Below are 144,179 nucleotides of genomic sequence, written 5' to 3' on the forward strand. Positions count from 1 at the left end.
TATTTGCGCCTAGTTCCAACTATTTGAACCCTTCGGGGCATTTTATTGATATTTCCTCACTGTTTTGACTTTATACTTGAACTTAGTCATGTTATTTTCCACTGTTTTTCATACTCAGCCATGTTTTACTCAATTTAAGACTTAAATGATATTTTAAATGATGTTTGGGCTGAGAAACAATGTTTTACTATTGTCTGAAGGGCTTGTGAGTATTCTTTTGACTGAGTAAGGTCGAGGGTCTAGTAGTGAGGAAACACTGATACAGATTTGAGGCCGAGGGCCTGAGATATATACGCCACGAGGTGGCTTGATTGATATGAGGCCGAGGGCCTAGATTTGATGCCACGAGATGGCTTGTCATTGCGCTTGAGTCGTAAGGGGCCCCTTTAGGAGTCTGTACATCCCCAGTGAGCGCGGGTACCCATTGTGATATGAGATTGAGCCCGAGGGGCTGGTATTGTTTTGAGATGTGGCCCGAAGGGCGGATTTGCTGATACTATGCCCGAGGGGCGAACTTCTATTTGTTTACTTTACCTTAATTACCTGTCAATTACTTGTTTGCTTGTTGAAAGAAGTTTTACTTGATTTTTCAATGGTTTATTGCTTTTAAATGATTTTTACTGCTTCATTATAGAATGTCGTATGCCTTCGTGATTTCTTACTTTCAGTCGTTATTTACATTTATTACTTACTAAGTTGGAGTACTCACTTTACTCCCTGTATCGCGTGTGCAGATTCAGGCGTAGCTGGTCCCGCTCCCAAGTGCTAATTCATTCCAGCTTTAGGCGGATCTTCGAGGAGTCTTTAGGTAGCTGTTGGCGTTCCCAGCCTGGAGCTCTTCCCTATCTCTTTCCTTTATGTCTTTAGTTCAGTATTTAAATTCTCTAGTTACATTTGAGGACTTAGTGTTGTTAGATGCTTGTGACTTATGACACCCTAGTTAGGGCTGTGTTAGGTTATACTTCCATATTTTATTGATGTTATCTGCTACTTCGTATTATTAATCATGGTTTAGGCTATTTTATTGTTAATTAACTGTTTAACGTCGAATTAGAAATAGTTGGTTGGCCTTGTCTTCACGGGAGGCACCATCACGACTGGGTTCTGGTTAGGGTCGTGACAAGTTGGTATCAAAACCTAGGTTACATAGGTCTCACGAGTCATGAGCAGTTTTAGTAGAGTCTCGCAGATCAGTATGAAAACGTCTGTATTTATCCGCGAGAGGCTGCAGAACCTTTAGGAAAAACTTCATATTCTCGAAATTCTGGTTGTGCGAACTTGTTGATCCGAGTACTAAACCTCTGTTATTCTATTCTCTCACAGATGGTGAGGACACGCACTACTGGACAGGATGGACTACCACCAGTGCCACCAACTGTGGCCACCAGAGGCCGATGACGCGACCGTGGTTGTGGTAGAGGCAGAGCAGCGAGGGCAGCACCTGTAGATCCACCAGCTGCCCCTATTCAGGACCAGGTCCCAGCTATGGACGCTCCAGCAGCACCAGTTCACGCACCAGGCGTGCCCATCGTGATTCCGGGTCTTCAGGAGTCCTTGGCTCAGATCTTATCAGTTTGCACTAGCCTAGCTCAGGCGGTTCACTACAGACGCAGCTACTTCGCAAGTCAGGGGAGGCAATCAGACTCCCGCCGCTCGCACACCTGAGTAGGTCGTGCAGGGACTTCAGACGCTGGGGGCGCATCCAGCTTAGCCGGTTGCAGCTGCTCAGGACTATGTAGTTCCTGCCATGTCGGAAGACGAGTAGCGTAGGTTGGAGAGGTTTGGTAGACTTCACCTCCGTCATTCAGTGGTGTAGAGGGCGAGGATGCCCAGGGCTTTTTTGATAAGTGTTAGAGGATGCTCCATACTGCAGGTATTCTGGAGACCAGCGGGGTCACTTTTACCACCTATCAGTTTTCAAGAGCTGCTTTCACTTGGTGGGAGGATTTTGAGAGGCATAGGCCTGTTGGTGCAACACCCCTTACCTGGCAGTAGTTCTCCGTTATCTTTCTGGAGAAGTATGTACCGCAGTCTCACAGAGAGGAGCTGCATATGTAGTTTGAGTGGCTGCGTCAGGGGGAGATGATCGTGTCGCAGTATGAGTTGAGGTTCTCTGAGTTGGCTCGTCATGCCATCTGGTTGGTCCCGACGGATAGAGAGAGGATTAGGAGGTTTGTTGATGGTCTTACTTATCAGCTCTGTATTCTGATGACCAAGGAGAGGGTGACTAGTGCTACTTTCGAGGAGGTTGTGGATATTGCTCATGAGATTGAGACTATTCATCGCAGGAACAAGAGGAGAGGGAGGCCAAGAAGCGCGAGGATCTGGTAGCTATAGTGGTGCTCTTTTGAGGGGCCAGTTTCAGCATGGTAGAGGTCGTTCATTCATGTCTGCTTAGCTAGATTGCGCAGGTTATCGTGGGGCATCTTCGGGTCATGGTTATCATGGTTCTTATCAAGGTCAGTAATCACTTAGTGCCCTTCTAGCTCAGAGTTCATCCCGTGCTCCATCAGCTCAGGGCTCTTCTATGCCGAGTGCATCTGCTAGTCACTCCGGTGCGAGGGGTTCCCTTCAGTCTCCTTCTCCAGCACCTAGGGGTTGTTATGAATGTGGTGAGATGAGCCACCTGTGGAGGCAGTGTCTTTGTCGTGTTGCTAGTTCATCCCAGTAGAGGGGTCAGTTATTGGCTTCAGCACTAGTTTCTTCACCACCACCCGCTCAGCCAGCTAGGGGTGGAGTTCAGTCAGCCTGGGTCTCCCTAGAGGGGGAGGTCGATCCGGGGCGGTCAGGCCCGTTTCTATGCACTCCCAGGCAGACCTGATGCTATCACTTCAGATTCTGTTATTACAGGTATTGTTTCAGTCTGTCACGGAGATGACTCTATATTATTTGATCCCAGTTCCACCTTTTCTTATATGTCATCATACTTTGCTCGTTATTTGGGTATGCCCCGTGAGTTTCTTGTTTTACCTGTTCATGTATCTACCCCAGTGGGCGATACTGTTGTTGTAGGCCGTGTGTATCGGTCATGTGTGGTGACTATTGGGGGTTCGGAGACCTAAATGGATCAATTGTTATTAAGCATGGTGGATTTTGATGTCATTTTGGGCATGGATTGGTTATCTCCATGTCGTGCTATTCTGGACTGTCATGCTAAGACAATCACATTAGCTATGCCGGGTGTTCCACGGATCGAGTGGCGAGGTGTGACTAATTATGTTCCTAGTAGAGTGATCTCTTTCTTGAAGGCCCAGCGTATGGTTGGGAAGGGTTGTCTTTCATATCTAGCGTTTGTGAGGGATGTCGGAGCTGAGACTCCCAGTATGGATTCGGTTCCAGTTGTGAGGGATTTTCCCGATGTGTTTCCTGCAGACCTGTCGGGCATGCTGCCGGATAGGGATATTGATTTTGGTATTGATCTGGTGCCGGGCACTCAGCCCATTTCTATTCCGTCGTATCGTATAGCACTAGCGGAGTTGAAGGAATTAAAATAACAGCTTCAGGAAATCCTTGATAAAGGGTTCATTCGGCCTAGTGTGTCACCTTGGGGTACACCAGTTCTGTTTGTGAAGAAGAAGGATGGCACTATGAGGATGTGTATCGATTATAGGCGATTGAACAAATTAATAATTAAGAACAAGTATCCTTTGCCTCACATTGATGATTTATTCGACCAGCTTCAGGAAGTGAAGGTGTTCTCCAAGATTGATCTCCATTCAAGTTATCACCAGCTGAAGATCAGGGACTCGGATATTCTCAAGACCGCTTTCAGGATCAGATATGGCCATTATGAGTTCTTGGTGATGTCTTTTGGGCTGACCAATGCCCCAGCAGCATTCATGCATTTGATGAACAATGTATTCTGGCCTTATCTTGACTCGTTTGTCATAGTCTTCATTGATGATATTCTGGTATATTCGCGTAGTAAAGAGGAGCACACGGAGCATTTGAGAGTTGTGTTATAGAGATTGAGGGAGGAGAAGCTTTATGCAAAATTCTCCAAGTGTGAGTTTTGGCTCAGTTTAGTGGCTTTCTTAGGGCATGTGGTGTCCAACGAGAGTATTCAGGTTGATCTGAAGAAGATAGAGGCGGTTTAGAGTTGGCCCAGACCTTCCTCAGCCACAGAGATTCGCAGCTTTCTTGGTTTGGTGGGTTATTATCGCCGATTTGTTTAGGGATTCTCATCTATCGCATCGCCCTTGACCAAGTTGACTCAGAAGGGTGCTTCGTTTGTATGGTCGGACGAGTGTGAGGAGAGCTTTTAGAAGCTCAAGACAGCTTTGACCACAGCTCCAGTGTTGGTCTTGCCATCAGCTTCAGGTTCATATACCGTGTATTATGATGCTTTGAGAGTTAGGATTGGTTGCGTGTTGATGCAGGAGGGTAGAGTTATTGTTTATGTTTCTCATCAGTTGAAGCCCCATGAGAAGAACTACCCCGTTCATGATTTGTAGTTGGCTGCCATAGTTCACCCGTTAAAGATTTTGAGGGCATTACTTGTATGGCATATCTTGTGAGGTGTTCAATGATCATCGTAGTCTTCAGCATTTGTTCAAGTAAAAGGATCTTAATTTGAGACAACGTAGATGGTTGGAGTTGCTTAAGGATTATGATATCACTATATTGTACCATCCGGGAAAGGCCAATGTGGTGGCTGATGCTTTGAGCCGAAAGGCAGTGAGTATGGGGAGTTTGGCATATATTCCAGTTGGGAAGAGATCGCTTGTAGTTGATGTTCAGGCCTTGGCCAATCAGTTTGTGAGGTTGGATATTTCGGAGCCTAGTCGGGTATTGGCTTGTGTGGTTTCTCGTTCTTCCTTATATGAGCGCATCAGAGAGCGCCAGTATGATGATCCGCATTTGCTTGTCCTTAGGGACAGAGTTCAGCATGATGATGCCAGAGATGTGACCATCGGTGATGATGGGGTGTTGAGGATGCAGGGCCGGATTTGCGTGCCCAATGTGGATGGACTTCGGGAGTTGATTCTGGAGGAGGCCCATAGCTCGCGGTATTCCATTCATCCGGGTGCCGCGAAGATGTATCAGGATTTGAGGCAGCACTATTGGTGGAGAAGAATGAAGAAAGATATTATGGGATTTGTAGCTCGGTGTCTCAATTGTCAGCAGGTGAAATATGAGCATCAGAGACCGGGTGGTTTGCTACAGCAGATAGATATTCCTGAGTGGAAGTGGGAGAGGATCACTATGGACTTTATTGTTGGACTTCCACGGACTTTGAAGAAGTTCGATGCTATTTGGGTGATTGTGGATCGGCTAACCAAGTCCGCGCACTTCATTCCTATGTGTACTACCTATTCTTCAGAGCGGTTGGCAGGGGTCTATATCCGAGAGATTGTTCTCTTGCATGGTGTCCCAGTTTCCATCTTTTCAGATAGAGGTACTCAGTTTACTTCGCAGTTTTGGAGGGCCGTGCAGCGAGAGTTGGGTACTTAGGTGGAGTTGAGCACAACTTTCCATCTCAAAAAAACGAGCAGTTCGAGCGTACTATTCAAATATTGGAGGACATGTTACATGCTTGTGTCATTGATTTCGGAGAGTCATGGGATGAGTTTCTACCGCTTGCAGAGTTTGCTTATAACAACAGCTATCAGTCGAGTATTCAGATGGCTCCATATGAGGCTTTGTATGGGAGGTAGTGTAGATCTCCAGTTGGTTGGTTCGAGCCCGGTGAGGCTAGGCTATTGGGGACTGATTTGGTGCAGGATGCTTTAGAAAAGGTGAAGGTGATTCAGGAGAGGCTTCGTACAGCGCAGTCGAGACAAAAGAGTTATGCTGACCGGAAGGTTCGAGATGTGTCCTACATGATTAGCGAGAAGGTTCTATTGAAGGTTTCACCCATGAAGGGTGTTATGAGATTTGGGAAGGAAGGGAAGTTGAGTCGTCGGTTCTTTGGGCCTTTTGAGGTGCTTCGGAGGATTGGGGAGGTGGCTTATGAACTTGCTTTGCCATCCAGCTTATCGAGTGTGCATCCGATATTCCATGTTTCTATGCTTTGGAAGTATATTGGGGATCCGTCCCATGTTCTGGATTTCAGCACGGTTCAGTTGGATGATGATTTGACCTATGATGTGGAGCCAGTAGCTATTTTTGGTTGACAGGTTCGAAAGTTGAGGTCAAAGGATATAGTTTCAGTGAAAGTGCAATGGAGAGGTCGGCCCATGGAGGAGGCTACATGGGAGACCGAGCAGGAGATGCAGAGCAGATATCCTTACCTGTTTGAGGCTTCAGGTATGTTTCTTGATTCGTTTGCAGACGAATGTTTGTTTAATTGGGGACGATGTGACGACCCGACTAGTCGTCTCATGAGTTATCGCTTCGTTTTCCCCATTTTTGCTTCTTTATGCTTCGTTATCCATGTTTTATGGTATCGGGTTGGTCGGATCGAGTCCGGAATGATTTTTGTAAGGTTTGAGACACTTAGTCTCTTTTAAGGAAGCTTGAGTTGGAAAAGTCAACCAGATGTTGACTTATGTGTTAGAGGGCTCGGATGTGAGTTCCGATGGTTCGGTTAGCTTCGGGAGGTGATTTATGGCTTATGAGTGTGATCAGAATGGGTTTTGGAGGGTTGGAGTAGTTTTAGGCTTGAATTGGCGAAGTTAATATTTTGGCGATTTCCGGTTGATAGGCGAGAATTTGATATAGGGGTCGGAATGGAATTCCGAGAGTTGCAGTAGCTCCGTCGTGTCATTATGAGTGTGGTCATTCGGATGTGGTTTGGTTGGGTTTTTTATCAAAAGCGGAATTCGGAAGATTTTAGAAACTTAGGCTTGAATCCGAGGTGTTTTGGTTGATTTGGTGTTGTTTTAGGTGTTGTGATGATTGGTACAAGTTTGTATAAAGTATTGGGTTATGTGTGTGCTTTTGGTTGAGGTCCGGGGGGCCTCGGGATGATTTCAGGTGGTCGTCGAGGAAGTTGAAAGGTTATTCAGCTGCTTAGATTTTTCTGCTTTTGGTGTTTTCACACCTGCGGTTTGGGGACCGTAGGTGCGGCGTCGCAGGTGCGATGAGTGAGGTCGCAGAAGCGGATTCGAGAGGAACGTCTGGAACCGCAGATGCGGTAGTTGGACCGCACCTGCGTAGTCACAGATACGGAGAGTGGACCGCAGATGCGGAATTGGCCTTTAAGTGATTTCCGTAGAAGCAGTGGATAGACCACAAATGCGGTATCGCAGAAGCGGCAAAAGGTGCCGCAGATGCGGAACAACTGGGCAGATGAATTAATAGAGTCCTTCACGAATTTTTGGGTTATTTCACCATTTTTGACTTCGACTTGAGAGCTTTTGGACGATTTGGAAGAGGGATTTCAAGGGAACTTCGTTAAGGTAAGGATTTTGGACCTAAAACACATTTCTATGGTAGTATTTCATGGATTAAGGCTAAAATTAAAGGAATTAAAGGGCTAAAAATGGAAGATTAAGGCTTGAGTTTAAGAGGCCTTAAATTGAGGATTTGAGGGGTCATTTGGACTCCAATTTTGGTATTCTTGATATGCATAAACTCGTGGGAAATAAGGAATCTATTGGTGTAAAAATTTCTGAATTTCAAGACGTGGGCCCGTGGGTCGGGTTTTGGTAATTTCGGGATTTGTGCCCTTTATTGATTGTTTTCGCTTGGGCTTTTTTCCTTAGCATATTTTGACGTACTCGTTCTGATTTTGGATAGATTCGACGCGCGTGGAGGCCGATTCGAGGGGCAAAGGCGTCGCGAACTAGAGATTTAGCCGATTCGAGGTGAGTAATGATTGTAAATGATGTTCTGAGGGTTCGAAATCCCGATTTGCACATCGTAGTGCTATATTGAGATGAGGCACACACTTGATGACGAGCGTGGGGTCGTGCACTATTGGGGATTGTGACTTAGTCCGTCCTGAATGACTATTTTTTCGCGTATTTGACTGAATTCTATTTGCTATCATCATGATTTGGGCCGAATGCCATATTTGGACCTAGTTCCAACTATTTGAACCCTTCGGGGCTTTTTATTGATATTTTCTCACTGTTTTGACTTTATACTTGAACTCGGTCATGTTATTTTTCTACTGTTTATCATACTCAGCCATGTTTTACTCAGTTTAAGACTTAAATGATATTTTAAATGATGTTTGGGCTGAGAAACACTATTTTACTATTGCCTGAGGGGCTTGTGAGTATTGTTTTGACTGAGTAAGGCCGAAGACCTAGTTGTGAAGAAACACTGATTCTGATTTGAGGCCGAGGGCCTGAGATATATACGCCACGAGGTGACTTGATTGATATGAGGTCGAGGGCCTAGATTTGATACCACGAGATGGCTTGTTATTGCGCTTGGGCCGTAAGGGGCCCTCCAGGAGTCTGCACACCCCCAGTGAGCGCGGGTACCCATTGTGATGTGAGATTGAGCCCGAGGGGCTGGTATTGTTCTGAGATGTGGCCCGAGGGGCGGATTTGTTGATACTGTGTCCGAGGGGCGAACTTGTATTTGTTTACTTTACCTTAATTACCTGTCAATTACTTGTTTGCTTGTTGAAAGAAGTTTTACTTGATTTTTTACTGGTTTACTGCTTTTAAATGATTTTTTACTGCTTTATTATAGAATGGCGTGTGTCTTACGTGTTTTCATACTTTCAGTCGTTATTTACATTTGTTACTCACTGAATTGGAGTACTCACTTTACTCCCTGCACCCCGTGTGCAGATTCAGGCGTAGCTGGTCCCGCTCCCGAGTGCTGATTCATTCCAGCTTCAGGCGGATCTTCGAGGAGTCTTTGGGTAGCTGTTGGCGTTCGCAGCCTGAAGATCCTCCCTATTTCTTTTCTTTATGTCCTTAGTTCAGTATTTTAACTCTGTAGTTACATTTGAGGACGTAGTGTTGTTAGATGCTCGTGACTTGTGACACCCCGGTTAGGGCTGTGTTGGGTTGTACTTCCGCATTTTATTGATATTATCTGCTATTCGTCTTATTAATCATGGTTTAGGCTATTTTATTGTTGATTAATTGTTTAACGTCGAATTGGAAATAGTTGGCTGGCCTTGTCTTCACGAGAGACGCCATCACGACCGGGTCCGGGTTAGGATCGTGACAGTGACCTTCTGAGTGCTATGTGCATAGTTAAGTGACTTTTCTGTTACAAACGGAATAAATATGACTTTACTAGATAATTTCGGATAGGTTAATAACCATTTAAGTAATGGACTCGAGATTTTTCATGTGAATCCTATAAATTCACTGATTATTCGTATTGTTGGTTTCGTCTATGGCTGTAATTATACTTAGCTCCTAAAAGATTTGCTGCAATTATTTCAATTGTATATCTGCAACTGAGAGTAGACAATCTACTACTAGTAGTACACAACATTTGTCAATTGGTCATAACGGGTCAGTAAGAGGAACATCTTCGAGATTCTTGAACTTTTTCCCTTATGGATCTATGATGAATTGTAAGACAATTAGGAAAAACAACATGTGGGTTCCTCAAGGTTTGTGATAAAAAGTTCAAATATGATGCTTTATACAAGAAATATGAGCTATGATGAGGGGTAATTTAACGGCACTTATTAACAGCCCAATAGCATGGATAGCTAGTAATTTAAGCCATTTACCAAACGATATATAGGGTTAATTTTGACTCTTTTCCGTATAATATTTTTCTTTTATTTCAAGTCTATAATATTTCTGTAGGTTTAAACTTGACAATTATTGTAGAATCAAATATATAGAAACGCCCTTTTTGATTGGTGACAGTAAGATTGAACTTAGAATATCTTTTTATGCTTTTAACACCGTACTGAAATATGTGATAAATTCATTTATATTTTCTTAGACAATCAACACAATTCATGCAGCTTTCTCTTAAGACCTCTCTTTGATACAAATTTTGTTGCTTGATTTAACCTTTTTTCCTTCTTTTTTTCATGTTTTTCTTCATCTTTATGTGAAGCTCAATGAAACTTCAGGAGCTTATGGTGTCAATACAGTGGAAATTTGATACAAATTAAAATGCATGTATGTTTAGTATTTCTTAAGGAACTTTAACTTCAAATATGCTGTATGAACTTTTGTGTTTCTGGTGATGCTATAAGTTATTATTGATTGATGGGAATCCTGACTGGAAACTTATTTGATGGATTCCGGAAAATTTTTCTAGTCCAAGTTGATCAGTGGGCTCTAAGCAATTCTGCTGAAGGCCATGCATGACTAAGTCGATACTGTTTTTCACATTGACACAAATTACATTAGGAGTTTTTCCTATATATACTGTGATAGGAACTTATTAATTTATATTTTCTAGGTTTTGTAGTTTTCAAAAAGTATCTAGGTTTTGCTTACAAATTGTATACATTCCTATAAATATACAATTGTATACAAATTGTATTAATTTATACACTCCTCCCTTAAAAATCTCTCATCCCATTATTAATTCCTTTAATTAAGAGATTCAATTATATTCTTTCCTCCTTTTTGAGGTTTTTACACCGTAGGGCTCTTATAAAATAATTTTTATATTAATGTTACCATATTTTGATTATTCCAATAATAGCAGATTTTATTCCAAATATAGCACATTTGAAAGTATTTAATAGTAACTAATTTATTGTTTGACTCTTCCTTAAAATAAGGGATTATGTTTAAATTCTTAATATTTTATTTCTCTTTCTCTCTCATACTATCACTCTACCATTGACTCTCTTTCTTCGAATTTCCAATCTTTTACTGCTTTTTTTTCTATTGCCGTTCCAAGTATCAATTCCTTCTTTTACTTTTCATTCTGATTAAATTTGGAACTCAAAATTTAAAACTTAATGACGAAAAATTAATATATACAATCAAGCTATGGAAGTTCATCACATATATACCATTAATATATCTGTGTTATATCATATAAATATACACGAAAAAATAAACAAATATAGATATACGGAATACCATCATTATACCATCTATATTTATATATACACACTTTAACCAAAGCAAAATCCATGCGCTGGTCTTTCTAAGAATATATGGTATTATTAATTATACATGGTTGTTATTGTATAATCATCTAAATTTTATTTCTTATACCAAACATATAAATAATTTATAATATATACATACCATATATATACCTTATATATTTTCACTAAATATGTGTATTTTATATTGTTCAGAATATAAGGATAAGGATATTTATGGTAAACATACATGATTTATTCCAATATTATACATATTATTAATTATACATATTTTTTTAATAAAAAATCAATGAAAATATTTTAAAGAAAACACATTGAGCGAATTTCAATTGAACAAGAGTTGCAATCACTTATAAAATTATAATAATATGAAAGTTCGGTAATTTAATTGTGATGGGTAGAATTTGTATATCACAAATTATATGCCTATTTTAGTGGAATTTGGAAGAGAGCTTCATTTTTGGATGAAAATTATCATTTTTCCTTTTATTCTTGCTTGCTTTTAGGGATTAGCAACTAGCATCCCTATTTTAATGGGATTGAGTGATTTTCTGCTAGGGAATGTATTTATTTAGTTGCCGTAAAATAATGATTGCTGCTAGGTTTTTAAAATTTTTACTCAAATATTGCCTAATTTATGAGGTTTTTACACCGTAGGGCTCTTATAAAATAATTTTTATATTAATGTTACCATATTTTGATTATTCCAATAATAGCAGATTTTATTCCAAATATAGCACATTTGAAAGTATTTAATAGTAACTAATTTATTGTTTAACTCTTCTTTAAAATAAGGGATTATGTTTAAATTCTTAATATTTTATTTCTCTTTCTCTCTCATACTATCACTCTACCATTGACTCTCTTTCTTCGAATTTCCAATCTTTTTACTGCTTTTTTTTCTATTGCCGTTCCAAGTATCAATTCCTTCTTTTACTTTTCATTCTGATTAAATTTGGAACTCAAAATTTAAAACTTGATGACGAAAAATTAATATATACAATCAAGCTATGGAAGTTCATCACATATATACCATTAATATATCTGTGTTATATCATATAAATATACACGAAAAAATAAACAAATATAGATATACGGAATACCATCATTATACCATCTATATTTATATATACACACTTTAACCAAAGCAAAATCCACGCGCTGGTCTTTCTAAGAATATATGGTATTATTAATTATACATGGTTGTTATTGTATAATCATCTAAATTTTATTTCTTATACCAAACATATAAATAATTTATAATATATACATACCATATATATACCTTATATATTTTCACTAAATATGTGTATTTTATATTGTTCAGAATATAAGGATAAGGATATTTATGGTAAACATACATGATTTATTCCAATATTATACATATTATTAATTATACATATTTTTTTAATAAAAAATCAATGAAAATATTTTAAAGAAAACACATTGAGCGAATTTCAATTGAACAAGAGTTGCAATCACTTATAAAATTATAATAATATGAAAGTTCGGTAATTTAATTGTGATGGGTAGAATTTGTATATCACAAATTATATGCCTATTTTAGTGGAATTTGGAAGAGAGCTTCATTTTTGGATGAAAATTATCATTTTTCCTTTTATTCTTGCTTGCTTTTAGGGATTAGCAACTAGCATCCCTATTTTAATGGGATTGAGTGATTTTCTGCTAGGGAATGTATTTATTTAGTTGCCGTAAAATAATGATTGCTGCTAGGTTTTTAAAATTTTTACTCAAATATTGCCTAATTTATGAGGTTTTTACACCGTAGGGCTCTTATAAAATAATTTTTATATTAATGTTACCATATTTTGATTATTCCAATAATAGCAGATTTTATTCCAAATATAGCACATTTGAAAGTATTTAATAGTAACTAATTTATTGTTTAACTCTTCTTTAAAATAAGGGATTATGTTTAAATTCTTAATATTTTATTTCTCTTTCTCTCTCATACTATCACTCTACCATTGACTCTCTTTCTTCGAATTTCCAATCTTTTTACTGCTTTTTTTTCTATTGCCGTTCCAAGTATCAATTCCTTCTTTTACTTTTCATTCTGATTAAATTTGGAACTCAAAATTTAAAACTTGATGACGAAAAATTAATATATACAATCAAGCTATGGAAGTTCATCACATATATACCATTAATATATCTGTGTTATATCATATAAATATACACGAAAAAATAAACAAATATAGATATACGGAATACCATCATTATACCATCTATATTTATATATACACACTTTAACCAAAGCAAAATCCACGCGCTGGTCTTTCTAAGAATATATGGTATTATTAATTATACATGGTTGTTATTGTATAATCATCTAAATTTTATTTCTTATACCAAACATATAAATAATTTATAATATATACATACCATATATATACCTTATATATTTTCACTAAATATGTGTATTTTATATTGTTCAGAATATAAGGATAAGGATATTTATGGTAAACATACATGATTTATTCCAATATTATACATATTATTAATTATACATATTTTTTTAATAAAAAATCAATGAAAATATTTTAAAGAAAACACATTGAGCGAATTTCAATTGAACAAGAGTTGCAATCACTTATAAAATTATAATAATATGAAAGTTCGGTAATTTAATTGTGATGGGTAGAATTTGTATATCACAAATTATATGCCTATTTTAGTGGAATTTGGAAGAGAGCTTCATTTTTGGATGAAAATTATCATTTTTCCTTTTATTCTTGCTTGCTTTTAGGGATTAGTAACTAGCATCCCTATTTTAATGGGATTGAGTGATTTTCTGCAAGGGAATGTATTTATTTAGTTGCCGTAAAATAATGATTGCTGCTAGGTTTTTAAAATTTTTACTCAAATATTGCCTAATTTATGAGGTTTTTACACCGTAGGGCTCTTATAAAATAATTTTTATATTAATGTTACCATATTTTGATTATTCCAATAATAGCAGATTTTATTCCAAATATAGCACATTTGAAAGTATTTAATAGTAACTAATTTATTGTTTAACTCTTCCTTAAAATAAGGGATTATGTTTAAATTCTTAATATTTTATTTCTCTTTCTCTCTCATACTATCACTCTACCATTGACTCTCTTTCTTCGAATTTCCAATCTTTTCACTGCTTTTTTTCTATTGTCGTTCCAAGTATCAATTCCTTCTTTTACTTTTCATTCTGATTAAATTTGGAACTCAAAATTTAAAACTTGATGACGAAAAATTAATATATACAATCAAGCTATGGAAGTTCATCACATATATACCATTAATATATCTGTGTTATATCATATAAATATACACGAAAAAATAAACAAATATAGATATACGGAATACCATCATTATACCATCTATATTTATATATACACACTTTAACCAAAGCAAAATCCACGCGCTGATCTTTCTAAGAATATATGGTATTATTAATTATACATGGTTGTTATTGTATAATCATCTAAATTTTATTTCTTATACCAAACATATAAATAATTTATAATATATACATACCTTATATATTTTCAATAAATATGTGTATTTTATATTGTTCAGAATATAAGGATAAGGATGTTTAAGGTAACCATACATGATTTATTCCAATATTATACATATTATTAATTATAAATATTTTTTTAATAAAATATCAATGAAAATATTATTAAAGAAAACACATTGACCGAATTTCAATTGAAGAAGAGTAGCAATCACTTATAAAATTATAATAACATGAAAGTTCGATAATTTACTTGTGATGGGTAGAATTTGTATATCACTAATTAGATGCCTATTTTAGCGAAATTTGGAAGAGAGCTTTATTTTTGGATGAAAATTATCATTTTTCCTTTATTCTTGCTTACTTTTAGAGATTAGTAACTAGCATCCCTATTTTAATGGGACTGAGTGATTTTCTGCTAGGGAATGTATTTATTTAGTTTCCATGAATGTAAAATAATGATTGCTGCTAGGTTTTTGAAATTTTTACTCAAATATTGCCTATTTATGTTTTTTCCTCCTTTTTGTATCTGGGTTTTAAGCTTCTAAATCTAATAATTTTTTTTACAAATAAGGTATAGTATATAATCAGAATAAAAAAAATTTAATACATAAATTTAATTAATTTTGACGTCCTAAATATTTAAGAAACAATTAAAGTCCTAAATATTCAAAAAATAATTAAATGACTATTTTGTTCAATGCAAATTTTTTACCACTTTCTAAAGTAAAATTGTGTACGTTTCGATGATAAAAGCAGTAGAATAGTAAAGCTTCTTTTATAGAAGCATTACATATATAATTGAAACGGGAAAGGTTTATGTAAGTTAAAATTATATATAGTTAAAATAAATAAAGATTTTTTTTAAAAAAAAGAGACTACTAAAATAAAAAGGAGTTCAAAGTGCTTATTTTTTACCTAATAACTTATAAAAAATTAACCTAAAATGAGTACAAAGTGATCGAAACTTTTAACGAAAGTGCTTGAAATTTAATTGAGTCAAAATTTTATTTAAAAAGCCACCTAAAATTAAAAGAAGTTACGAAGTGGTCACTTTTCCAGGATAAATCGTGTTTGAAATTTAATAATGCTAAATTTAAGTGGAGGTAAAAAGTGAAAAAACTATCCTAAGTCTAAAATTAAATGGAGTTTGAAAGTGACGACAATTTTATTAAAAGATAATCTTAAACATATAAGTGGTACAATGTTTCGGAAATTTTTCTAGTGGTAAGTGAAAGTTCATAAAATATAATACTACTAAATCTACATAGATTTGAAAAGGCACGACTTGTAGATCTAAAGGGAATAGAAAGATTAAAGTCCTAAATACTATGAGAATAATTAAATGAGTATTCCTAAATATTAGGAAATCTATTAAACAAAATATTTTTAATTTTTAGAGATTAAATGACTGTTTTGTCTAATGTGCACTTTATATTTAGATGTTAAAAAAGAAGAACGGTATTTCGTTAAGGGCCTTCGTGTTTTTAATATAATATAGATATAGATAAGAAGATTCACATATAAGCCTAAACTAGTAATCTTAATAATAGTTCGTGATACTTTAAATTTAAATGATCGGGCATGTACAATGTTGGTAAATCACACCACTAACAATTTGTTTGGAGGATTGTTACATGTCATTTCATAATATATCTTATTGTATTGTGCTATATTATATTATATTATTTTGATAAATACAATATTGAATAAAATATATTTTTTTCTCGTCGTTTCATGATGTCATTCACCAGTAATATAAAGAATAAATGTGCAATAGTACGAAAAAAAAGTATGATACATGGTAGAATTATTATATAAAAAGGTGGGATAAAAAATAAAATAGAATATATATATATATATATATATATATATTAATTATTAAAAGCCAAGGAAAAATATACCACATTAAGCCAAGTGGCAACCTAGAAAAAAGCCACATGACACAATTAGTTAACTATTAGTTATTTAGTTAATAATTAGTTATTGGTTATTATTTTTGAATTTAAATATTTATAAAAATAAAAATAAAAAAATAAAAACTACCCATTCAAATTGGGGAGCAATTTCTTTTTTTTATATATATATATGCATACACACACACATTATACAAAATAATAAAATAACATATATATTTTGGATGAAGTAAAAAATATAAAAATTAATAATTAATTACTCTTTTTGAATTTAAATTTAAATATACTTGACTATTTTTCTTAGAGAAACCATAATTTTTACATATTAAAAATTATTTACTCTAAAACTTCTATTTTATATTGGGAAGCTGCCAACACATAATATAATATCTATTTGGAGAGGTGTGGCTGGCTTTGCAAACGCGAATGGGCTCTGCAGGAGCGGAAGCGCAGAAGCGAGGGAAGGGCCATAGAAACGGCCTTGTAGGTATGAGGTTTGGGTCGCAGGTGCGGCTAGTCGGGGTATAAGTGACTTTCGCAGGAGCGAACATTTTTTCCGCTGAAACGGAGCCGCAGGTACGGCTAGGGTGCCCGCAGTTACGAAGATCCCTGGGCAGAATATATGTTGCTCAATCGGGATTTTTACTCATTTTCCTCATTCCTCTCTTGCTTGGGCGACTTTTGGGGCAATTTGAACGAGCCAACTTCATCATCTACCTTGAGGTAAGGAACTTCTGCACATTATGAGCTAAATAGATGAGTTATATATGGATTTAAACATGGACATGGGTAGAGATTGTGGAATTTTAGTAGAAAACTTAAAAATTGGTATTTTTTGGATTTTGACCACGAATTTGGACAAGGAATTAGGAATAAATTGTATATTTGAGTTCGTGTTATTATGGGTAAGGATTGTCTTTAAGAATTTTTGGAATCCGGGCACGTGGGCCCGGGGGTTGACTTTGTTGACTTTTCGAGCAGAGTTGAGAATCACTATAAATTATTAAATTATAAATTTTGATTGATTTTCACATTGTTTGACTAGTTTCGGATCGTTTGGCTTTGACTTGAAGAGTTAGAGAGGCATGGGAGCCGGTTATGGAACTTCGGAGCAAAGTAAGTCTCTTGTCTAATCTTGTAAGGGGAAAATTACCTCCTAGATGATTTAACTATTATGTGTTGCTAGTTGTGGGTGCTACAAAAGCAAGAGGTGACGAGAGTCCGTATGAAGATAAAGTATGTTTATGTCTGGGTAGACACCGGATTTTATCATGTAATATTTGAATTATTTGAACTCTATTGCTAACTTAAATAATTGAAATTGATTTAGAAATACACTTGTACTAGGCCGAGCTTTTTCACCCTAAGTTGTTGGTCATTTATTTGAGAAACGGTAAAAGTTATATCCACATTATGCTCCTATACCTATATTGTAAGCACACGCCTCGTAATTCGATAAATTCTTTCTTTTCTCATGGAGCAGGTGATGATAGGCTATACTTGCGTATTTTAGTCGCTTATTACTCTCTAATTTACTGCACTTAGTAGAGTTTGAGCTTTAATCGCTAGTGTTTTGCACTAACTGTGTGTTTTATGCCTTGTACGAGTGATTCCGAGCTATATAGATGTTATGGAATGGATTCAAGTGATTTGGAGCTTTGAAGTCTGAGTAAAAGCTCAAGAAATTAAGTCGGGATCGTGTTCAGGGGTCAAATTTGATAGTTAAGGACAAACGAAGACTCGAGTAGGTATACTGCGCATTGTCTAGTAAAATGCACATAACTTTTCGCTTAGAACTCCGTTTAGGCTCCATAATATATCATTGGAAAGCTATTTGAAAGGGATACAACTTTTATGTTTTGCAGTTTTACGAATTCCCAATACCAAGGCACATGGTACGGCGCGGAACGCGGCGCGCCTGTGCAAATTTCCTGCAGCCTGTCAGAATCAGTGATTTGAACTTTCCCACTATCGCCCCGCATGGCGCGTCGCCCCATGCGGCGCGGTAGTGAAAATTTTACAGAGTGATTGTCTTATTTTGTGGGGTAGAAGGTATTTTCGTCTGGGGCCGACCCTACTTGGTATAAATACATGTAAAAACGCTATTTTGAAGAAGTTGGACATACTTTTGACACAAATTCGACCTAAGGAGGCAGAGACACAATAGGAGCAAGGCGGGAAATTCTTCTATGATTTTTCCCTCCTCTTCCTATTTTCCATTGTTGGTTATGACTTTTAGTATTGTAGTTTTACATACTATTATGAATAGCTAATTTGTTATCTAGAGTTTTGATAGAATCTTTTGGAGGTTAAATTCTTATTATGTTTTTATATAATTGAGCCGCTGAATTTCTCTACTTGTTCAACTACATGTTTATTGTTATTGATTGAATGACCATCGATTCACTGTGCCTATTTATTATGTGTTGCTTGAGAAAGGATACATATTTAGGTGGTTGTTGAACAACGTCACTCCTAACATATGTGAGAAATCAATACAGTAGGTTAAAGGTAGGTTTAAAATAACAAAGCCTTGACATGGTCATTGTGAGCGGTTAGATGAAGCCAACAAGCGTAGTTCGAGAGAATATGTCTAGTTAATTGTTGTAGTTTCTCAAGAGAGAATTACGGCACCTAAAGAGCTCATGATCAGTCGAGAATACATAAGCAAAATTGTAGGGAACATAGCTAGAAGGATTCCGAAAATTGGGGAAATCATAACTCTAGACCTCCTCAATTTAATCTCCAAACCTTTGTCTCGTTAGTTGATAATTTTACCGTTTTCTAGTACTTGCTTGTTAATTAGTTAGAAATACAAATCTCAATATTTATAATTTAGAAAAATTTTCAAACTTGTCTTTTTAGTGATATTAAATAGATATAGCTAAGCCTTAGTTCTCTGTGGGATTTGACTCCGCACTTTTAGACCGAATTATATTTGCAGCGACCGCTTATCTTTATTAGGACTGGAGTTGGACATGATCAAATTTTGGCGCCGTTGTCGGAGAACTAATGGTGTAGTTGTAGCTGTATATATTGTTAGGGTTCAAGTTTGAACTTTTATTTTATTATATTTTTTTTGTATTTTTTTATAACTGTTGATTTGAGAAACATGACATCTTGGAATTATGGAAATTTAGGTATAGATAATTCTACTATTGATCTCTATACATATTATAAAGGAAACCACCATGGCAAAATTTTCAAAACGTTCCTAAGAGCGAGTTATGTGCACCAACTCAATCTTATTTGCGGAATGTTTGTGATGTGTGTGGTGGTAAAAATTGTCACTTTTATGGTTGTGCTTATATTTCTTATCTTCCCCCAACCCCTTACTATGATGGTTCTACCTTTTTTTGTGAAGTTAACAGGAACAAATAACCTGGGGATGCAGACCTGAAGGAGATCAAGGATATGTTAAAGTGCCTTCTAAAATAAAATAATAAAAAACAATTGCAGATAGAAAGGCAAGAGGCAACTATTCGCAAGTTGGAGGCTCAATTGAGTCAAGTGGTTGGAGATTTTAATGCTCAACAAGCCAATATTGAGGATAGTAGCCAAGAACAGCATGAATTTGAGGTGTTAATTGGGGAGGTCAGAGTAGAACATCAACAGCCTAGCCAAGTACAATTTGAGGATGTCAACGTTGAAGAAGTGAGACTAGAGCCAGCCAAGGACTTTGAGGATATAAATTTTGTTGACTCTAGTATCATTGATGTTGAGGATGCTGAAAGTACTGAAGTTCATGTGTGTGAGCGCATTGGTCCACACTCCAAGCATTTTTCCACATTGTGTTTGGATGATGATATGGAAATAGAGTCATCCGAACCAATTGAAGAGTCAAGGAATAAGGAACAAGGTGCATATATTTTGGAATGCTTCTTGCCAGAAAGTCAAGATTACATACCTCATACAAAGGCCAAGGAGTGCAGAATACTACATTATTTCCTTAGGCCATTTAGATTCATTCCACCACCCCAAAATCATAATCATAAGCTTGAAGCAAAACTTGGAGTTCAATTCATAAGCTCGAGGTGGGGACAAAAATTGATTCATGTCGTGCCGCGACATTAAATCAAGCGGGTGTTGGGAGGCAACCCAACTTTACTGCTTACTATTATTATTATTATTATTATTATTATTATTATTATTATTATTATTATTATTATTATTATTATTATTATTATTATTATTATTATTATTATTATTATTTAATTGTATTATTTTTGTAGTGCCAATTTTTGATCTTCTAGGAACATGGAAAATAAAGCTATTGGAAGAATGCAACAACAAACCAAATGGTTGGAACTAAGTGTGAGGTACCCGCACAAAGGACCAAGCTTGGGAGAAGTCTGAGTACCCCATGAGTTGTTAGTGCTTCAGCCTTTGGCCTACCATAGAGTCTCTTTTACCCTTTTATTAGTTGTGGTGTGCATTGGGGACAATGCAAAATTTTAAGTGTGGGGTGAGGAGATTGCCTGAGTGTCTTTCTATGCTATTTTAGTTGTGTTAGTTTAATTGAATATTGTTTTTTATTTTTTATAGAACAATGAAAAAAAAAGTTTGAGTTTTTTTCCGACGATGGATCTATTAGATAATTTTCTTGAGGGATTTAAGTCTAAAGAAAAAAAGATAAAAAAAGAAAGATTTTCTTTTGTTAGGTAGTGTAGCAATTACCCCTTGATTTTTCTTTGTGTCGCGGTTCTTTTCCAAGGGTTTTGTTTGAACCGAGTGTAGTTAGTTTTTTTTGGGAGTAGGAGCCATTGTGTTGTGTTTTGAATTGAAGCAATATCTCTTGACTTTGTTATGCCTTGAGAATAGTGAGTACTTTGGTTGTGACGCTTAGGCTTAGTTTTTGACTCTTGTATAAGTACCTTAAATGGTATGTTCTTAACTTTGCTTAACTGCTTTGACTAAAGTGTCTTGATGAACCAATCGTAAATGAGTTATGTGCCATGTGGGTGTAAGGTTTTGTGTTATTCTATGCATTGTATTTGATGTTTAGAACTTGCCCAGTGTGTTTGCAAAGCGAAAAAGTAATTTTGTTCAGTCTTGGAATTGATTTAGGCGTTTCTTTGTTGAACCAGATATGTATATTTTACCTGCCTAATTATTATGTATCGTAGTTAACCCCTTTGAGCATGTAATCCTGTTTCTTTGGAAACCACATTACAAGCCTTACCCAATTGTTTGAATTAACCATCTATTTGAATCTTTTTCACCTCTCATGAGCACTTGAATTGTTATGAACTATGTAAAAGTTAAAATGTGTGGTGGTTGATTTGGATTTTGAGTGGAACTAATGAAATAAGGAGAAAGGTGCACTGTTTTTGAAAAAGTAAGAGCCACTTAAATAGAAAAGAAAAAAAAAGAGAAAAAAGTTGTATTGTTGTGAAAAAAATCCTTGATAAGTGGTGACTCTTGATGTAATTGTGCTTGTACTTAAAGAAGTATAGGGTAAAATACATTGATGTGAAGGCGGAGTTTGGTTTGACATAAGTATGGGGTTCGAATATTAAAGTATATGTATTAAAGTGCTTAGGGACGTTTAGTCACTCTTATATCTAAATGTATCCTACCCTTCCCGTAGCCTACATTACAACCAAATAAAGTTCTATTTGATCCTAGACTGAATAAGCTCGATTAGTAGAGTAGTACACTACGGACAAGCCTATGGTGCATCTTTTGTGGCATATGAATGTTATTTCTGAGAGTGAGTGAATTCTTTCTATCTTGAGTTCCTAAGTGTTCTTAAATTTTATTGTGTGGAACTACTCTCTTTTGTTGTGTGAGGGCACTTGATTCATGAAGGAAAGGTAATGTCAGTGACCTCTATGTTAGAGTAAGTAGGTGAATTGTGAATAATGCGTGGTACTTATGAGTCAAATCTTGAGGTGAAGATGTTACGCTTTTGTGCTTAGTCTATTTTAAATATTCTTGGTGTGATGATTTAGGAGAATTGTGTAAAAAGGTCATGTCTATATAAAGTGTAGTTTGATTACTCTAGGACGTGCAATGGTTTAAGTGTGGGGTATTGATGATAGGCTATACTTGCATATTTTAGTCACTTATTACACTCTAATTTACTGCACTTTAATTGAGTTTGAGCTTTAATCGCTACTGTTATGCACTAACTGTGTGTTTTATGCCTTGTAGGAGTGATTTCGAGCTATATATATGTTATGGAATGAATTCAAGTAATTTGGATATTTGAAGTATGAGTAAAAGCTCAAGAAATTAAGCCGGGATCGTGTTCAGGGGTCAAATTTGATAGTTAAGGACAAACGAAGACTCGAGTAGGCATACGTCATGTTGTCTAGTAAAATGCACATAACGTTTCTCTCATAAATCCGTTTGGAATCCACAATATATCGTTGGTTTTGAGTCGTGATAGTTCACTATTGGCTTGCCTAAAGGTAGTATTGGGCACCATCATGGTCTACGGTGGGAATTAGGTCATGATAGATTGGTACCAGAGCTCTAGGTTCACATAGGTTTCACGAGTCATGTAGTTGATGTTGCGCTAGATCTAAATCTTTCTCTTATTCTCTCACAAATGGTGAGAACGCGCACAACGGCATTACCCGGTGGCACAGGGACTGCTCCATTTGTTGAGGTAGAGGTAGAGGCTGAGGGAGGGCCAGAGCTCCTATTAGGGGGCGAGGGCATCCTAGATTTGCTCCAGAGTTAAAACTAGTGGATTTGATGGAGGATCCTGTTATTGAGAAACAGGATGAGGTACCTGCAGCCGAGTAGAACCCAACAGATTTTATGACAGCACCAGGATTTTGGAAGATCATCAGCAGTATTATGGACTCTATGAATCACCCGGACTATTTCTAGCGGACCTAGCCATATCTTGGGGGGGGGGAGCACAGACCCCGACAGGTAATGCACCATGGTATGTTGCTGTTATTTATCAAACCCTCGGTGTACTACCTGCAGGCACGGTTTAGTCGGTTGCAACGACAAGAGCAGAGGCTAGATCGGTTGTGACCATTGAGGAGCAAAATCAGCTAGATCGATTTACTAGTCTTCATCCTCCCTGCTTTTGTAGAGAGAAGTCTGAGGACCCATAGGATTTCATTGACCGTTACAAGTAGAGGCTGCATTATTTTGGACTAGTGGAATCCAATGGGGGTGGACATCACCATATTTCAGCTAGAGGGGAAGGCTCGTAGATAGTGGCAGTCATATCCCCTTAGTAGGCCACTAGGTTCACCTCCCTTGACTTGGGATCAGTTCATGCACCTCTTCTTGGAGAAGTATATTCCAGCTTCATAGTGATAGGAGTTACCGGTTAGTTCGAGCAGCTCCAGGAGGGTCAGATGTCTGTGACCGACTACAAGGCGAGATTCACTGAGTTATCTTAATATACAACTATCATACTTCCCACAGATATAGAGAGAGTGCGGAAGTACATTGTGGGATTGTACTATATGATTTAGGTTTCTATGGGACGAGAGGTAGAGATAGGGACTCCTATCACTAGGTTATGGAGATAACTTGGAGGATCAAGCGTATCTGCAACCAGGTCAGAGAGTTCATGTTGAAGGATACATGGCTTCGACATTCTGGTGGATTCAGGGGTGGCCGTCTGGGGTAGAGGTCAGTTCATGAGGAGCTATCCTTGTAGGCCCATGTATTCAACACCACAACCTATTCGGGGTGCTATAGCACGACCTTACTTTGATTCCATTCTAGAGAGCACCTATTGTCTGCAACTATGTTCCTCCACTAGGTACTCAGGTTATTAGGGCCAGATCAAGGGTCAGCAGTTTTTCGCACCGAGAGGTTGCTTCAAGTGTGAGAGCTTGGTCATTTGAGGAGGCTTTGTCCCAGGCTTCGGGGCAAGGCAGTGCATTAGCTGCCGCACCGCCCATCCGGCTGGCTATAGGCGGAGAGAAGGTGGGTAGGGGTCACCCTAGAGGTGAAGGCCAGTCAAGTGGTATTTTGGCTAGATTTTATGCCTTTTCAACTACTAGGCGGTAGCCTCCAACACCGTGATCACATGTATTATTTCTGTCTACCCTAGAGATGCTTTGATACTATTTGATCCGGGATCTACCTATTTCTATGTCTCTTCTCTCTTTGCTCCTTGTTTGGATGTATCTCGTAAGTCCTAAGGTATTCATGTATATATGGTCACACCAGTAGGTGATTCTGTTGTTGTAGATCGAGTTTACTAGTCTTGTGTAGTGTTTTTCTATGGGTATGAGACTAGAGCAGATCTTCTATTGCTCCATATAATTGACTTCGAGGTTATCCTGAGCATGGACTGGTTGTCTCCATATCATGCCATTCTCGATCACAATGCCAAGACTGTTACTATAGCAGTGCCAAATTTGCCTAGGCTGGAGTGGTGATGTTCATCTATTAGTGCATCCAACCAGGTTATATATTTCTTAAAGGCTCGAAATATGATTGAGAAGGGTTATTTTGGCTTATGTGGCATTTGTTCGAGATACTGCTATGGAGACTCCCACGTTAGATTCAATGCCTATGTTGCGAGAGTTTTCTAATGTATTTCCTACTGACTTACCAAGCATGCCGCCGGATCATGATAATGATTTCGGCATTATTTGGCACCAGGAACCCAACCTATCTCTATTCGCCTTATTATATGACTCTAGTTGAGTTGTGAGAGTTGAAGGATTAGCTTCAGGATTTGCTCAAAAAGGGATTCATCAGGATGAGTGTGTCGGCTTAGGGTGCACCAATATTATTTGTAAAGAAGAAGGATAAGACTATACAGATTCTCATTGATTACCACTAGTTGAATAAGGTCACAATCAAGAATAAGTATTTGTCCACGTATTGATGATTTATTTGATCAGGTTCAGGGTGCTAGGGTTTTCTCAAAGATCAAGAGTATGGATAGTTTGGCGTTCATTTCAGCAACAGATAGGCCATTGGCTTTGGACATTCAGTCCTTAGCTAACAAACTAGTGATGTTGGATATTTCATAGCCCGATCGAGTTCTTGCATGTGTTGTGGCTCATTCTTATTTATTCAAGTGGATTAAGGCTCATTAGTATGATGATCTGCACTCACTGGTTCTTAGAGAGACAGTACTATGAGGTGATGCCAAGGAGGTTACTATCGAGGATGATGGTGTTTTATGACTCCATGGTCACTTATGTGTTCCTACTATTGATGGTCTTCGGGAGTCGATTCTAGAGGAGGCACACAGTTCACGTTATTCTATTCATCCAGGTGACACGAAGATGTATCATGACCTGAGACAACATTATTGGTGGAGGCGAATGAAGAAGGACATAGTTGAGTATATGGCAATATGTTTAAATTACTAGCTGGTTAAGTATGAGAACAAGAGGAAAGGTGGCTTACTTTAGTAGATGATTATATCGGATGGAAATGGAGCGCATCACTATGGGTTTCGTGGTTGGGTTACCGCAGACGTTGAGGAAATTCGATGCTATTTGGGTCATTGTTGGTAGATTGACCAAGTATGCGACACTTTATTTTGGTGATGACTACGTATACTTCAGAGAGATTGGCCCAAATTTATATCCAGGAGATCATCTGGTTGCATGACTTGCCTATTTCCATTATTTCAAATTGAGGCACTCAATTCACTTTGCATTTCTGGAGAGCAATACAAGGTGAGTTGGTACCTTGGAAAATCTCACCAAGGCCTTACACCCACAGACCGACAAGAAGTTAGAGCGAATAGTTCAAATTTTGGAGGATATGCTCAGAGCATATGTGATTGACTTCAGAAGGCAGTGGGATCGATTCTTACCATTGGTCGAGTTTTCTTTTATCAACACCTATCAATCCAACATCGAGATGGTTTCATTTGAGGCCTTGTATGGTTGACGATGTCGTTCCCCATCTGTTAGTTTGATCCTACCGAGGCTAGGATATATGGTACTGATTAGCTAAAGAATACCTTGGATAAGGTAAAGTTTATTCAGGAGCGGCTTCACACATCACAGTTCAGGCAGAAGAGATACACGGAATTAGAAAGTATATGATTTGTCACTTATGGTAGGCGTTAATGTACGTTTGAATGTGTTGCCGATAAAGGGTATCATGAGGTTCAAAAGGAGAGGAAAGTTGAGTCTGAGGTTTATCGGTCCGTTTGAGGTTTTAAAGCGAGTTGGTGAGGTTGCATACAAGCTTGTTTTGCCTCCTAACCTATAGGGAGTTCAACTGGTGTTCCATGTGTCTATGCTCCGAAGGTGCCATACCGACAAGTCCCATGTGTCAGATTATAACACAATTCAGATGGATGAGAGCTTGAGTTATGAGGAGAGCCAGTTGCCATTGTTGACAAGTAGGTTTACAGGTTAGGTCCATTAAGATTACATCAGTGAATGAGTCATCCAGTCGAGGAGGCGACTTGGGAGACCCAAGAGGACATGTGGAACAGATATCCACACTTATTCGGCACTTCAAGTATGATTCTAAACCCGTTCAAGGATGAACGTTTATTTATAAGGTGAAGAATGTAATGACCCGATCATTTGTTTTGCTTTCTAGAACCCTGTTCCCATGATTAAGAAATTCTATATGCATTTTTCCTATTTGTGACTTGTGGGGGCGGTTGGTTTGATTTTGGAAGGGCTCAGATTGAATTTGGAACATTTGGTTCCATAATAGTGGCCTAAGGTGGCCAAGTTTGACTTAATCCTACACTTTGAGTAAACAATGTCGAAATCAGGATTTGAAGGTTCCAATAGGTTTGTATGGTGATTTTGGACTTAAACGTATGTTTGGGTGGAGTTTCGGGTGGACCGGGATCATTTCATCACTTATTGTTGGGAGTTGACATTTTGAAGGTTTTAGAGTTTTCTAAGCTTGACTTGAAGTAGACTTTGGTGTTATCATATACCATTTAGAATTCCGAGCCTTGGAGGTCTGTATTGTCATATTGGATGTGTGTGTGGAATTTGGCGTTATTCCGAGTTGTCTAAGTATGATTTGTCGCACTCAGAGTTAATTGGAAGAAGTTTGAAGTCTAGAAGTTGATTAATTTGATTTTGATGTGCGATTCTTGGTTTTAATATTATTTTATGTGTTCAAATACTTAGAGTAGGTCCGGATTATGTTCATGGACATGTTGGTATAATTGGACGTGGTCTCGAGTGGCTCGAGTGAGATTCGGACCACCCGGAGCAATGTAGAAGTTGGTAGATTTTGCTGATGCTGGTGTCCTTCACGATCGTGAAGGGGGTTCCGCGATCGTGAAGAATATTTGTGGAAGGGGTAGTGTTTTGCTATTTGCAAATGAGAGGATGGCCCCGTGAACGCGATGGAGGACATGTCTCCTCTTCACGAACGTAGAGTTGACTTCGCAAATGCGAAGAAGGAAGAAATAGGATCGGCTATAAGGCTTAGGCCTTCATGAACGCGGCTGGGTTGACCGCAAATGCAGAGTGTTGCGGGTTGTATGCATCGCGAACATGACCTAGTCATCGCGAACGCAATGTACTAGTTTTGGGTAGGGGTAGTTTGGCCTTCGCGATTGCGAGGCTTTTCTGCAATCGTGATGAAGGATGCCTATGCAGAATGTGATTTTTAATACAGGACTTAGGCTCTTTTCACCCCATTTTCTATTGGATTGGGCAGTTTGGGAGCTTTTTGTAGGGGAATTCTCATCAAGTATCATAGGGTAAGTGATTTCCACTGCAATTGAAAGGAATTCTCCCTAAGGCCTCATGAGAGCCTTAAAACAAACTGGTTTTATTTCATGACTGAATTTATCATCTCTTTCCTCAAATGAATGATTCCCCTTAACTATTCTTTCCTAAGTTTTCCCTTTCATCAGTACGTTTAGTCCTTATAAATTACCTTAAGTGTATGTCAACTGCACTTGAAAAGAATGCCCGAGTCAGGGCTAGTGACATGAGTGAAGTCCTAACATGGTAGCCGTACTGGAAGGCGTGACTGAATCACCTTTTTTCAAGAAGAGCTAATGCTTGTTGGAAGTATGCTCTTTCCCTATCTTTGCTATTGATTGAACCATATCGAAAGCACTAGGATCACGATCTGTCTTATTAATCGACTTTGGTCAAGCAATCACTACATTTCTTAAATGGTTATTGCGTACATAACCCCTCTCCCTCTTTTCATATACATGGATTAGGTATGGATTTTAACATTAAAATTAGTAGAATTTTGAGATTTGGTTGAAAAACCTGGAATCTGGAAAAAATGAGATTTGACAACAACATTGATTAGGGAATTGGGCACAAGTTATATATTTGAGTTTGTAATGCCATGAGAAACATTTATCTTTGAAAATTTTCGGAATCTGGGCACGTGGGCCTGGGGTTGACTTTTATTGACTTTCTGAGTTAGGTTGGGAATTGCCTATAATAGTTGAATTATGAGATTTTAAGCATATATTGATTGGTTTGTACGTCCTTTAACCAGTTTCGAGTTGCTTGGTGTCGATTTGAGGTGATTAGTAAGGTGTGGGAACCAAATAGCGGACTTGGAAGTAAGGTAAGTCTCTTATCTAATTTGTAAGAGGGAACTATCCCCATAGGTATTTTTTGTTATGTGCTACGTGTTATGTGTTCTACGTATGTACAAAGTGACAAGCATCCATGCGTAAGCTAGATTTATGTTTATGTTCGGGTAGACTTAGACCCACATCATGTCTTAACTATGCTACTTGAATTAAACTTGCTTGTTTATTACTTGAAATTGGACTGAGATTTAGACTAGAATTTACGTTTTGACCGAGCCTCTTTACAATGAGTGTTGGCGGGATATTTAATTGTCGGTAAAAATTATATTTTCTCTTGCATTCCTATCCCTGTGTGGTGTTTATGATTGGTAGTTCCACATCTTGACCCGCACATATGTTCACGAGTGAGAAAGTTTCTCTATTCCTATGGGATCAGGCCTTACACCTCCGCTGTGCTATAAAATAGCATTATGTATCGAGCCGTACGATCTCGGTAATATTATGAGATGCATCTATTGATCGGGCCATAAAAACTTGATAGTGTACACTGCTATTACAGATCGGGTTGTACGACCTTTACAGAACTCGTGCGCAACATTCGATAGGGGTTAAGAGACACATGAGCTTTTCCTGACTTGAGATTTGATATTGTCTAGATTATCCTTGTTTGTTCAACATAGCATATGGTATTTGATGATTTCATACTATTCTTACGTTGAAAATCATGTTATTTTATCTGTTTTGTTGCTACTTGTTGTGTTTCATACCTGTTGTAGGTCCCTAGAAAAGTTTCAAAATATTATAAGGACATTAAGAGATGCGACGTGTGCTAATTATATTAATTTATATGCTAGTATTAATTAATAATATGAAAGATATCTCATGAACATGATAGCAAGTGTACGAGGTGTATTTGAAGTGATATAGGGCCTAAGGAGAGCCCTTGGGGCAAGTCGAGTTAGAAACTACAAGATAGACTAAAGTTCCAAATGATCTCGCATATGACATAAATTTGGACAAGAATATATCGACATATATAGGGAGTTATGTGGTGAACATCCTTTAAAATGAAAGATCTTTGAGTCTAGTTTGTAACACTTCGAACAGTTTATTATTTGGACATTCCTACAAGAAGTTATGATAAAATTATCGAAGGATAGTAGTGAAGTACTGCCATAGCGTCCATGTTTGCGTCCGGGCTTGGAGGAGGAGTGAATTGCGGACGCGAAGCATCCGGGGTAGCATTTGAAACCCAGAAATCTTGGCGTATAAGTACAAAATTGTGGAGAGAGATTATTTTGAGCTTTCGGGGGTTAGGGTTCTTGAGGTGATGAGGCGATTTTAAGCTCAAATCAAGTCCTACCGACTATGGTAAGTTATTAATGATATTTTGGGTTAATTCTTAATCAATATACTGTCCCGACCAAAATCCAACTAGTCGTGATGACACCTAACCCTACCCGTTAGGTCAGACAATTGACAACAATCTAATTAAATGTGTTTTATTGAGAAAATAAATTATAATATATCCGACTTTAATACAACCCCAAGGACTGGTAATATAAATCATGAGCTTCTAAGATTTAGAATTTACAAAACTGGTATGACATAAAATGCATCATCTATTTGACACACACACACACACACACACACACACACACACACATATATATATATATATATATATATCCGACTTTAATACAACCCCAAGGACTGACAATATAAATCATGAGCTTCTAAGATTTAGAATTTACAAAACTGGTATGACATAAAATGCATCATCTATTTGACACACACACACACACACACACACACACACACACACACACACATATATATATATATATATATGAAAAGATTAAAAATTCTAAAGCTACCAAGAACAAGAGGCAGCTATGACCTGATCACATGTACATCTTCAATGCCAGCTCTCGCTATGCACAGCAACATCAACATCCAAAATCTGCACGCAAGGTGCAGAAGTGCAGTATGAGTAATACCGACCCCATGTACTCAATAAGTAACAAACCTAACCTTAGGTTGAAAGTAGTGACGAGCTGGGACAATGGTCAGAGTCGAACACCAATAACCAGCAACAATTCATAACAATATGACGAAAGTAACACAAGTAATAACTCAACAACAAAATGCTAAACTCATTCACAGTTCCAAAAAATAGACATTTGCTTTTAATTATAACAGTAAAACTCAAATCTTTTGTCGAAATCACCAAAAATATGAGTAAGTCTAAAATTTGTGATTTTTCTTAAAACTTTCAACAAAAAATAAGAGATTTCATTATTAGATGGCATGAGGAAAATTACTTCTCTATGCATACATATCAAGTATGCATGTCTAATGCAATAAAGCACAATGATGAACTCATGTACTCACACTCTTAGAGTACTCAATCTCATTGTACAAGGCAGATCCAGCCCAAATTTAAATAAAACCTCACACTCAGTACGGTTTAAGGCAAAACCAGCCTAGGGTAGATCCACCCCAAATATAAATAGATAATCACTCAGTCACTCAGTACTGTATAGGGCAAATCCAGCCCAAATATAAGTAGTGACTGACATCTAGTCTCAGTACTGTATAGAGAAAATCCAGCCCAAATATAAATGTTTAGGGCAAATCAAGCCTAGGGCACATCCAGCCCAAATATAAATAGCAACTATGCTCATTGTAGGTGTGCAAACTCCGGAAAGGCAGATCCAGCCCAAGCACTATAATAAGCCAAATCCAGGCATAAATCAATAAAACATGATGCGACGTGCAGCTCGATCCCATAAATATCACTCACAATCAGGCCCTCGGCCTCACTCAATCATCAATCTCCCCAGTCTCTTCGGCTCACAATGTCATGAAATTAGCCCAAAATGATGATATGATGTATCAATAAATAGCAACAAAGACTGAGATATGATATGCAATGAATGAATATGACTGAGTACGAAATTACAATTTAAACATATAATTCAATAAAAGAAATGACCTTAGCGGGTCCCAATAATACCAGCAAATGACTAAGCATGATTTCTAACATGAGTCATGACTCAGTTTCTCTAACACATGGAAAATAACAAGTTAACTGACTACACAACCCTACAGAATCGATTGAGTCACAATTTCTATGGTGCACGCCCACACACCCGTCACCTAACATGTGTGTCACCTTCAAACCAATCACATAATACGTGTATTCATGGGTTCATACCCTCATCTCCAAGTTTAGAGATGTTACTTATCTCAAACAAGCCGAATCCAATGCCGAGCAAGCTAAACAATACTTTGAAAATTCCATTACGTGCGTACCAACCTCCCAACTCCTTCCTCTCTCCTCAATTCCAAGCCAAACGATCCGAAACTAGTCAAACAACGTGTAAATTAATCAAAATATATTCCAATGCTTACAATTTAACAATTTATAAAAATTCCAACTTCGCTCGAAAAGTCAACCAAAATTTAACATGGGCCCCACGTCTCACAATCCTACAAAAATTACAAAATACAAACGCCCCTTCAACTACGAATCCAACTATACCAGAATTACTCAAATTCGACCACAATTTGGCCTTCAAATCCTCAATTAAGATCTATGAAATTTTCAACCCAAAACACTATTTTAATGATAAAAACAACAATATATTCATGTAATTTAATCAAAACCGAGTTAGAATCACTTACCCAATCCATATGGTGAAAATCGCCTCAAAAATCGCTTATATCCGAGCTCCATAGCTCCAAATATATTAAAATGACCGAAACCCCCGAAATATAGCTTCTTCCCAGGTATTTACCCTTCACAATCACAAAGAACAACTTTTCTCAGATCAAAATTGCCCTTCGCGATCACGGAAAACCAATTGTGATAGCGAAGAACAAGCTGTCCATCTTTTCTAGACAACCTCTAGTTTAATGTTCATAACTCTTTGTAATAACTCTAAATGAAAAATGGTTTAACTTTCTAAAATCTAGACACCAAAGGCTACAACTAGGAGTGGCAAATGGGCGGGGCGGGTCGGATATGATTTGGGTCGAAAACGGATAATAAAAAACGGATCAATTATTTGACCCGACCCATATTTAATACGGATAAAAAATGGGTTGACCGGCGGATAATATGGGTAACTATATTATCCATGAATTCTTGCATATGATCACTTTTGGGAGAATTCTTAGTCTCCTTAACTTGAGAAACCCCCAATTTGAGGCTTTACAAATGTAAAAGTTAGACCCATTGGTTACTCATTGGTTATCCATTTTCTAAATGGATAATATAGTTCTTATCCATATTTGACACATTTTTAAAAAGTTCATTATCTAACCCATTTTTAGTGGATAATATGGGTGGTTAACTATTTTCTTTTAACAATTTTGCCACCCCTAGATACAACTTTCATTTTTGGATCATCTCTAAATTCCTTATATATTGCAAGATATAAGCTTCCAAAGTCATCCATATGCAACAGAAATTTCTTTTTCGCCAACACGAATCTGTCTCTGCGAACGCGATTCACAGTCCCTTTTCCCCTATTTTGCTCTTCACGAACGCAACCCAATGTCAGCGATCGCAATGCACACTGTTGTAGCAAAAAACCAGCAATTAAAAATGGCCTAGAAATGGTTCGAAATCATCCCGAAACTCACCCGAGCCCCTCAGGACCCCGTTCGAACATACCTAAAAGTTTCAAAACATATTACAAACTTACTCGAGGCCTCAAATCACATATAAAATCATCGAAACGATGAATCAAACCACAATTCAAACTTAGAAATTTTTAAGTCTTTCGATTTTCAAAACTTGTGCTGAACCATACCAATTCAACTCGAAATGAACTCAAATTTTACGTACAAGTCATAAGTGATGTAACAAAGCTACTGAATTTTTTTAAATCACAATCAGAACCCGATATCATCGAATTAAACTCCTGGTCAAACTTATGAACCTTCTAAACCTTCAAATTTCCAACTTTCGCTAGTTGGTGTTGAAACCTTCTAAAAATCTCCAAATAAAATTTCGGGCATACGTCCAAGTGTAAAATCACTATCCGGATCTAACGGAACTATCAAAACTTTGTTCTGAGGTCAAATATTAAAAAGTCAAACTTGGTCAACTCTTCCAATTTAAAGCTTCAAACATGAAGTTCATTCTTCCGAACTAATTCTGAAACACCTGAAAACCAAAACCAACAATTCACACAACTCATAATATATTATACGAAGCTACTCAACACTTCAAATAGCTAAAAGGAGCGTACATTTCCAAAACAACCCGGTCGGGCCGTTACACATACATGAATGCTTATATCATTCTTACAACAAATACTAGATTTCATCATAAAATCTTCAAGAACACAAAAATCACAAAGTTATAATTTTTTCAAGATTGGTCTAGAAGAGGTAATTCTAATGCTTCAAACTCATTTATTATGAGTAGTTAGAAGTATTTGTAGCATTTGTTACAAGTTTTAATGGTTGGAAGATTGAATTATAAAACTATAGCTCATGGAATAAATAGTATTCTTTTGAGAATAAGAGAGAAAATGAATCGTATTCTTAGAAATGAAATTGATGAAAACTATGAACCTATGGAATTATTTGTTAGAGAAATTGGAAGTGATCAACTAATTAATCACCCGAGTTGTATATTTTTCAAGTGTTGATTAAGGAAGATGATGAATAGTAACTTGGTGGCATTGAGCAATTGATGTAGTATCATTAATAACTTTGTATGAGTATTAAATTATAAGAATGAAGTTGAATAGGCTAGCATGTAAATATAATATACGACTTGCGTTGTTGGAGGCTTGTAACCAACTTATGAGCCATAAATGGTTATTGATCAATACTTTAGGTTATATTCTGATGTATTTAGGATACCTAATTGTAAATATCGATTTGTTGGTGATGTTTGAGTATTTTAATCAACATTAGAACAATGGAAAAGAATTGAAAGCTTGTGAATGTTAATAAAGTGAAAGTGAGGTAATTTGATTAAAACTTACTCTTTTTGATGGATTTTCTCTAAAAGCATATTTCGAGTTAATGCTTAAGTTGTTTGCAAATGTGCTTTTGTGCTTGTGGGGGACAAACAAGTGCGAATGTCTCCATGTACTAAAATATTACGTTGTATATGTATTGTCATGTTGTTTTATAAAATTTTATTTTAAATCTTGTTGAGAGAATGACATTTAAGGCAAATGTTATAAGTTTTTATCAAAATTTAGTATATATATTTGAGTACTGAAGATAAGTTTTAATGAAAAGTATGTCTTTTGAAAAATTGATAAATAAAATAGCATTTGTGGTATCTTTTTAAATATTGATATTACATTTCTAAAGGCTTTAACATATAAAAGGTTGTCTATTTGATTTTTGTTCAAATGGTTTAGATTGTCTATTAATGCTATAATTTGATAAAAATAGATCCTTTGAGTTTACTATGCTATGAATCTATTTTTGAAATATCAAATATTTTGGGAGTTGCTAGTGGAGACCACCGAGATTGGTTCGAGTGTTGAGTTCGTTACAATGAAACTATACGAGTCGGTGTAGGGACACTTTCCTAGGCTAAGCTGAGGTTTGTGGGATAAGTCCCCCAAGCGGGGCAAATGTGTTATATTGGCATGGTTGAGTAGATTCGTGCAACACTACGATGAGACGGCTTGAGCAAGTAGAGTATTTGATACTTGCCGCTAGGTTGATCACCTAGTTGACCTTGTTCTAATGTTGGTGTCTGTATAGTGCTCCCGGTGAAAGGTAAAGAATAATTTTCATATGTTTAGGCCTAAGAAGCCGAAAGTGATTTTAATGATTTAAGGCAATTGGAATAGTATTGTATGATTTTATTCAAAATATTGGATTTATATAAATGTTTTAAAAGTTTATATCGTAGGTTATATTTTACTTGTCTTTTATTTAAAATGATAAATATCATGTGTTGATAAAACTACTTATTGTTTTATATCAAATATCGGTGCATACTTTCAATAATGTTTTTCCCAATAACTTGAGTTAGAGAGAATCTATGATATTTATTGAGTACTGTGGTGGTGTACTCAGCCCCTCAGAGGGCCTTCTCCAGGGCCCCGCTTACTTTATATGTTTCAGGAGGAGATATGATATATGATATGCCCACTTGACTAGGATGACTCTCTTCCCAAGATATATGGCGAGACACCATTCCTATTCCGTGGTAGCTATCTTGTTATTTTCTTATTTTCTTTTAATTTGGGCATTGGACCAAGTGTCTATTCCTTGATATAGAGGCTGCATCGATAGATGTGATGTATTGTTGTAATGGGAGTATACATAACATACATGAAAATATATTTATTTTATTTGATTTAATTATTATTACAAAAATGTGTCAATTATAGTTTTGAATTGGTCATTATTTCAATTAAAATGTATATGATTTTCAAAAAACTTCCGTAGTTAGATTATTTTTCATGCATATAATTGGGGTGCATCATATGGTTTGGTTCACTCGGTTCGGATAGTGTGCCAAGTGCAGATCATGGGGATTCGGGTCGTAACACCTGTCTACTTTTATGTACATTGATATTGAACCACTAGTAAGTATCGATGTCGACCCCTTGCCACTACTTCTTTTGGGTTAGACTAGACACTTACTAGGTACGTGTTGATTTACTTACTCACACTACACTTCTACACTAATTGCGAAGGTACAGAGACAGGACATCGGGTGGTCACTCGGGCACGTACTCGCATCTGCTGGCACCTTACTTGACTCACAGCACCCGAAGTCTCCTTTTCCCTTATGTTTATTTTATTCTATCTATGTTCATTCCAGACGGTAGTTATAGTGGATTTGTATATTCTACTAGATACTCATGCATGTATGACATCGAATTTTGTTGATTTTCAATAGATGTTCATGGTTGTACCTAATATTATCATCATTTCGCTTTATGTTTTTTTTCATAATTTGTGACTTAGTAAGAATAAAAGTATTTTACCATGGTTTCTAAACTTAATTCCACTTTATTAATGTAATTCTTGATTTTAAAAGTTTTATGAACGGATAATTGTGTTGATGGTTCACTGTTGGCTTGCCTAATAGCAGCAATGGGAGCCATTACCGTCTATGGTGGGAATTGGCTCGTGAAAAATACGTAAAATGCGGGAGGAACCCATAAGAGAAAGTATAATTTTTGCAGCGCATCAAATAGCACGTCAAGTTTCTAGAATAGTAAAATTCAATATTCTATACAAGTCTTGTCTTTGGCTAAATATAAATTAAAGAATTTAAACAGACAAAAATAACTCAAGTAATACAATTGAAGCATGGCGTGTGTAACGATCCGGCCGGTCGTTTCAATAGTTATAGCCCCGTTTCCCCCATTTCTGCTTCTTTACATGTTCTTCAGCTGTATTTCATCGCATCGTGTTGGTTGGTTCGGGTTTAGAGTGGTTTTGGAGTGAATTGAGACACTTAGTCTCTTTTGAATATGCTTAAGTTGGAAAAGTCAATCGAATATTGACTTATGTGTAAATGATCTCGTATGGGAATTTTGATGGGCTGGTTAGCTCCGTTAGGTGATTTTGGACTTAGGAGCCTGTTCAGAATGTGATTTGGAGGTCCGTGGTAGAATTAGGCTTGAATTGACGAAATTTGAAATCCGGCATTTTCCGGTCGGTAGTGGAAATCTTGATATTGGGGTCGGAATGGAATTCTTGAAATTTGAATAGTTCCATAGTGTCATTTGTGATGTGTGTGCAAAATCTCAGGTCATTCGGACGAGGTTTGATAGGTTTCGGCATCGTTTGTGGAATTCTAAACTTTTGAAGTTCTTAGACTTGAATCCGAGGGTGATTTGTGTTGATATTATTTTGAGTGTCCCGAAGGTTTGAATAAGTTCGAATGGTGATATGTGACTTGTTGGTATTTTTGGTTGAGGTTCCGAAGGCCTCGGGATGAATTTGGATGGTTAACAGAAGAGTTGGAAATTAGTTGGTGCAGCTGAAGTTGCTGCTTCTGTTATTTCTGCATCTGCGGATTGGGGACCGCATGTGCAAGGTCTCAGATGCAGAAGGGAGACCGCAAATGCGGAATTTGGCCATCTGGAGAAGAACCGCAGATGCGGTGAGTTGGATGCATCTGCGGGACCACAGGTGCGGTGCTTGGGGCGCAGAGGCAGTCCAGGGTGTTTAAGTGAAAATCGCAGGTGTGGTTGGTTGGACAGCAGAAGCGGTTGCACAGGTGTGGTAGAAGGACCACAGATGCAGAAAATGCTGGGCAGAATGTATAAAAGGGCTCTTTCGCGAATTTTTGCCTATTTCCTACATTTTTGAAGACGGGTTTTGAGCTTTGGGCAGTGATTTTCAAGAGGAATCGAGGATTATCAGTTGGGTAAGTTACTTGGGCCTTATTACTTGTGTTTATGATGATTTTCCTAATATTTAATCATGAAATTAGTGGGAATTTGGGGTGAAGTCGAAAGGGTTAAGGCTTGAGGTTTGGAGAGTTTGATTTGGGGACTTGAGGGACCATTTGAGGTCGAATTTTGATGAATTTGGTATGTATGGACTCGGGAGTGAAAGGAGTTTCTAGTTTTATGATTTTTGTTGGATTCCGAGACATCGGACTAGGGTCCGAGCTTGGGTGAATTTCGGGATTTTGGTATAATTTGATAATTTTCGTATGGAATTGGTTTATTCACCTATATTGATTGGATTGTATTGGTTTTGGTCAGACTCAGGACGCTTGGAGGCCAATTCCAGTGGCAAGGGCATCACGAAGTAGGGATTTGACCGGTTCGAGGCAAGCAATGATTGTAAATCTTGTCCTGAGGGTATGAAACCCCGAATTTCACATCGTTTCACTATTTGGAGGTGACGCACATGCTAGACGATGAGCATGTGGGCGTGCACCGTTGGGGATTGTGACTTGGTCCGTACCATAGCAACTATTAGGTTGCATATTTGACTGGAAACTATATGATACTTATGTGTTTTAGAAAGAATTTCTATGATTTGGGCTGAATGTCACATTTAGGCCTCGTGCCAAGCTGTTTGGACCTTTAGGGGCCTTTTACTATTATTTCTTCATTGTTTTGACTTAAGACTTGTACTCAGTCATGCTATATTTTACTGATTTCATAACTCAGTCTTTATTAATCTGTTTTGATGCAAAATGATATTTTGGGCTGAGCACCCTATTTTACTTATAGCCCGAGTGACTTGAAAGGTTTCTGACTGAGTGAGGCCGAGGGTCTGTGTTGTGAGGATATTATGGGATTAGGTTGTGCGTCGTAGCATGTTGTTACTAATTGTGATTATGAGAGGCCGATGGCATGATTGATTTATGCCACGAGGTGGCTTGTTATGGCACTTGGGTTGTAGGAGCCCCTCCAGAGTCTGCACACCCCAAGTGAGCGAAGGTACCCTATGTGAATGATATGATGTTATGCCCGAGGGGCTGTTCTTGATCCATGTTGTGCCCGAGGGGTTGTTTACGAGTGACTGTGAGGTTTGCCCGACGGGCTGATTCTGAGTTATGTTGCCCGAGGGGCGGTTTATGAGTCTTGTTGCCCGAGGGGCTGTATACGAACTATGTTTTGCCCGAGGGGCTATTATGATTTTTATCATTTTTACTCTAAATTGCATTGAGCTTCTGTTGAAACTGTTGAAAGCATCTTCAAATGATTTTGTATGGAAAATTAGGTTTTTAAACGAGAGGATTTTGACTCATATACTGATTTGAAAGCATGTTGAACTAATTGAGTGTTGTGATGTGGATTTTCTGTGTTTCATGCTGCTCAGTCTTTATTTACCTTTATTACTTACTGAGTTGGTGTATTCACATTACTCCTTGCACCTTATGTGCAGATCCAGGGGTTGTTGGACGTGCTAGCGAGCGTTGATCTTCATACGCCGTGGATACTTGGAGTTGGCAAGGTAGTTGCATGGCGATCGCAGCCTTGCCCTTTTTCCTCCTATCTTTCTATTGATATTAGTAGTTGATTTCCAGATTATTTTGTCTTGTTATGTTTCGAAACAATTGTAGTATTGTTCATGACTTAGTGACACCTGAGGTCGGGCTTTATTTTTCGCGTTTTGGTTTTTGACTTTATACTTTTTATGAGGATTTCAGTATGAAAAAGGTTGTTATTTAAATTTTAATGAAATGTTGAACTATTTTGGGAATATGTCGGCTAGCCTAGTTTCATGATAGGTGCCATCACGACCGGGTTGGTTTTGGGGTCGTGACAAGTTGGTATCAGAGCTTAGGTTACATATGTCTCACGGGTCATGAGCGAGTTTAGTAGAGTCTTGCGGATTGGTACGGAGACATCTGTACTTATCTTCGAGAGGCTGCAGAACCTTTAAGAAAATTTCACATTCTTGAATTCTTGTCGTGCGAATCTGTTGATTTAGGTAACTAATCTTCTATTATTCTATTCTCTCACAGATGGTGAGGACACGTGCGACCGGCTAGGACGGACGGCCAGAAGTACAACCAATTGGGGCCGCGAGAGGCCGAGGTCACGGTCGCGGTCACGATCGAGGCCGTGGTAGGGGTAGGGGTGTAGCCCGCATAGCAACTAGGGCAACACCTGCAGATCCACCAGCCACCCCAGTTCATGATCTGGTCCTGTTGTAGATGCTCCAGCAGGGCCAACTCAGGCACCGGCCGTGCTTATTGTTATTCCAAGTCTTCAGGAGACCTTGGCTCAGATCTTGACCGTGTGAACTAGTCTTGCTTAGGCGGTCGTTATTTCTACTACAACAGCTACTTCTCAGGCCTGGGGAGGCACTCAGACTCCTGCCACTTGTACACCCGAGTAGGTTGTTCAGGGACTGCAGACACCAGAGGCACTACCAGCCGAGCCGGTTGCACTTGCTCAGGATTTTGTGGTACCAGTCATGCTTGATGACGGGTAGCGATGATTGGCGAGGTTTGGTAGACTTAAGCCTCCGACTTTCAGTGGTACAAAGGGAGAGGATACCCAGGATTTCTTGGACAAGTGTTAGAGGATGCTTCGTACAACGGGTATTCTGGAGACCAGTGGGGCCTCATTCACTACTTTTCAGTTCTCTGGAGCTGCCTTTACTTGGTGGGAGGCTTATAAGAAGCGTAGGCCTATTGGTGCAGCGCCCCTTACCTGGCTGCAGTTCTTCGTTCTCTTTCTAGAGAAGTATGTACTGTAATCTCGTAGAGAGGATCTGCGCAGGCAGTTTGAGCAGTTGTGTCAGAATGATATGACTGTGATACAGTATGAGATGAGGTTCTCTAAGTTAGCCCATCATGTTATCTAGTTGGTTCCCAGAGATAGGGAGAGGATCAAGAGGTTCGTGGATGGCCTTTCATACCAGTTACGGTTTCTTATGACCAGAGAAAGGGTATTAGGTGCTTCTTTTGAGGAGGTGGCTGACATTGCTCGGGATATAGAGTCAGTTCGCCTCCAGGAGTGAGTTGAGAGGGAGGCCAAGAGGCCTTAGGGATCCGGTAGTTTCGGTGGTGTTCCTCCTAGAGGCCAGTTTCAGCATGGCAGAGTCCGTCCATTCAGATATGGTCAGTCAGCCCGCCCAGTTCACTTTGGTGCATCGAGCCATGGTTCTCACAGTTATCATCAGGTCCATTCGTCACTTAGTGCCCTTCCAGCCCATAGTTCGTGTAACGACACAGCCAGTCATTTTAAGAATTAACATCCCAATCCCCTATTAACTGTTTTTCTCGTGTTTGTTTCTGCCATTTTGATTTGCTGGGATATTTGGTTTTGCGTTTCATAGTGTTTTGGGACACTAGTCCCTAAAAGAGAGCTTAAGCTTTAGAAATTGCAATTAGGCTTGAATTGGCGAAATTAGAAACTTGGCGTTTTTTGGTCGATAGTGAAAATCTTGATATCGGGGTCGAAATGGAATTCTTGAAATTGGAGTAGGTCCTTAGTGTCATTTGTGATGTGTGTGAAAAATTTCAGGTCATTCGAATGAGGTTTGATAGGTTTCGGTATCGTTTGCGGAATTCGAAAGTTTGAAAGTTCTTAGACTTGAATCTGAGGGTGATTTGGTATTTTTTTGAGTGTCCCGAAGGTTTGAATAAGTTTGAATGGTGATATGTGACTTGTTGGTATTTTTGATTGAGGTCCTGAGGGCCTCGGTATGAATTTGTCTGGTTAACGGAAGAGTTGGAATTTAGTTGGTGCAGCTGAAGTTGCTGCTTCTGTTATTTCCGCATTTGTGGATTGGGGACCGCAAGTGCAAGGTCACAGATACAAAAGGGATACTGCAGATGCGAAATTTGGCCATCGGGAGAAGAACTACAGATGCAGAGAGTTGGATGCATCTGCGGGACCGCAGGTGCTGTGCCTGGGGCGCAGATGGGATACTGGGTGTTTAAGTGAAAACCACAGGTGCGGTTGGTTGGACCGCAGAAGCAGTTGCGCAGGTGCGGAAAATGCTGGGCAGACTGTATAAAAGGGTTTCTTCGCGAATTTTTGCCTATTTCCTCCATTTTTTGAAGAGGGGTTTTGAGCTTTGGGCAGTGATTTTCAAGAGGAATCGAGGATTATCAGTTGGGTAAGTTACTTGGGCCTTATTACTTGTGTTTATGATGATTTTCCTATTGTTTAATCATGAAATTAGTTGGAATTTTGGGTGAAGTCGAAGGGGTTAGGGCTTGAGTTTTGAAGAGTGTGATTTGGGGATTTGAGGGACCATTTTGAGGTCGGATTTTGATGAATTTGGTATGTATGGACTCGGGAGTGAAAGGAGTTTCTAGTTTTGTGATTTTTGTCGGATTCCGAGATGTGGCCCCGGGGGCTGGGTTTGGGTGAATTTCGGGATTTTGGTGTAATTTAATAATTTTTCGTATGGTATTGGTCCATTGGCCTATATTGATTGCATTGTATTGCTTTTGGTCAGACTCGGGATGTTTGGAGGTCGATTCTAGAGGCAACAACGTCACGGAGTAGGGATTTGACCGGTTCGAGGTAAGTAATGATTGTAAATCTTGTCCTGAGGGTATGAAACCCTGGATTTCATATTGTTTGACTATTTTGAGGTGACACACAAGCTAGATGACGAGCGTGTGGGCGTGCACCGTTGGGGATTGTGACTTGGTCCATCCCGTAGCAACTATTAGGTTGCGTATTTGACAAGAAACTATATGATACTTATGTGTTTAAGAAAGAATTTCTATGATTTAGGTTGAATGCCATATTTTGGCCTCGAGCCAAGCTGTTTGGACCCTTAGGGGCCTTTTACTATTATTACCTCACTTTTTGACTTTAGATTTGTACTCAGTCATGCGGTGTTTTACTGATTTCATAACTCAGTCTTTATTACTCCGTTTTGATGCATAAAATGATATTTTGGGCTGAGCACCCTATTTTACTGATAGCCCGAGTGGCTTGAGAGGTTTCTGACTGAGTGAGGCCGAGGGCCTGTATTGTGAGGATATTATGGGATCGGGATGTGTGCCACAACATGTTGTCACTGATTGTGATTATGAAAGGCCGAGGGCCTGATTGATTTACACCACGAGGTGGCTTGTTATGGCGCTTGGGCTAAAGGAGCCCATCCGGAGTCTGCACATCCCTAGTGAGCGCGGGGTACCCTGTGTCAGTGATATGATGTTATGCCCGAGGGGTTGTTCTTGATCCATGTTGTGCCCGAGGGGCTGTTTACGAGTAACTGTGAGGTTTGCCCGAGGGGCTGATTCTAAGTGATGTTGCCCGAGGGGCGATTTATGATTCACGTTGCCCGAGGGGCTATTATGATTTTTATCATTTTTACTCTAAATTGCATTGAGCTTCTGTTGAAATTGTTGAAAGCATATTCAAATGAGTTTTTATGAAAAATTGGGTTTTTAAATGAGAGGATTTTGACTCATATACCGATTTGAAAACATGTTGAACTTACTGAGTGTTGTGATATGGATTTTCTGTATTTCATGCTGCTCAGTCTTTATTTACCTTTATTACTTACTGAGTTGGTGTACTCACATTACTCCTTGCACCTTGTGTGTAGATCTAACGTTCTAGCGAGCGTTGATCTTCATCCACCGCGGATACTTGGGGTTGGCAAGGTAGCTGCATGGCAGTCGTAGCCTTGACCTTCTCCCTCATATCTTCCTATAGATATTAGTAGTTGATTTCCAAACTATTTTTGTCTTGTTATGTTTCAGAACAATTGTAGTATTGCTCATGACTTAGTGACACCCGAGGTCGGGCTTTATTTTTTGCATTTTGGTTTTTGACTTTATACTTTTTATGAGGATTTCAGTATGAAAAAGGTTGTTATTTAATTTTTAATGAAATGTTGAACTATTTTGGGAATGTGTCAGCTGGCCTAGTTCCATGATAAGCGCCATCACGACAGGGTTGGTTTTGGGGTCATGACAACATGAGTCTAAGTCTACCTGGACATAATCAAGAACCTAGCATATGTACTAACGCTCGTCACCTCATACATGTATAGCTCCTGTAACACATAGTACGTAGCAGCTATAGCACATACAGGGTAAATTCCTTCTTACAATGTTAAACATGAGACTTACCTTACTCCAAAATCTGATAATCTGCTCCATGGCTCTCTAACACCTCAAATCAATGTCAAACGATCCAAAACTAGTCAAAGAATGTACAAATCAATCAAAACATACTCAAAAACTCGTAAATTAATAACTAGAAACAATTCTCGATTCCATATGAAAAGTCAACAAAGTTAACCTCAATCTCGGGCACCCAAATGTCAAAAATTCTTGAAGATAAATATTATCCATAGTACCACAAACTCAAATATATAATTTATTCCGAATTTCATGTCCAATTTTGTAGTCGAAACTCAAAAATATAATCTCTAGGTTTTCTTTCAAAATCCCACAATTTCTACCAATTTCCATGGTTAAATTTATATATATATTCTATGTATTTGACTCAAAATAAGTTGGAACCACTTACCTTATGACAGATGATGAAAATGCCCTTTCAAAATCGCCTGAAAATCGGCTTGAAATGAGAGAAATGAGATGAAATGGGCTAAGTCTCGATTTTGCATCTTATACATTACCTATTCATTAATCTTCATGATTGCATAAAGAACCCTCGCGGTCGCGAAGGACAAATATTCTACTGCCAAAAGTTCCTCTATCGCGATCGCGAAAATCCCCTCGCAATTGTGGAGCATTGCGCTCAAAACCTACGCCGTTTGCGTAAGGCCAATCGCGTTTGCATAAGGCCAATTCCTGCCCAACCTTAAGACCCTTCATCACAGTCACAGTCACCCATTTATGTTTGCAAAGAGCAACCTGCCTAGCTGCCTCCCCCTCACAATGCAACACTCTAGTCGCGTATGCGTAGAGCAAAAAATGCCCGACCTCCAGTTCCTTTTCCGCATTTGCGACTTTCCTGTCGTGTTAGCATAACACAAAACCCTACAATCCCAAAATACTTCATCACGAACGCGTGCTTCCCTCCGTGTTCACGAAGAACAACACCAGCACCAATATAACAACTTAACTAATCGTTTTGTGCATTTTAGCCCCGTTCCTCTATTTATTGCCTTTTCTATGTTCACTTGATGTTTCGTGACTTGCGAATTTGGTTGGTTAGGTTTCAGAAAGTTTTCGGAGGAAGTTGGAACAATTGATGCCATTCTTGAAAGCTTAGGTTGTGAAGGTTGACCGGAGTTTCACTTTTGTGTAGTTGACCCCAAAATCGTATTTTTATTGTTCCAATAGGTTCGTATGGTAATTTTAGACATAGTTGTATATCTAAATTTTGATTTGGAGGTTCCTAGGTTAGTTTGGCTCTTTTTAGCGAAAGTTAGAAAGTTAAAGGTTTGGAAGGTTCGTAGGTTTTACTAGGAGTTGACTTTGATAATATCAGGTTCAGATTATGGTTTCCAGAGTTAGAATAAGTCCGCTGTGTCATTTGGGACTTGTATGCAAAATTTAAGGTCATTTTGAGTTGTTTAGGCATGTTCGACATAAGTTTTGAATTTGGAATTTAGATTAGTTCATTATGTTTGAATTGAGGTGTGATTCGAGGTTTTGATTTATTTTGTGTTATTTGAGGCCTCGAGTAGGTCCATATTATGTTGTGAGATTAGTTGGTGTGATTGGACGGGGTCCCGGGAGCCTCGGCTGTGTTTCGGTTTGGATTTAGATCATTTTCTTTTGGTTTGGAACTGGTGGTTTTCTGATGTCCTTCGCAATCACGGAGACTGTTTTGGTGGCAGGTAATGTTTGCTCTTCGCGTCCGCGATAGGGTGGTCACATTTATGGAGCATGGGGGCACTGTCCTTCACGTTCATGACCTGTGCATCGGGTTCGCGTAGAGGAAGGTTGGCTAGGGGATGGCTTATGTTGTGTCATCGCTTTCGCGTGCATGAAACTGCATTCGCATAGACTCTGTAGAGGAGGACATCGCGTTTGTGTGGATGGTCTCATGTCCGCATAGAAAGGGCAGCAACTAGAAAAGGATTTGGCCTTCGCGATCACAGAGGGTATCGCTCCGATTTGGGTGATTCTTAAGGGAATTTTCACGATTTGGATTGGGACATGTATTTTTTTACTCTAATTTGGTTACTATTCATGATTTCGTCCTTGATTTTAGCATTTGAATGATGAATCCAAGTGAAGAAATTGGGAATTTTGGGAAAAACTTATCTAAAGTGTAAATTCGATATGAACCCCGATTTGGAGTCGAATTGGAAAAAACTTATATAGTTGGACTCATATTGGAATGGATGTTTGGAGTTTGTGAGTTTTGTTCAGTTTTGGGGTGCGAGTTTGGGGTTGAATTCACATATTTGTATCAAGATCTTAGCTTTATTGTTTGGTGTTATTTCCTATGGCTTCTATTGATGATATTAAATTATCTTTGTTGGATTCCAGCCGTCCGGAGGCTGATTCATGCGGGATGGGATTTTTAAAGTATTTATTTATCTTATTTGAGGTAAGTATCTTAGATAAACTTGGTTGAAGCACTAGTTGCCTGAATTATTAGTGTTAGCTATGCCCCATGGGTGACGCACATGTGAGGGGATTGAGCCCATGTGCCTGCACCAGGGTACTATCCATGTTCGGGGTAGTGATTAGGCTATTGTATTCTGGGGTACCATACTTCTTATGTTGTATTCCCTTTATGAGCTATTTGAATCATGTTAGAGATTATTTGTTGGTTGATCTCCTATTCAAACATATTAGTTGCTACTCTTGTTGGCGTAATCGCCTGACTAGAATTGTGGTAGCACACTTCGCACATGCCTACTCTTTAGCATGTCACTTATATCAGTCCATGATTAAGTAAATTGATATCCATTATTCATGTACATGTATTTCTCTATATGCTTTATGTGTGATATGGACTAGGTTGATAGCACGTGAGTGGTCTGTGCATATCTGAGATGTGTTAGCATGTCAGTTGTCCATGCGGGGGTTATATAAGGCATGTGAGTTTTCCGTGCAGCATGTGGATAAGGATCTATCCCCCTAGGATCACCCTCTCATATTTCTTTCTTTATGGTGTACATGCGGTAGGAGGAAAATTGGCTAGTGTTTGATTTGGTTATTACATTTCTTCTGTACTTGCAATTTTCTTTGATGTATACATGTTTTATTTGCATATCTTCTCTATATGCTAGATCGGTAATGTATACACGACTTTTTTTTTGTATATCTTCTCTATACACTCAATTTTAACTGGAATAGAGCATGTTACATTATCTTTGTTGTGTATTATAATGTTATTGTTGTGTACTTGTGAAATTGATTAACTGAGGAGATTGTTAGCGAGTATCATGAATAATTCTTGACACTAATACCTTGCCGAGATTAGTTATGATACTTGTTGAGTACATAAGATTAGTTGTACTCATACTATATTGTGCACCTAATTGTGCAGATCCAGGTGTTGGACCAAGCCGTGAGTAGCTGTGTTTTGTTGTTGTGGTTGTCTTCGAGAGACGAGGTAGAGTTGCATCTCGACCTAAGTCTTTGGCACCTCTTTTCGTTTTTAGTACTGTTATTTTCATTCAGATAGTATTACCAATTCTGGGGACTTATGTATTGACGTAGTTATTTATATTATTGATTTTAGACTTGTATTATTTTCGTTATTCTGTTACCTTGTTCCGCTATTATTATGTTTGGCTTGCGTGGCAAGTGAGTTAGGCACCATCACGATTGATAGGTAGTTTTGGATTGTGACAAGTTGGAATTAGAGCCCTAGGCTTATAGGTTCTATGGGTCATGAGCAAGTTTAGTAGAGTCTTGTGGATTGGTACAGAGACACTGTACTTATCTTCGTGAGGCTACCGAACTATTAGGAAAATATTACTTTCTTGCATTTTTGTCATGCAAATTTGTTAAATTCCAAAGTTTGAACCTTTACTCTTTTATTCTCTCAAAGAGGGTGATGACACGTTCAACCAAATTGGATGGGTAGGCACAATACCTCCAAGCAGGGCTGTGAGAGGTCGGGGCCAAGGTAGAGGTTGGGGGCGAGGTAGGACCCGCACTACAGATAGGAAAACACCTTCGGAGTCACCAGTGTCTCTACAGAAGGAGTGGTTTCAGATATTGTTAAGTTGGTAGGACCAGCTCAGACACTAACGACACTTGTTGCTCTACCTAGTCTTCAAGAGACTTTTGCCCAGATCTTGAGTGTGTACACGAGCTTGGCTCAAGCGGGAATAATATCAGTTCCACTAGCTACCTCTACGACTAGGGGAGGAGCCCAGACTCCCGCCGCCCGTACACCGAAGCAGCTAGCTCAGGGTTATCAGACACCAGGGGTTTGGCTCGTTATTGATGCTCAGCCCGACGCTGGACCATCTTTGACTAATGAGGAGCGGAAGAGGTTAGATAGATTTCAGAGGCTTCATCCTCCCCAGTTTAGTGGAGGATTGTCAAAGCATGCTCAGGGTTTTCTCGATCAATGTCATCGGATTCTTCGCACAGCGGGTCTCATGGTTTCCATTTCTTCACTACTTTTCAGCTCACATGGCTAGCCTATAGGTGGTGGAAGACTATGAGTCAGTAAGACCGGCTGGCGCAGTACCACTTACATGGTATCAATTCTATGTTCTCTTATTAAAGAGGTTTTTCCCACAGACTCGCAACAAAGAGTTGCGTAGGGAGTTTGAGCATCTATGACAGGAGGGCATGACTATGACCCAATACGAGATGAAATTCACAAAGTTGGAGTGTCATGCGGTATTTTTAGTCACTATTGAGAGGGATGTGAGCACATAATTTTTACCCGATTAAAATACTCCTACAAAATTCACAAAATAGGATTTTCTAATTATTTTAATTTTTATAGAATTTTAGGAATTTCTTGTTAATTGTTGTTTGCATTTAGTTGCATATTTAACATTTTAAAATTATGATAAAAATACCAAAAATGTCTAAAATATTTCATGCATCTTAATTGCATTTAGGATTTAATTACATGAGTTAATTGCATTATTAAATAAAAATCACAAAAATAATGATCATTTTTACATATTTAGCTTTTAGTTTTAAAATTTGTACTTCCCTTTCATTAGTGTTAAGTTAATTAATTATGTTGATGTTAGAAATAGATAATTAATTTAATTTTATAATTTAGAATCTAATTTAAGGATTTTAGTTAATTTGTTTAGGATATTAATTAATATAATTAGGATTTTAAAGTCAAATTAAAGAAAAAGAAAAAAGGGGGAAAGAGAGATGGTCTTGTTTTGGTCCAATTTTGGGCTAAACGTCTTCAGTGGCCCCGTTTTGGTCACAACTAATCCCCACCCTTCATCTAATCTAATCCAACGGCTACTAACTCCCTCCCCATCTCCCATAAGAGTGTCCGAAACCGCCCCCCAAATCTAAAACAAATCTTCATTCTTCTCCATCTCCCTCACCTATCCCAAACCCTAGCTGCCTCTAAATCCCTCATCCCCACTGGCCGGCGTTGGCGCACTAAACACCACCAATCACCTCCAAACCTTCACCCTATAATCTCCAACTCCTCCCCAATCTAAACCTCTTATTATTTGCTCCGAAATCTTCACCAAAATCAACATATTATAGATCTAAGATTCCAAAAACTTGAGTTCTATCCACTCTCAGATTCTTCATGATTTACCGCGTATTTTGGCTCGAAACTCAAGTTAATCGATTGCTCTTAATGAGAGCTATCAAGTTATGTTAGCTTCGATCCATTTCGAAGCCACAGAATCCATTCGAGTTTTGGTTGGTTGGCCCGTTTTTCTCTTCCAAATTGTTTTTAGTCGTGTAATGCCTCCAGGTATAACTCTTCTCATTATTTCCCTTTAGTTTCTATTTGTTCCTTCACAGTCATTTCCCTCTTCTTCTTTTGTTTGATTTCAGTTATTATTTCGTATTTTTATTTTTGTTTAAGAATTGCATGTTTAAGTCGCTTTGCATTTAGTTTGTTTTACAACAGATTATAATACTTAGTTAATCAAGTTGATTTAGGATTAGTACATGTTTTGTATGTCTAGTTAGTAGTTCAGTACAAGTTAATTAGTTTAATCATTTTTTTGAATTAATCAGATATCAAACCAAGTTGTTGATTGAACAGTTTGGTTTTTGCATTTTTTTTGTTCTGATTCGTATGGCTCTTGTTAGGGTTCATTTGTTTTTTACCGTGAAAATGGTAATAACAATTAAATTTGATTTAGTAATTCTAAAAATACATGGTCTATTTTTATGCTAGTTGTTAGGCAGTTGATGCTATATGAAAGACTTAGAAATGAAATAAGAACTTAAGAACGAGGTGTTAATCAAACCGAATCACTATCTATTGGGGCCTCGAGCTTGCCTATCCGAGGGCCTCGAGGTCGATTTTGAAGCTCGATTGGCAGCTATCTAAGGCGGTCGATGGCGAATAACAGTTATAAATGGATCAAGGGTGGCTCTTTATGGCCAATAATAAGCAATACATGACGAATAATGAGTAGAATCACAATAAATGTGAGCATTGAATGAAGTAAATGAAGTGATAAGATCAAGAGAATATGTTAGAGATTAGAGAGAATGTTCTTGTATATTTAGTATGAAGCAACAAATGTTTACAAAATGACATGGGTCCCCTTTATATTAGAGGGGGAATCTAAACATAGTACAAGTGCATTTATTACAAAGATATGGAGATGATACATCTAACTAATGCCAAGATACGGCTTAGACTGGCCTGACAGATCTTGTCGGTTCCAGCTTCATGCCTTGGGAACTCCCCATTTTCTTCCCATAACCGTCGATCCCACACCGCCCCGAGGTCGAGCATCGATGGCCCTCGATGGGTGAGACTCGACTGTTATTTCGAGCCTTCGAGACGTTATAACGATGGAAAATTGGACCCTCCGATTTTACCGTATACAGATAGTCCCTGCATTTCTTAGAGTAGAATGATAAAAAATGAACTTGATAACCATCTTTCTGAATTTCCCGCGATAGCGTTATACCGATGGCGTCATACACGTAACATAGGCTTTTATGACAACCCATATGTCCCGTCGTTTCAACATTCCAGAGTCATTCAAAGCACTACCGTTTCTTCTTCTTTAAGGTAGTAATATCGTCGTCGGTTCAGCTCCCAAGGACGCATTAAATGCGCCTGCTATTACGTCTTTCAATGACAATAATGGTGCCTGTTGGTTACGCTTCTGCCCCTCCTATAAATGGGGGCCTCCTGGAACCATTTGTTTTCAAGTGTTCTTCAATCAACCTTCCTCAAAATTTCTTCTTTCCATCCTCATCCGCTGTCATTTCCCATGTCTGAGGCCCGTGGCCTCAAGGCTATCTGGTGGCGTTCTGATCAGTTATGCCATGGTTTTTTCCTGGGGCTCTTCCCTGTTAAGCGAGACTATACCAGCTTATTGTTGTTGTTGTTATTGTTATTGTTGGCCTGAGATGAGGAGACATGGGATCGATTTCTCCCGACTTAGGAAAATATTTGGACTTTACATCGCTGCTCACAAGGGAGTTCGGACTATGCACCGCTGCTCACCTCCCCAGACTACCCGGTGCGACGCCTCACTCCCTTTGTATTACGTGGAGTGAGGTGGTACTATCTACTAACTGTTGCCTCCCTCACCGGGGCAACAACGCAAGAAGTTTCTTTACAATAGTAGCACTGGAAAAATCCATACTAGCCAAATTTTTTACTCAGCCACTTCTTCGTTCCTTTCTGCCTTTTTTGCGTCACTTTGCCCTTCTCCACCACTTTCCTCTTCTTCATCTTCGCCCTCAGAGATACCATTCTGGAGGGCTGAGATGAGACTCCCGGGGAGGTGGCATTCGAAGATATTGCCACCGAGGATGCATCCTCAAGAGTAGGCTAGGCTCTAGGTTTTTACCGTATGTGTACCTTTTGCTTCTTTGTTTCTGTGTAAAGACCCCTTGCGGGCTTTTGTAATCATATGTAAGGACCCCTCATGGGCTTTTGTAACCAAATGTTTATGAATGAAAAATGTTCCTTTAATTTGTCTCTGATGCACACTATTTTCTCTTCATCTATGCTTGTGTAGAATCTAAGTGCATGACCCCATCGGTCGATGCAAATATCGAGCCCGGGTTGGACTGATAAACTCGGGTGATCGAAATCCTAACTGAGAGTAAGGCTTCGAACTCCTAAATTAAGATTTAGCCTTTAGACCCTGCGATAACCTTCGAGGGAGGATTCGCTCGGAAGCTCGAGAATGGAGACTGCCTTCAGGCTTTCGAGAGCAGTCCCCGAGTGAGGGTTAACTCAGGACGTTCGGAAACTTGTCTTGAACTTAGTGTACATGGCCTTTAGGCGTTGTAGATAGGTCCCGAATGAGGGACTGCCTGGGTATAGATGGTATCCATAGGACAAGCCCATACGAATAGAGTTTTTAAGTACTTGTTTTTCTCCTTGAGAGGAGCCTTCGAAACCAGGTACCATCATGAGTCTTATAATGACATCGACGGCCTCTTGGAGAGATCCCCGATATCGGATACCACCTTGGGTCTGGTGGTGATGCTAAAAGGCATCATGGAGTCTAACCTCATTTTGATTGAAGTCCTCGAGATCAGATACCATCTCGGAACTGGTGATGATGTCAAAGGCTTCCTGGAACCTAGCTTTTTTTTATGGAGGTCCTCGAGGTCGGGTACCACCTCAGGACCAGTGATGATGCCAAAGGCTTCATGGAGCCTAACTTTTTTTTGATGGAGGTTCTCGGGGTCGGGTACCACCTCGGGACTGGTGATGATACTAATGGCTTCCTGGAACCTAACTTCTTTTTGATGGAGGTCCTCAAGGTCGGGTACTACCTCGGGACTGGTGATGATGCCAAAGGCTTCATAGAGCCTAACTTCTTTCTGATGGAGGTCCTTGAGGTCGGGTACCACCTCGGGACTTGTTTGGTGCGTGGGTCTCCAACCTCAAAACGTCATACGATGCTTGTCAAATTGGCGACACAGTTGTAAAGTGACCGAGGAGATCCTGCCGGTACATCTTCCCAAAGCGATTTCGGCTAGCATTTTAATCAGCCTCTAGGGAAGGTGGATCTCCGCTGCTTTTTCCATATATAAAGCTGCTTCCGCCCTTTTGGAGATTCTCTCATTCTGAGAAGTTACCCTTTTTTGCTGCATTAGACTTTTCATTATTTCAGTATTGACGCTCTGGTCTAAATTCCTGGTCCAGTTCTCCAATTTTGTTGTAGTTATGAATGCTATATCAGGATCCGTTTGGCAAGGAGGAGAGAGTTTCGCCCCCGTTCTTGCCTTGTTGGCTCGGAGCATTTTGCTTCAAGAGGGGACTTTTCACCAGAAAAGTACCCCGATGCATAGGACCAACAGGAGCATATCTTGGAGTTTACTTCTTAGATAGGAAAGGGACACCTTGAGTCGGTTAGGAAAGACTGTGGATGGGGGGAAAAGGTGGTACTACAGGAATCTTCCCCGGATGAGAGTATTACGGACCGTGCCGAGGAATTTCTGAATATGTTCACGTACCCCTTCACACTAGGCACCCTTAACAGGGTTGTGCTTGACTTCTATCAAAAATATCGGGCTACCTTGGCCTAGATTCACCCGTTATTTTGGCGGATAGTGTTGATGGTGAGGTTCTTTGCGGAGAAGGCAGGGCTTGAATTTTCACTTAACCATCTTATCAGATTATAGCGGCCCTTTCATCATCGAGGTTTGATAACCTTATGATGTCGGTCGGCCACGCCTTTCATTCTCGATGATGAAGAAGACAATGGTCGGGAGTGGATGAGTCTATTCGTCCGAGTGCGAACTGCAGATATTATCCCCGTGGAGTTTATGCCGTTCCCTAAGGAATGGAATCATACACGTAAGTGGTATACTTGTGCCTTCACAGTTCTTCAATTATGGCGAAGGGGTGTGCCGTAAGTATGCCTTTTTTTCTTTTTCTGCAGCGATTTCGTGGATGCCGTGCGAGGTTCCCGATCTGTCGGATTGGGTTCGGAAGTTGACGACCCACTCGACTCGCAATGAGCGTAGGTGGAGAGCTTTGTCTAAGGATATGTGGGAGGCAAAATACCACGGTATGTGCCGTGCGATTTGTTCCCTTCTTTTAGTTTAAAAAACATTTGCTCTTTCTCCGTGCTAACCCTGTTATTGTAGGCATCAGGGCCTTCCGAGGTGAGGCGGCGCCCCCTTGGGGAGGGGGGGAGAAGGATCTCTACCTCCTGGGCTAAACAATGATAACAATAACCAAGAGATACCTTTGCAGCACGATGGCGCTCGGTGCAAGGCGAACCTGTGACGGGGGCTTGGAACGGAAGCGTTGATCGAGCCTGCCGCGCCCGTGGTTTCTGGTTTTGAAGAGGCGTCTTATCCTCCTCTTTTGCCTTCTTTTTCCATCGAAGGTAATTTAAGGGATACTCGAAACCCAGGATCATATGCACTGAGCGACCGTGCCTCGACCGGGGTTGACTCTTTCGGAACTGAGGGAGCTAGGTTAGCAGATGTGCACTCGACCTTCGAGGAAGCATAACGACTTCACTATGTGGTGAGTTTTTGGCATGGGCCTTTTGAGTTCCGTGCCTTCCATTCCTTACTGAGTTTTCTTTTGCAGACCATCGATATGCTTAAGTTTGAGATGCTTTGCCATGAGGTCAGGCTGCGGAAAGCTCTGGATGAGGAGAAAACCCTGAGGCGCCTTCACGATGAAAGGGAAGTCGAATTGGCATACTTGCAGTGTGAGGTGAGTCATAGCTTGAATTATGAGAGCTACTTGAAGGAGTAGGTAGTTTTTGTTCCGAGTGAGCGGACATTCCTCCTTCTAGCCCCAGAAACTAATGCTTTATTTATTTCAGTTGCAGAAAAAGATGGAGGGCTTGGAGCACCTTCGAGATAAGGCTGGCCAAGCCAAGCACAAGTATGATGAGTTAAAGGCTCAGGCGGATGCTCAGGCTTCGACGAAGGAGGGTGCTCTAGCTAAGGCTTTTGCCCTTGAGGTTCAACTTCGCTTAGCCCATGACAATAGCTTGGTTCAAAAAGATACGATTGCGAAGCTCGAGACCGAGCTCTCAAAGATAAGGGCCGAGATTGTGGATGCCTGAGCTGAAACTGTAATGAGCCGAACTAAGGCTGACCAGAAAGTGGCGGTCTATTTGAAGGACGCTGCCGATGCTCAAGCTAAATTGAGAAAGGTCCTTGACCGTGAAGATAGGAGCAAAGAATACGCTCAGTGTAAGTCTCGACGGAAAACCCTCAAGGAGATCCGTGCTAGGGGATTTGACCTCTCGAAAAAGTTGTCGCAGGCGAGGGCGGATGAGTGTGGTGCTAGTTGCTTCTGTCCGACTCCGAGGATAGCGAAGACGAGGCTGATGAGCCATATCCCCCAGGGGGGATGTAGATTTTGCTTTCCGATTCTGTACGTAGTACTTTCGAAGTATGTTGTAAATGGAGTTTGTATTTTTCCGTATGTATATATAAAGAAGAAACCTTGCGGCTTTGTTTCTCCTGCATTTCTTTTCGCCTTGACTTTAGCCAAATGAAATGGTCTCTAAGCAGAGTGGAATCCTTAGATTCATGGTATGGTCTTGAGGCTCATTGGGTTGGCCCGTAGACTCTTACACGCTTTTGCTCTTATGTATATTTAGGCCAACTGTTTTGGGATCAGTCCCCGAGTCAGGCATTGACTCGAGCTTATTTGACCCTCAAGTTGTCAAATTTTAGGCTGACGACAGTGGCTCTTACACTTTTGTTCGATGCGACCCTTTAGTGTATGTGGGCTGGCGACAATGACTCTTATGCATTTTCCCTTAGGCATATTTAATAAACTGTTTTGGGTTTAGTCTCCGAATCGGGTTACGACTTGAGCTCATTCGACCCTCAAGTTTTTGAATTGCAAGCTGGCCCTTAGGCTATTACGAGTTGGGTCGGTGCGACCTTTTATGTGGGCTGGCGATAATGGCTCTTACGCCTTGGGTCGATGCAACCTTTTATGTAGGCTTTATTTTTCCCTCGATAAGGATTTTTTGAAATAGTGTTTTCCCGACTCTTCGATAGCTTAATAAAAGACCTCGATTGTGAGTCGTTATATGGCGATGATCGAGCACCTCGGGAGGTTTGGCTCGGAGGCTGAGTATCTCGAAGCGGGTGTGTAAGAATTGACATGGTCAAAGCTCTTTTGCCTGTATCGAGGGTAGCCTGTTTAACCGGTTCTTTTTGAAGTATATTCGGAGTAATTGAAGGCCTGTGATTTATAGCAACGGTCAGGCGTCCTGAGTCGCATTTGTTTGGCTGGTACAACCTTGTGACTGGAGTCATTTGTATTTTGTCGAAGCCTTTAAGTCCCGAGTGAAGTAGTTTCGGCATCTATATCAAGGTTATGCCTTTTTAGGGGTCTTACAAGTTCGATATATAGTCGAAACTTTGAGATCGGGTTGATGCCTTTAGTAAGGTCTTACAAGTTTTTCATGCCTTTGAGGTATTACAGTTTTGGATACTTGGTACAAGTATGGTTCATGCCTTGCTTGAGGTTTTACAAATATTGTTGTTGCCTTATATATAGGTCTTACGAGATCGAGGCTGCCCGCATGTAGCCTTATGGCCTCGGGTTTTGATAAGTCAATGGAGATGGCGCTTGACGGCAGTCCCCGAGTCATCGACGTTCCTTGACTCGGGAGCCATTACTTGTAAACTTGGTATTGCCTCATTGAGGGCTCATAATTTCGGAATTTCCGACCCGGAGGTCATTTGAGTTTTTGATGCCAGTCCCCGAGTGTTCGGGTCGCCTTTCGGCTTTGAACGGTTCTGTGATCCTTTTGTTGCCTCATTGAGGGCTTACAATCTCGAAGCTCTGACCTGGGGGTCGTGTTGTTGTGAGTTGTTGATGCCAGTGCGCGAGTGTTCGGGTCGTCTTTTGGCTTTGGAGCCGTTTTTTGCAAAAAATGTCGATCTTTCTTGACACGCAAAATGCTTTAGTGAAGTATTCTTTGATTACTTGGTGTAAGTATACATATCTTTGCTATTTGAGGGCTCAATTGTTCTATATGGACATGGTTCATTTGACCATTTGGCCTGGTACATTATCTTCCTATCGAGACCCCTCTTGATGCGTCTTGGCTTTCTCCGAATAGGTGACCTCCCGAGGGGATGCCTCCCAGTATTCGAGGTTGATTGCAAAAGGAAGCCTTGAATACTTATTGAGTCTTCCTTAGGTAACATATGGATGTTATCCTCATTAAAAACCTTGCTGGTAAAACCCTTTTTGGGATAAAACCCGGTCGAAGGAAAAAAGTGCAACGCATGCTTTTGAAACCTAAGGCGTTCGATTTCGAAAGTGTTTTAGCCGTTTTGATCGGGTACCTGCACTCGGGTCGGTGTAGAATATAAATGAAAGAGGAAGGAAACGGTCATACCTTAGCGTACGATGCGCCGACGATGTTTCGAGCCCTGATACGTTTTAGTTGCTTATGATGAGGACGCGGTACGGTCCCCTACTTTGTTTAGTTGGGATAGCCGGGAGTGTAGTTTGTTATTGTCATTTTAATGTTTGCTTATCCTTCGACTCTCTCGAAGGTGGAGGTGTTAGTGTCAGGGCCACATCGTGTATCGCAAACATTTCTTTCACTGCATGCTATTCCCCGTAGATGGTCTTAATCCAATCTTTTGTGGGGAATTTCATCATCTGATGGAGGGTGGAAGGTACTGCTCTCATGCAGTGTATCCACAGCCTTCCGAGCAAGGCGTTGTACCTCATGTCTCCCTCAATGACATGGAATTTGGCATTTTGGATTATGCCGGCCACGTTGACTGGAAGGGTGATTTCCACTTTTGTTATTTCGCTCGCCATGTTGAATCCGTTGAGGACTCGAGAGGCGGGTATGATTTGGTCAAGCAGTCCGAGCTGCACTACTACCCTCGACCTGATAATGTTGGCAGAGCTACCTGGACCACAAGTACGCGTTTAATCTGAAATGTATTTACAAGAAAAGAGATTATCAGTGCGTCGTTATGGGGCTGAGACAAGGTCTCGATGTCCTCGTCGCTAAATGTGAGGGCATCTTCGGGTATGTAATCCTGGGTTCGCTTTTCTCTGGTGATGGATATTTTTGTTCTTATCATCATGGGCTCTTGTGGGGCATCGATGCCTCCTAAGATCATGTGGATGGCATGTTTTGGCTCATTCGCTTCGTTCTTCTTGGCTGCTTCTCTTTCTCGAAACTAGTATTTGGCTCGATCGCTGAGGAATTCTCGTAGGTGACCTTTATTGAGTAGTCTGGCTACTTCCTCTCGGAGCTGGTGGTAATCCTCTGTCCTGTGTCCGTGTGTGTTGTGAAACTCACAAACTAATTTATGATTTCTTTGCGAAGAATCTGATCGCGTAGGCCTGGGCCACCTGGAGTCTCTGATTTTACTTATGGCGAACACGAAGTCTAATACATCTACGTTGAAGTTATACTCTGACAAGCGAGGTGCCTCTACTAGCCCTGTGTTCCTGTCGAACCCGGCTCTGTTGACGAATCCCCAGGGGTTTTGGCCTCGGTCCATCCTTCGGTCATTGCGGGGTATGTTACACCTCGGGGCGTTTCTCCTGTCATCGGTGTATGGATGGTACCTTTCTTTGTTTGGCTTTGGATCCTTTGCCAAAAGCCTTCTTGGGTATACCAAGCCCGAGGGTGCTCCTAGTTGGTCGCCTTCAGCCCTGATTTTCGATTGGTATCGATTGTGAACGTCTTACTAGGTCACGGCGGGACAATTTGACCAGTTACTGTTTCAACTGCTTTGAAGCGACCGAGCTTCGCTCATTTAGACCTTGAGTGAAGGCCTGCACTGCCCAGTCGTCGGAGACTGGTGGTAGTTCCATTCGAAAGCGAGATACGAACTCTCGCAACATCTCATTCTCCCTCTGTTTAATCTTGAAGACGTCGAATTTCCTTGTTGCTACTTTGATAGCACCGGCATGTGCCTTTATAAAGGAATCTGCCAGCATGGCAAATGAGTCTATGGAGTTGGGAGCTAGGTTGTGATACCACATCATTGCCCCCTTCGAGAGTGTTTCCTGAACTTCTTTAGTAAGACAGACTCGACCTCGTTGTCCTTTATGTCGTTGCCCTTCACTGCGCAAGTGTCAGCAGTAACGTGCTCATTGGGATCTGAGGTCCCGTTGTATTTTGGAAGGTCTGACATTCTGAACTTTTTTGGAATGGGCTTTGAAGCCGCTTCCTCTGGGAACAGCCTTTGTATGAACTTCTTCAAATCCACACTTTTTAGGATCGAAGGTGCGCCCGGGATTTGGTCGACCCTAGAGTTGTAAGTCTCGACCTTTTTGTCGCTGGCTTCTATCTTCTTATCTCCCGATTCGATCCTCTTTGTGAGGTCCTCGAGCATCTTTACGATGGAGGGGTCAGCTACTGACCCGTTGTTGCTTGACCTCTTCGGTACCTGCTCGGCCCGAGGAGCCATCCCTGGTGCTACCGTGTTGGGAGTTTTCTGGTGACTTTGCAGTTGAGCAATCGCTAGCTGTTGTGCCTACAACATTTAAAAAATAACATTAAGGTTCACCTCCCGTTTCTCCCTAGCCGGGGTTTTCTAGGCTTGTTGTTGGTCTCCTTGGTGCACACTCTTGTCAGTGTGGGAGCTTATATCGACGTGTTGAGCATCGCGTGAGACCGCGTCCGCGGAGATCGGTTCCGGCGCGTTCTTAGGGTTTCATGATGGTATGCCAGCACCTGGAACACCTACGCCATTTTCTCCGTGGTTCTCAAGATTGTTGTTTACTGAGTCGGACATTTTGACCTGAAATCAAAGATCTTAGACAAGAAAAAGCGTGAAAGATAACTTGCGTTATGTTGTTAAACCACCAAGAAAATAATCACTATTATTTTTAGCCCCACGATGGGCGCCAAACTGTTTATCGTGAAAATGGTAATAACAATTAAATTTGATTTAGTGGTTCTAAAAATACGTGATCTATTTTTATGCTAGTTGTTAGGCAGTTGATGCTATATGAAAGACTTAGAAACGAAATAAGAACTTAAGAACGAGGTGTTAATCAAACCGAATCGTTGTCTATTGGTGCCTCGAGCTTGCCTATCCGAGGGCCTCAAGGTCGATTTCTGAAGCTCGATTGGGAGCTATCGAAGGCGGTCGATGGCGAATAACAATTATAAATGGATTAAGGGAGGCTCTTTATGGCCAATAATAAGCAATAAATGACGAATAATGAGTAGAATCACAATAAATGCGAGCAATGAATAAAGTGAATGAAGTGATAAGATCAAGAAAATATGTTAGAGAACAGAGAGAATATTCTTGTATATTTAGTATGGAGCAACAGATGTTTACAAAATGATATGGGTCCCCTTTATATAAGAGGGAGAATCCCAACATAGTACAAGTGCATTTATTACAAAGATATGGAGATGAGACATCTAACTAATGCCAAGGTACGGGCTCAGACTGGCCTGACAAATCTTGTCGGTTCCAGCTTCACGCCTTGGGAACTACCCATTTTCTTCCCATAACCGTAGATCCCATATTGCCCCGAGGTCGAGCGTTGATGGTCCTCGAGGGATGAAACTCGATTGTGATTCCGAGCCTTCGAGACGTTATAACGAAGGAAAATTGGACCCTCCGATTTTACCGTATATATTTGTCATTAACCAAAGTTTAAGGGGGAAATTGGGAATCAAATTGAGCAGAATTTTTTCTTTTAATAGCTGAAAAGCTCTAGAATACAGATAAGGGATCATAAGGCAATAAGGTGAGGAAGTTAGGTTATATTTGGGTTCAAAAAGGGTCAATTTGAAAAGTTAACGGGTTAAAAGAATAGGAAGAAATTCTAGAATTGGACAGCTGTCCATTTTAGTTGCAAAAGATGTCAATTCCCTGATTTTTAGGGAACTGGTAGATTCTTTTTCATTGCTATGTGATTCCTTCATATAGCACATGCTTGCATTCTATAAAAAGGGACCCCCTCTCATTCTCACACACAGATTTTTACACGGAAAAACCTCTAAATATAGGGATCCTTTTCTTCATTTTGGGACTGATTTTAGTTCACTCTCTCTTAGCCTTTACTCTATAGTTTCAGAGACACTCCTCCGTTAGAAAAAGAACAAAAACTCTAAAAAAAAGAAAGATTTCCAAAGCTGTTTCATTTCTCTTCTTTGCTGCATATTTCTGGGAAATTTGAGAAGGTTTTCTAAGTTCAAAATTGCTGTTCGTAGCTGTTTGTGGACTGTCTTTGCTTGCTGATCTCTAAGTTCCTTTCAGTCAACTCTATTTCTCATCTTTGTGTGTTTTTCTACGTAACAAGGTGCACATTTCAACTTTGTTTTCTTTGGAACTATAATGAAATGTTAATTGCCCCTTCTGAAAATCATGTACTGTGATCTATTGTGCATAATTGTGATTGAAATGTTTGATATTGCTGAAACATGATATAGACCTAATATCTAACTCTGTCCCATGCTCAATCTGTTTGTGCTCCCCTCCCCTTGATTAGTACATATCTTTAGTTGATTGTTTAAGGTGCTGGTCATTGATTAATCTTACCTAGTAGAATTCTAAATGATGTTTTCTTGGAATCAATAGTGACTGATTGAAGCTTGTTTGGATTCATGTGACTGTTTCATATTGAAAATAATGTTATGCAGGGCCTATTTGTTTGTTTTAAACTTCAGGAATGAGATGAGAACTGGATAGTGTTTGAAGAGAGATATTAAGAGCAGTAATATACAGATAAGTCTTGCTATTTACAAATGGAATTAAACCTGTTGGACTGGAGTTAGTTAACGAGTTGTATGATTTGACTTCTATACCTTATTTGTATGATAAGCTAATTTAGTATAATAGTTGATTCTGTTGTATTATTTTAAGCCTGTTGTAGTTAAATACAGGCCCATCTGAATCTGTAGTTATAGAGTGATAATTCTATGGAAATTTGTTTCTAAATTAGAATTCTGCATTGGGCTTGGTAAATCTTCAAGCCCAAATCAGTAGAGTTCTATTAAATTGAATTTGAGCAATAATAATGAGCTCATCTGATAGTTTCTTAAGGCTTAGCTTGCTGGGTCCAGGCTTCATAAGCAAGCCTAACTCAAGTCCATTTATTCCGATAGATTGTCTTGTAAACAAACCTGGAAAACCCATCTGGACTTTAACCATACTACTGTGGGAATTTGATGACATCTATTACCCTGTATTGAAAATCATTAACTTTGGTAAAGACAAGGAAGAGTGACTTGTTTGCTCAAACAAACTCCAAGCGTTGTATTTCCCATTATTTCAGCTGAAAGATGAAATGTTAGGATTAAGCTCATTCATTTTTGAAGCCATTTAACCGCATTAGCCTTCACACTTTAATGTCCTTGGCTTGAAATACCCTCTTATAACTTGACATTCTATGAAATCAGACATTAGTATGGTTTTAGACGCATTTTTTTCCAACTAATCAAATCATCGTGACTATGTACACGTTCGCGTGGCATGATTACGATTTCAAAGATATATATTCGTAGCAATGTTTTAGGCGCGCACTTAATCGATTGTCGCAATTGTGTACACGTTCACGTGACATGATTATGATTCCCAAAATAATTCGAGGTATGCGTTCGCACGACTTTGGCCAAACAATCTAATATTAATAAAGCGTGATTAATTGTGTACATGTTCGCGTGAAATGATTTTAACACCCCAAATAAACGGGTTTACACGCATGTGATCCGTTTCCAAGATAAATCCATAATTAAAAGCGGTCAAAATGTAAAATGCACATAGGTTCAAAAATACGTAATTGAACGATTAATTAAGCCAGTATGATTAAAGCGACCGTGCTAAAACCACGGAACCCGGGATGCCTAACACCTTCTTCTGGGTTAACGGAATTCCTTACCCGGTCTTCTGGTTTTCACAGACTTTAGACGGAGTCAAATTTCCTCGATTTGGAATTTAAAATAAATTGGTGACTTGGGGCACCATAAACTATTCCAAGTGATGACTCTGAATCTAATAAATAATCCCATTTCGATTAACGTCAATTAAATTGAAAAAACTCCCTATCCCCTCGGGAAAAAAGAGGTGTGACAAGGGAGAGGATCAAGAGGTTCATTGATGGCCTCAACTATATCCTTCGGTATGGTATGGCCCAAGAGTCTGAGACAGATGGTTGATTTGACCAGATGGTCGAGATAGCTAGACGGTTGGAGCATGTTTGCATGCTTGAGAGAGAGTAGCAGGAGGCCAAGAGGCCTCGTGGTTCAGGTGGTTTTGGTGGTACCTCATCTGAAGGCAAGTCATATCACAGAAGAGGTCGTCATTTTAGGACCGATCAGGCAACACGTTAGATCCCGTAGTTCATCAATTATCAATAGCTCATACAGTTCAGTCATCATTCAGTGCACTTCCGGCACAGAGTTCTTACGGTGCTTCATCTACTCAGGGTTTCATAGGCAGTTATTCAATTTATCAAGGTTAGTCGTAGGGTCATCAACCTCGTTAGAGGAGGGGTTGTCTCTAGTGTGGAGACTTAAGTCATCTCAAGAAAGATTGCCCTAGACTTTTGAGTAGTGCACCAGAGAAGCACACAACCTATGGTTCCAGCACCAGTAGCTACACCACCCACAAAACCAGCTAGGTTAGGGCTCATCGATTCGAGGTCGCCTTAGAGGGAGAGGTCAGTCAAATGGTTGACATGCCGATTATTATGCATTTTCTGCCTGGACAGAGGTAGTTGCTTTCGATGCCGTGATCACGAGTATTGTTTTAGTCTGCCACAGGGATGCTTTAGTGTTATTTGACCATGGTTCCACTTGTTCTTATGTTTCATAATATTTTGTTCATTATCTGGATATGCCTTGCGATTCCCTTGATATTTCTGTTCATGTACATACATTGGTGGGTGATTTCATTGGGGGATCATATATATCAGTCTTGTGTGGTTACCATTGGGGGCTATGAGACTAGACTTGATCTTTTGTTTCTTAGCATAGTAACTTTGAGGTGATTTTAGGTATGGATTGACTATCTCCATACCATGCTATTCTTGATTGTCACGCTAAGACCTTGACGTTGGCGATTCTGGGTTTTCCTAGGTTGGAGTGGAGATGTTCTTTTTGGCACGCTCCCATTAGAGTAATTTCATATTTGAAGGCTTAATAGATGGTTGAGAATAGGTGTTTGGCGTATTTGTCTTTCGTGAGAGATGTTTGTGCTGATACGCCTACTGGCAAGTCAATCCTAATGGTAAGGGAATTTTCAGATGCATTTCCAGCAGACCTGTCGAAAGTTTACAGGTCATGAGCAAAACTCTACTTTAGGAGACACCGGCGGTACTGATGGGACCAGCTTAGACACCAGCGGTACTTGTTGCTATGCCTGGTCTTTAGGAGACTTTTGCACAGATCTTAAGTGTGTACACGAGCTTGGCTCAAGAGGGTATAATATCTGTTCCACCAGCTACCTCTCAGACTAGGGGAGGAGCCTAGACTTCTATCACCCGTACACCAAAGCAGCTAGCTCAAGGTTATCAGACACTAGGGGTTTGGCCAGTTTAGCTAGTTGTTGCTGCTCGGGCTGATGCTGGACCATCTTTGACTAATGAATGAGGAGCAGAAGAGGTTAGAGAGATTTCAAAGTCTTCATCCTCCCCAGTTTAGTGGAGGATAGTCAGAGCATGCTCATGGTTTTCTCGGTCAGTGTCATCAGATTCTTCGCACAACGAGTTTTATGGACTCCAATGGAGTCGGCTTCATTACTTTTCAACTTACAAGGACATCCTATAGGTGGTGGTAGACCAATATCGGCTAGCATAGCAACACGTACATGGCATCAGTTATCAATTCTCTTATTAAAGAAGTTCGTCCCATAGACTCGCAGAGAGAAGTTGCGTACAGAGTTTGAGCATCTACGCCAAGAGGGAATGACTGTGACCCAGTACTGTTACATCCCATATCTTAATATTAGGATGAGTCGTAGTAATCCATATGAGCTTGAAGGGATTAAGATCATTCATGAGATTATAGAGGATTTGTGACTATGTTATTGTATGACCATGTAAGTTTAACAGCCTTGATACTGTTGTATACATTTGATATGGTCTTTTGAGTGGAATAATTTTTGTAAAAAAAAAAGTTTAAAAAATATGATTTCATATAATTATTAATATTATTATTTTCGAATATGCTTTAAATTATACACATAATATGAGAAAGTGTATGAGATTTTTTTATTGTAAAGGTAGAAATTATTTTTTCTCACAAGAAAAAATGGTTATCTTTTTACCATTTTAAGAATTAAGTGTACAAAAATTTGTACTCTTTATATGAGATTAGGAAAATTAGAAGTTGAGAAAATATATGCATTTTTACATGGATATTTTAATGAAATAATAGTGTGTATATTAATTTTATATGATACTACATGACCATGATAGTAAGTTATATAAAGTGTATTAAAAGTGAGTAGTATTTTAGGTAAGTTGAGATAATTCTTAATTATGTGGATAATTGATTAATTAAAATTTTTTGGATAATTATTTAAGTGGGATCTTGGATAATTACTAAGGGGACAATAATTTACATGGAGCTATGGGATTATGGCAGCAAATTGCCACCAATCCTTATGCTTAAGGAGGTGGTGGCAATATTTAAGGTATGTTCGCATTATCTTATTTTGGTTAAAAGGTTCTATTGAGAAGGCTTCTTTTAATTCACAAATTGAAAAAGTCTTATGACCTTGTGAAGCTACAAAGCAACGGATGAGTTCTTAAAAATAGGAATTCATATCATGATATTAGGGAAGCGTTTGGAATGACTGCAAGGTTGTAAGGATTTTCCTCTACTTTGATCCGGCGATACGTGTTTTTTGTAAAAGATGTGTGTTAGAGGGATTGTCAGAACCGACTCAGGTATGTTAAGGCTAATCTTTCCTTCTTTTGACATGATTTAAGTAACGATACGTAAACGTAATGTTATTTCATAAATGGTTCTACTCTTAGTAACTAAGAAGGTCTACGTTATTCATTCATGTAAAATGATATTCAAGCATGTCTAAGTATGTATCTAGTCCCTAATAAGGTATATGATAGAGATGTTAATGTTTATAATATAGTGATACTTGCATCTTCGCATTTACCACCAAGCTACGACCGGTTTGGCAGTCATTCACTTACCATCGAGCTACAACCGGTTGGGCAGTCATGCATTTACCATTGAGCTACGACCGGTCGGGCAGTTACCATCGGTTGGACAGTTGTGTATCATTATTTACCACCGGTTGGGCAGTCATACATCATATGATATGGATAATAGTCTCAAAGAGAAGCATTATATATATGTAAGTATAATAAGTATGCATATACGATGGCAATTCAGAGATTCAGGTTGATTCTTATATGTCTTTAATTAATGTTGACTTATTATTATGTTTCAGTTCTGCCTTACATACTCAATACATTATTCGTACTAGCGTCCTTTTATTGGGGACGCTGCATTCATGCTTGCAGGTATAGATAATCAGATTGATGAGCCCTCATAGTAGATGAGGTTGGCATTCAGCGAAGGATCGGTAAGACTCAACCTCATTTGGAGTGAAATCGAGTCTATAAGCCATCGTGTCAGAGTTTGGCTACCGACTTATGGGTAGGCTGGTACCCTGTCCCATTTGATGTCAAATGATCTTAGATACTTTGTAGACAGAGGTTCATTTTGTACAGTATGTTAGAGGCCTTGATGGCCTATATGTATTCAGGTTTTAAGAAATGGTTCATTGATACAGTGTTTTCCCACTTATAGTTATACATTACGAGTTCTGGCCATATTGGCCCCTGATAGTTGCAGAAGAAAAAAAATGAGTTACAGAGTGGTTCGCTCGGGCCAGTACAACACCGAGTGCCAGCGATGCCTCCCTAGGTTTGGGGCATGACAAGTACGAGATGAAATTTACAAAGTTGGTGTGTTATGCGGTATTTTTGGTCATACTGAGAGGAAGAGAATTAGAAGGTTCATTGTTGGCCTCAACTAAGTCATTCGGTATGGTATGACTTGAGTGTTTGAGATGTATGTTAGATTTGACTAGGTGGTCGGGATTGCTAAACGGTTGGAGCATGTTAGCAAGCTTGAGAGAGAGTAGCGGGAGGACAAGAGGCCTCGTGTTTTAGTTGGATTTGGTGGTACCTCATATGGAGGCTAGTCATATCATAGCAGAGGTTGTCCTTTTCGGCCTGCTCAGGTAGCTTGTTAGATTCCTTGTAGTTCATCAGTTAGCCACAGCTCATATAGTTCTCATACAATTCAATCATCATTTAGTCTACTGTCGGCACAGAGTTATTACCGTGTTTCATCTTCTTAGGGTTCCACAAGTAGTTATTCAGGTTATCAACGTCAATCGTAGGGTCATCAGCCTTGTTAGAGAAGGGGTTGTTTCTAGTGTAGAGACATGAATCATCTCAAGAAGGATTGCCCTATACTTTTGAGTAGTGCACCAAAGTAGAGCACACAACCTATGGTTCTAGAACCAGTAGCTGCACCACCCACAACTAGCTAGGGTTACAGATTGTCAGTTCGAGGTCGTGCTAGAGGGGAAGTTCAGTCAAATGGTGGACATGCCCATTGTCATACATTTTCCACCTGGCAAGATATAGATGCTTCTAATGCCGTGATCATATGTATTGTTTCAGTCTGCCACAGGGATGCTTCAGTTCTACTTGACCCTTGTTCCACTTATTCTTATGTTTCATCATAATTTTTCATTATTTGGATATACCTTGTGATTCCCTTTATAATCCTTTTCATGTATATACACTGGTCGATGATTCTATTGTGGTGGATCATGTATATCGGTCTTGTGTGGTTACCATTGGGGGTAATGAGACTAGAACTGATCTTTTGTATCTCAACATAGTTGATTTTAAGGTAATTTTGGGTATGGATTGGCTATCTCCGTGCCATGCTGTTCTTTATTGTCACGCTAACACTGTGACTTGGCAATGTCACGTTATCCTAGGTTGGGGTGGAGTTGTTCGTTTGGTCACGCTCCCATTAGAGTGATTTCATATTTGAAGGCTCAATGGATAGTTGAGAAGGGATATTTGGCATCTTTTTCTATTGTGAGAGATGTCAGTGCTGATACCCTTATTGTTGAGTCAGTCCCAACGGTGATGGAATTCTCAGATATGTTTCGAGTAGACCTACCAGGCATACCACCCGACATGGATATTGATTTTGGTGTTGACTTGGTGTCGGGCACTTAGCCTATGTCTGTTCACTACATCATCTGGCACCAGAGAAGTTGAAGGAGCAGTTACAAGAATTGCCTTATTAGGGTTTCATCATGCCTAGTATGTCACAGTGGGGTTCACCGGTACTATTTGTGAATAAGAAAGATGGTTCTATGAGGATGTGCATTGACTACATGCATTTGAACAAGTTTACCATCAAGAACAAGTATCTACTACTATGTATTGATGATTTGTTTGATCAGCTTCAGGGTGTTAGAGTATTCTGGAAGAGTGACTTGAGATCGAGGTACCATCAATTGAAGATTCCGCTTTCATATATTTCTAAGTTGGCTTTCAGGACTCGTTACGGGCATTATGAGTTCTTAGTGATGTCTTCTGGGCTAACTAATGTCTCAACAACTTTCATGTGTTTGATGAACAACATATTAGAGCCCTATCTTGATTCCTTCATCATTGTATTTATTGATGATATATCGGCGTATTCGTGCAGTCAGGAGGAGCATTATCATCACTTGAGGACCGTGCTCTAGACTTTGAGGGAGAAGAAGTTATATGCTAAATTCTCCAAGTGTGAGTTCTGGTTAGACTCGGTGGCATTCTTGGGTCACATGGTGTCCAATAAAGGGGATTAAGGTAGATTCGAAGAAGATTGAGGTAGTCCAGAGTTGTCCCAGACCTTTTACTGCTACAAATATCGGGAGTTTCCTAAGGTTGGCTGGATATTATCGCTTCTTTGTGGAAGGGTTTTCATTTTTCGCAGCCTCAATGACTAGATCAATGCAGAAGGGTTCCTAATTCAGGTGGTATGATGAGTGTGAGGACAACTTTTAGAAGCTCAAGACTTCCTTGACTACATCTCCAACTCTAGTTTTGCCTTTGGGATCAAATTCTTTTATAGTCTATTATGATTCTTATAGTTTGGCATTGGGTGTGTGTTGATACAAGATGGTAAAATGATTGGTTATGCTTCGCGTTAGTTGAAGCCCCATGAGAAGAACTACCCAGTTTACAATTTGGAGTTAGCCGCCATTGTTCACGCGCTCAAGATTTGGCAGCACTATCTTTATGGCGTGTCTTGTGAGGTGTTCATGGATCACAAAAGTCTCCAACATCAATTCAGGCAAAAGGATATGAAGTTGAGGAAACAAAAGTGGTTAAACTTATTGAAAGACTATGATTCACCATTTTTAATCATCCGAGGAAGGCCAAGGTGGGAGATGTTTTGAGTAGAAAGGCGGAAACCATAGGGAGTCTTGCTTTTATCCCAGCCAGGGAGAGACGGTTAGCTTGGGATGTTCAGACTTTGGCCAACAAGTTCGTGATGTTGGATATTTTGGAGCTTAGCAGAGTTCTTACTTGTGTTGTATCACGATCATCCTTGTTTGAGCGTGCGTTATTATGATGATCCCACTTACTTGTCCTTAAGGACACAATGCAGTACAGTGATGCTAAGGAGGTTACTATTGCTGATGATGGGGTATTGAGGCTTCAAGGCTGGATTTTTGTGCCTAATGTGGATGGGTTGAGAGAGTTAATTCTTGAGGAGGCCCATAGTTTGCGGTATTCCATCTATTCAGGTGCCACGAAGATGTACCATGATTTGAAGCAGCATTATTGGTGGTAGAGGATAAAGAAGGATTTTGTTGAGTATGTTATTTGGTGTTTGAACTATCAGCATGTGAAGTATGAGCAACAAAAACCATGTGGTTTGCTTCAGAGGACAGATATTTCGATGTGGAAGTGGGAGTATATCAGTATGAATTTTATGGTTGGGCTTCCACAGACCTTGAGGAGGTTTGATGCGGTGTAGGTCATTGTGGATAAACTGACTAAGTCTGCATACTTCATTCCAGTCATGACTTCCTACTCATCAGAGTAGCTAGCTTAGGATTATCTTAGAGAGATTGTTCACTTTCATAGTATGCTTGTGTCTATTATCTCGGATCGAGGCACTCAGTTCACATCAAAATTTTGGAGAGTAGTGCAACATGAGTTAGGCACACATGTTGATCTAAGTACACCATTTCATCTCCAGATGGATGGACAGTCCGAGCATTTCAGGGGTCAGTGGAACCAGTTTATACCGTTAGCAGAGTTCGCCTACAACAACAATAATAAATCGAGTATCCAGATAGCTCTGTATGAGGCCTTATATTAGAGTCAATGTTGTTCTCCCATGGGTTGTTTTATGCCCCAAACCTGGGCCTGGATATAACACGATACCCGGTGCCTGACTACATGTGACCGAGCGAATCAACTAGCTGACTGAATCAACATGTGATATCATAACATACTGAATGCGGAAGATAAACTAACACATACTGATATACTGAAAGTTTGAATGATATAAATCAAAGTGTGGAAACACTAATACAAGTCTGAAACATATCTGTAACCAATATTGATTACCATGAAAAGCTTCTGACTCTATCTAACTTCTACTCTAGTCTATGAAGCCTCTAATGAACTATTGAAAATATTGACTGTCTGAAAATACTGAAGACTATAAGATAATTATAATTCCCCAAAAGAACTGGGGATCACCAAACAGCTGGTACGAGAGTCCTAATGCTCTGAATCGTCAACCTGTAAATCATTACCTGCATCATGAGATGCAGGCCTCGGGCAAAAGGGATGTCAGTACATTTGAATTGCACTGGTATGTAAAGCAACTGAAAGAAAGAGCTATAAATGCTGAAACTACACTGAGTTGATAATTGATAATTGAAATGATAAGTCTTGAAACTGAAACTGAAATGATAACAGATAGCTGATAACTGATAATTGATAACTGATTACTTATAACTAATAATTGATAACTGAAATGATAACTGTTAATTGAAATGATAACTGATAACTGAAATGATAACTGTTAATTGAAATGATAACTGATAACTGAACAGAACAAAGGAAGTAAGAATATGAATACTCCCTCTTCTGATGATGACCAACCTGTTTATTTAATAAACTACAGCCTCGGGCCCAATATATATTTGCACAAGCTACGAACTCGGGCCCAAGTATACGTATACATAACTATGGCCTCAAGCCCAAAAATGTATAAAGCATCAACTAAGGCCTTAGGCCCAAACATGCATAAAGCATAAACTACGGCCTCAGACCCAAACATGCATAAAGCATAAACTACGACCTCAAGCCCAAATACAGGTGTTCAACATTCAGGGATTTAAAATCAAAAATTGAGAATCATACTACATTACATGATACTGAAATGCTGAATCAAACTGAGTTACATGATATTGTAATACTGAATAGGACTAGACCGAGACATGTATTCTTGAACTAATTATGAACACTGAAACTTCAATTGTTTATGACATGCTGAGTAATCTATACTGAGACTCGGGGGCATCAAACCCAAGTCTATATTGAATATTCACTAAGCTCACAGCGTTCAGAATGAAAGTCATGAACGAGTTATGAAGCTAGAGAATAGAAGTTCTGCAACTATTCAAGGAACTAGGCTTAACTATATTTCTGAGACAATTAATAACATTGTAAAAGATATGTAGTGTATGGAGAATCATTAACATTCCCAACATAGAAAGTTAGCGTCACATACCCTGAGTCTGCCTTTTAAGAGTATCACAATGTCTCGTTGCCTCTTTTAATGATAATCTATGGCAATATATATCAAGGAGGAACCATTATTAGCATTAATGCTCATGATTTAGTCACTTATGCACTTTATCAAACACCTTATGGCCGTAAAGCCTCATAGTCTATAGTAATTGGTCTTTTCTTCACCAAGATCTCATTCTACTACTTCTAGGTGATTCTACAATCCCAAATACATGTAACTAACACCATTTCTCATCACCCAAATGTTTATAACAACCATAAGTCAACAATTTAAAACCCTAACATAGTTCTTATGGTTCCCTTTATCAAACCCATTTACTATCCTATCAAAAACTCATCGATTCAAAGTTATAATGATTAGGAAGTAGAAGCATTACCTTTTCGAAGTTCACTTCTCTTAAATTCGAGTTCCAGGGTTTCCTTTCTCAACAATGGTGTCTTGATCAAATATGTAATGATTGGAAGGATTTACCCATGTTAATAAGGTGTTGGAGAATTGAAATTAACTTAGAATTATCGTTAGAACTTACCTTGGATGATAGAGAGACCTTGAGTTCTTGAGAGCCCCCCTTTCTAGAGTAGGTTTTCGTGTTTGGGGTGTGGGGGGAAAGAGGTAGGGATTTTAAATAAGTGAAAATGTCCCAAAATTGAGGAGGAAGTAAAAATATCTTGGATAAACAATGTTGATGCAAGGCACCGTCCGGGGCGCCAGACTTGGTGTGTAAGGCGCCAAAACTACAGTGCCTTGCACTGTTTGGGGTGCTGAAGTTACAGTGCCTTGCACTACTTGGGGCACTGAGGTTACAGTGCCTTGCACTATCAGGGGCGCTGATGTTATAGTGCCTTTCACTGTCATGAGCGCTGGTGTTAATGCCCTAGACAGAGCCTTGCACTATCTATGGCCGTGAGTTTTATTGCCTTGCACTATCTGACTATAAAATGTACCTCCCATAAACTGAGTCGATTTTATCAAATTTTATGCACCTCACTCTCGGTCTTGATTCTAAAACAATTGTTTCCACCCATACTCATCCCAATAAGACTTCACATGCCTAAAAGGTCACATTAATACTGATTTAATGCACCCACAACCGACCCCATGTGCTGGTAAGTGCCTAGCCTAACCTCGGCGAAGTAGTCACGAGGCTAGGACCAGACTACCAAATAAACCTGTGCAGTTCAAATATATACAGCGGGAAAGAAATACAGAAATAAATAAGTAAAGTTGGGAAGGGGAAACATCCTTCGGGGAATAGCAGGTAAAATGGAATATCAAGAGAATTATTAAGGAATCAAAACCACCCACTAACAAGAAAAAGGGAACAAAGGCAGATTTCACTTTCTTTTCATATCTCGTGGCAGACGTGCCACCCGCTCCCATTTCACCTGTCTTGTGGTAGGCGTACCACCCGCTCCCATTTTATTATATCTTGTGGTCGGTGTACCACCCGTTCCCATTTCATTATATCTTTGTTGCGGCGTGCAACTCGATCCACATATAATATTATTGCGGCGTGCAACCTGATCCACATATAATATTGTTGTGACGTGCAACTCAATCCATATATAATATTATTGCGGCATTGCAACCCGATCCATATATAATGTTGCGGCGTGCAACCCGATCCATATATAATATTGTTGCGGCGTGCAACCCGATCCATATATAATGTTTACAATTATAACAAGAGTCCTGACAAAAGATCAATAAGGTCTACACTATCCCGGCAAGGGATTCGACAACATAAGCAATCACGTCCTGGCAAGGGAAAAGCAGCTATAACCAATCTTGATACCACACCTATAACCAACCTCATTCCGACACCTAACTACCTCAGCTATAACCAAACTCGTTACAACATCTAACCATCTCAGCTATAATCAAGCTCGTCACCACACCTAACTACCTCAGCTATAACTAACCTCATTCCGACACCTAACTACCTCAGCTATAACCAAACTCATTACAACATCTAACCACCTCAGCTATAACCAAGCTCGTCACCACACCTAACTACCTCAGCTATAACCAACCTCATTCCGACACCTAACTACCTCAGCTATACCCATAATCCCTACCAACACAATGAATCATCAACCTAAGCATCTGTAATTTCAATTAAGAACACAATGCGAGGGAACCACAATTCAACAATAGCCTGGCAAGGGGGAAATATAATGATCTCTTCTCTTTCTCACTCTTACTTCACAATTTACTTCACAACTCAAGCTAATGCTCTAAAAGTTCAATTTTCACTTATACTTTCACAATTTTGCTATACAACTTGAGACAACACTCCTCAATGTTCATAGGTCACAATTCTTTCCACAAACTTTATGCAACAATTAGAAACCTTCACCAAGGCATGAATAATACAACAAAATTATGAAAAATCACAATATAAGACTCATGGTCATGCTTGACACCAACGTATAGATACTCGTCACCATGCCTATACATCGTACTCAACAAGAAGCAAATAGCAAATAGGACACAACTCATAATCCCTCTAGCTAAGGTTATACCAAACACTTACCTCGATGCTAGGAACACAATTCACGATTCAATTATAGCTTTACCCCTTGATTCCACCACCAATTCGCTCGTACCTAGTCACAAGTTACTTAATTACATCAATAAACGCTAAGTGAATTAATTTGAATGCATGAAAAATGGATTATCCAAAGTTTTAACCAAAAAGTCAAAATCGCCCCCGTGCCCACATGGTCAAAACCCGAGGATTGAACCAAAACCCGATTACCCATTTCCCCACGAACTCAAATATATAATTTATTTTGAAATCGGACCTCAAATCGAGGTCCAAATCCCCAATTTTTGAAAAACCTAGGTTCTACCCAAAACACCCAATTTCCCCTATGAAAATCATTGATTTTGAGTTGAAATCATGTTAAAAGATGTTAAGGAGTGAAGAAAATGAGTTAGAAATCACTTACCAACGTTTTGGAGAAGAAAGGTTGTTTGAAAAATCGCCTCTTATGTTTTTGGGGTTTTGAAAAATGAAAAATAACTGAAAATCCCGTCTATATACTATTCTCAGGTGCCCTGTGCGGACCGCACAAAACCAACTACGGCCGCACAACACTACTTGTGTTCTGCACTGACATGTCTTAGTATTTTAGCCATAACCTTCTCTACGGATGTCCAAATGCTTATTATAATATCTTTCTGAAATCTAAATTCAATGATCTACAACCTTTGTTTTTGAATCATCCCCTAATTCCTCGTAGATCAAAAGATATGAGCTTCCGAAGTGGGCCAGTGAACCTGTGCGGACCGCACAAAATGGACTGCGGCCGCACAATTCGGACAACACAAAAACTAATGCGGTCAGCACTGCGGGTTCAGAGGATTGCACTTTTCGGAACCTGCAACATCCATGTTTTTAAGCCTAAGACATCCCGGGACCTACCCGAAACTTACCCGGGCCCTCGAAACTTCAAACTAAGTGTGCATACTAACTCCAAAACATCATATGGACCTACTCGTGCGATCACATCATCAAAATAACATATAAAATCATGAATTAAACCTCAAAACTCAACATTTTCATCAAGAACTCTCAAAGTTCATAACTCTTCAACCGGAAGTCCAACTCACGTCAAATAAACTCCGTTTTTACCAAATTTCATAGTTATCTTTCAAATACTATAATAAGTTTGTATCGGGCTCCGGAACCAAAATATGGGCCCAATAACAATGGTTTCAAACATTAATTCTTTTCTTCATTTCTTAGATAATTCCGTAAATAATTTCTTTCAAAAATTGATTTCTAAGGCTTGGGACCTCGAAATTCATCTCCGGGCATACGTCCAAGTCTCATATTTTACTGCGGACCTCCCGGGATTGTCAGAACACGGATCCAGGTCTGTTTGATCAAAGATTGACCAAAGTCAACCATAATCAAATTTTTAACTCTAAAAATTTCTATTTCTCACATTTTCACCTAGAAGGCTTTCCCGATATTGGTCCGGACCACACACATAAATCAAGGTGGGGTAAAAAGGAGGTTTTTAGGTCTCGGAACACTAAATTCACTTGCAACACAAAGTGACCTTTTGAGTTATCGCAACCTTTCATGGGCAAAACTTTCAAAAACACCCTATCATCAACTTGAAACTCTAGGTCTCTATGTTGCACATCCAAATAGGACTTTTGGCGACTCTGAGCCATCTTCAAATGCTCTTGAATCAATTTGAATTGCTTCATAGCTTGATAGACCAAATCTGGTCTCAACATCTGTGCTTCGCCAACTTCAAACCAATCAATTGGATATCTACACCTTCTCCCAATCATGCTTTTAAACTGAGCGAGATAATCATATTATAAGGTCCATATTTACCATCTCCACTAAAGAATATGTTTATTATGAGATAAACACTTGGTTTCTTGCTGCTCGACTTTCACTTACTGACAATTCATATACTTGGCCTTACGACGTTCTTTTTCATGTGTTCCACTAATAAATCTCCTTGAGATTATGATAATCTTTGGGGAACCTAGGTGGATAGAGTACCTGGAATTATAGGCTTCTAACATCTTCCGCTCTCACTAAGTCCATCTATGGTTGGAACACACAATATATCGTGGTACCTCAAAGTACTATCATCTCCCCTTGTTTAAAAGCCATCATCTTATGCCTGTGAATCCCCTATTTCAGGTACAACAAGTAGGGATCATCAAACTATTTCTCCTTCACTTCGGCTACTAAGGAGGAACAAGTCATATTCTAGACAATAACTCTACTATCTTTGGAGTACGCAAATTGAACTCCTAGCTGGGCTAAGTGGTGAACTTCTTTCACCAGAATTCTCTTATCTACCTCAATCATGAGTTATACTTCCCACACTTGATTATCTTCTTAAGCACTTCCTTAAAACACTTATAGCATTATTGTGAACTGTCTTTGACCTATACTCCAAATTTTAGAGTCTCGTACAATGGCACTACCCTCATAACACATAAATGGGCATGATTTTATAGCTTTTCTGTGATCACTTTATCATCAATAACTAAGTTCGGTGATCATTCTACTCACTTTCTGTTTCTTACACATGCTAGACATATTCCTTGTGGTAATTATACAATTTTCCCTCATTGCCAAACTGATTTTCTTTTTCATATCCCATTCTAACTATTCGGGTTTCAAATCTTTAACTGGACTTACTGAAAATTTTCACATCACCCCTTAGACCAAAGGTCTTATACTTGCAGATCCTTCTCTTTTTGTTGGGATCCAAATAACTTTCTTTATTTTCTACAATTCTTTGCACTCTACGTCAATGACGACTCATCTTCCAACTTACTTATGAGAAATCTTTCTTTACTAGAAAAGATTAAATTATTCACATAATGGAAAGCTAATGTATTCACAACTATCATACACAATCTTAATAATTTATCTCTGCTCACACTGTCAATCTTGGGGAAACCACATTTCGATAATTCCTAAAGGCTATTCTTCTGTATTTTGCTCTCTTACTGCTAGCTGATTTTTCCCCACTGCCACTGTACTTCGGGTTTAACTTAAACTCTTTGGGTTCTAACATGCGTTCGGTGTTTCAAACTGTTACCCACTCACTAGTGTTAACATTACTAAGTAAATCAAATTGTACCTCTACTGAAATTGCTAGCTTGTTGTATCTACTCAAAACTTACTTACTAACCACCTGCTAACATCATATTTTCTTCTCATGCTTTAAATAACTAAAATGAAGCATAAGGTTATTCCTAACTTCCCTCACCATCCGACCCTATTTTGTGGTTATATACTATTTTTCTTTTGCACTATACACATGGATCACACTTACAGAAATTTCATCCGTCTTAAATGAAATTGGAATATATAACCCCATACATTCTATACACTTCATAATCATATAAGACTATAAATATCCAGGGTAAACACTTAGTCAAAAAACCTAAAAGGAAACTATCATATTCTTTATCTCACAATAATAGCTGCTTCTTATAGTAACTTACTAACGTGATACTTTCTAGTTCTAATATGAATAAATCTAAATAACTTAAAATCATTTCTTGAAATTCAATATTGGTTGCTATATGTTCCTCATTTTTGTACATCATATCTTCTTAGTCATATACATGAATCATACGAAAGACACATCTATGATATATCAAATGTTTCTGACTCCTAGGTATTTGCCTTTAGGCTCTTTTCTGTCCAAAACTATAATGGCCAATTCTATGCCAGTTGCGGTCAAATTCTTAACTTGTTGCACCGTAGGGTGTGACATGTGAACTACCATCATCCAACCTGTGGCTCTATTTTTGAAGAATAAAAAATAAAATTGTACTATGAGGTAAAAACACATATGGATATGCTAACATACACAAACATATCGTTCAGAGTATACCATCATCTGATAAATCACTCCTCGCGCCATCCGGCGAGTCTTGGGTCTTAATCTAGACAAGTCACCAAAATTTGGATACACTGAAAATTGAAGATCTGGTAACTGAATAACTGATACTGGCATACTCAATAATCGTAAACTTATTAATTGAATGACTATATAACTGGTAACTGAGGTAAACTGATAACCATAAAATATGATAATTGCATTTGTGCTATCTGATAAGGTTATGCTCTAATCTATACTACTATACATTGCATCTTTTCAAGTCTCATTTGTTACCAACATGTACTTCCTAAATATACCCCAATAGGCAATCATCCTCTCCAGGACCTTGGTTTTTTCCTGCCCGTCGCTAGGACATTTGATACGTCTGGAATTTGATAGGAATAGAAGGTTACCTATTTTTCTAAGCTTCATGGCACGATCTTGAGTAGAAATAAATGAGACAATCCTGAATATCTTTGTAGTTAACTATTTATATGCATGACCGGCACACACGTATAAAGAAAACTCCACTGGACACGGCTTGATAGACTTGCTAGGACATTTGAACCTAGTGCTCTAATACCAAGCTTTTTTACGCTCCAAACCTGGTCCTGGACGTAACACGACACCCGGTGCCTGACTACATGTGACCGAGTGAACCAACTGGCTGACTAAATCAATATGTTGTTGTTACCCAATTTTTTCCTATATATTTTGAATATGCACAATAACTTCAAAATAGCATATATATGCATATATAAGCATGTCCAAGTTTTTTATTAGTTTTCCATAATTCACCTACCCCATTTGATCTGGGTCATTGATCATTCAGATAAACGACCACCATTCCACCTGCCTAAATAAACCCAAACGACCCACCCCCTTAACCTAATTCATTTCTACTAACCCGCCGCCCTTGAATCCCCTTCCTTTCCAATCTTCTCTGCAACCCCACTCAAACCCTAACCGCCGCCACCCAAATCACCACTAATCCCCTTCGATCCTCACTCAATCCATGGACTTCCATGGTTGTTTAAGATGTATACCAGTCTCCTATGTCTCCTAGTTGCCTATTTTTGTGATTTCATGGAAATATCTCAAAGAGATCTAGTCCAGACCTGGCTCAACTTCTATCTCTGGCCTTTTTCCGGCCATCCATGGCCGTTCAAGTCAGATCCATGACTTTTCCGGCTAGATCGGTATCTTTTCAAAGTCTTTCTCATTTTTCTGGGTTCTCTGAAACCCTAACTTTAAAGGCTTTCCGATTTTTTTCCAGATCTATCTTAGATCTGTGTATGTTATGAACCTCTTAAGTGTTTTTCTCAAAGGTTTTCCAATTTTTACAGCGACACTTCGTTTTCAACGATTAGGGTTTTCTTAACCTCTTTTAAAAGATCTCTTCTCCGATTTTCAGTGTTGTTTTATGATTTTACTATGTTTAAACGATTTGTTTATGTTTTTCTTCTACCTTGTTTATTGTGTTAAAACCCTAAGTATCTTTGGTTTCATCGGGGGTTCTGAAACTGTCTTTTTGTATGTATGCCTGTTTCGATTGATTCTACATGGTTAAATCCTCTCCTTTATTTGCCTTGACTGATTCTGCGTTCTTACCATTTTTGTTAAAACCCTAATTTCCTAAAACTTTTCTCACTTGTTATTGAGAGTTTTTAAGGACTTCCTCTACTTATTTCTGTGTGTTGGTCTGATCTCCTTTACCTATTGCTATGTGTTAGACTGGTTTCTTCACTTTGGTTCTATGTGTGAGCCATGACTGCTTGACTTGTTGGTTATCATGCTTTGAATAGTCCTTAGCCTATTCATGGAAATTCTATATGTTTATGTTCATCTAGTTTGCTCCTTTTGTCAATGTGTTTGGCCCTGCATGTCTGGTACGCTCGTTCATTCCTTTCTATTTATATGTCAAAGTGCAGAATCATGACTTCCCTTTTGATTGATCCGGATTTCCTTAAGCTACGATTTGATTGCAAGGTTTTCTTATGAATCCCTAATGTTACTCGCTTGTTTAAATTGATTGATTCCCTTCCTTTATTTGCTGTGATGTTTCACCCCTGTTGAATCATTTCCCCAAATTAAGTATATTATGTACTTAGACTCAATTAGATGCCCTATACTTTTATTACCCCTTATATGGTAAAGATCAACCCTTTTCAAACTGATTCTCTTTCCTTAATTATCCCTCTAGTATCCGTTTGAGCTGTAACTCCCTTATTAAGGGGGAGTACTTGTATTAATTGATTCTGATTGTGATTACTTCCATATTTGTGTTAAATCTTTACTTGCTACCTTATTTTCCACTTATTTTCAAAGCTATAAATATCTTAAGTCTTTCATTAACAAGACACGAACAATTTAGTTCAGAACACACACTTAAACACTAAAACTCTCTCTTTCTCTACTACAACTTGTGCTACTACTTTGTCTAGCCGGCTGAAAACCAAAGCTAGATTGTGGAACTCTGATTGCTTTACTTTTTTGTGCACTTTGCTTCTTCAATTGGTATGTTCTTAATTTAAATTCTGAGACTAAACTCTATGTGTTCCCTTGTTTGTCAAACTCTGTCTCTTTCTGCACTAGCTTAATGGCTCATATTGTTAAATTGTGCTTCTTGTTTAATACTTTACTCATCATGTCTAAAATTCTGCCCTCCTTTGTTCAAATGTAATCAACATGTTTATTTGTTCCTATTTATGTCCCTCAACTAGCATGTCTCCTAATGTACTTGATTAATACTAATTCATGACTAATTTATGACTAATTATATGTTTCTGATTTGGGTCCTCTATGGCCCCAACCCCTACTCCCCTACTTGTAATTGCTGAAGCTGTACTACTCTCTGAACTGGTTCTGTATGTGTGTTGTTGCTCCTACACCCCCTTTCCCTTACAAAAACGTTTTTCACTAAGCAACAATCCTGCTGTTTTTACAAACTCATTTCAAACATGCAGTCTTTCAAAAACTATTTTCTAAAACAAACTCCTCTTTCAAATATGTGTTCCTACACTTCCACTTTACTCTTAGATCATTAGGTTCTGCCCCTCTTGTGTAAGCCTTGCTTTGGGACCCTTGAGCTCCCTCTGAACCTGGACACATAAGAGTTGGCCCTTCCACACCGCACTTACTCTTGGTTATGCAATCTGGGTGTGAGCACTGCCCGGGATCCCTTGAGGTCCTTAGGGAACTCTGACACACCCAGATATATGAAATGCTTTGGAATAATATTGGCATCTGAGGTGGTTTATTACATAACTCAGAGAGGAAGTCAGAATCAGGCTTCCTATGGTTGTAATTTCTTATTTTTGCATTTCTTATGTAATTCAATCACATGGTCTATAATAATTTGTAAACAAGTATGGGGTTGGCTAGTGAAAAAGGATGGGAAATATGCATGCTATAGTTGTTAAAGGATAGAAAGCAAGTTATTTGGTTTATAGTCTTAATTGTGCAATAGAAACCATGTTTATGATTCATTTCATGCATTAGAGATCATGTTCCCTAGGACTTACATTTACTGTTTTTAGCATGTCCATTTCACTATCATATCACTTAGAAAATCCTGTGTTAAACGTGTTAATACCCGATATTTTATGCAATTATGTTCCTACTGCCATACACACTTAGAGATCCTGTTTTAAGATAAAACAACACTAACAAACATATCATCTCTGCATATTCTAGAAATCGTGTTTAAATGCTGTAATGTTTGTGCATATAGAAATTCTGCTTAGGATTCTGTATATACTTCATTCTGCATCTCTGTACATTAGGTACCATGTCTTTAAGATTTGATTTATATTCGTTTAAGCACGCTTAGGCTAACTATGAATGCATAAAAAAGAATAAAATAGTTTTACTCAGTTTTTACAATCAATTGGCAATAATTCTATGTGCTGAACACCTAGAACAACATGTTTTAGGTAATAAATAATCTCCAAACTGCCTTAATGACTTGGAACAACTGCTGCATCTCCCTTTGTGCCTAGGCAAGCCTTAGGTAATAACTTAAATAAAACTGGAATTGCCTTTGTTTAATTATCAACTGTTACAACCATCAGACAAGCCTGATTCAGACTTCTTATCTAAGTCATGTAATAAATCTGGTTCTACTGCAACAACTTAAAAACCCTTCTTTAGGATTTTAAAATTCAGACTTTAACTATGTATAAGTCATGCTGTCTATGTGCATTATCTGTGGTGGTATAACTGAACCTTCTTCTTGTTTTCTGTATTTTCCCCCTTCAAATGCAGTCCTACTTGTTTTGTATGTCGCCTTAGTATTTTGCCTTTAAATCTGAGGGTCTGCGTAGAACCTCCTTATAGGATAGAAGTCTTAAATTCCTCTGGGACTGATAGGAAGGGACGGGTAACAACATGCAATAAGAGTCGAGACCAATCTTTGCTTTAATTACCTCCACGGGGTGGGAAAGGATAGATATGGATATGATGACCGGTGATTTAATACCACATGTAGCCCCTCTTTTGAGTAGTGCTATACCGGGTATTGCATTGACGTGATCCATATTATAAACAAACCTAGGACCCCCCTCCCTTTTTTTTACATTCTCAAGTATGTTTAAATTGTAACTCTTTTCAAATTTCGCCTCTTCTTAGTTGTTTTCTTACTTATGTGTATTCAAACTTAAATACCCTACTATTTGCGCCAATACTTGCTGATTTGCTAATTGTACAAATTCACAAAAAAACTGTCTGGCCAGGAACCACACTAGTGGATCCTGAGGGGTGCCTAACACCTTCCCCTCGGGATAATTTCAAGCCCTTACCCTATCTCTGGTTATCAAACCTAGTTAGAAATGAACCCTATAGGTGTCCTAATGCGCCTTAAATCATTAGGTGGTGACTCTTCTAAATTGCAAACCCCTTTCCCAAAAGGAAAACAGTTGTACCATACCAGAATGTCAAAAACCCGATTTACCAATATGAAAGGGGAAAAAGGGGGCGCGACAGCATGGCTACTCTGCTGGGGATTTTTAGGCTTTTACCATTTCAGATTGTTCTTGTGAATTTGTACCCCCTATGTGCAATTACTTGTTTATTCTTCAAAATCAAAACTGACATATCTTTCTTATTTCATTTCTTTACCGTTGTTTTAAATTATAAAACTGTTGTATTTATCGCTTTCCTAAACATGCAAATATATGTCAACATGCTTTTAATTATTGCGTAATCATGCTCAACATCATACTCCACTCGTGCCAAACAAATACTATAGCAACGCTTGATGAGTGGTTGCACTCTTCCTATATCATTACCCCCTAAATTCGGAAAGGCATATTTGCGGTAAAACTAGTCGATCAGCGGTGCAGTCGATAGTTCCATGCCTTCGCCCTTGAGTTGTCTGCTCAAGGGTACCAGTCTAAAACCCTATAAAAACCTTATTCTATTTAAATTATGCATGCATTATGGTCAAACCTAGCCGGGTTAGTTATGTTGTCCATATAATGATCCTTTAAGATAGCCTTGCCCAAAAGTCCACTAGGTTTCTCTAAACCCAAACGGACATCGTCACGTTTTGTGCATTTATTTGGAGAACTAAATGCTTCACACTAATTGTTGATATCAAATAGTCTAGTCTAGTGGGGGTAGGGTCTAACCCTTTTGTCTTGTAGAAAATGAGGCACGAAGTCCCCAGATTCGGCATGATCACCATCATCCACCCAAGATTGCTAAGCTGGAGGAAAGATTTACATTCTAGTGACCAAACCCTCGTTAGAAAAAATCTGGGCAATCTACCATTTCTCCTGGAGATCCAACCTAACAACATGATCATAGAAGCTGCTACATTGTTTTGGGATTGTGAAAGGGTCGTGTTCCTCTTTGGGGATATCGAGATGACACCTTTGCTAGAAGAGATAGGAGGAGTGGCCGGTCTAGTGTGGGAGACTCCAGGTTTGCTGATGCTTGAGAACCGCAAAGGCAAGGGTTTCCATAAAATGATGGGTTGAAAAAGAATGCAGAATTGGTATGCCTATAGGAATCATACATCCCTTTTGACTACTTGTATGAAAGGTATGGTCACAACAAATCATACCGTACCTACCCTGACGAGTTTGCCATCATGTCCTTGGGACACATCCATCGTATGGTTTTCATCTACATGTTTTGCTTCCTAGGTCTGATCGTGTTTCCGATGAAGAAAGGAAGAATCCATACTAGGCTGGCTATGGTAACCAAGACCCTAATGGAGGGGATTGGTGGGAAGACATTCAACATTGTACCCATGATCATTGTAGACATATACCGAGCCTTAGAGAAGTGTCAACGAGGAGCAAAACACTTCGAAGGCTACAATCTACTACTTCAGCTTTGGCTCATGGAACATCTCCTAAAGGGCAAATACTGACAAGAAATTTAGTGGAGGGACTGGGATGACCACATCTCTTTCCACCATCCAAAGCGAATGAATTACATCCCCGACATATTTGCTCGGCTTAAGAATGCCAAAGGATGGGTTGAGCTATTTGATAATCTGACCGAGGAGCAGGTTCAATGGATGTTCGAGTGGTTTCCGACAGAGGAGTTCATCGCCCGGTCCAGAGATGCACCTTTTTTGATACTAATTGGCCTAAGGGGGACATACTCTTACGTCCCTCTACGAGTTATGAGGTAAGCTGGTAGGAAGCATGCTATACACAGGGTCGACAAGATGAGCCATTTCAGAGCTGACTTCCAAAATAATGATAGTCCTTAGAAGTGCCAAGCCCAACATATGTGGCATTGCAAGATCATAATGGGGAAAGATACCATCGAACCAGACATATATCATGCTGGTTGTACCCCTTTCTTTTCTGGTTTGTTGGAAGAGAATCATGATGGTCTGGGCCAGCCAGGGTTCGTTCGAGGCCACAGATTATAGATAAAAAGGTCGAGGCATAAGTCAAGTACAACCAGCTACGCAAAAGGATTCGTGAATGCGAGAGCGAACATCGAGAGATACAAGAGTCTCACCAGAAGCTGATTGAGGAATGGAAAGACATGGCTATCAGTGCCAACAAAAGACTGGGATACTTGGAGCTAGGTATAGTAGAACTGGAGAGGAAATTTCTCAAAAGGGTTGAAGATTGTCAAAAGGCTGAAGGGACCGAAGGCGGACATCTAGCCAGAGCATACCTGTTGCTAGGACTTCGCGAGTTGGGGAAGCTGTTCGACGGAGCCAAGGATGCTGAATCTGGGGAAGGTTCTTCTGGGACCTAGTAGATATGAGTTTATCTTTTTCTCTTTATAAATGTAATAAGGCCAATGGCCATTAATGACTTTTATTTCTTGTTTATTTTATTGTGTCATTTTGAGATTCGTCTATTTCTATCAATAAAATGAGGTATTTAGAATTCTAAATTCTCCAAATCAATTTGTCGCTAGGCCTACCTCGGGTACAAAAAGGTTCCCAAATTAGGACACGCTTTACATTCTCGCACTACGTGTTTAAATATTGCAATACTTTTTATAATCCTCACTGACTCGATTACCTTTTGTTTTATTTTTTCTTTTTTTATTATTCTCCTCCCCAAAGGTTAGTTCGTGCACTCTGACATCATCATCTTACTTCACAATAACCAGGGTCCTTCCACCCACTCCTCATCTTAGTCCTATTAAAATCAAGAACAAAGACAAGATGGAAGATTTGAACAACATCAGGAAGGAGTACACGGCCGAACGGGTAGAGGCCACTAATAGCTAGGGTATTCGGGTTCCAAACAAGAATGTGTCATAGCTTGAACAGAAACTGTTGAAATTCCAGGAAGAGCTCGATCCGGTTCGGAATTTGGCAAGCTTATCATTTTCCCTCAGCACCCCAGATGTCAACTTCCCCAACACTCAAAACCCTACACCTCCTCAAATATCCCAAAATAGCAGAATCCTCCCGCACCTCACCATCACACAGCTCCACCAAAGAACCAATGTAACACCTGCCATACCCCAAACAACACTCCACTACTCATCCCAGAATCTCAAAATTCTACAAACGACCATTTCCACACCCATACACCAGGCCACCATAACACTCTTATCTATGTGGAAACCATGCCACAATCTACTCAACCTATCTCATGCACACCTGAGTTTGATGAGAAGGATCTGCTTATTAGGAACTTGGCCGAGGAACTTAAGAAACAAACCAGTTGGATTCAGGGTGTTGACGGAAGCAAAGAAATCGAGGGGCTGAACTATGAGGATATTTGCATAAAGTCTGATGTTGAACTGACCGAGGGGTACAAACCTCCTAAGTTCGAGATGTTTGATGGTGCAGGTGATCCAAGGGTCCATCTGAGGACATATTGCGACAAGCAGGTTGGAGTAGGGAAAGATGCAAGGATTCGCATGAAGCTGTTCATGAGGAGTTTGAAAGGAGATGCCTTATCTTGGTACATCATCCACGATCCCAAGAAGTGGTCAAGCTGGGTAGGCATGACATCTGACTTTATGGACAGATTCAAGTTTAATACAGAGAACGCACCAGATGTGTTATATATCCAGAATTTGAAGAAGAAGCCCATAGAGACATTTTCGAGTATGCTAATCGCTGGAGGTCCGAAGCTGCTAAGGTCTGACCTGCCTTAGAAGAGGAGCAATATGAACAAGGTCTTCGTCCTGACTCAGGACCCGCAATACTATGAGCGGCTGATGATGATTGAGAACCACAAGTTTTCCGACATTATCTAATTGGGTGAAATAATTAAAGAAGGTATCAAAAGTGGTATGGTTACAAATTTCGAGGCCTTGCAAGCTACGAATAAGACTTTACAGTCCGATGGTGTGTCCAAGAAAAGGGATGTAGGCACCGTGATGGTTACACAGAAGACCAAATCTCCCAGTAAATACCAAACATATCCAATACCTCCACTTACATACCAAACGAACCCAAATTACCAAGCACCCTCACCCTCATACTAAGCTCAGCCACCAACTTATCAGTCATCTCCACCTCCTACATATCAATCTATTTCACCCAAATACTCCCAACATGCTCATGTCTACCAATCTTATCATGCTCAACCATCCCACTGTCAATCACCCCCTGCACGCCAAAACTTCCTTTGACCTCGACCTAATTTTGATTGCAGACCTCCAAAACATTATACTGCCATCGCCGAACCCATCAACCAGCTATACGAGAGACTCAAAGCTACTAGTTATGTCACCCCTATCCCTGCTGCAACCCCTGAGAATCCTTCTCAGTGGATTAACCCAAACAAGTCCAGTGCATACCACTCCGGCATGAAAGGGCACACCATCGATGAATGCCGTTCCTTGAAATACAAGATCCAGTCTTTGATTGACAACAAGATCATTATGGCAAAAGAACCCGCTCCAAATGTCCGCAACAACCCTCTGCCAGACCATAAGGGTGGAGGTATTCACATGATTTAAATAGAAGATGACTGGGATCCCGAGGGATTAATCAGGTTGATCGTAGAAGGTGATGACCCAAAGAAACCAACAATTACTCTCAATCCAATCGTAGTCCAGATCCAATTGTCTGAGGATGCTGAGGTGAATATGTCTGTACCACTTGAGTTTGAAGTAGTGCCATTTGTAAAGACACCGTCACCAATTAAGGTTGAGTTCGTGTCTCCGGCAAATGCACCCGCACCATTTGAGGTTGTAGTCTTGCCGCCCAAGGCACATGGTCCACTCGAAGTAAGGATAGCCACGCTGATCCTAGTGGCTATGTCAACCATGACACCATTCCATACAAATGCTATACCCTGGGACTACACAGCCGAGGCAAGAAGGAAAGGCAAGGTCAGGTTCGAAGAAACTGTCGCTGCACAGGATATGACAGGAACTGATAGAGTCTATACCCCTGAACACCTAGCTGAATCAAGCAAACAGATTTCGAATCATCCGCCCCTTATTGAGACAGGTCCGGACGACCTTTGGAGGAAGATACAGGCTGAGGAATATTTAGTCATCGACCAGTTAAACAAGATGCCAGCATAAATATCCATTCTCTCTTTGCTGCAAAATTCTGAGGCGCACAAGAATGCTCTGTTAAAAGTGCTAAGTGAAGCATACGTACCAAGTAACATCACTGGCAGGGAAATGGCTAACATGGTAGGACAAGTGCTGGAGGGCCGTAAGATCACCTTTCATGAGGACGAGCTGCCACTTGAAGGGTTGAGGCATAAAAAATCACTACACATCACCGTACAATGCAAGGATTATTTCTTCACCAGAATCATGATCGATGGAGGTTCCGGTCTTAACATTTGTTCGCTTGTAACACTCAAGAAGCTGGGTAAAGGGCTGCATAAGATAAAAGACAGAGCAATCAATGTGAAAGCCTTTGATGGTTCTCAGAGGTCCACTATTGGTAAGATTATTCTATGCTTACAGATGGGACCAACATGGTTCGAGGTCGATTTCTAGGTGATAGATGTACCAGCATCTTACAACTTGCTGCTGGGACGGCAATGGATTCATGCGGTCGGGGCCATAGCATCAACGCTGCATCAGGCAGTAAAGTTCGAATAGAATCACCAGGAAATGATCATTCACGACGATAATAGCAACCCTATATATAGTCGCCAGACTATTCCAGCGATCGAAGGAAGAAGGAAGTTGGGTGGAGAAACTTACCACCACATTGAGCAAGTCAATACTGTTGACAAAGACAAATGGTGGGATCACAAAATTGAAAGTATACTAAGTTGGAATTAGTACAAACCTAGCAAGTGGCTTGGCAAGAACCTCCAGGGAATCTCTAAACCCATAAAAGTCAAGAAACATGGCACCACCTTCGGTTTGGGATATGAATACAACTGGGAAGAATTCAATAACTGGTCGCCACCATGGCACGGTCCTTACTATCCATTAGATTAGCCAATACCATATCTGGAGCAGACCTTCCAACAGGCTGATATTATTGGTGGGTCAGATGAAGAAGAAGCACTTGTGGCAATGAGGAACTTGTTTCTAGAGGACAGTGATGTGGACTGTTGTGTTATTCTCGAGGAGGAGGGGGAGGAAGGCCCTTCCATACAAGCTGTGAGCAGATGTGCACATTTCAATAATTGGACCATCAGGACAACCAAACGCCGGCGTGCCTCGCGGTAGCAAGGCTAAAACAAGCATTATTCATTGTTCTTACTAAATGATTTTCTTTTTGCATTTTCAATTCCCGCAATAAGATCTTCAATGTTCAAAACTATTATGCAATTTATCAAAGCATTTTAACTTTTCTTATGAATCAACACTCATTATCGTTTTCTCTAATTACTTTACTTATACAACATTACTATTACTTGTCTTGATAAACCAATGATTGTGACATGCAATGAGACAACGCAACAAACGGACATAGATTCAGAGGAAGATGACATACCTAACGAGATTGTCAAAGAAGTTGAGAACTTTGAGAATAGACCTAAGTCCAACCTGGACGAGACCGAGATTTTCAACCTGAGAGATGCAGAAAACATCAAGGAAACATGAATCAGCATTCACCTATCGCCATTAGAGAAGAAAGAATATAGAATTTCTAAAAGAGTATGAGGACATATTCGCCTGGTTGTATGATGACATGGCGGGTCTGAGTGCGTCCATTGTAGCCCATAAACAGCCAACTGATCCAATATGTCCGCCGGTAAAGCAAAAGCTCAGAAAGTTCAAGCCGAATATGAGTTTGAAAATCAAGGAAGAAGTCACCAAGCAGGTCAAATCTAAGGTTCTCCGGGTAGTAGAATATCCGACATGGTTAGCCAACATTGTGCCAGTACCAAAGAAGGATGGGAAGGTCAGAGTCTGTGTCGACTACCGGTATCTCAACTGGGCCAGTCTGAAAGACGACTTCCCTTTGCCAAATATATAATACTAATTGACAATTGCGCCAAGCATGAGTTACTGTCATTCATAGATTGCTTTGCTGGTTATTATCAGATCTGGATGGATGAGGTAAACGCTGAGAAAACGGCATCCATTACGCCGTGGGGAATGTACTGCTACAGGATGATGCCATTCGGCCAGAAGAACGTAGGAGCCACCTACATGAGGGCCATGACTACCATTTTCCATGATATGATACACAAGGAGATAGAGGTATATGTGGATGATGTTATTATCAAATCCAAGAAGGCCACTGACCACATGGAAGATCTGAGAAAGTTCTTCAATAGACTGCGGAGATATAACCTGAAACTAAACCCCGCAAAGTGCGCATTTGGGGTTCCTGTTGGGAAACTACTTGGGTTTATTGTGAGTCCCCGAGGAACAACTAGATCCATTGAAAGTCAAATCTATCCAGAAACTGTCACCGCCAAAAACAAGAAGGATATGATGAGTTTCTTAGAAGGCTTAACTACATCAGCCGATTCATAACACAGTCTACAGTTATCTGTGAGCCAATCTTTAAGATGTTGAAGAAGGATGCCTCTACCAAATGGACCGATGACTGCGAAAAGAACTTCCACAAAATTAAAGAGTATCTATCAACACCACTAGTCTTAGTCCCGCCCGAGCCGGGTAGACCCTTACTACTCTACTTTGCAGTGTTGGATGAAGTTTTTGGTTACAGTCTGGGGCAGCATGATGAAACGGGGAGGAAGGAGCAAGCCATCTATTATCTAAGTAAGAAGTTCACCCCGTACAAGGCCTGATATTCTCTATTGGAACACACAGGTTATGCTTTGACTTGGGTAGCTCAGAAGCTGAGACATTACTTCTGTGCCTATACTGCATATCTCATATCGAGAATGGATCCTTTGAAGTACATCTTTCAGAAGCCCATGCCCACTGGCAAGCTAGACAAGTGGAAAATCCTGTTGAGTGAGTTCGACATTGTTTACGTAACTCAGAAAGCGGTCAAAGGACAGGCACTGGCGGACCACCTTGCTGAAAACCCCGTGGATGGAGGATACGAACAATTGAAAACTTTTTTTTTCCTGATGAAGAGGTATCATTCATAGGAGAAGACATTGCAGAATCCTCTGACGGTTGGAGAATGTTCTTCGATGGAGCGGCAAACTTCAAAGAAGTTGGCATAGGAGCAGTCCTAATATCAGAAACCTACTAGCATTATCCGGTGTCTGCCAAACTCAAGTTCCCCTGTACCAACAATATGGCCGAATATGAAGCCTGCATCTTAGGGCTCAAAATGGTCATTAACATGAACGTTCAACATCTCCTAATGATTGGATATTCAAACTTACTTATACATCAGGTACAAGGAGAATGGACTACCAAGAACTCTAAGATACTCCCGTATCTGCATCATGTATAGGAATTAAGAAAGAGGTTCACAAAGACGGAATTCCACCATGTTCCAAGAATCCAGAATGAGTTCGCCGATGCATTGGCCACCCTATCATCTATGATACAACATCCAGACAAAAATTTCATCGATCCCATTCCGGTGAGAATCCATAATCGGCCAGCTTACTGTGCCCATGTTGAAGAAGAAGTAGACGGAAAGCCTTGGTTTCATGATATCAAGGAATATTTGGCAAAAGTAGAGTACCCAGAGCTTGCTAATCCTACTCAGAAATGCACACTTCGGAGATTGTCCAAAAATTTCTTTCACAGTGCAGGAATCCTGTACAGGAGGACTCCTGATTTGGGATTATTAAGATGTGTCAATGCAAAGGAAGAATCCAGGCTACTAGAGGAAATTCATAGTGGGACATGCGGTCCACATATGAATGGTTTTGTCTTAGCAAAAAAGATACTCCGGGCTGGTTATTTTTGGATGACTATGGAAACGGACTGCATCCAGTATGTTCGGAAATGCCACCGTTGTCAGATACATTCATACATGATAAAGGTACCTCCAAGCGAGCTTCACACAATAAGCTCACAATGGTCATTCGCCGCCTGGGGAATGGACGTTATTGGACCAATCGAGCCTGCCGCTTCCAACAGACACAGGTTTATCCTAGTAGCCATCGACTATTTCACCAAATGGGTTGAAGTAGCATCTTACAGAGCAGTGACTAATAAAGTCATGGCAGACTTTGTCCGCGACTACATTGTTTGTCAATTCGGGATTCCAAAGTCAATCATTACTGACAATGGCTCCAACCTCAACATCTACTTGATAAAAGCTATGTGTGAAACTTTCAAGATCAGACACAAGAACTCCACAACCTACAAGCCTCAAATGAATGGAGCTGTAGAAGCCGCCAACAAGAATATCAAGAAGATATTGAGGAAAATGATAGAGAAGCATAAATAGTGGCACGAGAGGTTATCAGTTGCTCTATTGGGGTGTCGCACCACACTCCGCACATCAATCGGGGCAACCCCTTATATACTGGTTTACAGAACAGAGGCTGTCATTCCCGCTGAGGTAGAAATTCCTTTCCTAAGGATCATACAGGAAGCTGAGCTCAATGACACAGAGTGGGTAAAGAGCCGTTATGAGCAACTAGCCCTTATATATGGAAAGAGAATGAATGTAGTTTGCCATGGTCAACTCTATCCGAACAGAATGTCCAGAGCCTTAAACAAAAGAGTCAAGCCAATATAGTTCACACTGGGGCAGTTGGTGTTAGAGAAAACTTTTCCGCATCAAAATGAAGCCAAAGGGAAGTTCTCTCCCAACTGGCAGGGTCCATACATGGTTCACCGGGTTTTAACAGAAGGGGCCCTTATACTTGCAGAAATGGAAGGAGAAGTCTGGCCAAAGCCAATCAATTCAGATGCAGTCAAGTGCTAATATGTGTAATCTTTATGCTTTCATTATATGATGTAAATTGAACTACGCCTGGCCTGATTCCCGTTTAAGAGGGGATACATAGGTAGCCCTATGGGTTCGGTCACAATTCAATAAAAAAATTCATTTCCCCCGCAATTTGAAACTGGGGCAGAATTTTGAGAAGGACCCTCAAAATTCCGAAGTAATTTCAGCCGATCATCGCACGAGTAGCGGTCAAAAACGTCAACCATCAAATTGGGGCAATATTTTGAGGAGGACCCTCAAAATTCCGTAGCAAGAGAGGTTGCAATGTCCCGAACCACGTCACAGTCGTCGGTTCATCTAACCGTTTTTTACATATATCTATGTCATACTTTTCATGCATGATTATTATTTAAACTGAATTCTACCCCAATGATACAAACGATATCACCAGGTCGAAGCCGAACGAGTCAAGCAAAGCTAGCGGGGATACGAACTAACCTTTCCCCTTGCAAAACTCACGATTTTTCTTTGGATGCAGGCACTAGGATTGCGAAATCATTAAACATACTATATGCCCATAAAACAAACATTGTTCAAGAATACGACTCTCCAAACCATTACACTTGCCAATATTTTCCACCAGCACACACCTGTGATGTCTCGTATGTCACAATGCTCCCCGTAATCATAATGCTGCAATCTGCTATCAGCTAAGAAAATTCTACTGTTATTTGCTATTTTATTTCTTGAATAAGGCTACTATTTTGCCTTCCGAGACTAAACGTTGTCTCCCTCTGCATTCTTGTATAAGGCTACCATTCTGCCTTCCGAGACTAAACGTTTTCTCTATCTGCATTCTTATCTCTGCATTCTTATCTCTGCATAAGGCTACCATTCTGCCTTCCGAGGTTAAGCTCTACCTCCATCTGCATTCTTGCATTAGGCTATCATTCTGCCTTCCGAGACTAAACATTGTCTCCATCTGCATTCTTATCTCTGCATAAGGCTACCATTCTGCCTTCTGAGACTAAATGCTGTCTCCCTCTGCATTCTTGTATAAGGAAACCATTCTGCCTTCTGAGGTTAAGCTCCACCTCCATTTGCATTCTTGCATAAGGCTAGCATTCTGCCTTCCGAGACTAAACGCTATCTCCCTCTACGTTCTTGCATAAGGCTACCATTCTGCCTTCCGAGGTTAAGCTCTACCTCCATCTGCATTCTTGCATAAGGCTACCATTCTGCCTTTCGATTTGCATAAGGCTACTATTATGCCTTTCAATTTGCATAGGGTTACCATTCTACCTTCCAATTTGCATAAGGATACCATTCTGCCTTCCGAGACTAAACGCTGTCTCCATCTGTATCTGTATTGCATAAGGCTACTATTCTGCCTTCCAATTTACATAAGGCTACCATTCTGCCTTCAGAGACTAAGCGTTGTCTCATCTGCATTCTTGCATAAGGCTACTATTTTGCCTTCCAAGACTAAACATTGTCTCCATCTACATTTCTGCACAAGGCTAAGCTATGCCTCCCATTTTTCTTCGAAACTAAGCATTATCTCAAGCACTATTTGTCTCGCTTTTTTTATGAGATAAGCTCTACTCTTCAATTCGCAAGACTAAGCTCTGTCTTGTCCGCATCATGCTACTGCATATTTTATGGGCTAAAATATTACGAACTCATCCGAAGGCATCATCATTCAGAGGCATCATCTTCATAGCCCGAGAACACAATGTCATGGCCTGAGGATCTCTTTCAATCTTTTGCATATCATTATTCAAAGGCGTCATGGTTCGGAGGCACCATCCTTATAGCCCGAGAACATCATTTCATGGCTTGAGAATCCTTTATCATATGCTTCATGGCCCAGGACGTCATGGTCTGAGGATTCCATCCCCCATCGTCCAAAGACAACATTCATGGTCCGACGGGAATTTGCATCATGTTTAAATTTATGCACAATATATGCTTGTATTGTTTCTAATTGCAGGTAAACAGGCGAGCAACGACCATCCCGGCAGGAGCGATTCCGCTCCAGTTTCTGCATCCATCTCAAACCTAACCATTCCCGTAAACCTATCACTCACCCAATCTTAGATATTGCGTCCGTTCTTGAAATCGTCTTCATCGGTATACTCCGCCGATGGATCCTGAACTACATACGACCTGATTCCTATAAAACCAAGGATTTGTATGCAGCTCAGAAGCCAAGGTGCATCCAAACCTCTTCAACCCCTTTCACTCGGTCAAAATTGGCCATCATATCTTTACCCGACAACTCTTTCATCCTTCTCGGGTAAAGAGGGGCAGTTGTTGATACCCAATTTTCCCTATATATTTTTAATATGCAAAATAACTTTAAAATAGCATATATATATATATGCATATATAAACATGTCCAAGTGTTTTATTATTTTTCCATAATTTTTAAAGGTTTAAATTGATTTATTTTCTCCCCTTTTATCCATAAAATCCCAATAATTATTTCCAAAATTATTGTTTTGATAATTCTTCTATTGTATTTCTATATTTATGCCAAAATATAGCTAAAGTAATTTTTACATATTATTAAAATTTTCATTTAGTATTTTTAAAGCTAAATTGCACATAATTGCAATATTAGCCCTTTTAAGGTTTAATTATGCTTTATATTCATAAAACTAGGTCCTGTATTTTTTAAATTGTTAATTATATGTTATAAATCATTTTAGCTTTTGAAATTAATTTTCAGAAACCATTTACTATTTTTTATAAATTAAAAAGGGAAAAATGGCTATTTAAATTTTAGCCAAATTGTCTTACAAATCTAACCCAAATTAATACCCAATTCCCCGACCTAATTTCTAATTAAACCCGACCCTAACCCTTTTAAGCCCTACCCAAATCCGGATCCCCACCTACCCCATTTGATCTAGGTCGTTGATCATTCAGATCAACGACCACCATTCCACTTGCCTAAAATAAACCCAAACGACCCCCTTAACCGAATTCATTTCCACCAACCCGCTGCCTTGAATCCCCTTCCTCTCCAATCCTCTCTGCAACCCCACTCAAACCCTAGCCGCCGCCACTCAAATCACCCCTAATCCCCTTCAATCCTCACTCAATTCATGGACTCCCATGGCTGTTTGAGATGTATACCGGTTTCCTATGTCTCCTAGTTGCCTGTTTTCGTGATTTCATGGAAAGATATCGAAGAGATCTAGTCCAGGCCTGACTCAACTTCTATCTCTGGCCTTTTTCCGGCCATCCATGGTCGTTCGAGTCAGATCCATGGCTTTTCCGTCTAGATCGGTAACTTTTAAAAGTCTTTCTCATTTTTCTGGGTTCTCCGAAACCCTAACTTTAAAGGCTTTCCGATTTTCTTTTAGATCTGTGTATGTTATGAACCTCTTAAGTGTTTTTCTCAAAGGTTTTCCGATTTTTAAAGCGAATTTTCGTTTTCAACTATTAGGGTTTTCTTAACCTCTTTTAAATGATCTCTTCTCCGATTTTCAGTGTTGTTTTATGATTTTACTATGTTTAAATGATTTGTTTATGTTTTTCTTCTACCTGGTTCATCGTGTTAAAACCCTAAGTATCTTTGGTTTCATCCATTGTTATGAAACTATCTTTTTGTATTTATGCCTATTTCGATTGAGTTCTTCATAGTTAAATCCTCTCCTTTGTTTGTCTTGACTGATTCTGAGTTCTTACTGTTTTTGTTAAAACCCTAATTTCCTAAAACTTTTATCACTTGTTACTGTGAGTTTTTAAGGACTTCCTCTACTTATTTTTCTTGTGTTGGTCTGATCTCCTCTACCTGTTGCTATGTGTTAGATTGGTTTCTTCACTTTGGTTCTATGTGTGAGCCATGACTGCTTGACCTTGTTGATTACCATGCTTTGAATAGTCCTTAGCCTATTCATGGCAATTCAGTATGTTTATGTTCATCTAGTTTGCTCCTTTTGTCAATGTGTTTTACCATGCATGTCTGATACGCCCGTTCATTCCTTTCTATTTATATGTCAAAGTGCTGAATCATGACTTCCCTTTTGATTGATCCGGATTTTCTTAAGTTACCTTTTGATTGCAAGGTTTTCTTATGAATCCCTAATGTTACTCGCTTGCTTAAATTGATTGATTCCCTTCCTTTATTTGCTGTGATGTTTCACCCCTGCTGAATCCTTTCCCTAAATTAAGTATATTATGTACTTAGACTCAATTATATGCCCTATACTTTTATTACCCCTTAAATGGTAAAGATCAACCCTTTTCAAACTGATTCTCTTTCCTTAATTATCCCTCTAGTATCTGTTTGAGCTGTAGCTCCCTGATTAAGGGGTAGTACTTGTATTAATTGCTTCTAATTGTGATTACTTCCATATTTGTGTTAAATATTTACTTGCTACCTTATTTTCCACTTATTTTTAAAGATATAAATACCTTAAGTCTTTCATTAACAAGACACGAATAATTTAGTTCAGAACACACACTTACACACTAAAACTCTCTCTTTCTCTACTACTGCTTGTGCTACTACTTTTTCTAGCCGGCTGAAATGCAAAGCTAGATTGTGGAACTCTGATTGCTTTACTTTTTTTCTACACTTTGCTTCTTCAACTGTTATGTTCTTAATTTAAATTCTGAGACTAAACTCTATATTTTCCCTTGTTTGTCAATCTCTGCCTCTTTCTGCACTAGCTTAATGGCTCATATTATTAAATTGTGCTTCTTGTTTACTGCTTTACTCAACATGTCTAAAATTCTACCCTCCTTTGTTCAAATGTAATCAACATGTTTATTTGTTCCTGTTTATGTCCCTCAACTAGCATGTCTCCTAATGTATTTGATTAACGCTAATTCATGACTAATTATGTGTTTCTGATTTGGGTCCTCTATGGCCCCAACCCCTACTCCCCTGCTTGTAATTGCTAAAGCTGTACTACTCTCTGAACTGGTTATGTATGTGTGTTGTTGCTCCTACCCCCCTTTCCCTTGCAAAAACTGTTTTCACTAAGCAACTCTCGAGCTATTTTTACAAACTCATTTCAAACATGCAGTCTTTCAAAAACTATTTTCTAAAACAAACTCCTCTTTCAAATATGTGTTCCTACACTTCAACTATACTCTTAGATCATTAGGTTCTTCCCCTCTTGTGTGAGCCTTGCTTTGGGACCCTTGAGCTCCCTATGAACCTGGACACATAAGAGCTGGCCCTTCCACACCGCACTTACTTTTAGTTATGCAATCTGGGTATGAGCACTGCCCGGGATCCCTTGGGGTCCTTAGGGAACTCTGACACATCCAGATATATGAAAGGCTTGGAATAATGTTGGCATCTAAGGTGGTTTATTACTTAACTCAGAGAGGAAGTCAAAATCAGGCCTCCTGTTGTAGTTTCTTATTTTTCCATTTCTTATGTAATTCAATCACATGGTCTATAATAATTTGTAAACAAGTATGGGGTAGGCTAGTGAAAAGGGATGGGAAATATGCATGCTATAGTTGTTAAAGGTAGAAAGCATGTTATTAGGTTTATAGTCTTAATTGTACGATAGAAACCATGTTTAGGATTCATTTCATGCATTAGAGATCATGTTCCCTAGGACTTACACTTACTGTTTTTAGCATGTCCATTTCACTATCATATCACTTAGAAAATCCTGCGTTAAATGTGTTAATACCCGGGATTTTCTGCGATCATGTTCCTACTGCCAAGAGATCCTGTTTTAGGCTAAAATAACACTAATAAACATATAATCTCTGCATATTCTGGAAATCGTGTTTAAACGCTGTAATGTTTGTGGATATAGAAATCCTGCTTAGGATTCTGCATATACTTCATTCTGCATCTCTGTACATTAGATACCATGTCTCTAGGATTTCATTTATATTTGCTTAAGCACGCTTAGGCTAACTATGAATGCATAAAAAGGAATAAAACAATTTTACTCAGTTTTTACAATCAACTGGAAATAATTCTATGTGCTAAACACCTAGAACATCATGTTTTAGGTAATAAAAATAATCTCCAAACTTTCTTAATGACTTGGAACAACTGCTGCATCTCGCTTTGCGCCTAGGCAAGCCTTAGGTAATAACTTAAATAAAACTGAAAGTGCCTTTGTTTAATTATCAACTGTTATAACCAGCATGCAAGCCTAATTCGGACTTCTTATCTGAGTCATGTAATAAATCTGGTTCTGCTGCAACAACTTAAAAACCCTGCTTTAGGATTTTCAAATTCAGACTTTAACTGGGTATAAGTCATGCTGTCTGTGTGCATTATCTGTGGAGGTATAACTGAGCCTTCTGCTTGTTTTATGTGTTTTCCCCCCTTTAAATGCAATCGTACTTGTTTTGTAAGTCGCCTTAGTATTTTGACTTTAAACCTGAGGGTCTGCCTAGAACCTCCTTATAGGATAAAAGTCTTAAATTCCTCCGAGACTGATAGGAAGGGACGGGTAACAGCATGCAATAAGAGTCGAGACCAATCTTCGCTTTAATTACCTCCACTGGGTGGGAAAGGGTAGATATGGATATGATGACAGGTGCATTAATACCACGTGTAGCCCCTCTTTTGAGGAGTGTCATACCAGGTATTGCATTGACGTGATCCATATTATAAACAAACCTAGGACCCCCCCCCCCTTTTTTTTACATTCTCAAGTATGTTTAAATTGTAACTCTTTTCAAATTTCGCCTCTTCTTAGTTGTTTTCTTACATATGTGTATTCAAACATAAATCCCCTACTATTTGAGCCAATACTTGCCGATTTTCTAATTGTACAAATTCACAAAAAACTGTCTGGCCGGGAACCACACTAGTGGATCCTGAGGGGTGCCTAACACCTTCCCCTCGGGATAATTTTAACCCCTTACCCTATCTTTGGTTATCAAACATAGTTAAAAAATGAACCCTATAGGTGTCCTAATGCACCTTAAATCTTTAGGTGGCAACTCTTCCAAATTGCAAACCCCTTTCCCAAAAGGAAAAGAGTTGTACCATGCCAGAATGCCAAAAACTTGATTTTCGGATATGAAAGGGGAAAAAGGGGGTGCGACATATGTGATATCATAACATACTGAATGCAGAAGATAAGCTATCACATGCTGATATACTGAAAGTCTGAATGATATAAATCAAAGTGTGAAAATACTAATACAAGTCTGAAATGTATCTGTAACCAACATTGCTTAACATGAAAAGTTTGTGACTCTATCTAACTGTTACCCTAGTCTATAAAACCTCTAATGAACTACTGAAAACATTGACTGTCTGAAAATACAGAAGACGGTAAGATAATTATAATTCCCCGAAAGAACTGGGATCACCAAACAACTGGTACGAGAGTCCTACCGCTCTGAATCGTCAACCTGTAAATCATTACTTGCATCCTTAGATGCATGTCCCGAGCAAAAGGGACGTCAGTACATTTGAATTACAATGGTATGCAAAGAAACTAAAAGAAAGAACTATAAATGCTAAAACTAACACTGAGCTGATAATTGAGAATTGATAATTAATAACTAAAATGACAACTATTGAAACTAAAATTGAAATGATAATTGATAGCTGATAACTGATAACTGAAATGATAACTGATAACTGATAACGGATAAGTGATAACTGATAACTAAACTGAACAAAGAAAGTAAGGGTATGAATACTCCCTTTTCTGAATGATGAACAACCTGTTTATCTGAATAAACTATGACCTCAGGCCCAATATATATATGCATAAGATACAACCTCAGGCCTAAGTATATGCATACATAACTACGACCTCAGGCCCAATAATGCATAAAACATTAACTACGGCCTCAGGCCCAAACATGAATAAAACATAAACTACGGCCTCAAACCCAAACATGCATAAAGCATAAACTACAGTCTCGGGCCCAAATACAAGTGTTCAACCTTCAAGGATTTGAAATCAGGAATTGAGAATCATACTGCAATACATGATACTGAAATACTGAATCACACTGAGTTACATAATACTGGAATACTGAATAAGACTAGACTGTGACATGTATTCTTGAACTAATTATGAACACTGAAACATCAATTGTGTATGACATGCTGAGTAATCTATACTAAGACTAGTGGGCATCAAACCCAAGTCTATATTGAATATGCGCTGAGCTCAAAAAGTTCAGAATGAAAGTCATGAACGAGTTATGAAGCTAGAGAATAGAAGTTCTGCAACTATTCAAGGAACTAGGCTTAACTATATTTCGGAGGCAATTAATAATATTGTAAAAGAAACATAGTGTAGGGAGAATCATTAGCATTCCCAAATATAGAGAGTTAGCCTCACATACCTTGAGTCTGACTTTTAAGCGTATCACAATGTTTCGTCGCCTCTTTTAATGATAATCTATAGCAATATATATCAAGAGGAACCATTATTAGCATTAATTCTCATGATTTAGTCACTTACGCACTTTATCAAACATCTTATGGCCGTAAAGCCTCATAGTCCATATGAATTGGTCTTTTCTTTAATAAGTTCTCATTCTACTACTTCCAGGTGATTCTACAATTTAAAATACATGTAACTAACACCATTTCTCATCACCCAAATGTTTACAACAATCATAAGTCAACAATCCAAAACCCTAGCATAGTTCTTATGGTTCTCTTTATCAAACCCATTGACTATTCTACCAAAACTCATCAATTCATAGTTATAATGACTAGGGAGTAGAAGCATTACCTTTTCGAAGTACACTCTTGAATTCGAGTTCTAGGGTTTCCTTCTCAACAATGGTGTCTCGATCGAATATATAATAATTGGAAGGATTTACCCATGTTATTAAGATGTTGGAGAATTGAAATTAACTTAGAATTATCGTTAGAACTTACCTTGGATGATGGAGGGACCTTGGGTATGTTGGGTGTCACGACCCCAACCGAAGGGTCACGACGGGCACCCGGTGCCTTACTCAACTGTGTACCAACATAACATATCTTTCTTATCGTACTATCATTGATAACTGGGCCAACATGGACACAACTCGTAATATATAACTATAAGTGGGAAAGCAATGTATCAATTAACCATATTTCTTAAAAGATGAATACATATGGTCCGTCAAGGCCTCTGACATACTGTACAAAATGAACCTCTATCTACAAAGCCTCAGAGAGTACTTTCCATCAAATGGGATAGGGTGTTGGCCTACCCATAAGTCTGTAGCAAAATTCTAACATGATAAATCATAGACTCGGTTGCACTCTAACATGAGGGTTCGTCAAACTGATTATCTGTACCTGGAGGCATGAATGCAGTATCCACAACAAAAGGACGTTAGTAAAAATAATGTACCAAGTATGTAAGGTACATAAATAAGTATATAAAAGAAATGGAAGAAATATGGAGTAAATGACTCAACCTGTAAGTCTGGATAACTCTGTAAATCATGAAATACTTATAGTGTCATGCATATGCATATTAATGTCATGTCGTGCATAGGTACATGTGTTCATAACATCATCAAGCCTTTGAGGGCATCCCATCATATCATCTCGGTCACTGTGGGCAAAATCATCAACATATACCAGCTGATCAGGTGGTGGTATGTATATAATGCCGTAACCTTTTCCCATATCCTTTATATATATATATATATATATATATATATATATATATACGCATAAATAATGCCATCTGGTCATGGATCAATGTACATGTATAAATGAATATAATGCATGAGAAGTATGTCAATAAAATTTCTCGGAATATCATAAGACCATTATGTCTTTGAGTAATATGATGAAGTAAACTTTTTTCAACTTACGTATTTTTTTGAGACCCATGTACAGAATATGTAATAATAAGACACATGGGAATTCAAGAACATAGGCACCTCTAATACTTCTATGAATAGAGTCATTTATGGAAGTTGTGCATTTGCTTGTTCCATTTATGTCGTATAGATCATGCCAAAAGGAAAGAAGGAATATCCTTAACATACCTAAGCCGATTCTCTTGACAATCTCTCTAATACATGTCAATTGCGACAAATCACGTAATTGCGGATCGAAGTAAGGGAGAATCCGTATGAGTTTCTTGAGAAAGATTGCATCGTACTCCCTTAAAATTGCAAAATCTCACGTTGCTTAAGATTGCACCGTACTTTAGAGTCTTTGCTATGAATTGTTGAAAGATATGTACCTCCCTTTGAATTAGAAAACCTTATATTTGAATGAGTGTGGGCCCCACTCCGTGTGGTGGCTTAACTACATACCCTTAATCCTTAATCTTGCCACATAACCCATAATGACTTAAGAGTCATATATCTTGGGTGGCTTGCTTCCACGTGTGGGGAGGGGGTCTAATCTTATCCAATTTCTCTAATTAATCACCCAACAATTCCTTAATTAACTAGGTAATCTCCCAGTATCTAATAATTAACCAATTACCCACATAGTTAAGAATTATCTCAACTTACTTAAAATACTACTCACTTTTAACATACCTTATACACCTTATTATCATGGTCATGTAGTACCTTGTATGGCACAAGTCCATAAATACGGGTTATTATAGCTTAGACCATATTTTATCCCAATATGTCAAACTTCGACGAAATTCATTTTCTTTGATTTTCTCACCCTCTCATCTTCATGAATTTACTTATCACTTGTTTGAAATAGCATAATACTTAAAATCTCAAAATAATCTCATCCCTGAACTTACGTCGATTAACTTACGACGAAACTTTAACGTACGAAAATGCGGGAAGTAACATCTCATTTCTGAGTTTATATCAATTTACTTATGGCATACTTCCACATACAAAAACATGGGGTGTAACATTAGTTTCTTGAGAGATCCCCTTTCTAGAGTAGGTTTTCGTGTTTGGGGTGTGGGGGAATGAGGTAGGGCTTTTAAATAAGTGAAAACATCCCAAAATTGAGGAAGAAGTAAAAATAGCTCGGATAAATAACGTTGGCACCGTCCGGGGTGCCAAACATACAGTGCAAGGTGCCAAAACTACAGTGCCTAACACTGTTTGGGGCGCTGATGTTACCCAAAATCCGTTTAAGGTCGTGATAACGCCGGACACTACTGTCAGGCAAGCCAACACTAAATAGGTAATTAAATTCTCATTTTAATATTTTTGAATTCATAAATTTCCTTCAATTTAACTAGTAAAATGAACTTTATAGAGTAAATAATAATGTTTTTAACAATTTCAATACTGAATATCCCATAATCATCCCAGAACCCGGTGTTACAAGTGCATGAGAATTTACTAGGGAATAAAATAAAATAAAATAAAATAACTGCCCGGAACACAAATTTGGACAGAAAAGGAAATACAAATACTCCGAAAGAGACTCTGCTGACTTCAGATTATCACATAAGATGCAGCTCACCTAAGTCCCCGTATTAACCACGCCGCTACGCAGACAAGACCACTAGATATACATGTGCCTGTACAATAAAATGTATGGCAAGTGTAGTAAGAGTATGAAAAAATACATACCCAGTAAGTATCTAGTCTAATCTCGAAGAAGTAGTGACGAGGGGTCTACTTCGACACTTACTAGTTGTCCAATAATATTAGGTACAACAAAAAGGCAAATAAATATGAGGCAGAGTAAATAAATAAAATAAACAAGTATAAAATACGTGGTATAATTCCCTTCTTTACAATTAACTCAAGCTCTCAACTAGCAAATTCCCTCCTTAACTGGAGCAGATATATAGATATAGTGGATTAATTCAAATCTGGGAAAAACCCACATATACACTAGCTTCTTGACAAATATTACGCACGATTCCATGAGGGCATTTTATAGGAAATGTTGAGGCATACGACCCGGTCCAACATAAAATTACATTGTGCACTGCTGAGGGTTGTTTACCTTGAAAATGGTAATTACAATTATATTTGATTTTGTGGTTCTAAAAATACGTGATCTATTTTTATGCTAGTTGTTAGGCAATAGATGCTAAGTATAAGACTAGGAAATAAGATAAGAACTTGAAAACAATACGTTTAAGCACACCGAGGGGCTGAGAATCGGGGCCTCGAGCGTGACTATACAAGACCTCGGGGTCGAGCTCGACACTAAGCTATGGGCAACCGATGAAGGGCTAACAGTATTGAGAGCTTTGATGAAAGATCTTTATGGTCAATAATGAGCAATAAATAAAGAAAAATAAATAGAACACAACAAATGTAAGCAATAAATGTAAGTAATGAAATCAAGAGAATATGTTTAAGTAAGAAAGTAGAGAGAATGTTCTTGGATTGAATGTTGTAAATGAGATATCTACAAAATGACAAGGGTACCCTTTATATACCAGGGAGTCCCAACATAGTACAAGTGCATTTATTACAAAGACATATGGCTGGTACAACCATTTAATGCCACGGTACGGGTTTGAACTAGCCTAACAGTCTTGGTCAGCTTTAGTCATGTGCCTTGGGAACTTCCCGTTAGTCCATCATAGCTGCTAATTTGCATTGCCTCGAGGTTGATCATTGAGAACCCTCGGGGTCGAGCCACGAGCTGAAATTCGAGCCTTCTGGGGGCGGTATTTACGATGTGCCTTAGCGGTCACAAAATCGGACCCTCTGATTTTTGCAGTATACAGATAGTCCCCACGTTTCTTAAATTAAAATGATAAGAAACAATCTTGAATTCTCGCCTATTGGATACTTACTACCATGGTGTCAGTCCATCAAAGCTTTAAATCCTATGACTTAAAAGCCACGCAGGAGTCGCTATGAATGCGACCATCGAGAAGCCCATGAATCGCTACTGGTTCGGCCCTTCTGCTTCACAAACGCTGCCCATACACCCTATATAAATGCTTCAATTGCTTTGTTATTCACACTTTTATAGCATCTTCAATCCCATAGAGATAAGTTCACCATCTCCTACATTCCTCTTTTTTTCTGTGTTTGCCTCTTCGTTTCCTTTCTCAGAACCTTTTTATAGCCATGGCTAGGACCTCTAAAACAGTGCCTCCGAAAGAGGGCACTGCTTCTTCGTCTCGACCATCTAGGGGTAAAGCAAAAGTACCCCCAACTGTCGAATAATGTACCCCTACCAAATTCGATTTTGTATCCGATTTTTCCGTCGAGAATCCTCCCGCTACACTAGCCCGATGCGAGCATGTGTCTCGATACATTTAGTGTGGTGACCAATATAGATAGAGTGAAGGAAGACTGCCAATGGGGGTCAGTAGTGTTAGTTGAGATTCCCAGACCTGCTGAAAGCATAGTAGACCATAAGGCTTGCTTTCTCAGTGTATTTACATACCCCTTTACTTTAGGTCCCGTAGATTCTTCGGACCATTCTTCTCCGTCGATAGACCTGGTGATCGTCGACTTCTGTCGTGAGTACTGGGTGATGCTTGGCCAAATTTATCCTTCATTCTGGAGGATAGTCTATATGCTTCGATATTTTTCTAACCAAGTCGAGGGTATGTCCTTCACTATCAATCACTTGATCAGACTATATAGCTCGCGTCTCTTTCGTAGTTTGATCAAGCTTCATCCCCGATCTATGAGGACATTCTTTTCTAGCATTGATGAGGACAAGGATTGGGGGTGAATGATCCGGTTCGTTTGAGTGAGGACCTCAGACATAATCCCAGCCAATCTGATGCCATTCCCGGAGGAATGGAATATGCAGCGTAAGTGCCCCTACCTCGAGCATGTTTTATTGCCCTTTTATCCCCTTTTGAAAAATGATCTTCTTTTGATTGTACAGACATTGTTTGGTACCCTGGCGCAGTTCAAAACCTATCAATATGGATTAGACAGTTGGACTCCAAATTTCCTTATGTTGAGTGTTCTTTGCGTGATTTGGCCAGAATGCGGTGGCAGGCCAAAAGCCACGATATGCCTCTTATCGTTAATTTTACTATGTTCCCTTATGAGTATCCTTTTGTTTGATGCATCATACTTGTACAGGCCTCGGGGATGGAGTGTCGATGAGGCCGACCCCTGCTGGTGAAGAGGACACCTCTAAACCCAGCAAGGGTAAGAAGAGGAAGAAGGACGCCACAGTCTCGACTTCGGATGTTATGGCAACTCCTTGTACCGAGGATGATGGTGCATGCCCTTTGGTATAAATAGCAATACGAGGCAAAGATTCTCCGCTAACTATCAGGCAGGAGGCCACCGAATCGACAGTGGCCGATTTAGACCAGACCAATGTTGAAGAGGCCTTCGCGAAGGGCTCGGGGACAATCCTCGAGTCTCAAGTCGGAAATGGCACATTCCGCGCTAGTGAACCCACTGCTGGTGACTCCGAAGGTCCTGAACCCGAAGCTTGTCATGGTCAAGATGAGGCCTTTAAGGAAATTAATGCCCTGAGTGGCCTTAATCTAGTCCCTCCATACTCACCGGGGGATATCAGGATGCTTAGGATCAGGACACCGCCGGTGCGGGGCCCTTTCATGGAGGGGGAAATGTGCTCGAAGACCTCCTCACCAGTATCAATGATAATATGGATCGTGATGCTCCCGTTGCTCTCGAGGAGGCGGAGAGGCTTCAGAAGCAGGTTATACTCTCAACATATTGCTTGTGCGTTAAATCTTTATGCCTGACTTTCTAATTTTTCTGTGTTGTTGCAGGCTAAGAAGATGTATGACCATGCCTTCTCTAGGCTCTAAGGTGAGCTTTCATGTTATGGGAAGGAGGTCAAGAAGCTTACTTCGGAGTTAAAAGAGTAGGGGACCTCCTTTGCCCGAAAGGGGAAAGTGTTGAGAAGGATTTAGGCCAGTTTGGAGGGAGTGTGCCTGGAAAGGGCAGGCCTTGCTGAGAAGGTAACACGGTATCCATGAGTTCAGTTTTTATTCTCGTAGCTTGATACTTACAAACTTTGTTTTGTCTTTGCAGATAGGGAAAAAGGATGCCATCCTAGGGGGACTTCGAGAAGAGGCTGCAGCCAAGGATGCAGAGATCCTCGAGAGGGAGATTTTGCGGTCGGAGCTGGCATTGAACCGGGATCTTCTTCAAAGTGCCCAAAAAGAGGTTGCTGCACTTCTTCGGCGAAGTCTGAGGCCAAAGAGGATGCGTCTTCATACATGAAATATGTTGCTACTGCAAATGAATGAGCCCGAGAAATATTGGAGAAAGCCAAGCAGAGGTTGGCTAGGGCTGTCGCTTACGCTCGTGCAGAGGCAAGGAGGAAAGATCTCGATGAAGCAAGCGCTAAAAGCGCCGATCTCTCCGCTGAGATTGAGGAGGCCCGAGACTTGGAGGAATAATCGGCATTATCGGCTACTTCGGATGAGGGTTCCGAAGATGACCCGAAGAGTAGTGACGACGAAGAATAGACCCAAGTCGTCTTCCATTCTTTTTTGTGTATGAACTCCTCGAGGGAAAAGGTCTTGCAAAGACGCCCCTTGTAAATATATTTTTGGCTATATAAGAAAATTTTTCTGCTTCAAGTCTTCGCTTATATTCTCAATGCTTATGTAAAGTTAGTCTGTTGAATTTTGATGTGGGCTCTTCGGAGCCCATATTTGGAGTAGTCGGGACCCTAGATATCGGGCACTATCTCGAGATTAGGTCGATAACCTTTTAGAATTGATGCTTGTAATAGCAGAAATCTTCGGGGTCTCAATGGCTCCCGAGCGTTGTGTGACAGTACCATTTATGTGTGTATACGGCAAAATCGGAGGGACCAATTTCTCGTTGATCAAGCATCTCAGAGGGTTACCTCGAAGGCTCGAGACCACGGACCGAGTACACTCCCTCGAGGGTAGTCAACACTCGAACTCATATAACGACGACCTCGATAATGGTAGAAATGGGGAGCTTCCTAGGCCTATGGCTAGGACTGACAAGGCCTAGTAAACTACTCTGAGACCCGAATAAGGGTTTCATCTAGTTGTTACATCTCCGTGTCTTTGTAATCAATGTTTGTTGTACTATGATGGGATTTCCCTCATATATAAAGGGGATCCCAATCACTTTGTAAGGGGATGTTGCCTCAATTACTCCACACGAAATATACAAGCACTCTCTATTTGCTCTCTAATATATTCTCTTGATATTATTGCTTTCATTTATTATCTTTATATTTGTTCATCATTTATTGCTTATCATTGGCCATAAAGAGCCTCCGTCAATTTTATCATAACTGTTAGTCGCATTTCAACTGCCCTTGATAGCTCGTAGTCGAGCTCTGGAATCGACCTTGAGGCCCCGAATCCACAAGATCGAGGCCCCAATAATTGGCTCGACGGTTCAATTATCGCCCTATTCTTAATTCTTATTTCATTTCTAAGTCTCACATACATAGCATCAACTGCTTAGCAAACTAGCATAAAAAAAGATCGCGTATTTTTAGAGTCCTATAAACAAATTTATTACCATTTTCATGGTAAACAGTTTGGCGCCCACCGTGGGGCTAAAAATAATAGTGATTATTTTCTTGCTGGGTTCGTCACACAACGCAAGTTATCTTTCACGCTTTTTCTTGTCCAAGATCTTCCATTTTAGGACAATATGTCTAACTCAGTGAATGGAGGCGAAAACGACAATCTTGAGGACCACAGAGAGAATGGTGTGGATGCTCCGGGTGTTGTTGTGCCACCACAAAACCCTGGGAATGCATCAGAACCAATCCCCGTGGACGCGGTCTCACGTGATACCAAACGCAACGATATAAGCTCACATACTGACAGGAGCGCGCATCAGGGAGATCCACAAGAATCTCAGAAAACCCCGACCAAGGAAGAACGTGAGGTTAGCCTTCACGTTATTTTTGAAGGCTACAAAGTCACCAGAAAACTCCCAACACGGTAGCACCGGGGATAGCTCCCCCAGCTGAACATGTACCGGAGAGATCAAGGAATAATGGGTCGATGACCGATCCCGCCATCGTAAAAATGATCGAGGACCTTACCAGGAGGATCTAGTCTGGTGAGAAGATGATAGAAGCCAATGACAAAAAGGTTAAAACCTACAACTCCAGGGTTGACCAAATTCCGGGCGCACCCCCGGTCCTGAAAGGTATGGATTCAAAGAAGTTCATACAAAGGCATTTCCCCGGGGAAGAGGCCCCGAAACCCATCCCAAAGATGTTCAGAATGACAAAACTCCCAAAGTACAATGGGACCTCAAACCCCAACGAACATGTTACTGCCTACACCTGTGCGGTAAAGGGCAACGACATAAAGGACGACGAAAAGTCCGTCTTGTTAAAGAAGTTCGGGGAAACACTCTCGATGGGGGCCATGATATGGTATCACAACTTAGCTCCTAACTCCATAGAATCATTTTCCATGCTAGCTGACTCCTTCATAAAAGCACACGCTGGTGCCATCAAAGTGGCAACGAGGAAATTCGACATCTTTAAGATCAAGCAAGGGAGAACGAGATGCTGCGAGAATTTGTATCTCGCTTCCAAATGTAACAAATGGAACTACCACCGGTCTTTGACGACTGGGCGGTGCAGGACTTCACTCAAGGTCTTGAACGAAGCTCGGTGGCTTCAAAATAGTTGAAACAAAATTTGATCGAGTATCCCGCCGTGACCTGGTCGGACGTCTACAACTGATACCTGTCGAATATCAGGTCCTAGGATGACCAGATGGGAGCCCCCTCAGGATCAGTATACCCAAGCAAGTTTCCAATGAAGGAACCAAAGACAAACAAAGAAAGGTATCAACCATACACCGAAGACAGGAGGATGCCCCGAGGTACAACCCACCTTGCAATGATCGAACGATAGACTAAGGATAGGATCCACGGGGACTCGTCAACAGAGCTAGATTCGATAGGAACGCGGGGCTAACAGGGGCATAACACTTATCAGAATACAACTTCAATGTCAATGTATCGGACATCGTGTTCGCCATCAGTAAAATTAGAGACGCCAGGTGGCCCAGGCCTGTACAATCGGATCCTTCACAAAGGAATCATAACTTAATATGTGAGTTTCACAACACGCACGACCACATGACCGAGGATTGCCACCTACTCCGAGAGGAGGTAGCTCGACTACTTAACAAAGATCACCTCTGGGAATTCCTCAGTGACCAAGCCAAAAATCAGTTCCGAGAAAGAGAGGCGACAAGAAGAACGAAACAAATGAGCCACAACATGTCATCCACATGATCATGGGAGGCGTCGATGCCCCGCAGGAACCCGTGATTAGAAAGACAAAAATATCCATCACCAGAGAAAAGCGAACCCGGGGGTATATACCAAAGGACGCCCTCACAATTAGCGAAGAGGACACCGAGACCTTGTCTCAATCTCACAATGACACACTAGTAATCTCTTTCCTTGTAAATTCTTTTCAAATAAAACGTGTACTCGTGGATCCAGGTAGCTCGGCCAACATTATCAGGTCGAGGGTGATAGAGCAGCTCGAACTGCTTGATCAAATAGTGCCTGCCACTTGAGTCCTCAACGGATTCAACATGGAAAGTGAAACAACGAAAGAAGAAATCACCCTCCCGATCACCGTGGCCAGCACAACCCAAAATGCTAAATTCCATGTCATCGAAGGAGACATGAGGTACAACGCCTTGTTCGGATGGCTGTGGATACACTGCATAAGAGCAGTACCGTCCACTCTCCACCAAATGATGAAATTCCCAACAAAATATGGGATTAAAACTGTCTATGGGGAACAACATGCGGCAAGGGAAATGTTCGCAGTGCAGGACATGGCACCGGCACCAATAGCTCCGCCCGTAAAAGAGCCGACGGGTAATCAAGTCATGCCTTTGATTAAGCCCGATTAAACGAAGTAAAGGACCATACCGCGTCCTCATCTCGAGTAATTAGGCCATATCGGTCCTCAAAACATCACCGACACATCCCACACCAAGGTATAACCATCTCCCTTTTCATTTCATATTTCATACTAACCCTTATACAGGCACCAAACCAAAGAAGACCTTAAGGTTTTAAAGCATTTGTTGCACTGTTTTCCTTCGACAGAGTTTTTATCCCGAAAAGGGTTTTACCGACAAGGTTTTAACGAGGCAACACCCATATGCTACCTAAGGAAGACTCAACAAGTATTCGAGGCTTCTTTTGCAATTAGCCTCGAACATTGAAGGGAATTACCCCCATCCCCCGGAAGGCCATCCTCTTGGAAAAGCCAAGAAACGCCAAATGGGGTCCCAATAGGAAAATGATATACTGGGCCAAACGATCGAACAAACTGTGTCCGTATAGCCGGGCCCCTGACGAAGAAAACATGTACACTTGTACCAAATAATTTAAGAATATCTTTTATGAAAGCAGCTCACACTCTAAAGGAATCTCAACACCTTCGCAAAAATGACTCGTCCACCGAGAATGTCCCGAACATTCGGGGACTAGCATCAACAACCCGACACATAAACGACCTCCGGGTCGGGACTCCAAGCTCATAAGCCCTCAATGAGGCAACAAGAAAATCATGAAACATCTCCAAGACCGAAATTGCCCCGAATACCCGGAGACTGGCATCAAAATCTCAAAAACGCACAACCTCAGGGTTAGGATCTTCGAAATTGTAAGCCCTCGATGAGGCAACACAAAATTTACAAGAAACGGCTTTCGAGCCAAGGTATCCTCGATGACTCGGGAACTGTCGCCAACCACCGTTCATTAAAAAAACCGAGGACATAAGACCCTGAGCGGGCAGACTCGGTCTTGTAAGCCCTACATAAGGCAGCAACTACATCTCTGAGACCTCAAGCAAGGCAAGAACCACACTTGTACCAAGTGACAATATTTGTAAGACCTTAAAGAAATGAAAAATCTGTAAGATCTCAAGCAAGACATGAACAATACTTGTACCAAGTATCCAAAACTGTAAGACCTCAATGGCATGTAAAAGTTGTAAGACCTTACTAAAGGCGTAAACCCGATCCTAAAGTTTTGGCTATATATCGAACTTGTAAGACCCTAAAAAGGCATACCCTTGATATAGATGACGAAACTACTTCACTCGGGACTCAAAGACTCCGGCCAAACACAAGTGACTTCGGTCACACGACTGTACCAGCCGAACTAATGCAACTCGGGGACGCCCGACTGTCGTTACAAAATCATAGGCCTTCAATTACTCCGAATCTTCTTCGAAAAGAACCGGTTAAACAAGCTACCCTTGATACAGGCAAAAGAGCTTCGACCATGTCAACTCCTAAACATTGGCTTCCAGATATTCAGCCTCTAAGCCAAACCTCCCGAGGTGCTCGATCATCGCCATATAACGACTCACAATCGAGGTTTTTTATTAAGCCGTCGAATAGTCAGGAAAACACTATTCATCCTTATCGAGGGAAAAATAAATCCTACATAAATGGTCGCATCGACCAAACGCGTAAGAGCCATTATTGCCAGCCTAATGAGCCTCAGGGCCACACACATAAAGGTCGCATCGACCAAAAGCGTAAGAGCCACTGTCGCTAGCTTGACATCTGAAACTTGAGGGTCAAAATGAGCTCAAGTCATAACTCGATTCGAAGACTGGACCCAAAACAGATAACAAAATATGCCTAAGCTCAAAAGCATACGAGCCATTGTCGCCAGCCCACATACACAAAAAGGTCGCATTGACCAAAAGAGTAAGAGCCACTGTCGCCAGCCTAAATTTTGGCCATTCAAAGGTCAAATAAGCTCTAGTCGATGCTCGACTTGGGGACTGAGCCCAAAACAAGTGGCCTAAATATGCCTAAGAGAGAAAGTACATAAGAGCCTACGGGCTAGTCTAATAAGCCCCAAGGCCAGATCACGACCCTAAGGATTCCTACCAACTCAAAGACCAGTCCACCTGGCAAAAATCAAGATAGAAAAAGACACGAAAGAAATAAAGCCGCAAGGTTTTCTTTCATACACATGTGCGAAAAAGTGCAATCTCCATCTACAAATATGCTACGAAAGTGCTACATACAAATGACAAAATCTATGTTGCCCCTCCCCCCTGAGGGCTACGGCCCGCCGGCCTCATCTTCGCTTTCTTCGACATCAGGCAAAAGCAACCGAGCATCACGCTCATCCGCCCTTGCTAGCACTAATTCTTCCGAGAGGGCAAAACCCCTAGCACGTATCTCCCCGAGGGTCTTTCTTCGAGGTTTGCAGCGAGCATATTCTTCAATCCTCCCTTCATGGTCGAGGATATTTCTCAGCTCAACTTGAGCATCTACAGCATCCTTTGAATAGATCGTCATTTCCTGGTCAGCCTTAGTTCGGTTCATTGTAGCTCTGCCCGGGCATCAACGATCTTAGTCCTGACCTTCAAAAGATCGGACTCAAGCTTCTCAATCATTTCTGTCTGAATTGAAGCATTATCACGAGCTAAGCGAAGTTGAGTTTCAAAAGCAGGAACTTTAGCCAGATCGTCCTTCCCTCTAAAGCCTGAGCCTCTGCCTGAGTTTTCATCTCATCATGTTCACGCTTGGCCCGGCAAACTTGATCTCAAAAGCGCTCCAAGGTGTCCATCTTTTTTTGCAACTGAAATAAACTAAGTGTTAGCTTCAGGAACTAGGAGGCGGAATGCACGCTCACCCGGGATAGAAATTACTTGCTCCTTCAGATAGTTCTCGTAATTCAAGCTCCGGCCCACCTCATACTGCAAGTGTACCAACTCGACTTCCTTTTCATTACAAAGGAGCCTAAGGGATCTCTCCTCATCCAAAGATTTCTGTAGCCTGGCTTCACAACAAAGTAGCCCGGACTTAAGCCTGTCGAATGCCTGCAAAAAAAAAACCCAATAAGGAAGGGAAGGCACGAAGCTCGAAAGACCTATGACGAAACTCACCACGAAGTGAAGCTGCTGGGCTTCCTCGAAGGCCGAGCGCACACTTGCCAATCTAGTTCCTTCATCCCTAGAGAAGTCGACTCCGGTTGAAGCACGGTCGCTCGGTGTATGCGACCCCAGGTTTCTAGTATCTCCCAAAGTATTGTTGGTGGAAAAGGAAGGCGCCAGCAACGGAGAAACCCTCTTTCCGGAACCAGGATCTTTGGGTGCGGCAGGCTCGGACGATGCTTCTGTTCCGAAGCCCCGGTCCCGTTTTGCCCTACTTTGAGCACCATCACCCTGTAAAAGCGTCTCTCACTTATGATTGTCGTTCTTCAGGCTGAGAGTTGGCGACACTTCCCCCTCTCTAGAGGAGCGTGGCCTTGCCTCGAAAGGCTCTCCAATGCCTACAACGACAAGATTAATATGCATAAAGGGAATACACTTCTCCATATGAAAGAAGGGAAAGGAAAAAATAGCACAACGCTCACCATGATGTTTTCCTTCCCATCTGCCCCTAGACAAAGCTCGCCACTTTCACCTATCACAGGTTGAGTAGGCCGCCAACTTTTGGACCCAATTTGGCAGATCAGGAACGTTGCCCGGCACCCACAAAACCGCTGTAGAAAAATAAAGGAGGGCACAATTACGAAACTAGTTCTCGCCATAGGCAAAACCGAGAAGACACAAAATGCACCACTTACGTGTATAATTCTATTCCTTAGGGAATGGCATAAGCTCCACGAAGATAATTTCAGCAGTTCGCACTCGGATGAAGTGACTCATCCACTCCCAATCTCCATCTTCCTCATCATCAACAATGAAGGGCGTGGCAATCGGCATAGCAAGGTTAGCAGATCTCACCATGACTGAGTGTAAATTCAAGCCTCGTTTTCTCCGCAAAAAATCTCACCATCAATACTCTTTGCCAAAATGATGGGTGGATCTGTGCCAAGGTAACCCGATACTCTGAGAAGAAGTCAAACACAACACTATCAAGAGGGCCTAGTGTGAAAGGTTACATGTACACATTCAGGAACCCATCAACACGATCCGTGATGCCCTCACCCGGGGAAAATGCCTGCAACACCACTTTTTCCCCCCCATCCGCAGTCTTTTCTCACTAACTCAAGATGCTCTTCTCCTATCAAAGAAGTAGTCTTCAAGGTATACCCTCATCGATCCTGAGTGCTGGAGGCAGAGCTTTCCCCTCCTTGTCGGGTAGACCCCGACATAGCAGCAATGGCTATGACGAAATTAGAAAACTAAAGAGGGAATATGTGCAAGTGTGTTAGTGCTGAAGTAACGAAATGCTAGCGCAGGAAAAGAAGGATAACTATCCAAAATAGTGGGATCTCCAAAAGAGCAAAAACAACCCTTTTTATACATGGAAGAAACAATGATGATCCACCAGCCTCAAAGGAATCTTTGCCAATATCGAGGTGGTACCTGACCTCGAGGACCTCTGTCAAAAAGAAGTTAGGCTTCAGGAAGCCAAAAGCGCCTTTGCTACTCTCGAGGTGGTATCCGACCTCGAGGACCTCCATTAAACAGAAGTTAGGCTTTAAGAAGCCAACAACATCATTGCCAGCCCCGAGGTGGTCCGACCTTGAGGGTCTGCATAAAAACGAAGTTAGGTTCCAGGAATCCAAAAGCGCCTTCGTCAATCCCAAGGTGGTACCCAACCTCAAAGATCTCCATCTAAAAGAAGTTAGGCCCAGGGAGCCATTGGCATCATCACAAATCCCGAGATGGTACCCGATCTTGAGGACCTCATTCGAAAAATAAATTAGGCTCCAGGAAGCCTTTAACAGCTTTGCAAATATCATCTAAAACCGGGCAGTCCCTCATCCGGGACCTATCTACAACGCCTTAAGGTTACATACATTAAGTCCAAGACAAGCTTCCAAAAGCCCCGAGTCAACCCTCACTCGGGGACTGCTCTTGAAGGTTTAAAGGCTAAGTCTCAGCTTAGGGATTCGAAGTCCTACTTCCATTCGACTCAAAGTAAGGATCTTGATGACCCGAGTTTATCGGATCAATCCAGGTTTAGCCCGAGGAACGACAAAGAATTCCATGAGAATACATTTTTATCAACCGAAATCCAGAAAGAATGCTCACTTTTGGGTTCGATATAGGCACTAACCGATAGAGTCGTGCATCCAAAATCTCCGAAAACATAAATGAAAGGGAGTATAGAAATCATCAATGACAAAATCAAAGAAACATCTTTGTATTCATAAACGTTCAATTACAAGAGCCCACGAGGGGTCCTTACACAGAAATAAAGAAGCAAGAAGGTGTACACATGTAGTAAAAGCCTAGAACCTAGTACACTCTTGAAGGTTCATCTCCGGTATCAGCATCTCTGAGCACCACCTCCTCGAGCATGCATCCTTGACGGTGATAACTTCTACGTCCACCTCCTCTAGGTTCCCATCTCAATCCCATGGAGCAATATCTCCGAGGGCGAAGTTGAAGAAGAGGAAAGTGGGAAGGCAAAGAAGAGGAAGGCGACGCAGAAGAGGTAGAAAAAAGAGACATAGCCCGCTGAAGCCAAAGGTTGAAGATTTGGCGGGCCTCAACCCTACTCGCACGGCCGCTCCGAGTCCACCTTCCGGGACATCGTGTTGTATGAGCTTAACAACCGGTTGTGCCATTTTATTCCTTGGGAAAAAACCCAAGGGATGGGGTGCCACACTAGGCCAAGGTAGGAGAGTGAGCAATGGTGTATAGTCCGAACACTCTCTTGAGCAGCGGTGTAGAGTCCAAATGTATTCCTAAGACGAAACAGGCCGACCCCCTTTATCTCATCACCTCAGTCCAATGATGACAATAGTGATAGCCGTAACAATAACAACAACAATGAGACAGTATAATCTCGCTCGGCACAGGAAAGTCCAGGTAAAAGGCCATGGCGTGCCTGGTATGAACTCCGCAATAAGACCTTAAGGCTAGGGACCGCAAACATGGCGGGTAGTAATGGAGAAGGATAATGGGAATGAGAAGAAGGGATGGAAAGATGTTGAAAGGAACTTGGATAAAAAGATAGTATGTAAATTTCCTCAATTATAGGGGATGATAATGTGGCTAACAATGCCATCAATGCCTTTGAAAGACGGATAGACAGGCGTAATCAATGCATTATTGAAACCAGTCGACGGCAATACTGTCGCTATGAAGAATAGGAATCGGCAGCGCATTGAATGACGCTGAAAAGACAAGTCCATAAAATGCCCCGGTTATCATGAAGGCTTAGGTCACAAGTTGATACCATCGATATGACGCCAGCATAGGGAGCTCGAAGAGTCGGATGTCAAAATCATTTCTTGTCGCTCCTCTCTAAGAAATGTAGGGATTATCTATATACAACATAATCGGAGGGGCCAATTTCTCGTTGATCAAGCATCTCGGAGACCCGAATCAGGGTGTCATCTAGTTGTCACATCTCCGTATCTTTGTAATCAATGTTTGTTGTACTATGATGTGTTTGCCCTGCTATATAAAGTCGATACCTATCACTTTGTAAGGGGTTGTTGCCTTAATTACTCCACATGAAATATACAAGAACTCTCTATTTGCTCTCTAACATTTTCTCTTGATATTATTGCTTTCATTTATTATCTTCATATTTGTTCATCATTTATTGCTTATCATTGGCCATAAAGAGCCTCCGTCAATTTTATCATAACTGTTAGTCGCATTTCAACTGCCCTCGATAGCTCGTAGTCAAGCTCCAGAATCGACCTCGAGGCCCCGAATCCACAAACTCGAGGCCCCGATAATTGGCCCGACGGTTCGATTATCGCCCTATTCTTAATTCTTATTTCATTTCTAAGTCTCACATACATAGCATCAACTGCTTAACAAACTAGCATAAAAATAGATCACGTATTATTAGAGTCCCATAAACAAATTTAATTGTTATTACCATTTTCACGGTAAACAATGTGCCACAGTTGTGAAGCAATCGGGGTGGTCCCACCGGTACATTTCCCCAAAAAATAGCACTAACATGGTTAGAATTAATTGGCCTTCAGGATAGGAGAACAATCGCTGCTTGTCTATATATCTGTGCTAGTTCTCTTACCATTCCAAAAGATTTCGCCCAAGCTTTTATCCTCTAAGGCTGCTACATCAAAATCGGTTCACTAAGGAAGGGAGAGTTCCGCTTCCGCTTCGCGCTTGGTTGGTGGTACACCGCCGGTATCTGTTGAGCTACCCTCGAGGTGCTTTGTCACGAGGAGGGACTTTGCGTTAGAGAGACCTCCCAATGTTCAGGGTCATCGGAGCATGCATCGAGGTTTATTTCCTAAATAGGGGAGAAGAACCTCGAGGTAGTTAGGAAAGAATGTGGATGGGGAGAAAAAGTAGTATTGCAAGTACATTTCCCGAAAGAGAGCATCATGGCTTATGTCAAGGGGTTTTTGAACATTTATACGTACCCTTTACGTTGGGCCCCCTCGATAGAGTTGTGCTCGAATTTTGTAGGAGACGTCGGGTTACCCTAGCATAGGTTCACCTGTCATTTTGGAGGATTGTGCTGATGGTGATGTATTTTGCAGATAAAGCCGGGCTCGAGTTCACCCTCAGACATCTTCTTAGACTGTATCGGCCCTTGCATCGTCGAGGCCTGATTACTCTGCGACATCGATCCACTCGGCCCTTTTTTGTTAACAATGAAGAAGACAGGGACCGAGGGTAGATGAGTCGTTTCGTCCGAGTGTGGACTGTCGATATTATCCTCGTAGAGTTCCTTACATTTCCTGAGAAATGAAATTTCACACATAAGTGGTACACTCGTGTTCTTATTATTTTTGCCCATGGTGAAGGCAGACTCTGTAAAGATGTTTTCCTTTTTTTTTCTTTTCTTTTTGCAGCAATCCCTTGGATGCCACACAAGGTTTTCAACCTGGGAGATTGGTCTCGGAAACTGGCAGCTTGTTCGACTTACAATGAGCATAAGTGGCGAGATCTGGACAAAGGCAGATGGGAGGCAAAACATCATGGTGCATGGTGTGTGACTTGATTCCTTTGAAAGGTACTTTCTTTTATGTGTACTAACTCCGTCACCATAGGCATTGGATATTTTTCTGAGGTGAGATCGTGTTCCCTCGGATAGGAGGACGGGTCGTTGGCCTTAGTACCGAGGAATAATAACATACAGGAGGAACCCTTGCAGGATGGAGGTGCTCCTAGCAAGACAAGTCCTACCCCGAGGCCTAAAGAAGATGTATATGTTGATCGTGTGGCATCCAAGGCTCCTAGCCTAGGAAAAGTGTCTCCTCCTTTGCCGTCGTCTTCTTTTCCCGTCGAAGGTACTTCGAGGGATAAGGATTCTCTACCGTCGTCTTCTCTTCCCGTCAAAGGTACTTCAAAGGGTGTTCGAGACCAGGGGCCGCCCAGATCAAGCGAGGCCTCGAGCGGTCACGTTCCTATTGAGAACGATTCTCCTAGGGCTGATGAGACCTGGCCGGTAGATGTATGTTTGACCTTCGAGGAGGCTCAACGGCTCTGTTCCATGGTAAGTGTTGGCCAATTGTATTAGTTTTTCAGTTTTGTACTCCCACTTTCTTATTAAGCTCCCTTTTTATACGCCTTCGACAAGCTTAAGTCCGAGTTACTCCGCTGCGAAGCCAAGTTGAGGAAAGCCTTGGACGGGGAGAAATCCCTCAGGCTTCTTTGTTATAAGAGGGGAGGTGAGTTGGTATACCTACGAAAGCCACCTTGAGAAACAGGTAACCTTTGCTTCGAGGGAGTGCATGCTTCTTCTTCTATCCTCAGAGACTAATATTTCTATATTTTAGCTGCAGAGCAAGACAGAGGATCTTGAACGCATTTGGGGTGAGGTTGGCCAGGCCAATTTTGAGTGTAACGGGCTAAGGGCTCAAATAGATGCCCATGTTCCGGCCAAGAAGAATGCTTTGGCCAAGGTCTCTTCCCTCGAGGTGCTGCTCCAAAACGCCCGTGAGAATAGCTTGGTTCAGACGAGCAGGATTGCAAGGCTCGAATCTGACCATTTGGAGATGAAGGTCGAGGTCATGGACGCCCGGGCTGAAACTGAAGAGATTCAGGCTAAGGTCGAAAAGAAAGTGGCCATCTATTTAAAAGACGCTGCTGAGGTTCGAGCAATGTTAAGAGGTGCTTCCGATCGGGCGAGCAGAAGCAATGAATATGCTCGGTGCAAATCTCAGAGGGAAACCCTCAAAGAGATTCATGTTAGGGCTTCGATCTCTTAGAAGAGATACTGCTGGCCAAGGCGGATGAGTATGATGCCAGATTCCACTTATTTAATGTTGAAGATAGTAGAGAAAAGGCCGATAGGGCCGCAGTCCACGAGGGGAAAATAGACTAGGCTTTTTTCTATTTGATTTTTTGTACACTGTTCTTAGAGAACTTTGTAAATGTGGCCTCGCATTGTTTCATACATGTGTATACATAAAGGAACCTTTCGGTTTGGAATTCGGCCCTGAGGCTTTTTGGGATGGCTCGTAGGCTCTTATGCGTTGGGTCGGTACGACCTCTAATATGGGCTGGCGTCTGGGCTCTTATGCATTTGCCTTTGGTCGTTTTTAGTTAACCGTTTTGGCTCGGTCTCCGAGTCAGATTTTGACTCGAGCTTATTGACCCTTAAGTTTTTGAGCTAGCCATTACGCTCTTACGCGTTGGGTCGGTACGACCTCTTAGTATAGGCTGGCGACAATAGCTCTTGTGCATTGGGTCGATACGATCTTTAATTTTAAGCTGGCAACAATGGCTCTTACGCATTGGGTCGGTACGACCTCTTATGTAGGCTTTATTTTCCCTCACTAAAGACTTTTTGAAGTTTTTTGTTTGCCCAATTCTTCGACAGTTCGATAAGAACCTCGATTGTGAGTCGTTAGGTAGTGGTAATTGAGCACCTCGGGAGGTTTCTCTCAATGGCTGAATTGTTTCAAAGCCTATTGTTTGGAGCTGATATGATCGAAGCTCTTTTGCTTATGCCAAGGGTAGCCTAATTAACCAGTTCTTTTCAAAGTGTTTTCAAAGTAATTGAAGGTTTGTGATTTTATAGCGACATCGGGCATCCCTGAGTTGCGTGAATTTGGCTGATTCAGCTTTGTGACCGTAGTCATCGTGTTTGGCTGGAGCCTTTTAGTCCCCGAGTGAAGTAGTTTCGGTGTTTATATCGAGGGTATGCCTTTTTAGGGGTCTTTTAAGTTCGGATATATAGCCTTAACTTTGAGATCGGGATTTTGCCTTTTGTAAGGTCTTACAAATTTTATCGTGCCTTATTTGAGGTCTTACAGATGAGTTACTTGGTACAAGTATGGTTCATGCCTTGCTTGAGGTCTTACAGATTTGATTACTTGGTACAAGTATGGTTCATGCCCTTCTTGAGATCTTACAGATTTAGGCATACCCGGAGGTATTATAGCATTGATGATGCTTCATGGAGGGCTTATATTGTTATAATGCCTCATGGAGGTCTTACATTTTCTAATATTTATACATGGAGGGCTTTCAGGCTCAAGGTTGCCCGTTTGGGGTTTTAAGGCCTTGAGTTTCTGATAGCTCGATGGGGTGGTGATCGGCGACAATTCCCGAGACGTCGAAAGTTTTTTGGCTCTGGAACTATTCTTTATAAACATGGTATTGTCTCATTGAGGGCTTATGAGTTTGAAGTTTCCGACCCGGAGGTCATGTGGCCTCGAGTTTTTGGCGTCAGTCCCCGAGTGTTCGGGAGATTTCTGGCTTTGAAACCATTTTTTGTGAAGGTAGCATACTTCTTTGGAGTGCAAAGCATTTTGATAGAAGAGAAGATATTCTTCGATTACTTGGCAAAAGTATACATGTTTTTGCCGTCAAGGGCTCAATTATTCTATGCGGACATGGTTCGTTCGACTATTTGTCCCAACACATCGTTTGCCTATCGTGACCCTTTTTATCACATCTTGACTTCTTTGAGAAGGTGATCTTCTGGGGGGGATTTCCCCCAGTGTTTGGGGTTGATTGAAGAGAAGCCTCAAACACTTTGTGAAATTATCCTTAGGTAGCACATGGATGTTGCCTCGTTAAAAACCTTGTCGGTAAAACCCTTATTGGGATAAAACCTGATCGAAGGAAAAGAGTGCAACGTATGCTTTGAAACCTTAAGGTCTTTGAGCTGGGCAGTGCTTCAACTGTTCTGATCGGACATATGCACAAAGGTCAGTGTAAGATGTAAATACAAAGGGATATGGTCTTACCTTAGTGGCGATAGCACTTCGAGCCTCGATGTGTTTCCTACGTTTGCTCCGAGGACGCGACACGGTCCTTTGCTTGTTTTATTTGGGAATAGTTGAGAATGTGTCTTATGATTTCTATTTCACCATTTGCTTATCCTGTGGCTCCTTCGATGATGAAGGCATTGATGCCGGTGTTACGTCGTGCACCGCGAACATCTCTCTTGCTGCGTGTTGTTCTCCATACACTCTTTTCATTTCGTTCTTTGTCGGGAACTTCATCATTTTATGAAATGTTGATGGTACTGCTCTCATGCAGTGTATCCATGGTCTTCTGAGCAAGGCATTGTACCTCATATCTCCATCGATGACATGGAATTTGGCATTTTGTGTTGTTCCGGCCACGTGCCGAGAGGGTGATTTCCCTTTGGTTGTCTCGCTCGCCATATTGAATCTGTTGAGGACTCAAGAGACGGGCACAATTTGGTCGAGCAATCCGAGCTGCTCCATGACCCTTGACCTAATAATATTGGCCGAGCTACTTGGATCCACAAGTACACGTTTAATTTGAAATGTATTCAAAAGAAAAGAAATTACCAATGCATCGTTATGAGGCTGAGACAGGGTCTCGATGTCCTCGTCGCTGAATGTGAGAGCGTCCTCGAGTATATAACCTCGAGTCCGCTTTTCCCTGGTGATGGATATTTTTGTTCGTCTGATACTAGGTTCCTGACGGACGTCAATTCCTCCCATGATCATGTGGATGACATGTTGTGGTTCATTTGTTTCGTTCTTCTTGTTTGCCTCTCTTTCCCCGAACTGATTTTTGGCTTGGCCGTTAAGGAACTCTAGAAGATGACCTTTAATGAGCAATCGGGATACTTCTCCTTGGAGCTGTCTGCATTTTTCGGTCCTATGACCGTATGTGCCGTGACATTCACACACTAAGTTGGGGTTCCTCTATGATGGATCTGATAGTACAGGTCTTGGCCACCTAGTATCTCTGATTTTACTAATGACAGATATGATGTCTGAGATGTCAACGCTGAAGTTATACTCCGACAGGCAGGGTGTCTCCGTCAGTCTTGTATGTCTGTCAAATCCGACTCTGCTCACGAGTCCCCGAGGATTCTGATCTCGATCATTTTGGGGTATGCTGCGCCTTGGGGCATTTCTCCTACCTTCGGTGTATGTTTGGTACCTTTCCTTATTTGGTTTCAACTCCATTGCTAGGAGTCTGCTTGGATATACCGAGGCCGATGGGGCTCCCAATTAGTTGTCTTGGACCCTGATCTCCGACTGGTATCGGTTGTGGACATCCCACCAAGTTATGGTGGGGTATTCAACCAAATTTTGCTTTAGCAACTTTGAAGCTGCTTCGAAGCCACCAAGCTCCGTTCGTTCAAGACTTGGGTGAAGGCCTGTACAACCCAGTCATCAGAGACTGGTGGTACGAACTCCCACTGCATCTCATTTTCCCTTTGTTTGATTTTGAAGACGTCAGACTTCCTTGTAGCCACTTTGATGGCACCGGTATGTGCCTTTATGAAAGAATCTGCCAGCATGGAAAACAAGTCTATTGAATTCGGGGCTAGGTTGTGATACCATATCATGGCCCCTTTGAAAGCGTTTCTCCAAACTTCTTCAACAGGACGGATTTGATATCGTCCTATACAGGTCATTTCCCTTTATGACACAAGTGTAGGCTGTGACATGCTTGTTAGGATCCGAGGTTCCATTGTACTTTGGTAGATCGGGCATTCTGAATTTCTTCGTGATGGGCTTTAGAGCGACATCCGATGGGAATAGTTTTTGTACGAATTTCTTTGAATCAACACCTTTCAGGATCGGGGGTGCGCCCAGGATCTGGTCGACCCTCGAGTTGTAGTTCTCTACCTTTTTGTCGTAGGCTTCTATAATTTTTCGCCCGATTCAATCCTCTTTGTGAGGTCCTCGAGCATCTTCATAATAGCGGGTTTGGCTGCTGACTCATTGTTACTCGATCTTTCCAGTACCTATTCGGCTCGAGGAGCCATTTCTAGTGTTGCTGTGCTTGGAGTTTTTTGATGGCTTTGCAGTTGAGCAATCGCCAGTTGTTGTACCTGTAACATTTCAAAAATAACGTAAAGGCTAACCTTTTTATTACTCCCGAGCTGGAGTTTTCTGAGCTTCTTGTTGGTCTCCTTGTCTTATGCTCCTGTTAGTGTGCGAGATTATATTGACATGTTGAGCATCACTTGAAACCACATCCGTGGGGATTGGCTCTGGTGCGTCCTCAGGGTTTCGTGGTGGCGCAGCAATACCTGGAATAGCTATAACATTCTCTCCATGGTCTTCAAGACCGTTGTTTTCATATACAGTTATTGAGTTAGACATTTTAACCTGAAATCAAAGATTCTTGGACAAGAAAAAGTGTGAAAGATAACTTGTGTTATGTAGTAATCAAACAAGAAAACAATCAGTATTATTTTTAGCCCTACAGTGGGTGCCAAACTATTTACCTTGAAAATGGTAATTACAATTAGATTTGATTTTGTGGTTCTAAAAATACGTGATCTGTTTTTATGCTAGTTGTTAGGCAATAGATGCTAAGTATGAGACTAGGATATAAGATAAGAACTTGAAAACAATATTTTTAAGCACACCGAGGGGCTAAGAATCAGGGCCTCGAGCCTGACTATACAAGACCTCGGGGTCGAGCTTGGCACTAAGCTTTGGGCAGCCTATGAAGGGCTAACAGTATTGAGATCTTTAATGAAGGCTCTTTATGGTCAGTAATGAGCAATAAATGAAGAACAATAAATAGGACACAACAAATGTTAGCAATAAATGTAAGTAATAAAATCAAGAGAATATGTTTAAGTTAGAAAGAAGAGAGAATGTTCTTGTATTAAATGTTGTAAGTGAGATCTCTACAAAATGACAAGGGTCCCCTTTATATACCAGGGGGAAACCCAACATAGTACACGTGCATTTATTACAAAGACATATGGCTTGTACAACCATTTAATGCCACGGTACAGGCTTGAACTAGCCAAACAGTCTTGGTCAGCTTTAGTCATGTGCCTTGGGAACTTCCCGTTAGTCCATCATAGCTACAGATTTGCATTGCCTCGAGGTAGATCATTGAGAACCCTCGGGGTTGAGCCCCATGCTGAACTTTGAGCCTTCTGGGGGCGGTATTTACGAGGTGCCTCAGCGGTCGCAAAATCGGACCCTCTTATTTTTGTCGTATACAAGGGTCGAACGACACGAACCACAGATGCGTCTACTAAACTACCGAGGCGAATGGCCCGCTCCCATGAAAGTGTGGGACATAAATCCTGCCGAGGAGAATGGCCCCATCCTAAGAGTAGTGGAGATTTACCCCGCTCGTGAAATATAATTGTGACATGGTTACACGTAGATTTCTTAAGTTATGTTAATATTCCTCAATTATTTTCGAAATTACGTAGTTCGAATGAAAACTTTTAAATCTTAAATTTCTCAAATTTCAATTCTTTCAAGACAATTATTACTCAACCTCAATCTTGCTTCTTCTCAAGGCAAACAATAAACATAAATCAACAATGATATCAACAAGGCATGATGTAAACCTAAAACTACCCGAACATAGGCATAGCTAGTAGCTACGTACGGACTCTCGTCACCTCGTGCGTACGTAGCCCTCACAAATAGAAGCACATATTAATTTAGTTCACCTATGGGGTTAATTCCCTATTACAAGGTTAGAAATGAGACTTACCTCGCTCCAAAGTTCCATATTCAGCTCCCAATTCATTCCAACAACTCAAACAGATGCCCAACGCTCATAAACTAGTCAATAAATGTGCAAACCCATAAAATATACTCTAATAATCACAACAATTCGATTTAAACAAATTCCTAACTCCGTTCGAAAAGTTGATAAAATCACACTCAGGCTCACGTGCCCAAATTCCAAAAATGTTTGAAGATAAACTTTACCCTTAATCTCACGAACTCAAATATATAATTTATTTCCTATTCCATGCCCAAATTCGTGGTCAAAACCCAAAAGTACCAAGTTTTTAGGATTTTCTTCAAATCTCAAAATTTCTACAACTTTTTATGTCTAAATCCATACATAATCCAAGTATTTAACTTGCAATAGGTGGGAATCACTTTGACATAGATGATGAAAATCTCCCTTCCAAGAGCTCCATAAATTGTCCAACAAAATGAAAATGGGAGAAATGAGCAAAACCCCCATTTATAAAACTTCACTTCCTAGGAGACCCTTCTTCGCGAACGCGGAAATCCCCTCGCATTCGCGAAGGCCAAACTTGGACGCCTCTAGAAATTCCTCTTCGCGTTTGCGGTCCCACAACCGCGTTCGCAAAGGCTAAGGACTTCCAGGCCTAGCTTCCTTCCTTCTTTGCGTTCGCGAGCATCGAGTCGCGTTCGCGTAAGCTTGACTAGCCCTTACCTCGCATTCGCATACACTGCCTCACGTTAGCGAAAGCCAAACCAGCTGCCCCAAAAATTCCTCTTCGCGAAGGCGGGACTTCCTTTGCGTTCGCGAAGAAGGAAACCAGACACCAGCAACAACTATTCCAAAACAGCTCCAATTGATCCGAAACCACTCTAAAACACACCTGGGCCCCCAGGACCCCGTCCAATCATACAAACCAATCGCATAATGTAACAAGGACCCGCTCGAGCCCTCAAATCACATCAAACAATGCTAAATCATGAATCAAACTCCAATTCAAGCTTAATGAACTTTAGAACTTCAAACTTCTGCATTCGATGCCAAAACTTATCAAATCACATCCGATTGACCTTAAAGTATTCACACAAGTCACATTTGACATTGCGCACCTACTCTAACTTCTGAAATCAGAATCCGACCCCGATATCAAAAAGACCACCTCCGGTCAAACTTCTCAAAGACCTTCAAATTTTTGACTTTCGCCGAATGACCCCTAAATGACCTACGGACCTCAAATTCACTTCCGGACGCGCTCCCAATACCGGAATCATCATATGGAGCTATTTCCAGACTCAGAATCCCAAATAGACATCGATAACATTGAAATACACTTCAACCCAATTTGAAGAAATTCCTCAAAAAATGCTAACTTCCACAATAGACGCTGAAATGCTCCCGTGTCATCCAATGCCCGATCCGAACATACGCCCAAGTTTGAAATCATCATACGACCCTTCTGGAACCTTCAAATTCTGATTCCGATGTCGTTTACTCAAAAATCCAACTTAGTCAAATTCTTCCAATTTAAAGCTTCCGAAATGAGAATTTTCTTTCCAAATCTACTTTGAACTTACGAAATTCTAGTTCCGACCACGTGTACAAGTCATAATACTTGAAGTAAAGCTGCTCAAGGCCTCATACCACCAAACGACGAGCTAGAGCTCAAAACAACCGGTTGAGTCGTTACTATAATGATGCAGGAATCCAACTAGGCACCATAAAATCCCGAGTTTTGGTTAAGAATTTTATAGGTCTTTACAGATTCCACTAGGACCGTTGTTGAGAGTCACCCATTCTGACTTGGTCCTGAATATAATCAACTTCAAGGCTCTTCTAGCACATGAACACTCTTCTTACAGAATCACCCGGCTAATCCACCTTTCTTGTAAATCACCTTTACATAAAGCGTAAATCCTGAGTTTTCCCAAAGCCTGAGCATGAGTCAATAAGGCCAATTATAGAACACATTCCTTAAATCCTTCGCTCAAATTACTAGTGATGTTCTCTTTCCTTAGTAGTAATAACCCACCGATATGCCAATAACCAGAAGCTTCACTAGTAGAAAACCATGCAATCCAATCGTAGGCGGTGGGGCTCTCCCACTTAGCTTATAGCCACCTATTACATAACTATGGAATCTGCCGAGATTCTTTACCCCCCATTGACATGGCCTTGCATCATGAACCCACTAAATTCCTAGAAATTCTTTTGTTAGCACTTCATGAACACTCTAAATGGCTAACCACATTTACATATTTGTCCTCTTACTGGATAACCAGTAGAATCCTTCGTAGAAGCTTCGTCAACACCACACGACCGCTAGCCTGCTCATAGGAGATAACCTACACATCCATAATCAAGACTCTACTAGACACGGCTCATAGACAACCCCTAGGACAGACTTGCTCTGATACCAAGTTTGTCACGACCCAAACTGAAGGGCCATGACTAGCACCCGACCACACTTGCCGAGCACCAACGCACATTTCATCTAACCTTCATTATTATCTTTTAGGGCTGACGAGATCAATATAAATGGTAGACCTAGATCATGGACAACCAGCAATAAAATATGACGGCATGAACATACATAGCAGGGGATGACCAGACAATCAAGAAACTACATATAAGGTATGAGCTACCACGCTACTATGAAAGACTATACAACAAAAACTAGCCGACAAGGCATACCAAACTATACATGAGCCGACACCTGTCTATGAGCCTCTAAAAGAACATAAGTGTTGCAACATAGCCGGAACAGGGCCCCGACATACCCATAATGTCTATAACAAAAATTGCATACCAAGACCAAGGCAAGTCCGGAGAAGGGATCTCGCCAATCACCGCTGAACTGGACAGTCTACTGTGGTGGGGGAGCTGCACCTGCCTGTCTATCAGGACCTGCAGCACGACATGCAGCGTCCACAAATAAAAGGACGTCAGTACGAATAAAGTACTGAGTATGTAAGGCAAGGAACCATAAATACGATCAGTAATGTAAGCAAGGATAGAGAATATACAACCTGTAACATCTTAGTACCTCTGAGGGCTACTTACATGAAATGCATGATACATATGTATAAATACATAAACCTTTAAAGCATTCGCCTCTATGGGCATCATCATCATCATATCGTACCCGACCATAATAGGCTCGATAGAATCGTACCCGGCCACGTGGAGCTCGGTAAAACCCAACTGATCAGTGGTTGCACAATAGGTGTCGTACCCGGCCAACTATAGTGTGGCTCGGTAGAGTAAAATAGATACATATATATAATGCATGCTCGACTCATGGAATCACATTCTAAACCTTTCGGAGTGACGTAAGGTCGGTATCCTCTGTACACGTTATTAGGACTAACTCTTCACTATGAACCTTATAAGAATCAGGAAGTACCAACAACATTGATAACATAAGACTAAGAGAAGCAACATTAACATCAATCGTTCCATAAGAGGGAAAACAATGTAAGTACTGCTAGCTTCTAAGAGTAGAGTATCTTGGAAGATCGTTCATTACATTATGTACAATTGGAGTCGTGCAAAAGAAGGAAAGGGATAGCCTCACATACCTTGTATATACTGCCCCAATCTCAAGCTATGCAATTGTCAAAACTCCTTAGTCTACAATAAGAGAAACGATACTATCGTTATCATTTAAGCGTCATAACTATTATGTATCGACCACAACCTATTTTACGATGAAACGGACAGCACCTCCCCTATATATATGACCTCACACCATTCAAAACAGTCACCAAACAGCCCAAACAACATCAATAATAAACATATTGAGCCTCCCAAAATAGTCCACACACAGCCTAATCACTCCATACATACGACGACCACCGTAGTCGTGTCAAACAACCTGGAAATGTTACGAATAACTATCAGCCCATAACCCTACATATATATGGTGTTTCTCCACACCCTTCCTCCTCCAAAACTCCACAAGATAGTAGTAAAATACGCAGCCCAACAACAACGCAAAACAGTCCACAAAACAATAACACTACTACCAAACCTTTCGATATATATCTCACAAGTTCTAGCTTCAATGGCTTAGCCGCAACTTGGATAATCTTAAATACATATAGAGTAAGAGGTTCCTTACCTTTATACAGAAAGAACAACTCCAATTTTACCTTAAATTTCCATGAAATATCCCTCCAATGCTGCCACAACAACAAAAAAGCGAAACTAGCGATCAATTAGTGTTTTTCGGCACTAGAATCACTTTAGAAGGCTTGAAATCACCTAGGATTGATATTAAGAACATGAGGGAGTATTTACAGAACATAAACCCTTTAAAACAACCTCCCACACGAGCTGGAACGACACAAAAATGAGCAACAACAAGAAGAACAAGAGACTTACTAGCGCCACGGAATTCCCGACACTTGATTTGTGTTGTTTGCCCTTTTTTGGGTCTTGAATCTTGAGAGAACCTTGAGAGGATGTTCCTAGGGTTCTAAGGTCTGAAAATAGTGAGAAGAAATGACTTAAAACGGGTTGGAGGCATCCTATATAGGTCCAAATATCTTAAACCGCCTTAGTGGGCCCCATAGAGAGGTGCTTGGCGCAGTCTCGCGAAAACGCGAATATCTCTCTACTCCGAGATCGTATCGATGAACGGTTTAATACGTTGGAAACTAAACTCATAGATATTTAATTTGGTTGGTATATCACCCCGTAATTACTTGTAAATTATGAGAAAAGATTAGAAACATTTGACCTAATGTTTAAGTAAAATTATGAACCTAAGTTGCGACAACTTTTGTCGACTTTTGTTTCATAACTCGTTTGACTTCAAGACTTATGATACGGATATTATATGATTAAAATACCTTAATAAATGACCTCTTGAGTGTATTAAGCACCGCTAGATTACCTGAAAATACGAGTTACAACATCCTTGATTCGTTTAACTTCTAATACTGGTTAATCACCCTTATACACTCTTGTATCACTTAAGACCAATAGGATTGACTTCTTATAATCTCAAAGATAATTCCTTCTTGGATTTATGTTAACTAATATATGGCATGAACTAACACATGTGGATATGGGTTGTAACACCCTCCCCCCCTTAGGAACATTCGTCCTCGAATGTAAGGGTTTATGGGGAGTTTAAATCATCGTGGATTCCAATGGAAATTTCCGATCAATTTTCCCCTATAAAATGGTCACTAGCAAAACTTGCAAGTAATTAAGCCCAACATATGGCTTCACAAGGCTACACAAAGCATTATGCGTATTTACATTATCTACATATCACCATTTTGTATTAAGGAGGAGTATTCTCAAATTATTGCTTACCTCATAGAGCCGTTTCACCTTCCAATGTATCCTGTCTTCCACCAGCATCCTTGTTATCTTCATTCTGGAATAAGTAAGGGTATTTAGACTTCATCTCCTCTTCTGCTTCCCATGTCATTTCTTCCATATTTTTGTTCCTCCACAATACTTTGACGGAAGCTACATCTTTTGTTCTCAGCTTGCGGACTTGCCGATCTAATATCGCCACTGGCACTTCTTCATATGATAGGTCCTCTGTAACTTGTACATCTTTGATAGGGACGACTCGAGAAGGGTCTCCAATACATTTTCTCAACATAGATACATGGAATACCGGGTGGACAAATTCCAATTCGGATGGCAATTCTAACTCATAAGCAACCTGTCCAATCCGTCGAAGAATTTTATACGGCCCGATATACCTTGGACTCAGCTTACCTTTCTTCCCAAAACGCATAATACCCTTCATTGGTGAGATCCTCAGGAAAACCCAATCACCAACCTCAAACTCTAGATCACGACGTCGGACATCAGAATAAGATTTTTGCCTGCTTTGTGCCGTCCTCAATCGCTCCTGTATCACTTTCACCTTCTCAATAGCTTGGTGAATCAAATCTGGCCCATATAATTCTGTTTCACCGACTTCGAACCATCCAACTGGTGATCTACATCTCCTCCCGTATAGTGCCTCGTATGGGGCCATTTTAATACTGGAATGGTAGCTATTGTTATAGGCGAATTCTATGAGTGGAAGATGATCATCCCAATTCCCCTTAAAATCTAGAACACATGCTCGTAGCATATCTTCCAGTGTCTGAATGGTACGTTCAGCCTGTCCGTCAGTCTGCGGATGAAATGCAGTGCTGAGATTTACCTGTGTGCCTAAACCCTTCTGGAAAGACCTCCAAAAGTTAGCCGTAAATTGAGCTCCTCGGTCTGATATAATAGATATGGGCACACCATGAAGCCTAACAATCTCCTTGATATACAACTTTGCATAATCTTCAGCCGTGTAAGTTGTCTTCACTGGCAGAAAATGGGCACATTTTGTAAGTCGATCAATTATCACCCAGATGGAGTCAAACTTATGATAAGAGCGAGGTAATCCAATAATGAAGTCCATATTAATCACCTCCCACTTCCAGGTCGGAATCTCTATATTTTGAAGCAATCCACCGGGTTTCTGATGTTCTATCTTTACTTGTTGACAATTGGGACACTGGGCTACAAATTCTGCAATAGACTTCTTCATATTATCCCACCAATACTGCTCCTTGACATCATGATACATCTTTGTCGAGCCGGGATGGATGGAATATCGGGATTGATGAATCTCATTCATAATCTTCTCTCGCAACCCTGCCACATTAGGCACACACAATCGGCTCTGGTATCTCAGTGCCCCGTCTTTTCCGATCCCAAAAGCCATACTTTTACACTGTTGAATGTTTTCTCTTAATCGTACTAAGATAGGATCTTCATATTGTCGTGCTTTTACCTCGGCTACCAAAGATGATTCTGATGTATTCTGTACAGTAACACCTCCATCATCAGAGTCTAACAATCTGATTCTCATATTGGCTAGCTGATGAAGCTCTTTAATCAACCCCCATCTACCTGCCTCAATATGTACTAAGCTTCCCATTGATTTACGGCTGAGAGCATCTGCCACAACATTGGCTTTACCGGGATGATACAATATCTCGACGTCGTAGTCTTTCAATAATTCAAGCCACCTACGCTGCCTCAAATTCAACTCTTTCTGCTTGAAGATGTATTGTAAACTCTTGTGATCTGTGTAGATGTCAACATGGACGCCGTATAAGTAGTGCCGCCATATCTTCAAAGCATATATTACTGCAGCCAATTCCAAATCATGGGTTGGATAATTCTTTTCATGCTTCTTCAATTGTCTTGATGCATAAGCAATCACATTCCCACGCTGCATCAATACGCACCCCAAACCTATACCTGAGGCATCACAATATACCACATAACCTTCTGTTCCTTCAGGAAGAGTGAGCACTGGTGCAGATGTCAATCGATTCTTCAACTCCTGAAAACTACGTTCACAAGTGTCAGACCACTGGAATTTGGTAGCTTTTTGTGTTAACTTAGTCAATGGTGATGATATAGAGGAAAATCCTTCTACAAACCGCCTATAATATCCTGCTAGCCCTAGGAAGCTGCGGACTTCTGATGGTGTTGTAGGTCTCGGCCAATTCTTTACTGCATCGATCTTCTGAGTGTCGACACTAATACCCTCATCAGATATCACATGGCCAAGGAATGCTACTGAGTTCAGCCAGAATTCACATTTGGAGAGCTTAGCATATAACTTACGATCCTGAAGCGTCTGTAATACTATCCGCAAGTGGCCCGCATGTTCCGCCTCCGAACGAGAATACACTAGAATGTCATCAATGAATACAATCACGAACACATCAAGATAGGGCCTGAATATAGTATTCATGAGATCCATAAAAGCTGCTGGGGCATTTGTTAGCCCGAACGACATCACCAAGAACTCAAAGTGCCCATATCTTGTCCGGAAGGCCGTCTTTGGAATATCCTTCTCCCTAACCCTCACCTGATGATACCCTGAACGTAAATCAATCTTAGAGAAATACTTGGCACCCTGGAGTTGGTCAAACAGGTCATCAATTCTTGGAAGTGGATACTTGTTCTTTATAGTAGACTTATTCAACTGTCGATAGTCGATACACATCCGTAACGACCCGTCTTTCTTCCGCACGAATAGGACTGGTGCACCCCAAGGTGAAGTGCTAGGCCTAATAAAGCCCTTATCCAGCAAGTCCTTCAACTGCACCTTCAACTCTCGCAACTCTGCCGGGGCCATTCTGTATGGAGGAATAGAGATCGGTTGAGTGTCAGGCAACACATCAATGCTAAACTCAATCTCCCTTTCAGGAGGAAGGCCTGGGAGTTCATCTGGGAAAACATCTGGGAATTCGTTGACCACAGGGATTGATTGTAAAGTAGGCGGTTTCGCCTCCGCATCCCTAACGCGAACGAGATGATAAATGTAACCTTTTGAGATCATTTTCCTTGCCTTAAGATAGGAAATAAACCTACCTTTCGGTGTAGCAATGTTCCCTTTCCATTCAATGACGGGTTCACCCGGAAATTGGAACCTAACCATCTTCGTACGACAGTCAACATTTGCATAGCATGAGGCCAACCAGTCCATTCCCATTATCACATCAAAATCAACCATTTCTAACTCAAATAAATTTGCCGAGGTTTGACGACTACAAATCATCACAGTGCAACCTCTATATACCCTTCTAGCAATCACAGAATCTCCTATCGGAGTAGATACCGCGAGGGGTTTACTTATCAATTCAGGTTCAATGCCAAACTTATTAGCCACAAAGGGTGTAACATATGATAATGTAGATCCCGGATCAATCAGCGCATATACATCATAAGAAAACACAGATATAATACCTGTAACAACATCTGGAGACGACTCGAGATCCTGTCGACCTACTAGAGCATAGGTTCGATTTTGAGCACCACTCAAACTCGGCACTGCACCTCTACCCCTACCACGACCTGTCGACTGCTGAAAACCCCGTGCTGGAGGTCGAACTGATGAGGAAGAACCAGACACAGATCCAGTCGGCTGAGCCATACCATCACCTCCTCTATTAGGACAATCCCGCATCATATGGCCAGGCTGCCCGCACGAATAGCATGCATCAGAACCTCGACGACACAGTCCAAAGTGGGCCTTGCCGCACTGATCACAATGTGGTGTTGGGGGTCTCATCTGACTAGTATCCCTGTGATGTTGCGAGCCAGATGCCCGCGAACTCTGACCTGGACCAGAATAGGATCGATCATATCGAGGCCTCTGAAACTGTGGAGGAGCACTAGCTACAGGTGGCGCCGAACTCCTCGAAAACTGTGGCCTGATGCGGCCTCTGAAGTCATCAGAATACCCTGCAAATCTCGCCCTCTTATGCTGGCCCCTATCCTGCTCCCTAACTGCCCTCTGCTGGCGCTTACGATCCTCTAGGGTCTGGGCATAAGCTTGAATACGGGAAATATCCATGCCCTCCACCAAGGAGGCTGTCGTACACTCATTTATCAGATGTGGTCCCAACCCATTCACGAACATATGCACCCTATCACTCATCTCGGCCACCATATGGGGAGCATACCTTGCCAAAGAATCAAACTGCATATTGTACTCTCGCACACTCATATTACCTTGTCTAAGGTTCAAGAACTTATCAGCTCTAGCTCGTCGTATCTCAACTGGCAAGTAGTGACGAAGAAAGGCCTCAGAAAATTCCTTCCACACAGCTGGAGGAGGGTTCGGACCCCTGGATCTCTCCCAACTATCATACCAGAGAACCGCTAAATCCCGTAGCCGATAAGAAGCCAACTCTACTGCCTCTGTATCACTAACATGCATAACCCGAAGTGTACGATGAACCTGGTCAATAAAAGTCTGTGGGTCCTCCTTGGGGTCTGATCCGGTAAACACTGGAGGGTCTAAATTAATAAAATCACGAACTCTTGTACTAACTGGTTTCTCAGCAGCACCTGTATTCTGCCTCTGAGCCTGAGCAGCTACCAAGCTAGTCAATAACTGCAAAGCACTCCGCATATCCTGGTCTGGAGTGCCAGACGGAGGAACTGGAGGTGCTGGGTGCCTTCTAATATCCTCTGGAGGAGATGGAGTAGATGAGGTATGAGAGGGCATCTCACTTTGAGCCTCACTTTGTCCTGCTCTAACTTGGGGCACCTGACTGGTACCCTCTCCCGCTGCTGTATCAAGCCGTCTACTAATCGTTTGCTTCCTAGTCGAAGGCATCACTGAAAAAAACAAGGTGAATATTAGAGACGAACACTTACGACTCAACTCTACGCACGATCTAGATTCAGGAAGAAGGTAACAACCCTAGATGTCATGTAGCCTCCTGATTATAAATGTGGCGTGCTACACATCCATAATCAAGACTCTACTAGACACGGCTCATAGACAACCCCTAGGACAGACTTGCTCTGATACCAAGTTTGTCACGACCCAAACTGAAGGGCCATGACTAGCACCCGACCACATTTGCCGAGCACCAACGTACATTTCATCTAACCTTCATTATTATCTTTTAGGGCTGACGAGATCAATATAAATGGTAGACCTAGATCATGGACAACCAGCAATAAAATATGACGGCATGAACATACATAGCAGGGGATGACCAGACAATCAAGAAACTACATATAAGGTATGAGCTACCACGCTACTATGAAAGACTATACAACAAAAACTAGCCGACAAGGCATACCAAACTATACATGAGCCGACACCTGTCTATGAGCCTCTAAAAGAACATAAGTGTTGCAACATAGCCGGAACAGGGCCCCGACATACCCATAATGTCTATAACAAAAATTGCATACCAAGACCAAGGCAAGTCCGGAGAAGGGATCTCGCCAATCACCGCTGAACTGGACAGTCTACTGTGGTGGGGGAGCTGCACCTGCCTGTCTATCAGGACCTGCAGCATGACATGCAGCGTCCACAAATAAAAGGACGTCAGTACGAATAAAGTACTGAGTATGTAAGGCAAGGAACCATAAATACGATCAGTAATGTAAGCAAGGATAGAGAATATACAACCTGTAACATCTTAGTACCTCTGAGGGCTACTTACATGAAATGCATGATACATATGTATAAATACATAAACCTTTAAAGCATTCGCCTCTATGGGCATCATCATCATCATATCGTACCCGGCCATAATAGGCTCGGTAGAATCGTACCCGGCCACGTGGAGCTCGGTAAAACCCAACTGATCAGTGGTTGCACAATAGGTGCCGTACCCGGCCAACTATAGCGTGGCTCGGTAGAGTAAAATAGATACATATATATAATGCATGCTCGACTCATGGAATCACATTCTAAACCTTTCGGAGTGACGTAAGGTCGGTATCCTCTGTACACGTTATTAGGACTAACTCTTCACTATGAACCTTATAAGAATCAAGAAGTACCAACAACATTGATAACATAAGACTAAGAGAAGCAACATTAACATCAATCGTTCCATAAGAGAGAAAACAATGTAAGTACTGCTAGCTTGTAAGAGTAGAGTATCTTGGAAGCTCGTTCATTACATTATGTACAATCGGAGTCGTGCAAAAGAAGAAAAGGGATAGCCTCACATACCTTGTATATACTGCCCCAATCTCAAGCTATGCAATTGTCAAAACTCCTTAGTCTACAATAAGAGAAACGATACTATCGTTATCATTTAAGCGTCATAACTATTATGTATCGACCACAACCTATTTTACGATGAAACGGACAGCACCTCCCCTATATATATGACCTCACACCATTCAAAACAGTCACCAAACAGCCCAAACAACATCAATAATAAACATATTGAGCCTCCCAAAATAGTCCACACACAGCCTAATCACTCCATACATACGACGACCACCGTAGTCGTGTCAAACAACCTGGAAATGTTACGAATAACTATCAGCCCATAACCCTACATATATATGGTGTTTCTCCACACCCTTCCTCCTCCAAAACTCCACAAGATAGTAGTAAAATACGCAGCCCAACAACAACGCAAAACAGTCCACAAAACAATAACATTACTTCCAAGCCTTTCGATATATATTTCACAAGTTCTAGCTTCAATGGCTTAGCTGCAACTTGGATAATCTTAAATACATATAGAGTAAGAGGTTCCTTACCTTTATACAGAAAGAACAACTCCAAATTTACCTTAAATTTCCATGAAATATCCCTCCAATGCTGCCACAACAACAAAAAAGCGAAACTAGCGATCAATTAGTGTTTTTCGGCACTAGAATCACTTTAGAAGGCTTGAAATCACCTAGGATTGATATTAAGAACATGAGGGAGTATTTACAGAACATAAACCCTTTAAAACAACCTCCCACACGAGCTGGAACGACACAAAAATGAGCAACAACAAGAAGAACAAGAGACTTACTAGCGCCACGGAATTCCCGACACTTGATTTGTGTTGTTTGCCCTTTTTTGGGTCTTGAATCTTGAGAGAACCTTGAGAGGATGTTCCTAGGGTTCTAAGGTCTGAAAATAGTGAGAAGAAATGACTTAAAACGGGTTGGAGGCATCCTATATAGGTCCAAATATCTTAAACCGCCTTAGTGGGCCCCATAGAGAGGTGCTTGGCGCAGTCTCGCGAAAATGCGAATATCTCTCTACTCCGAGATCGTATCGATGAACGGTTTAATGCGTTGGAAACTAGACTCATAGATCTTTAATTTGGTTGGTATATCACCCCGTAATTACTTGTAAATTATGAGAAAAGATTAGAAACATTTGACCTAATATTTATGTAAAATTATGAACCTAAGTTGCGACAACTTTTGTCGACTTTTGTTTCATAACTCGTTTGACTTCAAGACTTATGATACGGATATTATATGATTAAAATACCTTAATAAATGACCTCTTGAGTGTATTAAGAACCGCTAGATTACCTGAAAATACGAGTTACAACATCCTTGATTCGTTTAACTTCTAATACTGGTTAATCACCCTTATACACTCTTGTATCACTTAAGACCAATAGGATTGACTTCTTATCATCTCAAAGATAATTCCTTCTTGGATTTATGTTAACTAATATATGGCATGAACTAACACATGTGGATATGGGTTGTAACACCATCCTGAGCCCGAGCTCATTCCTCAGCTGTGCAAGTCCGTTCACTTCTCATGGACATCAACTAAAAGTGCAGCAATACATTCCGATCCCAAGTCACGTTGTATCCTTCCTCATATGATGCTACTCTTTTCTGTCGTACCCAAATCTCCTGCCATATAATAGCCAGTATTCCAAATTAATTCCGTAGACCCAATCAGTGTCCACCATCAATCCCAAATCACTCTAAACTTTTCTCTAGGCGTGTAGTCATCCTACCACAAAACCTATATGCTACTCTGTCACTCTCCCACTTTGGTCAACTCCTCTCCTTTAAGAAACTACTCGACTTCTGCTTCTCCCACCTAGCCTTCGAGAAACTTAACCACTGCAGGGCACACCCCACATGTCCTTCCTCATCCTTCGCTGCCCAGTTGTTGCCTTAAATCAAAATCTATCTCTATAGCACTTGAACCAATAGATCTCTACCAACTTTAAACCTTTCCGAAAATCATATTTCTCGAGCCATCAACATTAGGAATGCTGATTCGATCCTGAACCACCGCACACTGCGATCTTTGACAGCCACTTTCTCGGCACCATTCACAATACTCTGTTCCGAAAGCGAATTGAAGAAAACAATAACACCAGCGAACTTAACACTTTATATTCATTAAAGGACGACGACACCACATCACAGATAAAGATTCCATCACACTCAAAATTACCAAGTGTCATTACTCCATCAATCCAACCTGAACACTCATAGTCCAGTTCACTTTCCTCCGCCAAAGATAAAATACTAAATCTCTAAATCTTGCACTGAGTAAACATCCTTCCAAGTCATTCACTGTTTCGACGCATAGACAAGCATCCTACCATTACGCCACACTGTGCGATAGCAACACACAAAGCGTCATAATAATCAATACCAAATCTCAAAACTTTAGGTAATACTAATACTGAACTGAAACGATAGAACGACCTTCAGCAAGGCGACGACAATAGCCCAGTCAAATATGCAGGGAGAAACATCCTGCATCATATCTGTAGTACCATTACAATTCCTCAATTCCTGATTTATAACAAGCGCTTCACGTCGAATAAGATTAAATAGGAAAGAAACAAAGGCATAAGCCTCAAAGGAATCAAATCGCATGATGAGGAGTCAAGAAGGGAAGTGCTCTTAATAGCCCTGTAGCCTCTTGAAGATAAGTATAGACGTCTCCGTACCGATCCGTAAGACTCTACTAGACTCGCTCATGACTCGTGATACCTAAGGGAACCTAGTACTCTAATACCATGTTGTCACGACCCAAAATCCGTTAAAGGTTGTGATGGCGTCGGACACCACTATCAAGCAAGCCAACACTAAATAGTTAATTAAATTCTCATTTTAATATTTTTGAAATCATAATTCCTTCAATTTAACTAGTAAAATGAACTTTATAGAGTAAATAATAATGTTTTTAACAATTTCAATATTGAATATCCCATAATCATCCCAAAACCCGGTGTCACAAGTACATGAGCATTTACTAGGGAATAATATAACATACAATAACTATCCGGAACACAAATTTGGACAGAAATGAAAATACAAATACTTTGAAGGAGACTTTGCTGGCTGCAGATCGTCACATAAGATGCAGCTCACCTAACTCACCGTATCAACCACGTTGCTGCGCTCACAAGGCCACTAGACATACATGTGCATGTACAACAAAATGTACAGCAAGTGTAGTATGAGTATGAAAACAACCCGTACCCAGTAAGTATCCAGTCTAACCTCGAAGAAGTAGTGACGAGGGATCTACTTCGACACTTAGTAGTGGTCCAATAATATTAGGTACAGTAAAAAGGTAAATAAATATGAAGCATATTAAATAAATGAAATAAACAAGTATAAAATACGTGGTACAATTCCCTTCTTTACAATTAACTCAAGCTCTCAACTAGTAAATTCCCTCCTTAACCGAAGTAGATATATATATATAGTGGATTAATTCAAATCAGTGAAAAACCCACAGATACACTGGCTTCTTGCCGAGGCGTGCGACTCGATCCAACATAAAAGTAAACCACTACTGAGGGTCGAACGACACGAACCATTGATGTATCTATTAAACTGTCAAGGCTAACAGCCAACTCCCATGAGAGTATGGTACATAAATCCTGCCGAGGCAAACAACCCGATCCCAAAAGAGTAGTGGAGATTTACCCCGCTCGTGAAATATAATTGCAACTCGATTACACATAGATTTCTTAAGTTATTATAATATTCCTCAATATATTTCGAAATTATGAAGTTCGAATGAAAATTTTAAATCTTAAATTTTGCAAATTTCAATTCTTTCAAGACAATTTTTACTCAACCTCAATCTTGCTTCTTCTAAAGGCAAACAATAAATGTAAATCAACAACGGTATCAACAAGGCATGATGTAAACTTAAACTACCCGAACATAGGCATAGCTAGTAGCTATATAGGGACCATTCAACTAAATAAACCTATCCAAGGTCCAGGAAGGCCACCTGGAATCTGATAACACCAAAGTCCACTCGTAAAAATTACATGGGGATCCCTATTTGGTCGCTCCCTTTTAACTTATACCCGTTTTATTTTTTCTGTTTGCATCCGTACCCATTTTTTTGTTAAAAGCATTTTAAAAAGATGATTTTGCCCTTTAGGACTATTGACAAAACTGTAGACTGCAAGATAAAATTTCAGCATATTTTTGCATGAAGTTTTAGCAAATGAACTAAATAACATAAGCATAATAAACTAAATAACTTAAGCATAATGAACTAAATAACATAAGCATGTTTAGTCTGAAGTTTTAGCAAATGAACTAAATAACTTCAACATGCACTAGCAAAAACTCAGTAGAAAATTACATACTGCAAGACAAAGTCTTAAGTATCTTTAGTCTGAAGTTTTCGCAAATGAACTAAATAACTTTAGCATGTTTAAACTGAAGTTTAGCAAATGAACTAAATAACTTCAACATGCATTAGCAAAAATTCATTAGAAAATTACATACTGCAAGACAAAAACTTAAGCATGTTTAGTCTGAAGTTTTCATATATGAACTAAATAAGTTCAGTATGTTTAAACTGAAGTTTTAGCAAATGAACTAAATAACTTCAACACTCATGACAAAACTGTAGACTGCAGGATAAATAACTTCAGCATGTATTAGCATGAATTTTTATCTTCAATATAAAACAACTTCATGCTATATTAGCATGAAGTTTTAGCTTCAACATGAAACAACTTCATGCTACATTAGCATGAAGTTTCTGGTTTTTGATAAAGCGGCTGAGAGGAGATGAGGAGATCTTTTTTCATGAATGAGATTGCATATCACGCGATTTATCAGGGGTATAAGTGTCATATTATTACGAATTTTTGGCAACTAGCTACCAAATCAATAATTTTAAAAATAGGGTACAGGTTAAAAGTAGCACAAATATAGGGTGCGACTGCAAATCCCCCAGTCCACTCCAAGTCAAACTTGAAATTCAAAAACTTTTAAAATTCAAACTTTTGACAATAAGCGCCTAATCGTTCCCGGACCATTCGATACTCAACCCGAGTATAGGCCCAAGTCCAAAATCACCTTACAAACTGTAGGAACCTTCAAATTCTGATTCCGAGGCCGTTCATTCAAAAACAATACCTAGATCAACTCTTCCAACTTAAAGCTTCCGAATTGAGAATTATTCGTCCAAATTAACTCCGAACTTCTTGAAAATCAAAACCAACTACACACGCAAGTCATAAGGCCTAAAGTAAAGCTACTCAAGGTCTCAACCTGCGGAGCGAAGTACTAAAACTCAAAACAACCGGTCGAATCGTTACACCCAATCTGTTAACTAGGTGATTCATAGTCTCAAACCTGATCCATATCAATTTATCTATCCACAAACTTTCTAGTTTGTATTGCCAGTTATGGTATATTCCACATAACTAGAAACCACATGTCTATTTGAACAGGAAAATAGACAGGTCATCTCGGGGCCTGTATGGTGACTCAACTATACAGGTATCAATGAGGATTACGACCACCTGTTTTTAACATAGATTTGTTGTCTAGGAGTTGCTCTACTAGACCTTTTGTATCAATGAGGATTACGGCCTTCAATATGGATGAAGGTTGTATATCAATGAGTCACTTAGTCCAATGTCATCTATTGATATATTGAAGGTCGTCGTATCAAAGCCCTTTGATATACATCGTTAATAGACCATTTAACTGAAGGTCGTAGCAATCACCATTATGTTCCATATTGAACGTCAACTTTAATATATGTGAATTGGACTAAAGATTATTCTGGTTTCCGTATTTTTACCTAACAAACAATCAACATTGCTACGCCTAAC

The 144,179-nt window shown here is 40.2% G+C and overlaps 2 protein-coding genes and 1 long non-coding RNA gene across 3 annotated transcripts; all 3 read left to right on the plus strand.

Moving 5' to 3' along the window:
* Window positions 1–49,678: 49,678 nt before the first annotated feature.
* LOC104239902 (uncharacterized) lies at window positions 49,679–62,321 on the plus strand. The gene is made up of 2 exons (XR_714269.2): window positions 49,679–50,095; window positions 61,920–62,321. It is a non-coding gene; the product is annotated as an uncharacterized lncRNA (long non-coding RNA).
* On the plus strand, window positions 50,116–61,913 carry LOC104239901 (uncharacterized). Its single transcript, XM_009794638.2, has 2 exons — window positions 50,116–55,012; window positions 55,125–61,913. Exons 1-2 carry the CDS (start codon window positions 54,893–54,895, stop codon window positions 55,368–55,370), a joined length of 366 nt encoding a protein of 121 aa, XP_009792940.1. The 5' UTR covers window positions 50,116–54,892; the 3' UTR covers window positions 55,371–61,913.
* A 26,246-nt stretch (window positions 62,322–88,567) lies between the features above and the next one.
* On the plus strand, window positions 88,568–107,233 carry LOC138877616 (uncharacterized). The gene is made up of 6 exons (XM_070157241.1): window positions 88,568–88,882; window positions 89,369–89,512; window positions 89,985–90,260; window positions 90,404–90,562; window positions 106,080–106,161; window positions 107,073–107,233. Exons 1-6 carry the CDS (start codon window positions 88,568–88,570, stop codon window positions 107,231–107,233), a joined length of 1,137 nt encoding a protein of 378 aa, XP_070013342.1.
* Window positions 107,234–144,179: the final 36,946 nt, after the last annotated feature.

Source organism: Nicotiana sylvestris, chromosome 9 (genome assembly GCF_000393655.2).
Source record: "Nicotiana sylvestris chromosome 9, ASM39365v2, whole genome shotgun sequence".
In the NCBI taxonomy this organism is placed as follows: domain Eukaryota; kingdom Viridiplantae; phylum Streptophyta; class Magnoliopsida; order Solanales; family Solanaceae; genus Nicotiana; species Nicotiana sylvestris.

What these genes read in the sequence shown, in the direction of transcription:
- LOC104239901 (XM_009794638.2), top strand. Translation starts at nt 54,893, where the DNA reads ATGCTTAAGTTTGAGATGCTTTGCCATGAGGTCAGGCTGCGGAAAGCT. An exon ending in TGGCATACTTGCAGTGTGAG is followed by an intron (nt 55,013 to 55,124) that starts GTGAGTCATAGC and finishes TATTTATTTCAG; the next exon opens with TTGCAGAAAAAGATGGAGGG.
- LOC138877616 (XM_070157241.1), top strand. Translation starts at nt 88,568, where the DNA reads ATGGCTAACATGGTAGGACAAGTGCTGGAGGGCCGTAAGATCACCTTT. An exon ending in TGGGACCAACATGGTTCGAG is followed by an intron (nt 88,883 to 89,368) that starts GTCGATTTCTAG and finishes TATCTGGAGCAG; the next exon opens with ACCTTCCAACAGGCTGATAT. An exon ending in AAGGCCCTTCCATACAAGCT is followed by an intron (nt 89,513 to 89,984) that starts GTGAGCAGATGT and finishes TATCGCCATTAG; the next exon opens with AGAAGAAAGAATATAGAATT.